The following is a 144,179-nucleotide window of genomic DNA, read 5'->3' on the forward strand; positions in this document are numbered from 1 at the left end:
ATGGCAAGTGCCACAGTTGTAAAATACCCCAGAATACATTCTTTGGCTTGTCTTGATTAAAATGAGGCCATGTTTCACTGGTTGTGCATGTAGCAGACCATTATCGCCAGCCTGTGCGTATGTAGTAACTGGATGCCATATCTCACTGGTTGTGCATGTAGCAGACCATTATCGCCAGCCTGTGCGTCTGTAGTAACTGGATGCCATATTTCACTGGTTGTGCATGTAGCAGACCATTATCGCCAGCCTGTGCGTCTGTAGTAACTGGATGCCATATGTCACTGGTTGTGCATGTAGCAGACCATTATCGCCAGCCTGTGCGTCTGTAGTAACTGGATGCCCTATTTCACTGGTTTTGCATGTAGCAGACCATTATCGCCAGCCTGTGCGTCTGTAGTAACTGGATGCCATATTTCACTGGTTGTGCATGTAGCAGACCATTATCACCAGCCTGTGCGTCTGTAGTAACTGGATGCCATATGTCACTGGCTGTGCATGTAGCAGACCATTATCGCCAGCCTGTGCGTCTGTAGTAACTGGATGCCATATGTCACTGGTTGTGCATGTAGCAGACCATTACCGCCAGCCTGTGCGTCTGTAGTAACTGGAGGCCATATTTCACTGGTTGTGCATGTAGCAGACCATTGCCGCCAGCCTGTGCGTCTGTAGTAGCTGGATGCCATATTTCACTGGTTGTGCATGTAGCAGACCATTACCGCCAGCCTGTGCGTCTGTAGTAGCTGGATGCCATATTTCACTGGTTGTGCATGTAGCAGACCATTATCGCCAGCCTGTGCGTCTGTAGTAACTGGATGCCATATTTCACTGGTTGTGCATGTAGCAGACCATTACTGTCAGCCTGTGCGTCTGTAGTAACTGGATGCCATATGTCACTGGTTGTGCATGTAGCAGACCATTATCGCCAGCCTGTGTGTCTGTAGTAACTGGATGCCATATTTCACTGGTTGTGCATGTAGCAGACCATTACCGCCAGCCTGTGTGTCTGTAGTAACTGGATGCCATATGTCACTGGTTGTGCATGTAGCAGACCATTATCACCAGCCTGTGCGTCTGTAGTAACTGGATGCCATATTTCACTGGTTGTGCATGTAGCAGACCATTATCACCAGCCTGTGCGTCTGTAGTAACTGGATGCCATATTTCACTGGTTGTGCATGTAGCAGACCATTATCACCAGCCTGTGCGTCTGTAGTAACTGGATGCCATATGTCACTGGTTGTGCATGTAGCAGACCATTATCACCAGCCTGTGTGTCTGTAGTAACTGGATGCCATATTTCACTGGTTGTGCATGTAGCAGACCATTATCGCCAGCCTGTGCGTCTGTAGTAACTGGATGCCCTATTTCACTGGTTGTGCATGTAGCAGACCATTATCACCAGCCTGTGCGTCTGTAGTAACTGGATGCCATATTTCACTGGTTGTGCATGTAGCAGACCATTATCACCAGCCTGTGCGTCTGTAGTAACTGGATGCCATATTTCACTGGTTGTGCATGTAGCAGACCATTACCGCCAGCCTGTGCGTCTGTAGTAACTGGATGCCATATTTCACTGGTTGTGCATGTAGCAGACCATTACCGCCAGCCTGTGCGTCTGTAGTAACTGGATGCCATATGTCACTGGCTGTGCATGTAGCAGAGCATTATCGCCAGCCTGTGCGTCTGTAGTAACTGGATGCCATATGTCACTGGCTGTGCATGTAGCAGACCATTACCGCCAGCCTGTGCGTCTGTAGTAACTGGATGCCATATTTCACTGGTTGTGGATGTAGCAGACCATTACCGCCAGCCTGTGTGTCTGTAGTAGCTGGATGCCATATTTCACTGGTTGTGCATGTAGCAGACCATTATCGCCAGCCTGTGTGTCTGTAGTAACTGGATGCCATATTTCACTGGTTGTGCATGTAGCAGACCATTATCGCCAGCCTGTGCGTCTGTAGTAACTGGATGCCATATTTCACTGGTTGTGCATGTAGCTGACCATTATCGCCAGCCTGTGCGTCTGTAGTAACTGGATGCCATATTTCACTGGTTGTGCATGTAGCAGACCATTATCGCCAGCCTGTGCGTCTGTAGTAACTGGATGCCATATTTCACTGGTTGTGCATGTAGCAGACCATTATCGCCAGCCTGTGCGTCTGTAGTAACTGGATGCCATATTTCACTGGTTGTGCATGTAGCTGACCATTATCACCAGCCTGTGCGTCTGTAGTAACTGGATGCCATATTTCACTGGCTGTGCATGTAGCAGACCATTATCACCAGCCTGTGCGTCTGTAGTAACTGGATGCCATATATCACTGGTTGTGCATGTAGCAGAGCATTATCACCAGCCTGTGCGTCTGTAGTAACTGGATGCCATATTTCACTGGTTGTGCATGTAGCAGACCATTATCACCAGCCTGTGCGTCTGTAGTAACTGGATGCCATATTTCACTGGTTGTGCATGTAGCAGACCATTATCACCAGCCTGTGCGTCTGTAGTAACTGGATGCCATATATCACTGGTTGTGCATGTAGCAGAGCATTATCACCAGCCTGTGCGTCTGTAGTAACTGGATGCCATATGTCACTGGTTGTGCATGTAGCAGAGCATTATCGCCAGCCTGTGCGTCTGTAGTAACTGGATGCCATATTTCACTGGTTGTGCATGTAGCAGACCATTATCGCCAGCCTGTGCGTCTGTAGTAACTGGATGCCATATGTCACTGGTTGTGCATGTAGCAGACCATTATCGCCAGCCTGTGCGTCTGTAGTAACTGGATGCCATATTTCACTGGTTGTGCATGTAGCAGACCATTATCACCAGCCTGTGCGTCTGTAGTAACTGGATGCCATATTTCACTGGTTGTGCATGTAGCAGACCATTACCGCCACCCTGTGTGTCTGTAGTAACTGGATGCCATATTTCACTGGTTGTGCATGTAGCAGACCATTACCGCCAGCCTGTGTGTCTGTAGTAACTGGATGCCATATTTCACTGGCTGTGCATGTAGCAGACCATTATCGCCAGCCTGTGCGTCTGTAGTAACTGGATGCCATATTTCACTGGTTGTGCATGTAGCAGACCATTACCGCCAGCCTGTGCGTCTGTAGTAACTGGATGCCATATTTCACTGGTTGTGCATATAGCAGACCATTATTGCCAGCCTGTGTGTCTGTAGTAACTGGATGCCATATTTCACTGGTTGTGCATGTAGCAGACCATTACCGCCAGCCTGTGCGTCTGTAGTAACTGGATGCCATATTTCACTGGTTGTGCATGTAGCAGACCATTATCGCCAGCCTGTGCGTCTGTAGTAACTGGATGCCATATGTCACTAGTTGTGCATGTAGCAGACCATTACCGCCAGCCTGTGCGTCTGTAGTAACTGGATGCCATATTTCACTGGTTGTGCATGTAGCAGACCATTATCACCAGCCTGTGTGTCTGTAGTAACTGGATGCCATATTTCACTGGTTGAGCATGTAGCAGACCATTATCACCAGCCTGTGTGTCTGTAGTAACTGGATGCCATATTTCACTGGTTGTGCATGTAGCAGACCATTACCGCCAGCCTGTGCGTCTGTAGTAACTGGATGCCATATTTCACTGGTTGTGCATGTAGCAGACCATTATCGCCAGCCTGTGCGTCTGTAGTAACTGGATGCCATATTTCACTGGTTGTGCATGTAGCAGACCATTACCGCCAGCCTGTGCGTCTGTAGTAACTGGATGCCACATTTCACTGGTTGTGCATGTAGCAGACCATTATCACCAGCCTGTGCGTCTGTAGTAACTGGATGCCATATGTCACTGGTTGTGCATGTAGCAGACCATTACCGCCAGCCTGTGCGTCTGTAGTAACTGGATGCCATATTTCACTGGTTGTGCATGTAGCAGAGCATTATCGCCAGCCTGTGCGTCTGTAGTAACTGGATGCCATATTTCACCGGTTGTGCATGTAGCAGAGCATTATCGCCAGCCTGTGCGTCTGTAGTAACTGGAAGCCATATCTCACTGGTTGTGCATGTAGCAGACCATTATCGCCAGCCTGTGCGTCTGTAGTAACTGGAAGCCATATTTCACTGGTTGTGCATGTAGCAGAGCATTATCGCCAGCCTGTGCGTCTGTAGTAACTGGATGCCATATTTCACCGGTTGTGCATGTAGCAGAGCATTATCGCCAGCCTGTGCGTCTGTAGTAACTGGATGCCATATGTCACTGGTTGTGCATGTAGCAGACCATTACCGCCAGCCTGTGCGTCTGTAGTAACTGGATGCCATATTTCACTGGTTGTGCATGTAGCAGACCATTATCACCAGCCTGTGCGTCTGTAGTAACTGGATGCCATATTTCACTGGTTGTGCATGTAGCAGACCAATATCGCCAGCCTGTGCGTCTGTAGTAACTGGATGCCATATGTCACTGGTTGTGCATGTAGCAGACCATTATCGCCAGCCTGTGCGTCTGTAGTAACAGGATGCCATATTTCACTGGTTGTGCATGTAGCAGACCATTATCACCAGCCTGTGCGTCTGTAGTAACTGGATGCCATATTTCACTGGTTGTGCATGTAGCAGACCATTATCGCCAGCCTGTGCGTCTGTAGTAACTGGATGCCATATTTCACTTGTTGTGCATGTAGCAGACCATTACCGCCAGCCTGTGCGTCTGTAGTAACTGGATGCCATATTTCACTGGTTGTGCATGTAGCAGACCATTACCGCCACCCTGTGCGTCTGTAGTAACTGGATGCCATATTTCACTGGTTGTGCATGTAGCAGACCACTATCGCCAGCCTGTGCGTCTGTAGTAACTGGATGCCATATTTCACTGGTTGTGCAAGTAGCAGACCATTATCGCCAGCCTGTGCGTCTGTAGTAACTGGATGCCATATGTCACTGGTTGTGCATGTAGCAGACCATTACTGCCAGCCTGTGCGTCTGTAGTAACTGGATGCCATATGTCACTGGTTGTGCATGTAGCAGACCACTATCGCCAGCCTGTGCGTCTGTAGTAACTGGATGCCATATTTCACTGGTTGTGCAAGTAGCAGACCATTATCGCCAGCCTGTGCGTCTGTAGTAACTGGATGCCATATTTCACTGGTTGTGCATGTAGCAGACCATTACTGCAAGCCTGTGTGTCTGTAGTAACTGGATGCCATATTTCACTGGTTGTGCATGTAGCAGACCATTATCACCAGCCTGTGCGTCTGTAGTAACTGGATGCCATATGTCACTGGTTGTGCATGTAGCAGACCATTACCGCCAGCCTGTGCGTCTGTAGTAACTGGATGCCATATTTCACTGGTTGTGCATGTAGCAGACCATTATCGCCAGCCTGTGCGTCTGTAGTAACTGGATGCCATATTTCACTGGTTCTGCATGTAGAAGACCATTATCGCCAGCCTGTGCGTCTGTAGTAACTGGATGCCATATTTCACTGGTTGTGCATGTAGCAGACCATTACCGCCAGCCTGTGTGTCTGTAGTAACTGGATGCCATATGTCACTGGCTGTGCATGTAGCAGACTATTATCGCCAGCCTGTGCGTCTGTAGTAACTGGATGCCATATTTCACTGGTTGTGCATGTAGCAGACCATTATCGCCAGCCTGTGTGTCTGTAGTAACTGGATGCCATATTTCACTGGTTGTGCATGTAGCAGAGCATTATCACCAGCCTGTGCGTCTGTAGTAACTGGATGCCATATTTCACTGGTTGTGCATGTAGCAGACCATTTTCACCAGCCTGTGCGTCTGTAGTAACTGGATGCCATATTTCACTGGTTGTGCATGTAGCAGACCATTACCGCCAGCCTGTCTGCCTGTAGTAACTGGATGCCATATTTCACTGGTTGTGCATGTAGCAGACCATTACCGCCAGCCTGTGCGTCTATAGTAACTGGATGCCATATATCACTGGTTGTGCATGTAGCAGACCATTATCGCCAGCCTGTGCGTCTGTAGGAACTGGATGCCATATGTCACTGGTTGTGCATGTAGCAGACCATTATCACCAGCCTGTGCGTCTGTAGTAACTGGATGCCATATATCACTGGTTGTGCATGTAGCAGACCATTATAGCCAGCCTGTGCGTCTGTAGTAACTGGAAGCCATATTTCACTGGTTGTGCATGTAGCAGACGATTATCGCCAGCCTGTGTGTCTGTAGTAACTGGATGCCATATTTCACTGGCTGTGCATGTAGCAGACCATTACCGCCAGCCTGTGCGTCTGTAGTAACTGGATGCCATATATCACTGGTTGTGCATGTAGCAGACCATTATCACCAGCCTGTGCGTCTATAGTAACTGGATGCCATATATCACTGGTTGTGCATGTAGCAGACCATTATCGCCAGCCTGTCTGCCTGTAGTAACTGGAAGCCATATTTTACTGGTTGTGCATGTAGCAGACCATTATCGCCAGCCTGTACGTCTGTAGTAACTGGATACCATATTTCACTGGTTGTGCATGTAGCATACCATTATCGCCAGCCTGTGTGTCTGTAGTAACTGGATGCCATATTTCACTGGTTGTGCATGTAGCAGACCATTATCGCCAGCCTGTGCGTCTGTAGTAACTGGATGCCATATGTCACTGGTTGTGCATGTAGCAGACCATTATCACCAGCCTGTGTGTCTGTAGTAACTGGATGCCATATTTCACTGGTTGTGCATGTAGCAGACCACTACCGCCAGCCTGTGCGTCTGTAGTAACTGGATGCCATATTTCACTGGTTGTGCATGTAGCAGACCATTACCGCCAGCCTGTGCGTCTGTAGTAACTGGATGCCATATGTCACTGGTTGTGCATGTAGCAGACCATTACCGCCAGCCTGTGCGTCTGTAGTAACTGGGTGCCATATTTCACTGGCTGTGCATGTAGCAGACCATTACCGCCAGCCTGTGCGTCTGTAGTAACTGGATGCCATATTTCACTGGTTGTGCATGTAGCAGACCATTATCGCCAGCCTGTGCGTCTGTAGTGACTGGATGCCATATGTCACTGGTTGTGCATGTAGCAGACCATTATCGCCAGCCTGTGCGTCTGTAGTAACTGGATGCCATATTTCACTGGTTGTGCATGTAGCAGACCATTATCGCCAGCCTGTGCGTCTGTAGTAACTGGATGCCATATTTCACTGGTTGTGCATGTAGCAGACCATTACCGCCAGCCTGTGCGTCTGTAGTAACTGGATGCCATATTTCACTGGCTGTGCATGTAGCAGACCATTACCGCCAGCCTGTGCGTCTGTAGTAACTGGATGCCATATTTCACTGGCTGTGCATGTAGCAGACCATTACCGCCAGCCTGTGCGTCTGTAGTAACTGGATGCCATTTTTCACTGGTTGTGCATGTAGCAGACCATTATCGCCAGCCTGTGCGTCTGTAGTAACTGGATGCCATATGTCACTGGTTGTGCATGTAGCAGACCATTATCGCCAGCCTGTGCGTCTGTAGTAACTGGATGCCATATTTCACTGGTTGTGCATGTAGCAGACCATTATCACCAGCCTGTGCGTCTGTAGTAACTGGATGCCATATTTCACTGGTTGTGCATGTAGCAGAGCATTATCACCAGCCTGTGCGTCTGTAGTAACTGGATGCCATATTTCACTGGTCGGGCATGTAGCAGACCATTATCACCAGCCTGTGTGTCTGTAGTAACTGGATGCCATATTTCACTGGTTGTGCATGTAGCAGACCATTATCACCAGCCTGTGTGTCTGTAGTAACTGGATGCCATATTTCACTGGTTGTGCATGTAGCAGACCATTACTGTCAGCCTGTGCGTCTGTAGTAACTGGATGCCATATGTCACTGGTTGTGCATGTAGCAGAGCATTATCACCAGCCTGTGCGTCTGTAGTAACTGGATGCCATATTTCACTGGTCGGGCATGTAGCAGACCATTATCACCAGCCTGTGTGTCTGTAGTAACTGGATGCCATATTTCACTGGTTGTGCATGTAGCAGACCATTATCACCAGCCTGTGCGTCTGTAGTAACTGGATGCCATATTTCACTGATTGTGCATGTAGCAGACCATTATCGCCAGCCTGCGCGTCTGTAGTAACTGGATGCCATATTTCACTGGTTGTGCATGTAGCAGACCATTATCACCAGCCTGTGCGTCTGTAGTAACTGGATGCCATATTTCACTGGTTGTGCATGTAGCAGACCATTATCGCCAGCCTGTGCGTCTGTAGTAACTGGATGCCATATTTCACTGGTTGTGCATGTAGCAGACCATTACCGCCAGCCTGTGTGTCTGTAGTAACTGGATGCCATATTTCACTGGTTGTGCATGTAGCAGACCATTACCGCCAGCCTGTCTGCCTGTAGTAACTGGATGCCATATGTCACTGGTTGTGCATGTAGCAGACCATTATCGCCAGCCTGTGTGTCTGTAGTAACTGGATGCCATATTTCACTGATTGTGCATGTAGCAGACCATTATCGCCAGCCTGCGCGTCTGTAGTAACTGGATGCCATATTTCACTGGTTGTGCATGTAGCAGACCATTATCGCCAGCCTGTGCGTCTGTAGTACCTGGATGCCATATGTCACTGGTTGTGCATGTAGCAGACCATTACCGCCAGCCTGTGCGTCTGTAGTAACTGGATGCCATATGTCACTGGTTGTGCATGTAGCAGACCATTATTGCCAGCCTGTGTGTCTGTAGTAACTGGATGCCACATTTCACTGGTTGTGCATGTAGCAGAACATTATCACCAGCCTGTGTGTCTGTAGTAACTGGATGCCACATTTCACTGGTTGAGCATGTAGCAGACCATTACCGCCAGCCTGTGCGTCTGTAGTAACTGGATGCCATATTTCACTGGTTGTGCATGTAGCAGACCATTACCGCCAGCCTGTGCGTCTGTAGTAACTGGATGCCATATTTCACTGGTTGTGCATGTAGCAGACCATTACCGCCAGCCTGTGCGTCTGTAGTAACTGGATGCCATATGTCACTGGTTGTGCATGTAGCAGACCATTACCGCCAGCCTGTGCGTCTGTAGTAACTGGATGCCACATTTCACTGGTTGTGCATGTAGCAGAGCATTATCGCCAGCCTGTGCGTCTGTAGTAACTGGATGCCATATTTCACTGGTTGTGCATGTAGCAGACCATTACCGCCAGCCTGTGCGTCTGTAGTAACTGGATGCCATATGTCACTGGTTGTGCATGTAGCAGACCATTACCGCCAGCCTGTGCGTCTGTAGTAACTGGATGCCACATTTCACTGGTTGTGCATGTAGCAGAGCATTATCGCCAGCCTGTGCGTCTGTAGTAACTGGATGCCATATTTCACCGGTTGTGCATGTAGCAGAGCATTATCGCCAGCCTGTGTGTCTGTAGTAACTGGATGCCATATTTCACTGGTTGTGCATGTAGCAGACCACTATCGCCAGCCTGTGCGTCTGTAGTAACTGGATGCCATATTTCACTGGTTGTGCATGTAGCAGACCAATATCGCCAGCCTGTGCGTCTGTAGTAACTGGATGCCATATTTCACCGGTTGTGCATGTAGCAGAGCATTATCGCCAGCCTGTGTGTCTGTAGTAACTGGATGCCATATTTCACCGGTTGTGCATGTAGCAGAGCATTATCGCCAGCCTGTGCGTCTGTAGTAACTGGATGCCATATTTCACTGGTTGTGCATGTAGCAGACCATTACCGCCAGCCTGTGCGTCTGTAGTAACTGGATGCCATATGTCACTGGTTGTGCATGTAGCAGACCATTACCGCCAGCCTGTGTGTCTGTAGTAACTGGATGCCATATTTCACCGGTTGTGCATGTAGCAGACCAATATCGCCAGCCTGTGCGTCTGTAGTAACTGGATGCCATATTTCACTGGTTGTGCATGTAGCAGACCATTAACGCCAGCCTGTGCGTCTGTAGTAACTGGATGCCATATTTCACTGGTTGTGCATGTAGCAGACCACTATCGCCAGCCTGTGCGTCTGTAGTAACTGGATGCCATATTTCACTGGTTGTGCAAGTAGCAGACCATTATCGCCAGCCTGTGCGTCTGTAGTAACTGGATGCCATATGTCACTGGTTGTGCATGTAGCAGACCATTACTGCCAGCCTGTGCGTCTGTAGTAACTGGATGCCATATGTCACTGGTTGTGCATGTAGCAGACCATTACTGCCAGCCTGTGTGTCTGTAGTAACTGGATGCCATATTTCACTGGTTGTGCATGTAGCAGACCATTATCACCAGCCTGTGCGTCTGTAGTAACTGGATGCCATATTTCACTGGTTGTGCATGTAGCAGACCATTATCACCAGCCTGTGCGTCTGTAGTAACTGGATGCCATATGTCACTGGTTGTGCATGTAGCAGACCATTACCGCCAGCCTGTGCGTCTGTAGTAACTGGATGCCATATTTCACTGGTTGTGCATGTAGCAGACCATTATCGCCAGCCTGTGCGTCTGTAGTAACTGGATGCCATATTTCACTGGTTCTGCATGTAGAAGACCATTATCGCCAGCCTGTGCGTCTGTAGTAACTGGATGCCATATTTCACTGGTTGTGCATGTAGCAGACCATTACTGCAAGCCTGTGTGTCTGTAGTAACTGGATGCCATATTTCACTGGTTGTGCATGTAGCAGACCATTACTGCAAGCCTGTGTGTCTGTAGTAACTGGATGCCATATTTCACTGGTTGTGCATGTAGCAGACCATTATCACCAGCCTGTGCGTCTGTAGTAACTGGATGCCATATGTCACTGGTTGTGCATGTAGCAGACCATTACCGCCAGCCTGTGCGTCTGTAGTAACTGGATGCCATATTTCACTGGTTGTGCATGTAGCAGACCATTATCGCCAGCCTGTGCGTCTGTAGTAACTGGATGCCATATTTCACTGGTTCTGCATGTAGAAGACCATTATCGCCAGCCTGTGCGTCTGTAGTAACTGGATGCCATATTTCACTGGTTGTGCATGTAGCAGACCATTACCGCCAGCCTGTGTGTCTGTAGTAACTGGATGCCATATGTCACTGGCTGTGCATGTAGCAGACCATTATCGCCAGCCTGTGCGTCTGTAGTAACTGGATGCCATATTTCACTGGTTGTGCATGTAGCAGACCATTATTGCCAGCCTGTGTGTCTGTAGTAACTGGATGCCATATGTCACTGGCTGTGCATGTAGCAGACCATTATCGCCAGCCTGTGTGTCTGTAGTAACTGGATGCCATATATCACTGGTTGTGCATGTAGCAGACCATTATCACCAGCCTGTGCGTCTGTAGTAACTGGATGCCATATGTCACTGGCTGTGCATGTAGCAGACCATTACCGCCAGCCTGTGCGTCTGTAGTAACTGGATGCCATATTTCACTGGTTGTGCATGTAGCAGACCATTACCGCCAGCCTGTGCGTCTGTAGTAACTGGATGCCATATTTCACTGGTTGTGCATGTAGCAGAGCATTATCACCAGCCTGTGCGTCTGTAGTAACTGGATGCCATATTTCACTGGTTGTGCATGTAGCAGACCATTACCGCCAGCCTGTGCGTCTGTAGTAACTGGATGCCATATGTCACTGGTTGTGCATGTAGCAGACCATTATCGCCAGCCTGTGCGTCTGTAGTAACTGGATGCCATATATCACTGGTTGTGCATGTAGCAGAGCATTATCACCAGCCTGTGCGTCTGTAGTAACTGGATGCCATATATCACTGGTTGTGCATGTAGCAGAGCATTATCACCAGCCTGTGCGTCTGTAGTAACTGGATGCCATATTTCACTGGTTGTGCATGTAGCAGACCATTATCACCAGCCTGTGTGTCTGTAGTAACTGGATGCCATATTTCACTGGTTGTGCATGTAGCAGACCATTATCACCAGCCTGTGTGTCTGTAGTAACTGGATGCCATATTTCACTGGTTGTGCATGTAGCAGAGCATTATCACCAGCCTGTGCGTCTGTAGTAACTGGATGCCATATGTCACTGGCTGTGCATGTAGCAGACCATTATCACCAGCCTGTGTGTCTGTAGTAACTGGATGCCATATGTCACTGGTTGTGCATGTAGCAGAGCATTATCGCCAGCCTGTGCGTCTGTAGTAACTGGATGCCATATTTCACTGGTTGTGCATGTAGCAGACCATTATCACCAGCCTGTGTGTCTGTAGTAACTGGATGCCATATGTCACTGGTTGTGCATGTAGCAGAGCATTATCGCCAGCCTGTGCGTCTGTAGTAACTGGATGCCATATTTCACTGGTTGTGCATGTAGCAGACCATTATCACCAGCCTGTGTGTCTGTAGTAACTGGATGCCATATGTCACTGGTTGTGCATGTAGCAGACCATTATCACCAGCCTGTGCGTCTGTAGTAACTGGATGCCATATTTCACTGGTTGTGCATGTAGCAGACCATTATCACCAGCCTGTGTGTCTGTAGTAACTGGATGCCATATGTCACTGGTTGTGCATGTAGCAGACCATTATCACCAGCCTGTGCGTCTGTAGTAACTGGATGCCATATTTCACTGGTTGTGCATGTAGCAGACCATTATCACCAGCCTGTGTGTCTGTAGTAACTGGATGCCATATGTCACTGGTTGTGCATGTAGCAGACCATTACCGCCAGCCTGTGCGTCTGTAGTACCTGGATGCCATATGTCACTGGTTGTGCATGTAGCAGAGCATTATCACCAGCCTGTGCGTCTGTAGTAACTGGATGCCATATGTCACTGGCTGTGCATGTAGCAGACCATTATCGCCAGCCTGTGTGTCTGTAGTAACTGGATGCCATATGTCACTGGTTGTGCATGTAGCAGACCATTACCGCCAGCCTGTGCGTCTGTAGTACCTGGATGCCATATGTCACTGGTTGTGCATGTAGCAGAGCATTATCACCAGCCTGTGCGTCTGTAGTAACTGGATGCCATATTTCACTGGTTGTGCATGTAGCAGACCATTATCACCAGCCTGTGCGTCTGTAGTAACTGGATGCCATATGTCACTGGTTGTGCATGTAGCAGACCATTATCGCCAGCCTGTGCGTCTGTAGTAACTGGACGCCATATTTCACTGGTTGTGCATGTAGCAGACCATTATCGCCAGCCTGTGCGTCTGTAGTAACTGGATGCCATATTTCACTGGTTGTGCATGTAGCAGACCATTATCGCCAGCCTGTGCGTCTGTAGTAACTGGATGCCATATTTCACTGGTTGTGCATGTAGCTGACCATTATCGCCAGCCTGTGTGTCTGTAGTAACTGGATGCCATATTTCACTGGTTGTGCATGTAGCAGACCATTATCGCCAGCCTGTGCGTCTGTAGTAACTGGATGCCATATGTCACTGGTTGTGCATGTAGCAGACCACTATCGCCAGCCTGTGCGTCTGTAGTAACTGGATGCCATATGTCACTGGTTGTGCATGTAGCAGACCATTACCGCCAGCCTGTGCGTCTGTAGTAACTGGATGCCATATTTCACTGGTTGTGCATGTAGCAGACCATTATCGCCAGCCTGTACGTCTGTAGTAACTGGAGGCCATATTTCACTGGTTGTGCATGTAGCAGACCATTACCGCCAGCCTGTGTGTCTGTAGTAACTGGATGCCATATTTCACTGGCTGTGCATGTAGCAGACCATTATCACCAGCCTGTGTGTCTGTAGTAACTGGAGGCCATATTTCACTGGTTGTGCATGTAGCAGACCATTACCGCCAGCCTGTGTGTCTGTAGTAACTGGATGCCATATTTCACTGGCTGTGCATGTAGCAGACCATTATCACCAGCCTGTGTGTCTGTAGTAACTGGATGCCATATTTCACTGGTTGTGCATGTAGCAGACCATTATCGCCAGCCTGTGCGTCTGTAGTAACTGGATGCCATATTTCACTGGTTGTGCATGTAGCAGACCATTATCGCCAGCCTGTGCGTCTGTAGTAACTGGATGCCATATTTCACTGGTTGTGCATGTAGCAGACCATTACCGCCAGCCTGTGCGTCTGTAGTAACTGGATGCCATATTTCACTGGTTGTGCATGTAGCAGACCATTACCGCCAGCCTGTGCGTCTGTAGTAACTGGATGCCATATTTCACTGGTTGTGCATGTAGCAGACCATTACCGCCAGCCTGTGCGTCTGTAGTAACTGGATGCCATATTTCACTGGTTGTGCATGTAGCAGACCATTATCGCCAGCCTGTACGTCTGTAGTAACTGGAGGCCATATTTCACTGGTTGTGCATGTAGCAGACCATTACCGCCAGCCTGTGCGTCTGTAGTAACTGGATGCCATATTTCACTGGTTGTGCATGTAGCAGACCATTACCGCCAGCCTGTGCGTCTGTAGTAACTGGATGCCATATTTCACTGGTTGTGCATGTAGCAGACCATTATCACTAGCCTGTGTGTCTGTAGTAACTGGATGCCATATGTCACTGGCTGTGCATGTAGCAGACCATTACCGCCAGCCTGTGCGTCTGTAGTAACTGGATGCCATATTTCACTGGTTGTGCATGTAGCAGACCATTACCGCCAGCCTGTGCGTCTGTAGTAACTGGATGCCATATTTTACTGGTTGTGCATGTAGCAGACCATTACCGCCAGCCTGTGCGTCTGTAGTAACTGGATGCCATATGTCACTGGTTGTGCATGTAGCAGACCATTATCGCCAGCCTGTGCGTCTGTAGTAACTGGATGCCATATTTCACTGGTTGTGCATGTAGCAGACCATTATCACCAGCCTGTGCGTCTGTAGTAACTGGATGCCATATGTCACTGGTTGTGCATGTAGCAGAGCATTATCACCAGCCTGTGCGTCTGTAGTAACTGGATGCCATATTTCACTGGTCGGGCATGTAGCAGACCATTATCACCAACCTGTGTGTCTGTAGTAACTGGATGCCATATTTCACTGGTTGTGCATGTAGCAGACCATTATCGCCAGCCTGTGCGTCTGTAGTAACTGGATGCCATATTTCACTGGTTGTGCATGTAGCAGACCATTACTGTCAGCCTGTGCGTCTGTAGTAACTGGATGCCATATGTCACTGGTTGTGCATGTAGCAGACCATTACCGCCAGCCTGTGTGTCTGTAGTAACTGGATGCCATATTTCAGTGGTTGTGCATGTAGCAGACCATTACCGCCAGCCTATGTGTCTGTAGTAACTGGATGCCATATTTCAGTGGTTGTGCACGTAGCAGACCATTATCACCAGCCTGTGCGTCTATAGTAACTGGATGCCACATTTCACTGGCTGTGCATGTAGCAGACCATTACCGCCAGCCTGTGCGTCTGTAGTAACTGGAAGCCATATTTCATTGGTTGTGCATGTAGCAGACCATTACCGCCAGCCTGTGCGTCTGTAGTAACTGGATGCCATATGTCACTGGTTGTGCATGTAGCAGACCAATATCGCCACCCTGTGCGTCTGTAGTAACTGGATGCCATATTTCACTGGTTGTGCATGTAGCAGACCATTATCGCCAGCCTGTGCGTCTGTAGTAACTGGATGCCATATTTCACTGGTTGTGCATGTAGCAGACCATTATCACCAGCCTGTGCGTCTGTAGTAACTGGATGCCATATTTCACTGGCTGTGCATGTAGCAGACCATTATCGCCAGCCTGTGCGTCTGTAGTAACTGGATGCCATATTTCACTGGTTGTGCATGTAGCAGACCATTACCGCCAGCCTGTGCGTCTGTAGTAACTGGATGCCATATTTCACTGGTTGTGCATGTAGCAGACCATTACCGCCAGCCTGTGTGTCTGTAGTAACTGGATGCCATATGTCACTGGCTGTGCATGTAGCAGACCATTATCGCCAGCCTGTGCGTCTGTAGTAACTGGATGCCATATTTCACTGGTTGTGCATGTAGCAGACCATTATCGCCAGCCTGTGCGTCTGTAGTAACTGGATGCCATATTTCACTGGTTGTGCATGTAGCAGACCATTACCGCCAGCCTGTCTGCCTGTAGTAACTGGATGCCATATGTCACTGGTTGTGCATGTAGCAGACCATTACCGCCAGCCTGTCTGCCTGTAGTAACTGGATGCCATATGTCACTGGTTGTGCATGTAGCAGACCATTATCGCCAGCCTGTGTGTCTGTAGTAACTGGATGCCATATTTCACTGATTGTGCATGTAGCAGACCATTATCGCCAGCCTGCGCGTCTGTAGTAACTGGATGCCATATTTCACTGGTTGTGCATGTAGCAGACCATTACCGCCAGCCTGTGTGTCTGTAGTAACTGGATGCCATATTTCACCGGTTGTGCATCTAGCAGACCAATATCGCCAGCCTGTGCGTCTGTAGTAACTGGATGCCATATTTCACTGGTTGTGCATGTAGCAGACCATTACCGCCAGCCTGTGCGTCTGTAGTAACTGGATGCCATATTTCACTGGTTGTGCATGTAGCAGACCACTATCGCCAGCCTGTGCGTCTGTAGTAACTGGATGCCATATTTCACTGGTTGTGCAAGTAGCAGACCATTATCGCCAGTCTGTGCGTCTGTAGTAACTGGATGCCATATGTCACTGGTTGTGCATGTAGCAGACCATTACTGCCAGCCTGTGCGTCTGTAGTAACTGGATGCCATATGTCACTGGTTGTGCATGTAGCAGACCATTACTGCCAGCCTGTGTGTCTGTAGTAACTGGATGCCATATTTCACTGGTTGTGCATGTAGCAGACCATTACCGCCAGCCTGTGTGTCTGTAGTAACTGGATGCCATATTTCACTGGTTGTGCATGTAGCAGACCATTACCGCCAGCCTGTCTGCCTGTAGTAACTGGATGCCATATGTCACTGGTTGTGCATGTAGCAGACCATTATCGCCAGCCTGTGTGTCTGTAGTAACTGGATGCCATATTTCACTGGTTGTGCATGTAGCAGACCATTATCGCCAGCCTGTGCGTCTGTAGTAACTGGATGCCATATTTCACTGGTTGTGCATGTAGCAGACCATTACCGCCAGCCTGTGTGTCTGTAGTAACTGGATGCCATATTTCACTGGTTGTGCATGTAGCAGACCATTACCGCCAGCCTGTCTGCCTGTAGTAACTGGATGCCATATGTCACTGGTTGTGCATGTAGCAGACCATTATCGCCAGCCTGTGTGTCTGTAGTAACTGGATGCCATATTTCACTGATTGTGCATGTAGCAGACCATTATCGCCAGCCTGCGCGTCTGTAGTAACTGGATGCCATATTTCACTGGTTGTGCATGTAGCAGACCATTACTGTCAGCCTGTGCGTCTGTAGTAACTGGATGCCATATGTCACTGGTTGTGCATGTAGCAGACCATTACCGCCAGCCTGTGTGTCTGTAGTAACTGGATGCCATATTTCAGTGGTTGTGCATGTAGCAGACCATTACCGCCAGCCTATGTGTCTGTAGTAACTGGATGCCATATTTCAGTGGTTGTGCACGTAGCAGACCATTATCACCAGCCTGTGCGTCTATAGTAACTGGATGCCACATTTCACTGGCTGTGCATGTAGCAGACCATTACCGCCAGCCTGGGCGTCTGTAGTACCTGGATGCCATATGTCACTGGTTGTGCATGTAGCAGACCATTACCGCCAGCCTGTGCGTCTGTAGTAACTGGATGCCATATGTCACTGGTTGTGCATGTAGCAGACCATTATTGCCAGCCTGTGTGTCTGTAGTAACTGGATGCCACATTTCACTGGTTGTGCATGTAGCAGACCATTATCACCAGCCTGTGTGTCTGTAGTAACTGGATGCCACATTTCACTGGTTGAGCATGTAGCAGACCATTACCGCCAGCCTGTGCGTCTGTAGTAACTGGATGCCATATTTCACTGGTTGTGCATGTAGCAGACCATTACCGCCAGCCTGTGCGTCTGTAGTAACTGGATGCCATATTTCACTGGTTGTGCATGTAGCAGACCATTACCGCCAGCCTGTGCGTCTGTAGTAACTGGATGCCATATGTCACTGGTTGTGCATGTAGCAGACCATTACCGCCAGCCTGTGCGTCTGTAGTAACTGGATGCCACATTTCACTGGTTGTGCATGTAGCAGAGCATTATCGCCAGCCTGTGCGTCTGTAGTAACTGGATGCCATATTTCACTGGTTGTGCATGTAGCAGACCATTACCGCCAGCCTGTGCGTCTGTAGTAACTGGATGCCATATGTCACTGGTTGTGCATGTAGCAGACCATTACCGCCACCCTGTGCGTCTGTAGTAACTGGATGCCACATTTCACTGGTTGTGCATGTAGCAGAGCATTATCGCCAGCCTGTGCGTCTGTAGTAACTGGATGCCATATTTCACCGGTTGTGCATGTAGCAGAGCATTATCGCCAGCCTGTGCGTCTGTAGTAACTGGATGCCATATTTCACCGGTTGTGCATGTAGCAGACCAATATCGCCAGCCTGTGCGTCTGTAGTAACTGGATGCCATATTTCACTGGCTGTGCATGTAGCAGACCATTATCGCCAGCCTGTGTGTCTGTAGTAACTGGATGCCATATATCACTGGTTGTGCATGTAGCAGACCATTATCACCAGCCTGTGCGTCTGTAGTAACTGGATGCCATATGTCACTGGCTGTGCATGTAGCAGACCATTATCGCCAGCCTGTGCGTCTGTAGTAACTGGATGCCATATTTCACTGGTTGTGCATGTAGCAGACCATTATCACCAGCCTGTGCGTCTGTAGTAACTGGATGCCATATTTCACCGGTTGTGCATGTAGCAGAGCATTATCGCCAGCCTGTGTGTCTGTAGTAACTGGATGCCATATTTCACCGGTTGTGCATGTAGCAGAGCATTATCGCCAGCCTGTGCGTCTGTAGTAACTGGATGCCATATTTCACTGGTTGTGCATGTAGCAGACCATTACCGCCAGCCTGTGCGTCTGTAGTAACTGGATGCCATATTTCACTGGTTGTGCATGTAGCAGACCATTACCGCCAGCCTGTGCGTCTGTAGTAACTGGATGCCATATTTCACTGGTTGTGCATGTAGCAGACCATTATCACCAGCCTGTGCGTCTGTAGTAACTGGATGCCATATTTCACTGGTTGTGCATGTAGCAGACCATTACCGCCAGCCTGTGTGTCTGTAGTAACTGGATGCCATATTTCACCGGTTGTGCATCTAGCAGACCAATATCGCCAGCCTGTGCGTCTGTAGTAACTGGATGCCATATTTCACTGGTTGTGCATGTAGCAGACCATTACCGCCAGCCTGTGCGTCTGTAGTAACTGGATGCCATATTTCACTGGTTGTGCATGTAGCAGACCACTATCGCCAGCCTGTGCGTCTGTAGTAACTGGATGCCATATTTCACTGGTTGTGCAAGTAGCAGACCATTATCGCCAGTCTGTGCGTCTGTAGTAACTGGATGCCATATGTCACTGGTTGTGCATGTAGCAGACCATTACTGCCAGCCTGTGCGTCTGTAGTAACTGGATGCCATATGTCACTGGTTGTGCATGTAGCAGACCATTACTGCCAGCCTGTGTGTCTGTAGTAACTGGATGCCATATTTCACTGGTTGTGCATGTAGCAGACCATTATCACCAGCCTGTGCGTCTGTAGTAACTGGATGCCATATGTCACTGGTTGTGCATGTAGCAGACCATTATCGCCAGCCTGTGTGTCTGTAGTAACTGGATGCCATATTTCACTGGTTGTGCATGTAGCAGACCATTATCACCAGCCTGTGCGTCTGTAGTAACTGGATGCCATATGTCACTGGTTGTGCATGTAGCAGACCATTACCGCCAGCCTGTGCGTCTGTAGTAACTGGATGCCATATTTCACTGGTTGTGCATGTAGCAGACCATTATCGCCAGCCTGTGCGTCTGTAGTAACTGGATGCCATATTTCACTGGTTCTGCATGTAGAAGACCATTATCGCCAGCCTGTGCGTCTGTAGTAACTGGATGCAATATTTCACTGGTTGTGCATGTAGCAGACCATTACTGCAAGCCTGTGTGTCTGTAGTAACTGGATGCCATATTTCACTGGTTGTGCATGTAGCAGACCATTATCACCAGCCTGTGCGTCTGTAGTAACTGGATGCCATATGTCACTGGTTGTGCATGTAGCAGACCATTACCGCCAGCCTGTGCGTCTGTAGTAACTGGATGCCATATTTCACTGGTTGTGCATGTAGCAGACCATTATCGCCAGCCTGTGCGTCTGTAGTAACTGGATGCCATATTTCACTGGTTCTGCATGTAGAAGACCATTATCGCCAGCCTGTGCGTCTGTAGTAACTGGATGCCATATTTCACTGGTTGTGCATGTAGCAGACCATTACCGCCAGCCTGTGTGTCTGTAGTAACTGGATGCCATATGTCACTGGCTGTGCATGTAGCAGACCATTATACCCAGCCTGTGCGTCTGTAGTAACTGGATGCCATATTTCACTGGTTGTGCATGTAGCAGACCATTATTGCCAGCCTGTGTGTCTGTAGTAACTGGATGCCATATGTCACTGGCTGTGCATGTAGCAGACCATTATCGCCAGCCTGTGTGTCTGTAGTAACTGGATGCCATATATCACTGGTTGTGCATGTAGCAGACAATTATCACCAGCCTGTGCGTCTGTAGTAACTGGATGCCATATTTCACTGGTTGTGCATGTAGCAGACCATTATCACCAGCCTGTGCGTCTGTAGTAACTGGATGCCATATGTCACTGGTTGTGCATGTAGCAGACCATTATCACCAGCCTGTGCGTCTGTAGTAACTGGATGCCATATGTCACTGGTTGTGCATGTAGCAGAGCATTATCACCAGCCTGTGCGTCTGTAGTAACTGGATGCCATATGTCACTGGTTGTGCATGTAGCAGAGCATTATCACCAGCCTGTGCGTCTGTAGTAACTGGATGCCATATTTCACTGGTTGTGCATGTAGCAGACCATTATCGCCAGCCTGTGCGTCTGTAGTAACTGGATGCCATATTTCACTGGTTGTGCATGTAGCAGACCATTATCGCCAGCCTGTGCGTCTGTAGTAACTGGATGCCATATGTCACTGGTTGTGCATGTAGCAGACCACTATCGCCAGCCTGTGCGTCTGTAGTAACTGGATGCCATATGTCACTGGTTGTGCATGTAGCAGACCACTATCGCCAGCCTGTGCGTCTGTAGTAACTGGATGCCATATGTCACTGGTTGTGCATGTAGCAGACCATTATCGCCAGCCTGTGCGTCTGTAGTAACTGGATGCCATATGTCACTGGTTGTGCATGTAGCAGACCACTATCGCCAGCCTGTGCGTCTGTAGTAACTGGATGCCATATGTCACTGGTTGTGCATGTAGCAGACCATTATCGCCAGCCTGTGCGTCTGTAGTAACTGGATGCCATATGTCACTGGTTGTGCATGTAGCAGACCATTATCGCCAGCCTGTGCGTCTGTAGTAACTGGATGCCATATGTCACTGGTTGTGCATGTAGCAGACCATTATCGCCAGCCTGTGCGTCTGTAGTAACTGGATGCCATATGTCACTGGTTGTGCATGTAGCAGACCATTATCGCCAGCCTGTGCGTCTGTAGTAACTGGATGCCATATTTCACTGGTTTTGCATGTAGCAGACCATTATCGCCAGCCTGTGCGTCTGTAGTAACTGGATGCCATATGTCACTGGTTGTGCATGTAGCAGACCACTATCGCCAGCCTGTGCGTCTGTAGTAACTGGATGCCATATGTCACTGGTTGTGCATGTAGCAGACCATTATCGCCAGCCTGTGCGTCTGTAGTAACTGGATGCCATATTTCACTGGTTGTGCATGTAGCAGACCATTACTGCCAGCCTGTGTGTCTGTAGTAACTGGATGCCATATTTCACTGGTTGTGCATGTAGCAGACCATTACTGTCAGCCTGTGCGTCTGTAGTAACTGGATGCCATATGTCACTGGTTGTGCATGTAGCAGACCATTACCGCCAGCCTGTGCGTCTGTAGTAACTGGATGCCATATTTCACTGGTTGTGCATGTAGCAGACCATTATCGCCAGCCTGTACGTCTGTAGTAACTGGAGGCCATATTTCACTGGTTGTGCATGTAGCAGACCATTACCGCCAGCCTGTGTGTCTGTAGTAACTGGATGCCATATTTCACTGGCTGTGCATGTAGCAGACCATTATCACCAGCCTGTGTGTCTGTAGTAACTGGAGGCCATATTTCACTGGTTGTGCATGTAGCAGACCATTACCGCCAGCCTGTGTGTCTGTAGTAACTGGATGCCATATTTCACTGGCTGTGCATGTAGCAGACCATTATCACCAGCCTGTGTGTCTGTAGTAACTGGATGCCATATTTCACTGGTTGTGCATGTAGCAGACCATTATCGCCAGCCTGTGCGTCTGTAGTAACTGGATGCCATATTTCACTGGTTGTGCATGTAGCAGACCATTATCGCCAGCCTGTGCGTCTGTAGTAACTGGATGCCATATTTCACTGGTTGTGCATGTAGCAGACCATTACCGCCAGCCTGTGCGTCTGTGGTAACTGGATGCCATATTTTACTGGTTGTGCATGTAGCAGACCATTACCGCCAGCCTGTGCGTCTGTAGTAACTGGATGCCATATTTCACTGGTTGTGCATGTAGCAGACCATTACCGCCAGCCTGTGCGTCTGTAGTAACTGGATGCCATATTTCACTGGTTGTGCATGTAGCAGACCATTATCGCCAGCCTGTACGTCTGTAGTAACTGGAGGCCATATTTCACTGGTTGTGCATGTAGCAGACCATTACCGCCAGCCTGTGTGTCTGTAGTAACTGGATGCCATATTTCACTGGTTGTGCATGTAGCAGACCATTATCGCCAGCCTGTGCGTCTGTAGTAACTGGATGCCATATTTCACTGGTTGTGCATGTAGCAGACCATTACCGCCAGCCTGTGCGTCTGTAGTAACTGGATGCCATATTTCACTGGTTGTGCATGTAGCAGACCATTATCACTAGCCTGTGTGTCTGTAGTAACTGGATGCCATATGTCACTGGCTGTGCATGTAGCAGACCATTACCGCCAGCCTGTGCGTCTGTAGTAACTGGATGCCATATTTCACTGGTTGTGCATGTAGCAGACCATTACCGCCAGCCTGTGCGTCTGTAGTAACTGGATGCCATATTTCACTGGTTGTGCATGTAGCAGACCATTACCGCCAGCCTGTGCGTCTGTAGTAACTGGATGCCATATGTCACTGGTTGTGCATGTAGCAGACCATTATCGCCAGCCTGTGCGTCTGTAGTAACTGGATGCCATATATCACTGGTTGTGCATGTAGCAGACCATTACCGCCAGCCTGTGAGTCTGTAGTAACTGGATGCCATATATCACTGGTTGTGCATGTAGCAGACCATTATCGCCACCCTGTGCGTCTGTAGTAACTGGATGCCATATTTCACTGGCTGTGCATGTAGCAGACCATTATCACCAGCCTGTGCATCTGTAGTAACTGGATGCCATATTTCACTGGTTGTGCATGTAGCAGACCATTACTGCCAGCCTGTGCGTCTGTAGTAACTGGATGCCATATTTCACTGGTTGTGCATGTAGCAGACCATTACCGCCAGCCTGTGCGTCTGTAGTAACTGGATGCCATATTTCACTGGTTGTGCATGTAGCAGACCATTACCGCCAGCCTGTGTGTCTGTAGTAACTGGATGCCATATTTCACTGGTTGTGCATGTAGCAGACCATTACTGCCAGCCTGTTCGTCTGTAGTAACTGGAAGCCATATTTCACTGGTTGTGCATGTAGCAGACCATTACCGCCAGCCTGTGCGTCTGTAGTAACTGGATGCCATATTTCACTGGTTGTGCATGTAGCAGACCATTACCGCCAGCCTGTGCGTCTGTAGTAACTGGATGCCATATTTCACTGGTTGTGCATGTAGCAGACCATTACCGCCAGCCTGTGCGTCTGTAGTAACTGGATGCCATATTTCACTGGTTGTGCATGTAGCAGACCATTACTGCAAGCCTGTGTGTCTGTAGTAACTGGATGCCATATGTCACTGGTTGTGCATGTAGCAGACCATTACCGCCAGCCTGTGCGTCTGTAGTAACTGGAAGCCATATTTCATTGGTTGTGCATGTAGCAGACCATTACCGCCAGCCTGTGCGTCTGTAGTAACTGGATGCCATATTTCACTGGTTGTGCATGTAGCAGACCATTACTGCAAGCCTGTGTGTCTGTAGTAACTGGATGCCATATGTCACTGGTTGTGCATGTAGCAGACCATTACCGCCAGCCTGTGCGTCTGTAGTAACTGGAAGCCATATTTCATTGGTTGTGCATGTAGCAGACCATTACCGCCAGCCTGTGCGTCTGTAGTAACTGGATGCCATATGTCACTGGTTGTGCATGTAGCAGACCATTATCGCCAGCCTGTGCGTCTGTAGTAACTGGATGCCATATTTCACTGGTTGTGCATGTAGGAGACCATTATCGCCAGCCTGTGCGTCTGTAGTAACTGGATGCCATATGTCACTGGTTGTGCATGTAGCAGACCATTATCACCAGCCTGTGCGTCTGTAGTAACTGGATGCCATATGTCACTGGTTGTGCATGTAGCTGACCATTATCGCCAGCCTGTGCGTCTGTAGTAACTGGATGCCATATTTCACTGGTTGTGCATGTAGGAGACCATTACTGCCAGCCTGTGCGTCTGTAGTAACTGGAAGCCATATTTCACTGGTTGTGCATGTAGCTGACCATTATCACCAGCCTGTGCGTCTGTAGTAACTGGATGCCATATTTCACTGGTTGTGCATGTAGCAGACCATTATCGCCAGCCTGTGCGTCTGTAGTAACTGGATGCCATATTTCACTGGTTGTGCATGTAGCAGACCATTACCGCCAGCCTGTGCGTCTGTAGTAACTGGATGCCATATTTCACTGGTTGTGCATGTAGCAGACCATTACCGCCAGCCTGTGCGTCTGTAGTAACTGGATGCCATATTTCACTGGTTGTGCATGTAGCAGACCATTACTGCAAGCCTGTGTGTCTGTAGTAACTGGATGCCATATGTCACTGGTTGTGCATGTAGCAGACCATTACCGCCAGCCTGTGCGTCTGTAGTAACTGGATGCCATATTTCACTGGTTGTGCATGTAGCAGACCATTACCGCCAGCCTGTGCGTCTGTAGTAACTGGATGCCATATTTCACTGGTTGTGCATGTAGCAGACCATTACTGCCAGCCTGTGCGTCTGTAGTAACTGGATGCCATATGTCACTGGTTGTGCATGTAGCAGACCATTATCGCCAGCCTGTGCGTCTGTAGTAACTGGATGCCATATTTCACTGGTTGTGCATGTAGCAGACCATTATCGCCAGCCTGTGCGTCTGTAGTAACTGGATGCCATATGTCACTGGTTGTGCATGTAGCAGACCATTATCACCAGCCTGTGCGTCTGTAGTAACTGGATGCCATATGTCACTGGTTGTGCATGTAGCTGACCATTATCGCCAGCCTGTGCGTCTGTAGTAACTGGATGCCATATTTCACTGGTTGTGCATGTAGGAGACCATTACTGCCAGCCTGTGCGTCTGTAGTAACTGGAAGCCATATTTCACTGGTTGTGCATGTAGCTGACCATTATCACCAGCCTGTGCGTCTGTAGTAACTGGATGCCATCTTTCACTGGTTGTGCATGTAGCAGACCATTACCGCCAGCCTATGCGTCTGTAGTAACTGGATGCCATATTTCACTGGTTGTGCATGTAGCAGACCATTATCGCCAGCCTGTGCGTCTGTAGTAACTGGATACCATATGTCTCTGGCTGTGCATGTAGCAGACCATTACCGCCAGCCTGTGCGTCTGTAGTAACTGGATGCCATATGTCACTGGTTGTGCATGTAGCAGACCATTATCACCAGCCTGTGCGTCTGTAGTAACTGGATGCCATATGTCACTGGTTGTGCATGTAGCAGAGCATTATCACCAGCCTGTGCGTCTGTAGTAACTGGATGCCATATGTCACTGGTTGTGCATGTAGCAGACCATTATCGCCAGCCTGTGCGTCTGTAGTAACTGGATGCCATATGTCACTGGTTGTGCATGTAGCAGACCATTATCACCAGCCTGTGCGTCTGTAGTAACTGGATGCCATATGTCACTGGTTGTGCATGTAGCTGACCATTATCGCCAGCCTGTGCGTCTGTAGTAACTGGATGCCATATTTCACTGGTTGTGCATGTAGGAGACCATTACTGCCAGCCTGTGCGTCTGTAGTAACTGGAAGCCATATTTCACTGGTTGTGCATGTAGCTGACCATTATCACCAGCCTGTGCGTCTGTAGTAACTGGATGCCATCTTTCACTGGTTGTGCATGTAGCAGACCATTACCGCCAGCCTATGCGTCTGTAGTAACTGGATGCCATATTTCACTGGTTGTGCATGTAGCAGACCATTATCGCCAGCCTGTGCGTCTGTAGTAACTGGATACCATATGTCTCTGGCTGTGCATGTAGCAGACCATTACCGCCAGCCTGTGCGTCTGTAGTAACTGGATGCCATATGTCACTGGTTGTGCATGTAGCAGACCATTATCACCAGCCTGTGCGTCTGTAGTAACTGGATGCCATATGTCACTGGTTGTGCATGTAGCAGACCATTATCACCAGCCTGTGCGTCTGTAGTAACTGGATGCCATATGTCACTGGTTGTGCATGTAGCAGACCATTATCACCAGCCTGTGCGTCTGTAGTAACTGGATGCCATATGTCACTGGTTGTGCATGTAGCAGACCATTATCACCAGCCTGTGCGTCTGTAGTAACAGGATGCCATATTTCACTGGTTGTGCATGTAGCAGAGCATTATCGCCAGCCTGTGTGTCTGTAGTAACTGGATGCCATATATCACTGGTTGTGCATGTAGCAGAGCATTATCACCAGCCTGTGCGTCTGTAGTAACTGGATGCCATATGTCACTGGTTGTGCATGTAGCAGAGCATTATCACCAGCCTGTGCGTCTGTAGTAACTGGATGCCATATGTCACTGGTTGTGCATGTAGCAGACCATTATCGCCAGCCTGTGTGTCTGTAGTAACTGGATGCCATATGTCACTGGTTGTGCATGTAGCAGACCATTATCGCCAGCCTGTGCGTCTGTAGTAACTGGATGCCATATGTCACTGGCTGTGCATGTAGCAGACCATTATCACCAGCCTGTGTGTCTGTAGTAACTGGATGCCATATGTCACTGGTTGTGCATGTAGCAGACCATTATCGCCAGCCTGTGCGTCTGTAGTAACTGGATGCCATATGTCACTTGTTGTGCATGTAGCAGACCATTATCGCCAACCTGTGCGTCTGTAGTAACTGGATGCCATATTTCACTGGTTGTGCATGTAGCAGACCATTATCGCCAACCTGTGCGTCTGTAGTAACTGGATGCCATATTTCACTGGTTGTGCATGTAGCAGACCATTATCACCAGCCTATGCGTCTGTAGTAACTGGATGCCATATTTCACTGGTTGTGCATGTAGCAGACCATTATCGCCAGCCTGTGCGTCTGTAGTAACTGGATGCCATATTTCACTGGTTGTGCATGTAGCAGACCATTATCGCCAACCTGTGCGTCTGTAGTAACTGGATGCCATATTTCACTGGTTGTGCATGTAGCAGACCATTATCGCCAACCTGTGCGTCTGTAGTAACTGGATGCCATATTTCACTGGTTGTGCATGTAGCAGACCATTATCACCAGCCTATGCGTCTGTAGTAACTGGATGCCATATTTCACTGGTTGTGCATGTAGCAGACCATTATCGCCAGCCTGTGCGTCTGTAGTAACTGGATGCCATATTTCACTGGTTGTGCATGTAGCAGACTGTTATCGCCAGCCTGTGCGTCTGTAGTAACTGGATGCCATATGTCACTGGTTGTGCATGTAGCAGACTGTTATCGCCAGCCTGTGCGTCTGTAGTAACTGGATGCCATATGTCACTGGTTGTGCATGTAGGAGACCATTATCGCCAGCCTGTGCGTCTGTAGTAACTGGATGCCATATGTCACTGGTTGTGCATGTAGCAGACCATTATCACCAGCCTGTGCGTCTGTAGTAACTGGATGCCATATGTCACTGGTTGTGCATGTAGCTGACCATTATCGCCAGCCTGTGCGTCTGTAGTAACTGGATGCCATATTTCACTGGTTGTGCATGTAGGAGACCATTACTGCCAGCCTGTGCGTCTGTAGTAACTGGAAGCCATATTTCACTGGTTGTGCATGTAGCTGACCATTATCACCAGCCTGTGCGTCTGTAGTAACTGGATGCCATATTTCACTGGTTGTGCATGTAGCAGACCATTATCGCCAGCCTGTGCGTCTGTAGTAACTGGATGCCATATTTCACTGGTTGTGCATGTAGCAGACCATTACCGCCAGCCTGTGCGTCTGTAGTAACTGGATGCCATATTTCACTGGTTGTGCATGTAGCAGACCATTACCGCCAGCCTGTGCGTCTGTAGTAACTGGATGCCATATTTCACTGGTTGTGCATGTAGCAGACCATTACTGCAAGCCTGTGTGTCTGTAGTAACTGGATGCCATATGTCACTGGTTGTGCATGTAGCAGACCATTACCGCCAGCCTGTGCGTCTGTAGTAACTGGATGCCATATTTCACTGGTTGTGCATGTAGCAGACCATTACCGCCAGCCTGTGCGTCTGTAGTAACTGGATGCCATATTTCACTGGTTGTGCATGTAGCAGACCATTACTGCCAGCCTGTGCGTCTGTAGTAACTGGATGCCATATGTCACTGGTTGTGCATGTAGCAGACCATTATCGCCAGCCTGTGCGTCTGTAGTAACTGGATGCCATATTTCACTGGTTGTGCATGTAGCAGACCATTATCGCCAGCCTGTGCGTCTGTAGTAACTGGATGCCATATGTCACTGGTTGTGCATGTAGCAGACCATTATCACCAGCCTGTGCGTCTGTAGTAACTGGATGCCATATGTCACTGGTTGTGCATGTAGCTGACCATTATCGCCAGCCTGTGCGTCTGTAGTAACTGGATGCCATATTTCACTGGTTGTGCATGTAGGAGACCATTACTGCCAGCCTGTGCGTCTGTAGTAACTGGAAGCCATATTTCACTGGTTGTGCATGTAGCTGACCATTATCACCAGCCTGTGCGTCTGTAGTAACTGGATGCCATCTTTCACTGGTTGTGCATGTAGCAGACCATTACCGCCAGCCTATGCGTCTGTAGTAACTGGATGCCATATTTCACTGGTTGTGCATGTAGCAGACCATTATCGCCAGCCTGTGCGTCTGTAGTAACTGGATACCATATGTCTCTGGCTGTGCATGTAGCAGACCATTACCGCCAGCCTGTGCGTCTGTAGTAACTGGATGCCATATGTCACTGGTTGTGCATGTAGCAGACCATTATCACCAGCCTGTGCGTCTGTAGTAACTGGATGCCATATGTCACTGGTTGTGCATGTAGCAGAGCATTATCACCAGCCTGTGCGTCTGTAGTAACTGGATGCCATATGTCACTGGTTGTGCATGTAGCAGACCATTATCGCCAGCCTGTGCGTCTGTAGTAACTGGATGCCATATGTCACTGGTTGTGCATGTAGCAGACCATTATCACCAGCCTGTGCGTCTGTAGTAACTGGATGCCATATGTCACTGGTTGTGCATGTAGCTGACCATTATCGCCAGCCTGTGCGTCTGTAGTAACTGGATGCCATATTTCACTGGTTGTGCATGTAGGAGACCATTACTGCCAGCCTGTGCGTCTGTAGTAACTGGAAGCCATATTTCACTGGTTGTGCATGTAGCTGACCATTATCACCAGCCTGTGCGTCTGTAGTAACTGGATGCCATCTTTCACTGGTTGTGCATGTAGCAGACCATTACCGCCAGCCTATGCGTCTGTAGTAACTGGATGCCATATTTCACTGGTTGTGCATGTAGCAGACCATTATCGCCAGCCTGTGCGTCTGTAGTAACTGGATACCATATGTCTCTGGCTGTGCATGTAGCAGACCATTACCGCCAGCCTGTGCGTCTGTAGTAACTGGATGCCATATGTCACTGGTTGTGCATGTAGCAGACCATTATCACCAGCCTGTGCGTCTGTAGTAACTGGATGCCATATGTCACTGGTTGTGCATGTAGCAGACCATTATCACCAGCCTGTGCGTCTGTAGTAACTGGATGCCATATGTCACTGGTTGTGCATGTAGCAGACCATTATCACCAGCCTGTGCGTCTGTAGTAACTGGATGCCATATGTCACTGGTTGTGCATGTAGCAGACCATTATCACCAGCCTGTGCGTCTGTAGTAACAGGATGCCATATTTCACTGGTTGTGCATGTAGCAGAGCATTATCGCCAGCCTGTGTGTCTGTAGTAACTGGATGCCATATATCACTGGTTGTGCATGTAGCAGAGCATTATCACCAGCCTGTGCGTCTGTAGTAACTGGATGCCATATGTCACTGGTTGTGCATGTAGCAGAGCATTATCACCAGCCTGTGCGTCTGTAGTAACTGGATGCCATATGTCACTGGTTGTGCATGTAGCAGACCATTATCGCCAGCCTGTGTGTCTGTAGTAACTGGATGCCATATGTCACTGGTTGTGCATGTAGCAGACCATTATCGCCAGCCTGTGCGTCTGTAGTAACTGGATGCCATATGTCACTGGCTGTGCATGTAGCAGACCATTATCACCAGCCTGTGTGTCTGTAGTAACTGGATGCCATATGTCACTGGTTGTGCATGTAGCAGACCATTATCGCCAGCCTGTGCGTCTGTAGTAACTGGATGCCATATGTCACTTGTTGTGCATGTAGCAGACCATTATCGCCAACCTGTGCGTCTGTAGTAACTGGATGCCATATTTCACTGGTTGTGCATGTAGCAGACCATTATCGCCAACCTGTGCGTCTGTAGTAACTGGATGCCATATTTCACTGGTTGTGCATGTAGCAGACCATTATCACCAGCCTATGCGTCTGTAGTAACTGGATGCCATATTTCACTGGTTGTGCATGTAGCAGACCATTATCGCCAGCCTGTGCGTCTGTAGTAACTGGATGCCATATTTCACTGGTTGTGCATGTAGCAGACCATTACCGCCAGCCTGTGCGTCTGTAGTAGCTGGATGCCATATTTCACTGGTTGTGCATGTAGCAGACTGTTATCGCCAGCCTGTGCGTCTGTAGTAACTGGATGCCATATGTCACTGGTTGTGCATGTAGCAGACTGTTATCGCCAGCCTGTGCGTCTGTAGTAACTGGATGCCATATTTCACTGGTTGTGCATGTAGCAGACTGTTATCGCCAGCCTGTGCGTCTGTAGTAACTGGATGCCATATGTCACTGGTTGTGCATGTAGCAGACTGTTATCGCCAGCCTGTGCGTCTGTAGTAACTGGATGCCATATTTCACTGGTTGTGCATGTAGCAGACCATTACCGCCAGCCTGTGCGTCTGTAGTAACTGGATGCAATCACTAGTGCGACAGTGTGGGGACCGCAGGGCTGTACAGTTGTATTTCTCCAGCGCTGATGTTACATGTATGAACCGGCCCTTCAGCAGTCATTGCTGGCTCATCTCTGCCATCAGGGATGAAGAATAGCCAGGCCTATTATCAGCCGGGCCCTACAGAGTGTAATAGCAATAGGTAAAGAAGTGGAGGCTGCATCCATCTCAAGATGAATACACTTCAGTCTTTATTACACTTTTAGGACAGACATCAGTGCAAAGCAGCAAATGAGCAATCTCCAGCCTCTGCCAGACTATATGATTTCCTCCTTACCTGGCTACCTATACTGGGGGGAGGGGTCACCTGGCAACCTATAATGGGGAGGGGTCACCTGGCTACCTATACTGGGGGGAAGGGTCACCTGGCTACCTATACTGGGGGGAGGGTTCACCTGGCAACCTATACTGGGGGAGGGGTCACCTAGCCACCTATAATGGGGGAGGGGTCACCTAGCTACCTATACTGGGGGAGGGGTCACCTAGCTACCTATATTGGGGGGAGGGGTCACCTGGCTACCTATACTGGGGTGTGGAGGGGTCACCTGGCTACCTATACTGGGGGGAGGGGTCACCTGTCTACCTATACTGGGGGGACACCTGGCTACCTACACTGGGGGGAGGGGTCACCTGGCTACCTATACTAGGATGTGGAGGGGTCACCTGGCTACCTATAGTGGGGGTTGGAGGGGAGGGGGTCACCTGGCAACCTATACTGGGGGGAGGGGTCACCTGGCTACCTATAATGGGGGGATGGAGGGGAGGGGTCACCTGGCTACCTATACTGGGGGGAGGGGTCACCTGGCCACCTATACTGGGGTGTGGAGGGGTCACTTTGCTACCTATACTGGGGTGTGGAGGGGTCACCTGGCTACCTATACTGGGGTGTGGAGGGGTCACCTGGCTACCTATACTGGGAAGGAGCACCTGGCTACCTATACTGGGGTGTGGAGGGGTCATCTGGCTACCTATACTGGCATGGGGTTCATCAGGCTACCCAATAAGGGGGGGGGGGAGAGAACGTAGGGGAGAGACAAGTGCAGTGGACATCTCCAGTGCCGGGCGTCTTGAGTATCACACAATGCAGCCACTCGCTCTCTACTGTCTGCTTCTACTGCACATCAACTGACACCATGTCACATGACATCGCACCACGTCACATGACATCGCACCACGTCACATGACATCGTACCACATCACATGACACCACGCCTGCATTCTGAAAAGGCAAAGGGAAGGTGCTGGAGGAGGATGCCATAGGACCTGAGGAGCAGGCCACTGGATTAAGCAAGTATAACACAAAGTCAAGCAATGTGTCCCTCAACATCACCCTTCCCAACAGCTGCATATATATAACCAATGGCAACCTTACATGATGCCCAGGCTGCAGTGTGCAAATGTCTGATTGTCATATCATTCATCTGAAGACTACATATAAAAAGTGACTCTCATGTCCTATAACTACCCTCCACCCACGAGGAGACATTCAGCATCCTCTGTAACACAAAGGCATGGCCCACACTGGCCTTCCCGTTACTCTGTAGTTGGCATTTGCACCTTCTCATCCTTTGGTATAAATTTTTCAGTCAGGACAACCCCAAATGTGTCTTCAAGCATTGCTGTAATCTCTTCATCTGTGAGTTGTCTCGTGGTCTTCACAGTTCTACCGTCCTCCGTAACCTCTGTGCTCACTAGACAGTTCCCTATGTAGGTAAGTCTACCAGAGGGTCGCTGGAGGAAACAAAGGGTTTTACAGACAAAGAGAGATTCTGATGACGTCTGTTGGAATTCACACATCTCTGTGAAGTCCTCATATTTCCGCTTTTCCAGTGTGAACTTGAAAAGGATGACCCAGAGGTCTTTTTCTTTATCTTTCCTTTGTAAGAACCACTCATCTCCTTCCACCTGTAGTCGGAATAGTCCATTGATATCGTTCTGCTCCCATCCAGGCTCCAGAGGAAATGGAGCCGTGATGGCATCTCCATGCCCAACATCACAAAGCCACCTCCTTCCTTCCAGCTCCACCATCAGTAACATGTGGTCAAATGGACGTTTGTAGACACCACTCACTTGTTCCCTACATCTGGCGGATAAAACCTGAGGCTGGTACCCCAGTTCCTGCAGCACCCACATGAACAGACCATTGTGTTCATAGCAGAACCCTCCTCTTCTTCTCTGAACTATTTTTTGGTAGATGCAATGAAGATCCAGGGTGATCTTCTCACCGATGTGAATGCTGAGACTCTCAAAGGGGATGGACAACACATGGTGGAGGTGTAACTTCTGGAGGAGTGAAAGTGATGGTGTGAGGGACTCTGCAGCCAGTTCTGGGAGGCCTATTCGTTGGAAGTAGTCATTCAGGTCCATTACGGAGGAGTGTCTGGAACGGAAGACAGAATTTAAAAACTTGAAAATATTTCCAAAATTGATTTTCTTGTCTACAAGCCAAGATGCATCAGCATTCCTCCTCATCTTAACCCAAAGAACTGATCTACTTTTACATAAAAAGTAATAAAGAAACACCAGATTGTCCAAAGAAAAACTCCCAGGCACAGAAACAGTACTCCCCCTAGTGGGGACTCTGAATACTGCCGAACCACACAAATCCCTCCAGTACTCACAGTAAAGGCGGCCATACATGATCAGGTGACGTGGCGGCCGTTCGCCCATCCGATTAAATTATTATAATCGAATGAAAATCATTGCCACCAAGTTCATGCCTGATCAATGATGCAACCAATTTCAGGCATAATTGGTCACATTTATCGGTTGGTAATGCTGCAAGATATTGGCCGTCGGGGTCGGTCAGATGCACGGCGATAATGGCGAGCAATATTGGGGCAACCGATGAATGCGTCAAAACCCCCGACGGACGTTTTCCTTATGGTCAGTTTGCCCCCTGGTGCCCAGTACACTGTACATTACCTGTCCGCTGGCTCCGGGATCCGTCATTTGTCCATACACGTGCCCCACCTGTGTACCAGCGTATGCGTGGGCGGGTTTGTGATGTCATACATGCACCCCTGTTACTCTGGCAACCACATGGAGTGCGTGTATGGATGGAGGAGCACGGAGGCAGCGGCAGAAACATAAAGTTACCAGGAGGGGGGGGGGGGGTACGTTACAAATTAGAGGTACGGTGTTGGGGCGGCAAGGCGGCATCACAAGGCCGATTCCAGGTAAATTCTACAGTGTATTCTTCAGTGTATGGGAACCGTTCTGCAGTGTATGGGAATCGCTCTGCAGTGTATGGGAATCGCTCTGCAGTGTATGGGAACCGTTCTGCATAGGGATGCTCGGATGTGCCTCATCCACGAATTAGGCAATCCGCGTGGTTGCAAAAAAAAAATCCGCATTCGGCCCCGCCGCATGCGGATTTTCGTCCGCGTCCACGCAACCACGCGGATTTTCTGCCGTGAATGGCGTAATCACGCGTGGATTCCCGCCCGGAGGCGGATTTTCTTTTAACGTTAATAACAAAGCCCCCATACATGCTACAATCCCCCAAATTGCATGGATTATCGAGGTGATAAGGGGCAACATAACTTCAACATAAAAAAAATCCCCAAAATTTTTTATTTTTTTTAATGGCTTTTAAAGACAAATCACCACTGTAAATGGGGCTATTAATTGGTAATATGTGGTTTTAAAAAGGGATATACGCGTTAAGCAATCAAAGAGGTGAAGCGAGTTCCAATGGCACTTGGCGGCGAAGGTACCGCTGGAGGAGGATGAGTGGCTGACGCCAAAAAGGCCCCAGAGAGGTTTTTGTAAATTTTTTTTTTTTTTTTTTTGCAGCAATTAGCAATGACATCGCAGCAGAGTTGTCAGTGGACACGGGCAGTGTGAACGCAGAGTGCAGTGGTGGTAGCGACTGAGTCAGGAGAAGGACTATGCGGGCGGTCAGTTCAGCAGCACAGAAGGACCACGGCAACATACTGGTGGTAGTAGTAGCAGCACAGCGTCATAGTGCTGGCCAAAAAATTAAATGCACCCGGTGACCCGGGCAGTGTGAACGCAGAGTGTAGTAGCGACTGAGTCAGGAGGACAAAGCGGGCGGTCAGTTCAGCAGCAGCAGCAGCAGCACAGTAGTAGCAGCACAGCGTCATAGTGCTGGCCAAAAAATTAAATGCACCCGGTGACCCGGGCAGTGTGAACGCAGAGTGTAGTAGCGACTGAGTCAGGAGGACAAAGCGGGCGGTCAGTTCAGCAGCTCAGAAGGAGGACCATGGCAACTTACTGGTAGTAGTACCATAACACCAAAAAATTAACCAAGGTAGGCACTAGGCAGGTAGTAACTGTCTTTATAAAGGCAGGCATAGTTAACAACAGCACATGCAGCAGCCACTTCATGTCCCCCTGTGTCCGACAATAGGGGCCAGGAACTTACCTTCCACCCAAGCTTGGTTGATTTTCAGGAAGGTGAGTTTGTCCACAGAGGCGTGGGAGAGCCGAGAGCGCTTCTCTGTGACCACGCCACCGGCCGCACTAAAGCATCTCTCTGAGAGGACACTGGAAGGAGGGCAGGATAGGAGTTCCAGGGCGTACTGGGAAAGCTCGCTCCAGATGTCCAGTCTCTTGCCCCAGTACTCCAAGAGGTCCACGGGGCTGTCGGTGTCATTGAGCCCGCTGGATGACCCCATATAGTCAGACACCATGGTGGTCAGTCGTTGCTTGTGCTGGTTGGTGGTGGATGCTGTGGCGGGCACCTCTGTTCTGGGCTGCTGCACTGCATACAGGCTCTTGCTTAGGCTCTTCAGGTCTCCGGGGCGCCAGTTGCTGCTGCTGCTGCTGGTGCTGGTGGTTGTTGTTGTGCTTCTAGTGGCAATGGCAGGCACCTCTTGCTGGCTTGGCAGAGCAGTTACAGTGGGGGTGGAAGGCTGGGGGAATGCTTCCAGTAGTCTGCGCACAAGGGCCTCCTTCAACTCCCTTGTGCGTTGCTCGGTGGTGGATGGCGTCATTAAGTCTCCCAGCTTCCCCTTCAGACGGGGATCAAGCATCAAGGTAATCCAGATGTCCTCCCTTGAACGCATCTGGATCACCCCAGGGTCCCTGCGAAGGCAGCGCAACATGTGCACAGCCATGGGAAACAAGTGGGCCCTGCCAGCAAGATCTTCCTCGTCCTCGCCATTGTCCCATAACGCATGCCTGTCCTCTTCCTGTGCCATGTCGTTGTCCTCCTCAAACCGCCATCCACGTACAACGCCTGCTGCACTCTGCACCTCCTCCTCCTCCTCATTCAGGTTAGGGACCTCCAACTCTTCCACTACCTGCTGTGAGCCCTCCTCTGAGCTGGACTGTGCTGCCATCTGCTCCTGTTCTTCCAACTGCCTCAGGGCTTCATCCCCACGCTCAATTAAATTGTCCATTGCCTGCTCCAGTAGACAAACCAAGGGCACCCACTGGCACACAGAGGCCCGCTCCTCACTGACCATCTTGGTTGCCTCCAGGAAGGGACTCAGCACCAGGCATACTTGCTGCATCAGTGTCCACTGAGTGGCAGTAATCATGGGGACTTGCTGGTTGCTGGGGACACTTGGGTCTAGCATGTAGGCCCTAAGAGCCAGCCTGTGCTGACACAGCCGCTCCAACATGGCCAGAGTCGAATTCCAGCGAACTGGCATGTCGATGATCAGCCGGTGTTGTGGCCTTCCATACTGCTGCTGTAAGGTGGACAAGAGTGCAGAGGCAGTGGCTGACAGGCGGAAAAAGCGTACCACCGCCCGGGCATCCTGCAGCAGCTCGCTCAACCCCTGGTAGGTGCGCAAGAAGCGCTGCACCACAAGATTGAGCACATGGGCCAAGCAGGGGATGTGCTGGAGGTTTCCCTGCTGCACTGCTGCCACCAGGTTGGCCCCGTTATCGGCTGCCACATACCCCACTTCCAGGCCTCTGGGGGTCAGCCACCTCCGCTCCTGCTTCCTGAGGGCGGCCAGGACGTTGGTGGCCGTAAGCCTCTCCTTCCCTAGGGTCACCAATTTTAAAAGGGCTTGGCAGTGCCGAGGCTTGGCGCTGCTGCTGCCGAGGCGGGCTTGCTTTCCGGGTGCAGAGGGAGTTTCGTGACAGGACCCTTCTGCATCCCCCCTGATCCCGCGTGGTGGCACCACTAGCTGGGCTGATGCGCTCTTGTCCTCCCTCCCTTCCATCAGTGTCACCCAGTGGGCCGTAAAGGACAGGTAGCGACCTGTCCCAAATCTGCTACTCCACGAGTCCATGGTCACGTGGACCCGCTTGCCCACAGAGTAGTCCAGGGAACGGGCCACGTTTTCCACCGCAAACTTGTGGAGTGCTGGGATCGCGCTCCTGCTGAAATAGTGGCGACTGGGGACTTGCCACTCGGGGATGCCAAATTGGAGCAGCGTCCGCATGGCGCTCCCCTCCTGCACCAGGGAGTAGGGAAGCAGCTGTGATGCCATGGCCCGGGCCAGCAAGCCATTTAGTTTGCGGATCCGCCTGTGGCTTGGAGGCAGAGGCTTGGTCAGACCCTGAAAGGTGTCGCTCAGCAGGGTCTGACGACGCTGGGATGCAGGGGAGACAGAGGAGAGAGACGAACACTGGCTGCCAGCCTCAATGTCTGTGTCCTGAGTAGCCGAGGTGGAAGAGCGCTTGCGTGCTACTACTGCTGCTGCTGTGGGGGATTCACGACCCTGAGGGAGGGAGGATGCTGCTGCGCTGGTGGGCCTTCTGCTCTCAGGAACCCTTGCCAGCAGTGCCTGCTTCCTCTTAAACTCCGCATACTCGCGGCAGTGGCGGCTTCTCAGGTGGCCCTGGAGAGATGAGGTACCCTTCTTGCTCAGACTTTTCCCACGGCTCAATCTTTTGCTGCATAACCTGCACACCGCATTCCTTTTGTCATCAGTACATTCTTTAAAGCAATCCCACACTGGTGACTTTAATTTACTGCGGCCCCCACTAGCAGAGGGTGCAGCGAAACAATGTGTGGTAGTAGTTACCGGGGGTTGCATGGTGGTGGTGCCGGCTGAAGCAGTGTCCTGTCTACTTCCTCCACGCCCACTGCTGCCGATGCCCCTGCCCCTGCCTGACATATGGCAATATCCTTGCCTAGGCCGAGGTGACTCGTCATCCTGCTCTGACCATTCTTCCACGGACTCAGCAGGCTGCACATAGTTAGGGTCCACAACGTCGTCATCATTCAGCAGCATCATCATAATCCAGCTCTTCCTCTGACTCCCCCGCATGCGGATTTTCGTCCGCGTCCACGCAACCACGCGGATTTTCTGCCGTGAATGGCGTAATCACGCGTGGATTCCCGCCCGGAGGCGGATTTTCTTTTAACGTTAATAACAAAGCCCCCATACATGCTACAATCCCCCAAATTGCATGGATTATCGAGGTGATAAGGGGCAACATAACTTCAACATAAAAAAAATCCCCAAAATTTTTTATTTTTTTTAATGGCTTTTAAAGACAAATCACCACTGTAAATGGGGCTATTAATTGGTAATATGTGGTTTTAAAAAGGGATATACGCGTTAAGCAATCAAAGAGGTGAAGGCGAGTTCCAATGGCACTTGGCGGCGAAGGTACCGCTGGAGGAGGATGAGTGGCTGACGCCAAAAAGGCCCCAGAGAGGTTTTTGTAAATTTTTTTTTTTTTTTTTGCAGCAATTAGCAATGACATCGCAGCAGAGTTGTCAGTGGACACGGGCAGTGTGAACGCAGAGTGCAGTGGTGGTAGCGACTGAGTCAGGAGAAGGACTATGCGGGCGGTCAGTTCAGCAGCACAGAAGGACCACGGCAACATACTGGTGGTAGTAGTAGCAGCACAGCGTCATAGTGCTGGCCAAAAAATTAAATGCACCCGGTGACCCGGGCAGTGTGAACGCAGAGTGTAGTAGCGACTGAGTCAGGAGGACAAAGCGGGCGGTCAGTTCAGCAGCAGCAGCAGCAGCACAGTAGTAGCAGCACAGCGTCATAGTGCTGGCCAAAAAATTAAATGCACCCGGTGACCCGGGCAGTGTGAACGCAGAGTGTAGTAGCGACTGAGTCAGGAGGACAAAGCGGGCGGTCAGTTCAGCAGCTCAGAAGGAGGACCATGGCAACTTACTGGTAGTAGTACCATAACACCAAAAAATTAACCAAGGTAGGCACTAGGCAGGTAGTAACTGTCTTTATAAAGGCAGGCATAGTTAACAACAGCACATGCAGCAGCCACTTCATGTCCCCCTGTGTCCGACAATAGGGGCCAGGAACTTACCTTCCACCCAAGCTTGGTTGATTTTCAGGAAGGTGAGTTTGTCCACAGAGGCGTGGGAGAGCCGAGAGCGCTTCTCTGTGACCACGCCACCGGCCGCACTAAAGCATCTCTCTGAGAGGACACTGGAAGGAGGGCAGGATAGGAGTTCCAGGGCGTACTGGGAAAGCTCGCTCCAGATGTCCAGTCTCTTGCCCCAGTACTCCAAGAGGTCCACGGGGCTGTCGGTGTCATTGAGCCCGCTGGATGACCCCATATAGTCAGACACCATGGTGGTCAGTCGTTGCTTGTGCTGGTTGGTGGTGGATGCTGTGGCGGGCACCTCTGTTCTGGGCTGCTGCACTGCATACAGGCTCTTGCTTAGGCTCTTCAGGTCTCCGGGGCGCCAGTTGCTGCTGCTGCTGCTGGTGCTGGTGGTTGTTGTTGTGCTTCTAGTGGCAATGGCAGGCACCTCTTGCTGGCTTGGCAGAGCAGTTACAGTGGGGGTGGAAGGCTGGGGGAATGCTTCCAGTAGTCTGCGCACAAGGGCCTCCTTCAACTCCCTTGTGCGTTGCTCGGTGGTGGATGGCGTCATTAAGTCTCCCAGCTTCCCCTTCAGACGGGGATCAAGCATCAAGGTAATCCAGATGTCCTCCCTTGAACGCATCTGGATCACCCCAGGGTCCCTGCGAAGGCAGCGCAACATGTGCACAGCCATGGGAAACAAGTGGGCCCTGCCAGCAAGATCTTCCTCGTCCTCGCCATTGTCCCATAACGCATGCCTGTCCTCTTCCTGTGCCATGTCGTTGTCCTCCTCAAACCGCCATCCACGTACAACGCCTGCTGCACTCTGCACCTCCTCCTCCTCCTCATTCAGGTTAGGGACCTCCAACTCTTCCACTACCTGCTGTGAGCCCTCCTCTGAGCTGGACTGTGCTGCCATCTGCTCCTGTTCTTCCAACTGCCTCAGGGCTTCATCCCCACGCTCAATTAAATTGTCCATTGCCTGCTCCAGTAGACAAACCAAGGGCACCCACTGGCACACAGAGGCCCGCTCCTCACTGACCATCTTGGTTGCCTCCAGGAAGGGACTCAGCACCAGGCATACTTGCTGCATCAGTGTCCACTGAGTGGCAGTAATCATGGGGACTTGCTGGTTGCTGGGGACACTTGGGTCTAGCATGTAGGCCCTAAGAGCCAGCCTGTGCTGACACAGCCGCTCCAACATGGCCAGAGTCGAATTCCAGCGAACTGGCATGTCGATGATCAGCCGGTGTTGTGGCCTTCCATACTGCTGCTGTAAGGTGGACAAGAGTGCAGAGGCAGTGGCTGACAGGCGGAAAAAGCGTACCACCGCCCGGGCATCCTGCAGCAGCTCGCTCAACCCCTGGTAGGTGCGCAAGAAGCGCTGCACCACAAGATTGAGCACATGGGCCAAGCAGGGGATGTGCTGGAGGTTTCCCTGCTGCACTGCTGCCACCAGGTTGGCCCCGTTATCGGCTGCCACATACCCCACTTCCAGGCCTCTGGGGGTCAGCCACCTCCGCTCCTGCTTCCTGAGGGCGGCCAGGACGTTGGTGGCCGTAAGCCTCTCCTTCCCTAGGGTCACCAATTTTAAAAGGGCTTGGCAGTGCCGAGGCTTGGCGCTGCTGCTGCCGAGGCGGGCTTGCTTTCCGGGTGCAGAGGGAGTTTCGTGACAGGACCCTTCTGCATCCCCCCTGATCCCGCGTGGTGGCACCACTAGCTGGGCTGATGCGCTCTTGTCCTCCCTCCCTTCCATCAGTGTCACCCAGTGGGCCGTAAAGGACAGGTAGCGACCTGTCCCAAATCTGCTACTCCACGAGTCCATGGTCACGTGGACCCGCTTGCCCACAGAGTAGTCCAGGGAACGGGCCACGTTTTCCACCGCAAACTTGTGGAGTGCTGGGATCGCGCTCCTGCTGAAATAGTGGCGACTGGGGACTTGCCACTCGGGGATGCCAAATTGGAGCAGCGTCCGCATGGCGCTCCCCTCCTGCACCAGGGAGTAGGGAAGCAGCTGTGATGCCATGGCCCGGGCCAGCAAGCCATTTAGTTTGCGGATCCGCCTGTGGCTTGGAGGCAGAGGCTTGGTCAGACCCTGAAAGGTGTCGCTCAGCAGGGTCTGACGACGCTGGGATGCAGGGGAGACAGAGGAGAGAGACGAACACTGGCTGCCAGCCTCAATGTCTGTGTCCTGAGTAGCCGAGGTGGAAGAGCGCTTGCGTGCTACTACTGCTGCTGCTGTGGGGGATTCACGACCCTGAGGGAGGGAGGATGCTGCTGCGCTGGTGGGCCTTCTGCTCTCAGGAACCCTTGCCAGCAGTGCCTGCTTCCTCTTAAACTCCGCATACTCGCGGCAGTGGCGGCTTCTCAGGTGGCCCTGGAGAGATGAGGTACCCTTCTTGCTCAGACTTTTCCCACGGCTCAATCTTTTGCTGCATAACCTGCACACCGCATTCCTTTTGTCATCAGTACATTCTTTAAAGCAATCCCACACTGGTGACTTTAATTTACTGCGGCCCCCACTAGCAGAGGGTGCAGCGAAACAATGTGTGGTAGTAGTTACCGGGGGTTGCATGGTGGTGGTGCCGGCTGAAGCAGTGTCCTGTCTACTTCCTCCATGCCCACTGCTGCCGATGCCCCTGCCTGACATATGGCAATATCCTTGCCTAGGCCGAGGTGACTCGTCATCCTGCTCTGACCATTCTTCCACGGACTCAGCAAGCTGCACATAGTTAGGGTCCACAACGTCGTCATCATTCAGCAGCATCATCATAATCCAGCTCTTCCTCTGACTCCCCCGCCTCCTCTTCTGTCCCTACATCCCCAGACACAGACCCCTCTTCTTCATCACCAGAACTCAACAACGCTTGTGATTGTGGCCCAATCTCAATCTCTGCCACATCAGTCCCCAGTAAGTCCTGAGCTTCTTGCATCAGCAGGTTCCCAGAAGCTGGACTGAGGGACAGAACGCTGTCATCCTGGGAGGGCTGCTGACCAGTGGGTGCTGGGGTGGATGTCACAACAAGCGTGGGACGTTGGCTGCTGCTGCTACTTGGAGTGGTGCTCACAGTAGAGGTCTGGGAGGAAGTCATGATGTCCATGAGTACGTCAGGTTCCATTTGCTCAACCACCACACGGGGACCAGAAACTTTAAAATATTTGGACAATGGCGTCCGCTGACTCGGCCCAGGCTTTGCTGCCCCCTTTTCTGCTGCATCACGACCACGTACAGCTGGGCGTCCTCTCCCTGGACGTGGAGCAGTCCCAGAAGTGGCTGAGGCAATTGAACTCCCTTTCCTCTCACCCCGCGAAACCCTGCCAGACATGTTGCTAGTAATGAATCACTGGATGCAGTGGGCACAGTACAAGGTCACTGAAGGATGCAGTGGGCACAGCAGTGGGCACTGGATATACAACTAGGTCACTGAAGGATGCAGTGGGCACAGTACAAGGTCACTGAAGGATGCAGTGGGCACAGCAGTGGGCACTGGATATACAACTAGGTCACTGAAGGATGCAGTGGGCACAGTACAAGGTCACTGAAGGATGCAGTGGGCACAGCAGTGGGCACTGGATATACAACTAGGTCACTGAAGGATGCAGTGGGCACTGCAGTGGGCACTGGATATACAACTAGGTCACTGAAGGATGCAGTGGGCACAGTACAAGGTCACTGAAGGATGCAGTGGGCACAGCAGTGGGCACTGGATATACAACTAGGTCACTGAAGGATGCAGTGGGCACAGTACAAGGTCACTGAAGGATGCAGTGGGCACAGCAGTGGGCACTGGATATACAACTAGGTCACTGAAGGATGCAGTGGGCACACAAGGATGTCACACTGTGTAATGAGATGCTCATATGCCAGCGAGCGAGCGAGCAGTGGGCACTGGGCACGGCACAAGGTCACTGACAGAATGAATGAACAGCGCTGGCAGAGAGTGGCGGCGCCGGTGGTGTGACTGGCTGCCTGCAAATAGTACAAGTGTATAACTGTCACTGGAATATACAAGTGAACACTGCAGCTGCACTAACCTGCCTGCCTGCACTACACACAGATAATCCCCACTCCCACTACACTGACTACACTGCAGCACTGAACCTGCCTGCAGTACACACAGTTAAATAATCACTAGACTCCCACACTCCCACTACACTACACTGACTTCAACTAACTACAGCAATCACTCACTGACTAGCTAAATGTGTACAGTATAAGAGCAGTGTTAGCAAAAAAAACGCTTTGTTTTTAACACAATAAATGCACTTGCTCAAACAACAATGGCCTGGAGATAATCCTCTCAGCACCACAGTCTAGCAAGGACAGAGCTTTTCCATCATGGCCGCCGCTTTATATTCAGGAGGGGAGGGCATAGCTCCCCTCCTGTGATTGGTTGCTAGGGCCTGGCTGGGGCCCTCTGATTGGCCTGCAATGTGTCACTTCCGCATAATTTGACGCATTTCCGCTAACCACGACTTCAGCGCCGGGTTTCACGAGCGTGAATGCGGATTTCTGTCCGCATTCACGCGAAGCCGAAGCAGATTTTCGTGGTTGAAAATCTATTCACGGCTTAGCGTGTCCGAGGCGGAATGCGTCAAAATGGTCGTGAATCCACGCGTAAGCGTGATCACGACCTGGCGGTGAACACCACTGATTGCCTGATGAGTGCTAATGACTAAACAGAGTGCACCTGTGTGTAATCTAATGTCAGGACAAATACAGCTGCTCTGTGAGGGCCTCAGAGGTTGTCTAAGAGAATATTGGGAGCAACAACACCGTAAAGTCCAAAGAACACACAAGACAGGTCAGGGATCAAGTTATTGAGAAATGTAAAGCAGGCTTAGGCTACAAAAAGATTTCCAAAGCCTTGAACATCCCACGGAGCACTGTTCAAGCGACCATTCAGAAATGGAAGGAGTATGGCACAACTGTAAACCTACCAAGACAAGGCCGTCCACCTAAACTCACAGGCCGAACAAGGAGAGCGCTGATCAGAAATGCAGTCAAGAGGCCCATGGTGACTCTGGACGAGCTGCAGAGATCTACAGCTCAGGTGGGGGAATCTGTCCATAGGACAACTATTAGTCGTGCACTGTACAAAGTTGGCCATTATGGAAGAGTGGCAAGAAGAAAGCCATTGTTAACAGAAAGCATAAGAAGTCCCGTTTGCAGTTTGTCACAAGCCATGTGGGGGACACATCAAACATGTGGAAGAAGGTGCTCTGGTCAGATGAGACCAAAACTGAACTTCATGCCAAAATGCAAAACGCTATGGCCTCGATTCATAAAAGTGCTGTCGGGAAGGTAACGTCGAGCGGGGAAACACCGCTGTCGGTATTTCCGCCTTCAGGGTGGTAATTCATAAAAATTTTGCTAGTTGTGACAGGCGTGCGGAGATATTCCGCTGTAGGCAGGCGTTAGGCTGTCGGGAGACATGTGGAAACAGGAGAAGCTGGCCGAGTCCCTCCGTGCGGTGTTCTCTCTGCAGCTGCTTGGGAGGTCTGTCCCATTCACTGCAATGTATTCCGCACGCTTCTCGCTACATCAGAGGTAGCGGTAATACCCGTCCGCATACCGCTACCTCTAATCTTTATGAATTGACATTTGTTACTTTTGCTATGATAATCACCGCGCAAGGCGGTGATTGATCACTCTGCTCGCGAATGTCGGCTTTTCATGCGGAAAAAGCCTTTATGAATACAGATTTTGCTGTGTGGTCGGTAAAGTGAGCAGTTTTCAGCATTTCCGAATGCGGGAATGCTTTATGAATCGAGGCCTATGTGTGGCAGAAAACTAACACTGCAGATCACTCTGAACACACCATCCCCACTGTCAAATATGGTGGTGGCAGCATCATGCTCTGGGGGTGCATCTCTTCAGCAGGGACAGGGAAGCTGGTCAGAGTTGATGGGAAGATGGATGGAGCCAAATACAGGGCAATCTTGGAAGAAAACCTCTTGGAGTCTGCAAAAGACTTGAGACTGGGGCGGAGGTTCACCTTCCAGCAGGACGACCCTAAACATAAAGCCAGGGCAACAATGGAATGGTTTAAAACAAAACATATCTATGTGTTAGAATGGCCCAGTCAAAGTCCAGATCTAAATCCACTCGAGAATCTGTGGCAAGATCTGAAAACTGCTGTTCATAAACGCTGTCCATCTAATCTGACTGAGCTGGAGCTGTTTTGCAAAGAAGAATGGGCAAGGATTTCAGTCTCTAGATGTGCAAAGCTGGTAGAGACATACCCTAAAAGACTGGCAGCTGTAATTGCAGCAAAAGGTGGTTCTACAAAGTATTGACTCAGGGGGCTGAATAATTACGCACACCCCAATTTGCAGTTATTTATTTGTAAAAAATGTTTGGAATGATGTATGATTTTCGATCCACTTCTCACATGTACACCACTTTGTATTGGTCTTTCACGTGGAATTCCAATAAAATTGATGCATTTTTGTGGCAGTAATGTGACAAAATGTGGAAAACTTCAAGGGGGCCGAATACTTTTGCAACCCACTGTATCTCCTCTGATCTTCCTGACAGCCACACGCTCTGTGCTGCACACCTCTGACTCACAATGCAGGTCACATGATCAGGAGAAGGAGAGATGGAAGTCACATGCTCTGTGCTGCACACCTCTGACTCACAATGCAGGTCACATGATCAGGAGGAGGAGGGATGGAAGTCACATGCTCTGTGCTGCACACCTCTGACTCACAATGCAGGTCACATGGTCAGGAGAAGGAGGGATGGAAGTCACATGCTCTGTGCTGCACATCTCTGACTCACAATGCAGGTCACATGATCAGGAGAAGAAGGGATGGAAGTCACATGCTCTGTGCTGCACATCTCTGACTCACAATGCAGGTCACATGATCAGGAGAAGGAGAGATGTAATGCATAGGGAGAAACAGAGGTGTGTGCATGTAACCAGTTTCACCTGACTTATATACTGGCTGCCTCAAGTCTATTGACTCATTCAAATTTGAAATTTAACTGACTCTCGTCTAATTAAAATGGCAGAGCGTTGCAAACTGCAATCGCCTACCAGATTGTGCAGGATCTAAGGCTAGCTCCCTGACATTCCTGCAGGAGTTGGCCCACGCAAATACTTGCATCTCAACAGGGGCGCCGTGTGTAGGCCTCCTTGTACCCCCAGGAAATGAAGGGCAGCGCAAACGCCCCCACAAAGCAACCACTGCCCGGGAGCGCCGCAACTGCCCCCCACAGGGGAGGGGGGGGCGAGAACGCATGAACGGTATATACTCCCCAGACGCGGCCTACGCCCGGAGAGAACCATCCACGCTGCCCCCCAAAGGATGGATGCCCTAACCTTACGAATATTGCTTACCTGTGGTGCATATGCGCATCCTGGGAGCAAACACACCAAAAAGGGGCGAGGGGGGGGACACAGACACCCCCCCCGGTGCAACACTACTGCCGGGGGACCTATCCACGCCCCCCCCCCCCCACCAACACCCCCAAGAAAAAAGCAGTATGTTTCTTTTTTCTTGGGGGTGTTGGTGGGGGGGGGGGGGCGTGGATAGGTCCCCCGGCAGTAGTGTTGCACCGGGGGGGGGGGTCTGTGTCCCCCCCCCCCACCCTCGCTCCTTTTTGGTGTGTTTGCTCCCAGGATGCGCATATGCACCACAGGTAAGCAATATTCGCAAGATTAGGGCATCCATCCTTTGGGGGGCAGCGTGGATGGTTCTCTCCGGGCGTAGGCCGCGTCTGGGGAGTATATACCGTTCATGCGTTCTCGCCCCCCCCCCTCCCCTGTGGGGGGCAGTTGCGGCGCTCCCGGGCAGTGGTTGCTTTGTGGGGGTGCTTGCGCTGCCCTTCATTTCCTTCATTACAAGGAGGCCTACACACGGCGCCCCTGTTGAGATGCAAGTATTTGTGTGGGCCAACTCCTGCAGGAATGTCAGGGAGCTAGCCTTAGATCCTGCACTACTGGTAGGCGATTGCAGTTTGCAACGCTTTGCCATTTTAATTAGACGAGAGTCAGTTAAATTTCAAATTTGAATGAGTCAATAGACTTGAGGCAGCCAGTATATAAGTCAGGTGAAACTGGTTAGATGCACACACCTCTGTTTCTCCCTTTGCAATGAAGGAGAGATGTAAGTCACATGCTCTGTGCTGCACGCCTCTGACTCACAATGCAGGTCACATGATCAGGAGAAGGAGGGATGTAAGTCACATGCTCTGTGCTGCACGCCTCTGACTCACAATGCAGGTCACGTGATCAGGAGGAGGAGAGATGGAAGTCACATGCTCTGTGCTGCACATCTCTGACTCACAATGCAGGTCACGTGGTCAGGAGGAGGAGAGATGGAAGTCACACGCTCTGTGCTGCACACCTCTGACTTCAATGCAGGTCACGTGATCAGGAGAAGGAGAAATGGAAGTCACACGCTCTGTGCTGCACACCACTGACTCACAATGCAGGTCTTCTGATCAGGAGGAGGAGAGATGAAAGTTACACAGTCTGTGCTGCACACCTCTGACTCACAATGCAGGTCACGTGATCAGGAGAAGGAGGGATGGAAGTCACACGCTCTGTGCTGCACACCACTGACTCACAATGCAGGTTACATGATCAGGAGAAGGAGGGATGGAAGTCACACGCTCTGTGCTGCACACCTCTGACTCACAATGCAGGTCACGTGATCAGCAGAAGGAGAGATGGAAGTCACATGCTCTGTGCTGCACACCTCTGACTCACAATGCAGGTCATGTGATCAGGAGAAGGAGAGATGTAAGTCACATGCTCTGTGCTGCACGCCTCTGACTCACAATGCAGGTCACGTGATAAGGAGAAGGAGGGATGGAAGTCAAATGCTCTGTGTTGCACACCTCTGACTCACAATGCAGGTTATATGTTCAGGAGAAGGAGGGATGGAAGTCACATGCTCTGTGTTGCACACCTCTGACTCACAATGCAGGTCACGTGATCAGGAGAAGGAGAGATGTAAGTCACATGCTCTGTGCTGCACATCTCTGACTCACAATGCAGGTGATATTTTCAGGAGAAGGAGGGATGGAAGTCACACGCTCTGTGCTGCACACCTCTGACTCACAATGCAGGTCATGTGATCAGGAGGAGGAGAGATGGAAGTCACATGCTCTGTGCTGCACATCTCTGACTCACACTGCAGGTCACACTCTCGACCTTATATTCACTAAATCCACCACCATTGCAGACCTTGACATCGCACCCTTTCCACCCTCAGACCATCACCTTCTCACCTTCAACCTCCTCACGGAAGGCACCTCCAAATTAGCCACCCACCCACCTGGTCGATGGCAGCGAGACCTACGCAAGCTCAACCCTAGTGTCCTTGCTGACCCCCTCCATGCCCTCTCCTCCACTCTCCCCACCCTAACCTGTCCTAATCTTGCTGCAGCTCAGTATCGCCAAACTCTCTCATCAACCCTAGAGAAAGCTGCTCCACCAATATTTCGCTGCAACCGACCCCCAGCCCTGGCGCACTACCCATACTCGCAACCTCCAGAGGAAAACACGCGCCACTGAACGGAAATGGAGGAAAACTCAACTTAATGAGGATTTCCTACAGTACAAGACCAACCTGCTGCCTGCTGCCCTTGCTCATGCGAAGCAGGAATACTTTACCAAGCTCATCGGAGCACAAGCTTCCAACCCCCGGCGTCTTTTTGCCACTTTCAACTCCCTGCTTAACCCCCCCCCCTCCGTTTCCTCCCTCTCTGCCACAGATTTAGCCACCCACTTCACCAAGAAAATTGTCTCCATCCATCAGGGAATATCCAATCCTCAATCGTCACCTCCCGCCCCCTCCCAAACAGCTCCTCCTCCACTCTATCCTCCCCTCACCTCCTTCACTCCTACTACCACCGAGGAAGTCATCCACCTACTGCAGACTTCCCATACCACTACTTCCCCCCTTGACCCCATCCCTTCTAATTTACTCCAGCCTCACTTCACGGAATTGGCCCCAGTTCTCACTACCCTGTTCAACCTCTCCCTATCCACAGGCACCTTCCCCTCAGACTTCAAGCAGGCCACTGTACTACCCCTGCTCAAGAAACCCTCACTCGACCCCTCGCTACCCTCCAACTACCGTCCTATCTCCCTCCTCCTCTTTGCCTCAAAACTCCTTTAGTGTCTGGTTCACAAACGCCTGACCCAGTACCTCAATGCCAACTCACTGCTAGACCCACTCTAATCTGGATTTCGGCCTGCCCACTCAACCGAAACTGCTCTCACCAAAGTGGTCAATGACCTTGCCTTAGCTAAAGCTGAAGGTAAATACTCCATTCTCCTCCTCCTTGACCTGTCAGCAGCTTTTGACACAGTAGATCATCCCCTACTCCTCCAGTCCCTCCAGTCCTTGGGCATTCACGATCTCGCCCTGTCCTGTCTTTCATCCTACCTCTCCAACCGCTCCTTCACTACCGCCTTCAATGAGTCCTCGTCTACCCCCAACCACCTCTCGGTGGGAGTCCCCCAAGGTTCGGTCCTTGGCCCCCTACTGTTCACCCTATACACATCCTCCATTGGCAAGGTTATCTCCTCCATGGGTTTTAACTATAATCTGTATGCAGATGACACCCAGATCTACCTCCACACCCCTGACATATCCACCACTACCATGGACAAGGTCTCCTCCTGCCTATCAGCCATCTCCTCCTGGATGTCTGCTAGGTTCCTGAAACTAAATCTAGACAAAACGGAATTTATGATCTTCCCACCCCGGTCATCCCTGGACCTCCCAGATGTGCAGGTCACTGTTAACCACACTACCATTCACCCTACCTCTCAAGCCCGCTGTCTGGGTGTCACCCTGGACTCCGCACTCTCCTTCACTCCCCACATCCAAAACCTCACAAAGGCCTGCAACTTCCACCTTCGTAACATCTGTAAGATTCACCCTTTCCTGACCCCTGCCACCACCAAACTCCTTATCCATGCCCTCATAATTTCCCGCCTCGACTACTGCAATGCCCTGCTGTCTGGTCTCCCTATGACCCGAACAGCCCCGCTGCAGTCCATCATGAATGCGGCAGCCAGAATTATCCACTGCTCCCATCGCTCCATCACGGCTGATCCCCTCCTAGAATCCCTCCACTGGCTTCCTATTCAGTCCAGAATCAGATTTAAGATACTGTGTCTGACCTACAAATCCATCCACAAAACCTATCCAACCTACATTTCCGATCTTACTCAGAGGTACACACCTAGCCGCTCACTCCGCTTTTCCAATAAACTTCGCCTAACCGCCCCCCGCATCACCCAGTCCCATGCACGCCTCCAGGACTTCTCAAGAGCTGCTCCAACACTATGGAACTCCCTACCTCCATCCATTAGGGCAGCCCCTTCCTTCAACATCTTCAAGAAAGCCCTCAAAACTCACCTTTTCACTCTGGCCTACTACCCCTCACAAGTGCTCTAAACCTACAGCTGAACTCTGGTCCCCTACCATTCGTGTCCTTACCTCTCCCTCTAGATTGTAAGCCTTTGGGCAGGGTCCTCCTCCTTTTGTGTCCTACCTGATCATGCACCTCCATCACTGTGAACCCATGCTATGCATCTGAGTGAACCTAACTTGCCTAATCTCCATGCTCCATCCAGTGACTGACTAAGCATTACCTGGTACTCATACTATGGTGTGCGATCTGGTTTTCTTGTATTCCTGTATTGCCGTATTGCTGTATGTCACCCCTAAATATTGTCTGTAACCTAAATTAATGTTCAGCGCTGCGTAATATGTTGGCGCTTTATAAATACAATAAATAAATAAATAAAGTCACACGCTCTGTGCTGCACATCTTTGACTCTCAATGCAGGTCACGTGATCAGGAGGAGTAGAGATGGAAGTCACATGCTCTGTGCTGCACATCTCTGACTCACAATGCAGTTCACGTGATCAGGAGAAGGAGAGATGGAAGTCACACGCTCTGTGCTGCACATCTCTGACTCACAATGCAGGTCACGTGATCAGGAGAAGGAGGGATGGAAGTCACACGCTCTGTGCTGCACATCTCTGACTCACAATGCAGGTTACGTGATCAGGAGAAGGAGGGATGGAAGTCACACGCTCTGTGCTGCACACCTCTGACTCACAATGCAGGTCATGTGATCAGGAGGAGGAGAGATGGAAGTCACATGCTCTGTGCTGCACATCTCTGACTCACAATGCAGGTCACGTGATCAGGAGAAGGAGAGATGGAGGTCACACGCTCTGTGCTGCACATCTCTGACTTACAATGCAGGTCACGTGATCAGGAGAAGGAGAGATGGAAGTCACACGCTCTGTGCTGCACACCTCTGACTCACAATGCAGGTCACATGATGAGGAGGTGGGATAGAAGTCACACGCTCTGTGCTGCACAGTGCACACCTCTGACTCACAATGCAGGTCACATGATGAGGAGGAGGGATGGAAGTCACATGCTCTGTGCTGCACACCTCTGACTCACAATGCAGGTCACGTGATCAGGAGAAGGAGAGATGGAAGGATAGAGCGTGTGACTGCCAGGAAGAACAGAAGAGACACAACACATCACTGGAGCAGGCAGATATTACACGGCTCCTCTGCCCTACTCTGCTATGTGGGGAGACAGTGTCAGTGGTGTGGGGAGGCGGGGAGGGGAATTTTGTGTGTATTTTACCAGTTCACTGCGGCCTCCATAGACTTTCAGGCATCTCTGCAGCCACAATAGGCAATTCACAGAAATTTTCACCTGTTTTCTCCTAATCTATGTTACAGAAGCTCCCAAAGAGCAAAAACATAATACAATTAAGGCAAGAAAAGTAATATTGAAGTGAAGTAAATCAGGAAAACTTACTTTAAGTAATTATTTTGCTTGTAAATGTGCTGAAAGGTTATTTGTATCAATTAGGTGATGAGTCATTTATGAGAAGTTTTGTGAATAGAGCCCAATGGGCTTAATTCATTAAAGAGGAACTGTCACGAAAATCTTAAAATTTAAAACACATACAAATAAGAAGTACATTTCTTCCAGAGTAAAATGAGCCATAAATGACTTTTCTCCTATGTTGCTGTCACTTACAGTAGGTAGTAGAAATCTGACATTACCGACAGGTTTTGGGCTAGCCCATCTCCTCATGGGGGATTCTCAGCATGGCCTTTATTCTTTATACAGACACTCCCTGAAAGAGATTTATACAATGATGCTGGCCTGTGTACAGACAGTCCAGCTCAGAGAAGTGCTGCTGTGTGAGGAGGAAGGGAGTGAGTCTTTACCAGCCAGCAAGAAAAAGCAAAGCATTATCTTACAATACAATAACATTTGTAAAGCGCTTTTCTCCCATAGGACTAATACTTACTGTAAGTGACAGCAACATAGGAGAGAAGTAACGTATGGCTCATTTTATATACGTCTTATTTGTATATGTGTACATGTGTAGATGTGTATATGTGTAGATGTGTACATGTGTAGATGTGTACATGTGTAGATGTGTACATGTGTAGATGTGTAGGTGTGTACATGTGTACATGTGTACATGTGTAGATGTGTAGGTGTGTAGATGTGTAGATGTGTAGATGTGTACATGTGTACATGTGTACATGTGTAGATGTGTAGGTGTGTAGATGTGTAGATGTGTAGATGTGTAGATGTGTAGATGTGTAGATGTGTAGATGTGTAGATGTGTAGATGTGTACATGTGTAGATGTGTACATGTGTACATGTGTACATGTGTAGATGTGTAGATGTGTACATGTGTACATGTGTACATGTGTAGATGTGTAGGTGTGTAGATGTGTAGATGTGTAGATGTGTAGATGTGTAGATGTGTAGATGTGTAGATGTGTAGATGTGTAGATGTGTAGATGTGTATATGTGTAGATGTGTAGATGTGTAGATGTGTAGATGTGTAGATGTGTATATGTGTAGATGTGTAGATGTGTAGATGTGTAGATGTGTAGATGTGTAGATGTGTAGATGTGTACATGTGTAGATGTGTAGATGTGTAGATGTGTATATGTGTAGATGTGTAGATGTGTAGATGTGTAGATGTGTAGATGTGTAGATGTGTAGATGTGTAGATGTGTACATGTGTAGATGTGTAGATGTGTAGATGTGTAGATGTGTAGATGTGTACATGTGTAGATGTGTAGATGTGTATATGTGTATATGTGTATATGTGTAGATGTGTATATGTGTACATGTGTACATGTGTACATGTGTAGATGTGTAGATGTGTAGATGTGTAGATGTGTACATGTGTAGATGTGTAGATGTGTAGATGTGTAGATGTGTAGATGTGTAGATGTGTAGATGTGTACATGTGTAGATGTGTAGATGTGTAGATGTGTAGATGTGTAGATGTGTAGGTGTGTAGATGTGTACATGTGTAGATGTGTAGATGTGTACATGTGTACATGTGTACATGTGTAGATGTGTATATGTGTAGATGTGTAGATGTGTAGGTGTGTAGATGTGTAGGTGTGTAGATGTGTAGATGTGTAGATGTGTAGATGTGTACATGTGTACATGTGTACATGTGTAGATGTGTATATGTGTAGATGTGTAGATGTGTAGATGTGTAGATGTGTAGATGTGTAGATGTGTAGATGTGTACATGTGTACATGTGTAGATGTGTAGATGTGTAGGTGTGTAGATGTGTAGGTGTGTAGATGTGTACATGTGTAGATGTGTAGATGTGTAGATGTGTAGGTGTGTAGATGTGTAGGTGTGTAGATGTGTACATGTGTAGATGTGTAGATGTGTACATGTGTACATGTGTAGATGTGTATATGTGTAGGTGTGTAGATGTGTAGATGTGTAGATGTGTAGATGTGTAGATGTGTAGATGTGTAGATGTGTACATGTGTACATGTGTAGATGTGTAGATGTGTAGATGTGTAGATGTGTAGATGTGTAGATGTGTGTAGATGTGTAGATGTGTACATGTGTAGATGTGTAGATGTGTAGATGTGTAGATGTGTAGATGTGTAGATGTGTACATGTGTACATGTGTACATGTGTACATGTGTAGATGTGTAGGTGTGTAGATGTGTACATGTGTAGATGTGTAGATGTGTACATGTGTACATGTGTACATGTGTAGATGTGTACATGTGTAGATGTGTAGATGTGTACATGTGTAGATGTGTAGATGTGTAGATGTGTAGATGTGTAGATGTGTAGATGTGTAGATGTGTACATGTGTAGATGTGTAGATGTGTAGATGTGTAGATGTGTAGATGTGTAGATGTGTACATGTGTAGATGTGTAGATGTGTACATGTGTAGATGTGTAGATGTGTAGGTGTGTAGATGTGTAGGTGTGTAGATGTGTAGATGTGTAGATGTGTAGATGTGTAGATGTGTAGATGTGTATATGTGTATATGTGTATATGTGTAGATGTGTACATGTGTAGATGTGTAGATGTGTATATGTGTATATGTGTATATGTGTAGATGTGTACATGTGTAGATGTGTAGATGTGTAGATGTGTAGATGTGTAGATGTGTAGATGTGTAGATGTGTAGATGTGTAGATGTGTAGATGTGTACATGTGTAGATGTGTAGATGTGTAGGTGTGTAGGTGTGTAGGTGTGTAGATGTGTACATGTGTAGATGTGTAGATGTGTAGATGTGTACATGTGTAGATGTGTACATGTGTACATGTGTAGATGTGTATATGTGTAGATGTGTAGATGTGTAGGTGTGTAGATGTGTAGGTGTGTAGATGTGTAGATGTGTAGATGTGTAGATGTGTAGATGTGTAGATGTGTAGATGTGTACATGTGTAGATGTGTAGATGTGTAGATGTGTAGATGTGTACATGTGTAGATGTGTAGATGTGTAGATGTGTACATGTGTAGATGTGTAGATGTGTAGATGTGTAGATGTGTAGATGTGTACATGTGTAGATGTGTAGATGTGTATATGTGTACATGTGTAGATGTGTACATGTGTAGATGTGTAGATGTGTATATGTGTATATGTGTAGATGTGTATATGTGTACATGTGTAGATGTGTAGATGTGTAGATGTGTAGATGTGTAGATGTGTACATGTGTAGATGTGTAGATGTGTAGATGTGTAGATGTGTAGATGTGTAGGTGTGTAGATGTGTAGATGTGTAGATGTGTAGATGTGTAGATGTGTAGATGTGTAGATGTGTAGATGTGTAGATGTGTAGATGTGTAGATGTGTAGATGTGTACATGTGTAGATGTGTAGATGTGTAGATGTGTACATGTGTAGATGTGTAGATGTGTACATGTGTAGATGTGTAGATGTGTATATGTGTACATGTGTAGATGTGTACATGTGTAGATGTGTAGATGTGTACATGTGTACATGTGTACATGTGTACATGTGTAGATGTGTAGGTGTGTAGATGTGTACATGTGTAGATGTGTAGATGTGTACATGTGTATATGTGTACATGTGTAGATGTGTACATGTGTAGATGTGTAGATGTGTACATGTGTAGATGTGTAGATGTGTAGATGTGTAGATGTGTAGATGTGTAGATGTGTAGATGTGTACATGTGTAGATGTGTAGATGTGTAGATGTGTAGATGTGTAGATGTGTAGATGTGTACATGTGTAGATGTGTAGATGTGTACATGTGTAGATGTGTAGATGTGTAGGTGTGTAGATGTGTAGGTGTGTAGATGTGTAGATGTGTAGATGTGTAGATGTGTAGATGTGTAGATGTGTATATGTGTATATGTGTATATGTGTAGATGTGTACATGTGTAGATGTGTAGATGTGTATATGTGTATATGTGTATATGTGTAGATGTGTACATGTGTAGATGTGTAGATGTGTAGATGTGTAGATGTGTAGATGTGTAGATGTGTAGATGTGTAGATGTGTAGATGTGTAGATGTGTACATGTGTAGATGTGTAGATGTGTAGGTGTGTAGGTGTGTAGGTGTGTAGATGTGTACATGTGTAGATGTGTAGATGTGTAGATGTGTACATGTGTAGATGTGTACATGTGTACATGTGTAGATGTGTATATGTGTAGATGTGTAGATGTGTAGGTGTGTAGATGTGTAGGTGTGTAGATGTGTAGATGTGTAGATGTGTAGATGTGTAGATGTGTACATGTGTAGATGTGTAGATGTGTAGATGTGTACATGTGTAGATGTGTAGATGTGTAGATGTGTAGATGTGTAGATGTGTAGATGTGTAGATGTGTAGATGTGTACATGTGTAGATGTGTAGATGTGTAGATGTGTAGATGTGTAGATGTGTACATGTGTAGATGTGTAGATGTGTATATGTGTACATGTGTAGATGTGTACATGTGTAGATGTGTAGATGTGTATATGTGTATATGTGTAGATGTGTATATGTGTACATGTGTAGATGTGTAGATGTGTAGATGTGTAGATGTGTAGATGTGTACATGTGTAGATGTGTAGATGTGTACATGTGTAGATGTGTAGATGTGTAGGTGTGTAGATGTGTAGATGTGTAGATGTGTAGATGTGTAGATGTGTAGATGTGTAGATGTGTAGATGTGTACATGTGTAGATGTGTAGATGTGTAGATGTGTAGATGTGTAGATGTGTACATGTGTAGATGTGTAGATGTGTAGATGTGTACATGTGTAGATGTGTAGATGTGTACATGTGTAGATGTGTAGATGTGTATATGTGTACATGTGTAGATGTGTACATGTGTAGATGTGTAGATGTGTATATGTGTATATGTGTAGATGTGTATATGTGTAGATGTGTAGATGTGTAGATGTGTAGATGTGTAGATGTGTAGATGTGTAGATGTGTAGATGTGTAGATGTGTAGATGTGTAGATGTGTAGATGTGTAGATGTGTAGATGTGTACATGTGTACATGTGTACATGTGTACATGTGTAGATGTGTAGGTGTGTAGATGTGTACATGTGTAGATGTGTAGATGTGTACATGTGTATATGTGTACATGTGTAGATGTGTACATGTGTAGATGTGTAGATGTGTACATGTGTAGATGTGTAGATGTGTAGATGTGTAGATGTGTACATGTGTAGATGTGTAGATGTGTAGATGTGTAGATGTGTAGATGTGTAGATGTGTACATGTGTAGATGTGTAGATGTGTACATGTGTAGATGTGTAGATGTGTAGGTGTGTAGATGTGTAGGTGTGTAGATGTGTAGATGTGTAGATGTGTAGATGTGTAGATGTGTAGATGTGTATATGTGTATATGTGTAGATGTGTACATGTGTAGATGTGTAGATGTGTATATGTGTATATGTGTAGATGTGTACATGTGTAGATGTGTAGATGTGTAGATGTGTAGATGTGTAGATGTGTAGATGTGTAGATGTGTAGATGTGTACATGTGTAGATGTGTAGATGTGTAGGTGTGTAGGTGTGTAGGTGTGTAGATGTGTACATGTGTAGATGTGTAGATGTGTAGATGTGTACATGTGTAGATGTGTACATGTGTACATGTGTAGATGTGTATATGTGTAGATGTGTAGATGTGTAGGTGTGTAGATGTGTAGGTGTGTAGATGTGTAGATGTGTAGATGTGTAGATGTGTAGATGTGTAGATGTGTAGATGTGTAGATGTGTACATGTGTAGATGTGTAGATGTGTAGATGTGTAGATGTGTAGATGTGTACATGTGTAGATGTGTAGATGTGTAGATGTGTACATGTGTAGATGTGTAGATGTGTAGATGTGTAGATGTGTAGATGTGTACATGTGTAGATGTGTAGATGTGTATATGTGTACATGTGTAGATGTGTACATGTGTAGATGTGTAGATGTGTATATGTGTATATGTGTAGATGTGTATATGTGTACATGTGTAGATGTGTAGATGTGTAGATGTGTAGATGTGTAGATGTGTATATGTGTAGATGTGTATATGTGTAGATGTGTATATGTGTACATGTGTAGATGTGTAGATGTGTAGGTGTGTAGATGTGTAGATGTGTATATGTGTAGATGTGTAGATGTGTATATGTGTAGATGTGTAGATGTGTATATGTGTAGATGTGTATATGTGTACATGTGTATATGTGTACATGTGTAGATGTGTAGATGTGTAGATGTGTATATGTGTAGATGTGTATATGTGTACATGTGTAGATGTGTAGATGTGTAGATGTGTATATGTGTACATGTGTAGATGTGTAGATGTGTAGATGTGTAGGTGTGTAGGTGTGTAGATGTGTAGATGTGTAGATGTGTATATGTGTAGATGTGTAGATGTGTAGGTGTGTAGATGTGTAGATGTGTCGGTGTGTAGATGTGTAGGTATGTAGATGTGTAGATGTGTAGATGTGTACATGTGTAGATGTGTAGATGTGTAGATGTGTAGGTGTGTAGGTGTGTAGATGTGTAGATGTGTAGATGTGTATATGTGTAGATGTGTAGATGTGTAGGTGTGTAGATGTGTAGATGTGTCGGTGTGTACATGTGTAGATGTGTAGATGTGTAGATGTGTAGATGTGTAGATTTTGGCGACAGAGGTCCTGTAAGCTGCGCTGTGCAGGGGTGGCTGCTATGCAAGTGACTTCAGCAACAAGTGAAGGAAGGGAAACTTGTTGCAGGTGGTTATTCAAGCCCTGCCTGGAAAAAGACTCCCATCTCTCCTACAAATCCCAACAACCTGAGCCATAAACCTCAACTGGACCTGCAGAGCTCACTAGCTCCCTCTGGCTGGCAGAAGTGTAGAGGCAGGAGGCAGACTTCTTTGCCACCCGCACAGGAATAGAGCTCTCTCTGCTCACGCTGGGCGGGACAGAGGCGGGGCAGGCTCGGCTGGCTCTCTCGCTTTCATTGGCTGAAAAGAGGTGTCAGCCAATTAGAGAGAGCTACTGACTGGAGGGAGAGAGAGACCCGGAACTCACTCCCCAGCTGCTATGCATGCACACTGTGTGCACCGCGGTCTCTCTGCAAAAAGTCAAATTAAGAGCAACCGTGGCCCCGTGGGGGGAGGGGGGCGGGGCGACTGAAGGCCAGGGACACACACACCCCAATTAGCCATTCATGCGGATGCCCATGGCTGTCCTGCCTCCCTGCTCGCTGCACACTATTTTGGCAGTTGGACAGAGCAACTGCCATTCACTAAGTGCTTTTAAAAATAAAGAAAACCCGGAGAATCCATCATGAGAAGTTGGGCTAGTCCGAAATCTGTCGGTAATGTCAGATTTCCTATACTTACTGTAAGTGACAGCAACAGTGGAGAAAAGTAATGTATGGCTCATTTTACTCTGGAAGAAACATACGTCTTCTTTGTATATGTGTAGATGTGTAGGTATGTAGATGTGTAGGTATGTAGATGTGTAGGTGTGTAGATGTGTAGGTGTGTATATGTGTAGGTGTGTAGATGTGTAGGTGTGTAGATGTGTAGGTGTGTAGGTATGTAGGTGTGTATATGTGTAGGTGTGTAGGTGTGTATATGTGTAGGTGTGTAGGTGTGTATATGTGTAGGTGTGTAGGTGTGTATATGTGTAGGTGTGTAGGTGTGTATATGTGTAGATGTGCAGGTGTGTAGGTGTGTAGGTATGTAGGTGTGTAGGTGTGTAGGTGTGTAGGTGTGTAGATGTGTAGGTATGTAGGTATGTAGATGTGTAGGTGTGTAGGTGTGTAGGTGTGTAGGTGTGTAGATGTGTAGGTGTGTAGGTGTGTATATGTGTAGGTGTGTAGGTGTGTATATGTGTAGATGTGCAGGTGTGTAGGTGTGTAGGTATGTAAGTGTGTAGGTGTGTAGGTGTGTAGGTGTGTAGATGTGTAGGTGTGTAGATGTGTAGGTGTGTAGATGTGTAGGTGTGTATCTGTAGGTGTGTAGATGTGTAGGTATGTAGGTGTGTAGGTATGTAGATGTGTAGGTATGTAGATGTGTAGGTATGTAGGTGTGTAGGTGTGTAGGTATGTAAGTGTGTAGGTGTGTAGGTGTGTAGGTGTGTAGATGTGTAGGTATGTAGATGTGTAGATGTGTACATGTGTAGGTGTGTAGATGTGTAGATGTGTAGGTATGTAAGTGTGTAGGTGTGTAGGTGTGTAGATGTCTAGGTATGTAGGTGTGTAGATGTCTAGGTATGTAGGTGTGTAGGTATGTAGGTGTGTAGGTATGTAGATGTGTAGGTTAGTGATGCTCAAATACCCCTTTTTAAAATTCGAGTTTGGTCGAATTCGAATAGTAAATTATTCGAGGTCAGTCGAATATTCGAGTCGAATAATTTTTACTATTCGATTCGACCTCGGACTTCGAGCTCACTATTCGAGTCGGTATTCGAGCTCACTATTCGAGCTGACTATTCGAATTGGCCTTAAATAGCTTCCAACACTTGTTTTGAGGGTGAATGATGCAAGAAACATCTTTTTTTCCAAGTAACAACAGCAAGTGATTATGTGGGGATGTTCCTTTAAAAAAAAATGTGGAAAGAGAAGTTGTGTCCTTAATTTTGTTCAGTAGTGTTACTGTATATACTTGTTCTTCTTCTTCTTTATCTTTCTTCTTCTTCTTCTAGATCTTCTTCTTCTATATCTTCTTCTTCTTCTTCTATATTGTCTTCTTCTTCTTCTTCTTCTTCATCTTCTTCTTCTTCTTCATCATCTTCTTCTTCTTCTTCTTCTTCTTCTTCTTCTTCTTCATCTTCTTCTTCTTCTTCTTCATCATCTTCTTCTTCTTCATCATCTTCATCTTCTTCTTCATCTTCTTCATCTTCTTCTTCTTCTTCATCTTCATCTTCTTCTTCTTCTTCATCTTCATCTTCTTCATCTTCTTCTTCTTCATCATCTTCTTCTTCTTCTTCTTCTTCATCTTCTTCTTCTTCTTCTTCTTCATCTTCTTCATCTTCTTCTTCTTCTTCTTCATCTTCTTCATCTTCTTCATCTTCATCTTCTTCATCTTCTTCATCTTCATCATCTTCATCTTCTTCATCTTCTTCTTCTTTTTCATCTTCTTCTTCTTTTTCATCTTCTTCTTCATCATCTTCTTCATCTTCTTCTTCATCTTCATCTTCTCCTTCTCCTTCTTTTTCAATATCGTCTTCTTCTTCTTCACGTATTTCTCTTTTCAATTTTTTTTTTACAGAAATGCAGCTATTTTTGAGCGTAACAAATAGCTGGTGGGCGCACGCATGTTGGAAGCGCCATTGTATGTGCTCCCTGGCAGTGGAAACACAAAGACAGCAGGAGGTAAATTCAGCAGCAGGAGGAGGAGGATGAGTGTGTGGCAGCAGGCAGTCAATGAGGCAGGCAGCTCGCCGTGACATAATAGCCCTGGTACCTAGCGGTGATACCAGGGCTGTAAATAAACACAACAGGAGGTCCCAGACAGCGGTCGTGCAGCCCACATTGTGTCCAATACACAACTGGGACAACACAGTTTTCAACCCGGGCACCTCAGAAAAATTAAACCTTTTTTTTTTTTTTTTTAATGGTTTGTTTGGTTTTGGTTTTGCAACCAATATAGCTATTGTTTGACGTAATAGCTGGTGGCAGAGTGGCAGCAGAAGGTAATTCTGTGTACCCTGGCAGTGGGAAACACAGACAGACAGCAACAGCAGCAGGAGGAATGGAGGAGTAATGTGAGCAGCTATTGTTTGACGTAATAGCTGGTGGCAAAGTGGCAGCAGAAGGTAAATCATCTGTGTAGTGTACCCTGGCAGTGGGAAACACAGACAGACAGCAGCAGCAGCAGGAGGAGGTGTGGAGGAGTAGTGTGAGTGTGGCAGCAGGTAGGCAGCGTGACATAATAGCCCTGGTACCTAGCGGTGATACCAGGGCTGTAAATAAACACAACAGGAGGTCCCAGACAGCGGTCGTGCAGCCCACATTGTGTCCAATACACAACTGGGACAACACAGTTTTCAACCCGGGCACCTCAGAAAAATTAAACCTTTTTTTTTTTTTTTAATGGTTTGTTTGGTTTTGGTTTTGCAACCAATATAGCTATTGTTTGACGTAATAGCTGGTGGCAGAGTGGCAGCAGAAGGTAAATCATCTGTGTAGTGTACCCTGGCAGTGGGAAACACAGACAGACAGCAGCAGCAGCAGCAGCAGGAGGAGGTATGGAGGAGTAGTGTGAGTGTGGCAGCAGGTAGGCAGCGTGACATAATAGCCCTGGTACCTAGCGGTGATACCAGGGCTGTAAATAAACACAACAGGAGGTCCCAGACAGCGGTCGTGCAGCCCACATTGTGTCCAATACACAACTGGGACAACACAGTTTTCAACCCGGGCACCTCAGAAAAATTAAACCTTTTTTTTTTTTTTTAATGGTTTGTTTGGTTTTGGTTTTGCAACCAATATAGCTATTGTTTGACGTAATAGCTGGTGGCAGAGTGGCAGCAGAAGGTAATTCTGTGTACCCTGGCAGTGGGAAACACAGACAGACAGCAACAGCAGCAGGAGGAATGGAGGAGTAATGTGAGCAGCTATTGTTTGACGTAATAGCTGGTGGCAGAGTGGCAGCAGAAGGTAAATCATCTGTGTAGTGTACCCTGGCAGTGGGAAACACAGACAGACAGCAGCAGCAGCAGCAGGAGGAGGTGTGGAGGAGTAGTGTGAGTGTGGCAGCAGGTAGGCAGCGTGACATAATAGCCCTGGTACCTAGCGGTGATACCAGGGCTGTAAATAAACACAACAGGAGGTCCCAGACAGCGGTCGTGCAGCCCACATTGTGTCCAATACACAACTGGGACAACACAGTTTTCAACCCGGGCACCTCAGAAAAATTAAACCTTTTTTTTTTTTTTAATGGTTTGTTTGGTTTTGGTTTTGCAACCAATATAGCTATTGTTTGACGTAATAGCTGGTGGCAGAGTGGCAGCAGAAGGTAAATCATCTGTGTAGTGTACCCTGGCAGTGGGAAACACAGACAGACAGCAGCAGCAGCAGCAGGAGGAGGTATGGAGGAGTAGTGTGAGTGTGGCAGCAGGTAGGCAGCGTGACATAATAGCCCTGGTACCTAGCGGTGATACCAGGGCTGTAAATAAACACAACAGGAGGTCCCAGACAGCGGTCGTGCAGCCCACATTGTGTCCAATACACAACTGGGACAACACAGTTTTCAACCCGGGCACCTCAGAAAAATTAAACCTTTTTTTTTTTTTAATGGTTTTTTGGTTTTTGGTTTTACAACCAATATAGCTATTGTTTGACGTAATAGCTGGTGGCAGAGTGGCAGCAGAAGAAGGTAATTCTGTGTACCCTGGCAGTGGGAAACACAGACAGACAGCAGAAGGGCAGTACACAGCAGCCCACTGTAGGTGTAAAATGTGTGGCTGCAGGCGACGTAATAGTCAAAGTGAACCAGGCTGGCTTAGTGAGCAGGAGCCAGGAGGTGGTAAAGGGTGGTAAGGCACATTAACGATGGTTCCGGCAGCCAGTTCATGTCCCCCTCTCGCCGACAACAGGGGCCAGGAACTCGCCTTCCACCCACGCCTGGTTCATCTTGAGAAACGTCAGTCTGTCCAGACTTGTGAGACAGACGTGAGCGTTTCTCAGTGACCACGCCACCAGCTGCACTGAAGCAGCGCTCGGACAGCACGCTGGAAGGGGGGCAGGACAGCACTTCCAGGGCGTACTGCGCCAGCTCGCTCCAGATCTCCATGCGCTTGACCCAATACTCCATGGGATCAACAGGGGCATCGCTGTCAAGCCCGCTGTACGACCCCATGTAGTCAGCCACCATGCGGGTCAGGCGTTGGCTGTGACCGGAGGAGGATGCTGCTGCATGCATCTCCTCTCTAGTCACTGCTGCCGGAGCCTCTACAGTCCTGTAGAGCTCGTGGCTGAGAGACAGCAGGTCTGTGGGGCGCTTGCTGCTGCTGGATGCAGGCACCTGCTGCTGCCTCTGTGCTGGCTGCTGGACAGTGGGGGTGGAAGGCTGGGGGAAGGCTTCCTCCAAGCGCTCAACAAGGGCCTGCTGCAAGCTCCTTATTTGTTGCGCTGGGTCTCCTCCTGCAGGCGGCAGGAACTGGCTCAACTTCCCCTTGAGGCGTGGGTCCAACATCATGCTGATCCAGATGTCCTCCCTCTGCTTCATCTGGATCACCCTGGGGTCCCTGCGCAGGCACGTCAGCATGTGCGCTGCCATTGGGAAGAGGCGGGCCACGTCTGCTGGCACATCGACGTCAGTGCTGTCCTCATCCTCCTCCTCTGCCGCCTCATCCTCTCTCCACCCCCACACCAACTCAGCTGCGCTGTGCTGATCCCCCTCATCAGCAGCCAGGTCAGGGACCTCCACCAAGTCCTCCTCCTCCTCCCCCTCAGAGGTGGACTGCGCAGCTGGTTGCCGCTCCTGCTGGTCCAAGGCTGCCGCTCCCTGTTCCAGCAAAGCATCGAGGGCCCTGTTCAGCAGAGAAACCAGGGGCACCCACTCGCAGACCATAGCATGGTCCCTGCTCACCATGTTTGTGGCCTGCAGGAAGGGAGCCAGCACAAAGCACACCTGCTGCATGTGCCTCCAGTCATCATCGGGGACGATGGACGGGATGTTGCTGGTCTTGTCCCTTCTCTGAGCTGCGGAAACAGTGGCCAGGGCAAGGTACTGTTTGACAGCGTGCCTCTGTTCAACCAGACGCTCCAACATCGCCAGGGTGGAGTTCCAGCGAGTCGGAACGTCAAGGATCAGCCGATGGCGTGGCAGATCCAGCTCCTTTTGCACGTCTTCCAGGCTCGCACAGGCTGCAGCCGAGCGCCGGAAGTGACGCACAACATTCCTTGCCGTTTCCAGCAGTTCGCCCATCCCCTGGTAGGTGCGCAGGAACTTCTGCACCACCAGGTTCAGCACGTGGGCAAGACAGGGGATGTGGGTCAGGTTTCCCCTGTCTATTGCGGCAACCAGATTGGCCCCATTGTCGGCCACCACCTCTCCGACTCTGAGGCCTCTGGGGGTCAGCCAAATCCTCTCCTGCTCCTGGAGTTTGGCCAACACATGGGTTGCCGTCAGCTTGGTCTTCCCAAGGCTGACCAAGTGCAGCAGCGCTTGGCAGTGGCGGGCCTTCACGCTGCTGCTGAGGCGGGGGGTTTGGCCAGGTGTGCCGGAGGATGGCAGAGGATCGGAGGAACCTGCTGCAGTTCCCCTGACCCTGCGGGGTGGCACCACCCACTGTGTTGCTGCTGCTGCTGTGCCCGCTGCTGCTCTCCCATCCTCACCCCCTTCCACCAAGCTGACCCAGTGGACAGTGAAGGACAGGTAGCGGCCTGTCCCGAAGCGGCTGCTCCAGGAGTCCATGGTGACGTGGACCCTTTCACCAACCGCGTGCTCCAGCCCTCGCTCCACATTGGCCATCACAAAGCGGTGCAGTGCAGGAATGGCCTTGCGGGAGAAAAAGTGTCTGCTGGGGAGCTGCCAGTCTGGGGCTGCGCAAGCAAGCAGCGCACGAATGTCGCTCCCCTCCTGCACGAGCGTGTACGGCAGGAGTTGGGAGCACATGGCCCGTGCCAGCAAGCCGTTCAGCTGCCGCACGCGACGGCTGCTGGGAGGCAGAGCCCTAACCACCCCCTGGAAGGACTCGCTCAAAAGGCTCTGGCGTGGCCTTTTGCTGGCACGGGAATCAGCAGACACAGCGGAGGAGGCCACTGAGGACTGGCTGCCAGAACAGGCCTCAGTGTCGGCGGCAGGAGTTGCAGAGGGGGGAGGAGCAGTGCGTTTCCGCACTCCTGCTGGTGCTGCTGGAGGAGCAGGAGGGCGGGTGGCTGCTGTTGCTGCTGCTGCTGAAGGCTGTGCAGTGATGGGTGTGGTGCCACTGCCAGCACCAGATGCCTTCAGCCTCTGGAACTCCTGATGCTGGTGGAAATGTTTCGCAGCAAGGTGGTTGATGAGCGAGCTGGTGCAGAACTTTAAGGGGTCTGCACCTCTGCTCAACTTCCGCTGACAGTGGTTGCAAGTGGCGTACTTGCTGTACACTGTGGGCATGGTGAAAAAGCGCCAGATTGGAGACAGAAACATCCCCCTACGGCATGGAAGCGCTGCTGCCTGTCTCCCTGGGGTGGTTGGGGGTGGGGCTTGGGGGGCTTGGGTGCGGCTGGTGGTGGTACTGGCAGATGCTGCTGCTGCTGCTGCTGAGCCTGAGACACCAGCAGGCTGTGGGACCTGCCTACTGCTGCTGCCAATGCTTGCAATGATGCGCCTCCTTGCAAGGCCCACAAGAGCATCCTCCTCCTCCTCCTCAGAGCTGCTGAGGACGACATCCCCTGGAGGTGGTGGCACCCAGTCTCTGTCTGTCACCGGGTCATCAACATCCTCCCCCTCCTGAAACATGTCCTGCTGGGATGAGGACCCCCCAAACTCCTCTCCTGATGCATGGATGGGCTGCTTGACTGTCGCCACAGTCTTGCTGTCCAATCCCTCATCCCCCAAAGTGCCCATCAGCATCTCCTCCTCAAGATCGCCAACAACAGCAGACAATTTACTCATGATGCCTGGGGTCAAAAGACTGCTGAATGACAGGTCGGCGAGTGACGGTGAACTGGCCTCCTCCCCAGACCCTGCTGGGCGGCTGCTGCGAACAGGGGTGGTGGTGGTGGTGGTGAGGGTGGAGGCCTCAGATGCAGAGCTGATGGCGGGCTGCTCATCCTCCGTCATGAGTTGCACCACAGTGTCTGCATGCTTTTCCTCAATGGGACGTTTCCGACCCGGCTGGAGGAAAATGGGAGCAGGTGCTACACGCTGCTGCTGCTGCTGTGTCTCTGCAGCGTGAGTTGCAGATGCTCCTGCTGGGCGGCGCCCAAGGCGTCCACGGCCAGTGGCTATGGGAGGAATGTTAGCCACTGACGCTGCTGCTGCTGCTGCGGAACTGTGCATGGTGGCGCGCCCGCGGCCGCGGCTTGCCACAATGCTGCTCCCTCTCCTCCTGATTCCCTTGCTGCCCTTCCCCTTGCCCAAACCGCGCTGGCTGCCACTTCCAGACATCTTCAATGTTTTGGGCGTATAGACAAAAGTTTTGTAAAAGGGCGGGTGAAAAGTGGGGTACTTTAATGGAGTGGGTTGGTTGGTGAGGTGACTGAGTGAGTGTCCCCTAGTACAGTAAGTAAGTAGTAACAGTCAGGAAGTACAACTAGCAGTTACAATAATCAGTAGTAATCACAAGTAAATTTAGTGTGTGTACACTCAGACAGTGAGTGCACGCACGCAGGAGCTAGTAGCCTATGAACACAGTGACTGAGTGTCCTAGACTCCTAGTACAGTAAGAGTAAGTAGTAACAGTAAGTAGAACTAACTAATTACAATAATCAATCAGCGATCAGAAGGAAATGGAGTGTGGGTGTGTGTACACTCAGACAGTGAGTGCACGCACGCAGGAGCTAGTAGCCTATGAACACAGTGACTGAGTGTCCTAGACTCCTAGTACAGTAAGAGTAAGTAGTAACAGTAAGTAGAACTAACTAATTACAATAATCAATCAGCGATCAGAAGGAAATAGAGTGTGGGTGGTGTGTGTACACTCAGACAGTGAGTGACCGCACGCAGGAGCTAGTAGCCTATGGACAGTGACTGAGTGTCCTAGACTCCTAGTACAGTAAGAGTAAGTAGTAACAGTAAGTACAACTAACTAATTACGATAATCAATCAGCGATCAGAAGGAAATGGAGTGTGGGTGTGTGTACACTCAGACAGTGAGTGCACGCACGCAGGAGCTAGTAGCCTATGAACACAGTGACTGAGTGTCCTAGACTCCTAGTACAGTAAGAGTAAGTAGTAACAGTAAGTAGAACTAACTAATTACAATAATCAATCAGCGATCAGAAGGAAATGGAGTGTGGGTGTGTGTACACTCAGACAGTGAGTGCACGCACGCAGGAGCTAGTAGCCTATGAACACAGTGACTGAGTGTCCTAGACTCCTAGTACAGTAAGAGTAAGTAGTAACAGTAAGTAGAACTAACTAATTACAATAATCAATCAGCGATCAGAAGGAAATAGAGTGTGGGTGGTGTGTGTACACTCAGACAGTGAGTGCACGCATGCAGGAGCTAGTAGCCTATGGACAGTGACTGAGTGTCCTAGACTCCTAGTACAGTAAGAGTAAGTAGTAACAGTAAGTACAACTAACTAATTACGATAATCAATCAGCGATCAGAAGGAAATAGAGTGTGTGTTGTGTGTGTACACTCAGACAGTGAGTGCAGTGCGCACACGCAGGAGCTAGTAGCCTATATGAACAGTGACAGTGAGTGTCCCTACGGGTACAGTAAGAGTAAGTAGTAAGTAAGTACAACTAACTAACAATAATCTATCAGTAATCAGAAGGAAATAGAGTGTGTGTACACACAGACAGTGAGTGAGTGCACACACGCAGGAGCTAGCTAGTAGCCTATAAACAGTGACAGTCAGTGAGTGTCCTACTCCTAGTACAGTATAACTACAATACTATTAGTAAAGGACAGCAGAAATACTGGTATAGATGAGAGAAATAAACAGAGGACAGCTGCCCACAGAGGCAAGGCCCCCCTGAGGCCTAAACCTGTAAGCTTGCAGCAGCTGCCTGTCTCTAATGTAACACACAAGCTACTAACTAAAATACAATGTCTATCTAACTAACAACAATATAGGTGTATATGGCAGGTGTAGGTGAGCAAAAACGCTAGGTAAATGATCACAATAGAGCACTTGCTAAGCCAAAGCACAAAGGAGCAACTCTCTCTCTGTACAAGTCTCAGGCAAGCATGGAGAAACGGAACATGGCGGCCGCTATTTATAGGGTAGGGGCTGGCCAGGGTCCCCCTCTGTGATTGGCTGCCGTCAGAGGGCCTGGGAGCCCTCTGATTGGCTCTAAGGACATCAATCTGGGCTATGACGCTATTCGAGCTCGGTACCGAGCTCGAATAGCGCCGGGTTGCTCGAATAGCTCGAATAGTGAATGGGCTATTCGAGTGTACTCGGATAGCCCATTCGAATAGCTCCAGCTATTCGGAGCTCGAATACCGAGCTCGAATAGCTGAAAAAGAGCTTGAATATTCGAGCTACTCGAATATTCGAGCTCTGCTGAGCACCACTGGTGTAGGTGTGTAGATGTGTAGGTATGTAGATGTGTAGGTGTGTAGATGTGTAGGTATGTAGGTGTGTAGATGTGTAGATGTGTAGGTATGTAGGTATGTAGGTGTGTAGGTGTGTATATGTGTAGATGTGTAGGTATGTAGGTGTGTAGGTGTGTAGGTATGTAAGTGTGTAGGTGTGTAGATGTGTAGGTATGTAGGTGTGTAGGTGTGTAGGTGTGTAGATATGTAGGTGTGTAGGTATGTAGGTGTGTAGGTGTGTAGATGTGTAGGTGTGTAGGTGTGTAGATGTGTAGGTATGTAGATGTGTAGATGTGTAGATGTGTAGGTATGTAGGTGTGTAGGTGTGTAGATGTGTAGGTATGTAAGTGTGTAGGTGTGTAGGTGTGTAGGTGTGTAGATGTGTAGGTATGTAGATGTGTAGATGTGTAGATGTGTAGGTGTGTAGGTGTGTAGGTGTGTAGATATGTAGATGTGTAGGTATGTAGGTGTGTAGGTGTGTAGGTATGTAGGTGTGTAGGTGTGTAGATGTGTAGATGTGTAGGTGTGTAGGTGTGTAGATGTGTAGGTATGTAGGTGTGTAGGTATGTAGATGTGTAGGTGTGTAGATGTGTAGGTGTGTAGGTGTGTAGATGTGTAGGTGTGTAGATGTGTAGGTGTGTAGATATGTAGGTGTGTAGATGTGTAGGTGTGTAGGTGTGTAGATGTGTAGGTATGTAGATGTGTAGATGTGTAGGTGTGTAGATGTGTAGATGTGTAGGTATGTAGGTGTGTAGATGTGTAGGTGTGTAGATGTGTAGGTGTGTAGGTGTGTAGGTATGTAGATGTGTAGGTATGTAGGTGTGTAGGTGTGTAGGTATGTAGGTGTGTAGGTGTGTAGATGTGTAGATGTGTAGATGTGTAGGTGTGTAGGTGTGTAGATGTGTAGGTGTGTAGGTGTGTAGATGTGTAGGTATGTAGGTGTGTAGGTTTGTAGATGTGTAGGTGTGTAGGTGTGTAGATGTGTAGGTGTGTAGATGTGTAGGTGTGTAGATGTGTAGATGTGTAGGTGCAGGGGTGAGCCTGGGGTGCCTGGCACCTGGGTGCAAGATTTTCTCTGGCGCCTATGGGAGTGGTTAAATTAACCACGCCCAACCACATAACCACACCCATGTCCTTCCTAATCACACCCACACCTTCCACCTCTTTACGCATGCATGTGATACCCCATTCCTACCCCTCTTCCATGGGCTTGCTCCTGGCTGGCTTTGGCTTCCTGCGAGTGACAGTCTGCTAGTCTCTGGACTGACTCAGGCTGAGAGGCTCTGCGAGTGCGACGCAGTCACACACTGCGTATTTATGGCTGCCTGCGGCCACCCTACTCTCGCTCGCTGACGTCGGCTCCTCCCCCCTGCCAAGCCCAAGGTGGGCTGCCTGTATCTTTCCCGTTGCGCCATACAGCCTGCCAGTGTTGCCAACCTTTCACGTTATTTTTTACTGACAAATACCTAAAAATTTACTGACAAAAGATTATTTTTACTGACAAAAATTCCCCACTAAATGCACATAAGAGACAGCTTTTCCCCATGTAAATGCACATAACGAGAGACAGCTTTTCCCCATGTAAATGCACATAACAAGAGACTGCTTTTCACCAGCAAATGCACATAACAAGAGACTGCTTTTCACCAGCAAATGCACATAACAAGAGACTGCTTTTCACCAGCAAATGCACATAACAAGAGACTGCTTTTCACCAGCAAATGCACATAACAAGAGACTGCTTTTCACCAGCAAATGCACATAACAAGAGACTGCTTTTCACCAGCAAATGCACATAACAAGAGATTGCTTTTCACCAGCAAATGCACATAACAAGAGACTGCTTTTCACCAGCAAATGCACATAACAAGAGATTGCTTTTCACCAGCAAATGCACATAACAAGAGACTGCTTTTCACCAGCAAATGCACATAACAAGAGACTGCTTTTCACCAGCAAATGCACATAATGACAAACAGCCAGTGTCCCCAGGATATGTAGCCAGGGGGTATATGTGCCCGGGATAGGTAGCCAGGGGGTATATGTGCCCGGGATAGGTAGCCAGGGGGTATATGTGCCCGGGATAGGTAGCCAGGGGGTATATGTGCCCGGGATAGGTAGCCAGGGGGTATTATGTGCCCAGGATAGGTAGCCAGGGGGTATTATGTGCCCAGGATAGGTAGCCAGGGGGTATTATGTGCCCAGGATAGGTAGCCAGGGGGTATTATGTGCCCAGGATAGGTAGCCAGGGGGTAATATGTGCCCAGGATAGGTAGCCAGGGGGTAATATGTGCCCAGGATAGGTAGCCAGGGGGTAATATGTGCCCAGGATAGGTAGCCAGAGGGTAATATGTGCCCAGGATAGGTAGCCAGAGGGTAATATGTGCCCAGGATAGGTAGCCAGGGGGTATTATGTGCCCAGGATAGGTAGCCAGGGGGTATTATGTGCCCAGGATAGGTAGCCAGGGGGTATTATGTGCCCAGGATAGGTAGCCAGGGGGTATTATGTGCCCAGGATAGGTAGCCAGGGGGTATTATGTGCCCAGGATAGGTAGCCAGGGGGTATTATGTGCCCAGGATAGGTAGCCAGGGGGTATTATGTGCCCAGGATAGGTAGCCAGGGGGTAATATGTGCCCAGGATAGGTAGCCAGGGGGTAATATGTGCCCAGGATAGGTAGCCAGAGGGTAATATGTGCCCAGGATAGGTAGCCAGGGGGTAATATGTGCCCAGGATAGGTAGCCAGGGGGTAATATGTGCCCAGGATAGGTAGCCAGGGGGTAATATGTGCCCAGGATAGGTAGCCAGGGGGTAATATGTGCCCAGGATAGGTAGCCAGGGGGTAATATGTGCCCAGGATAGGTAGCCAGGGGGTAATATGTGCCCAGGATAGGTAGCCAGGGGGTAAATGTGCCCAGGATAGGTAGCCAGGGAGTATATGTGCCCAGGATAGGTAGCCAGGGGGTATATGTGCCCAGGATAGGTAGCCAGGGGGTATATGTGCCCAGGATAGGTAGCCAGGGGGTATATGTGCCCAGGATAGGTAGCCAGGGGGTATATGTGCCCAGGATAGGTAGCCAGGGGGTATATGTGCCCAGGATAGGTAGCCAGGGGGTATATGTGCCCAGGATAGGTAGCCAGGGGGTATATGTGCCCGGGATAGGTAGCCAGGGGGTATATGTGCCCAGGATAGGTAGCCAGGGGGTATATGTGCCCGGGATAGGTAGCCAGGGGGCATATGTGCCCGGGATAGGTAGCCAGGGGGCATATGTGCCCGGGATAGGTAGCCAGGGGGCATATGTGCCCAGGATAGGTAGCCAGGGGGTATTATGTGCCCAGGATAGGTAGCCAGGGGGTATTATGTGCCCAGGATAGGTAGCCAGGGGGTATTATGTGCCCAGGATAGGTAGCCAGGGGGTAATATGTGCCCAGGATAGGTAGCCAGGGGGTAATATGTGCCCAGGATAGGTAGCCAGAGGGTAATATGTGCCCAGGATAGGTAGCCAGGGGGTAATATGTGCCCAGGATAGGTAGCCAGGGGGTAATATGTGCCCAGGATAGGTAGCCAGGGGGTAATATGTGCCCAGGATAGGTAGTCAGGGGGTAATATGTGCCCAGGATAGGTAGTCAGGGGGTAATATGTGCCCAGGATAGGTAGCCAGGGGGTAATATGTGCCCAGGATAGGTAGCCAGAGGGTAATATGTGCCCAGGATAGGTAGCCAGGGGGTAATATGTGCCCAGGATAGGTAGCCAGGGGGTAATATGTGCCCAGGATAGGTAGCCAGGGGGTAATATGTGCCCAGGATAGGTAGCCAGGGGGTAATATGTGCCCAGGATAGGTAGCCAGGGGGTATAGGGTCCCCGTTTAGGTAGTGACAGGAGCGCACCCAACCCTCCCCTCCCGCCGCTGCTGCCTCTGCCGCCGCCGCTCCCTCCTCACCTTGCAGCAGCTTCAGACCTCAATCAGCGGGCGACCCGACCAGTAAGAAGGCGCCAGGTGCACCCGCTCTATATGCGGAAGTGATGTCACTTCCGCATATCAGTGCGGCGTGCTAGGTCCTAGCGCCCGCCCGCCTGATCGAGGTCTGACGCGGCGCCGGCGGCTAGAGGGAGGGAGGGAGCGAGCAAGCGGCGGCCACAGGGGGAGAGCGGCGGCCGGGCGGCGCCTCTCGGAGGCAGGCGCCTGGGTGCCTTGCACCCGCAGCACCCGCCCAGGCTCGGCCCTGTGTAGGTGTGTAGGTGTGTAGATGTGTAGGTATGTAGGTGTGTAGGTATGTAGATGTGTAGGTGTGTAGATGTGTAGGTGTGTAGATGTGTAGGTGTGTAGATGTGTAGGTGTGTAGGTGTGTAGATGTGTAGGTGTGTAGATGTGTAGGTGTGTAGGTGTGTAGATGTGTAGGTGTGTAGATATGTAGGTGTGTAGGTGTGTAGATGTGTAGATGTGTAGGTATGTAGGTGTGTATATGTGTAGATGTGTAGGTATGTAGATGTGTAGGTGTGTAGGTATGTAGGTGTGTAGATGTGTAGGTGTGTAGGTGTGTAGGTGTGTAAGTGTGTAGGTGTGTAGATGTGTAGGTGTGTAGGTGTGTAGATATGTAGGTGTGTAGGTGATGATAGGTAGAAAAAAGTAGGCGGGCACTACACTGCTAGTGTGCTTTCATCAAGGTATATAAAGGACATTAAAGGAATCCGGGATAAGGACCAGGTTGGATCAATATAGTTCATGCGTGCTCAAAACCAAAAAACAACATTGTGCATATGAAAAAAGGAAAAAGAAAGGAGCAGTTTGGCACTTGCATTCCACTAAAAAAAGCTTTATTCTTGCGGCTTCAGAATTTCTCTTGAATAAATACATATAAATATCATGCTGAAAGTTCCTACCAGGTCCCTTGGGCGCTGTGGGGTTGGTGGGAGCGGTGTGGAGCCTGACGACCGTTTCGCTCACTGAGCGTCCTCAGAGGCTCTCTGCACGCTGCGGCATCCATTTTTGGAATCATTTATAGGGATATCCTCCCTCCCGCTTGCGTGCTTGATCACCGCCGCTCGCCGAATCCCCGGCTGGCTGTCGCTTGATCGACGTCACGCCGGAACCGGAAGTTCGTGCGTTCCACCGCGGCCTCTCATTGCCAGGAAAACAATGTAACCACTGGCAATGTAAGAAGCCGCCGCTAGATGGCGCCAAAACATAAAGAGCATATGACAGTTCAGCATGGGCGACTCTTATCTCCCATACCAGAAACCGTCATATTCTGACCTGGAAGAAAGATTACTGTTTAATTAAAAAGTACAGGCAACAAAATGAATAATGGTGGATAGTGATGTTAACAGTGGAATGCATAAAGGGGGGGAGGGAAAAAAAACACGTGCGGGTGCATGTGCAATGGCCACCAAGGAATAAAGTCCTATTGAGGTCTGCCACCGCACATCCACCCACACCCCATCCACCCCTAAAGACATCACACCATCCTAAAGGGAAAGGGGAGGAGAAGAAAGACCATGGGATAATTTATACTATCTCTCATAGTGTTCGTTTACATTTTGGCTATTCAGTTCCCACTACTCACTCCCACGTATTCCCACCTATTCTGACTGTACTAACTAAAAACAACAATAAAAAAAAGTACAATTAGACATGTGACTCTTTCCATAATAACTATCTAGGAAGGGTGTATTCTCCACAGGCAACTCAATACACCTAAGTTCAGGGGTCAAGAAAACAGGCCATGTCCACATAATCATTTAGTCCCAACGCGCCCATGGCATCAGTTCTAATAATCCATTGGGTTTCTTTTCTCAGCAGCATTTTCTTCCTATCTCCACCTCTATGTGGTGTCATGACCTGTTCCAATCCAGCAAATTGTAAACATCCTGGGTTTCCATCATGTTGTAACCTAACATGTTCTATCAAGCGGGGACAGCCCTTCCCTGACCCTATAGATCCCAGGTGCCTTTGTATTCTTTCTTTAAGTTTTCTGGTCGTCATGCCAACGTAAAAACGCTGGCACGAGCACCAGATAATATATACCACATATCTCGTCTGGCATGTAATTAAGGTTTTCAACCTGTTTTCTACCGGGCCTACTTTCAAACTCTTTCAGTGCTCCATTTGGGGACATACAGAACAACGTCCACACCTATAGTTGCCTTGTGGCTGCATTTTCTCCAGCCAATTCTGTTTTCTAGGGGTCCTGAACTCACTACTAGTTAGATGGTTTCCCAATGTTGGAGCTCTCTTGAAGGTAATTAAAGGGAGTTCTTTATAAATTTTCCCTAAAATGGGGTCTCTTTCAATGATTTTCCAATTTTTCAAAATATTCTTTTTTACTTCTCTGGCCATCGGTGTATACTCGAAGGTGAAGGTGAGACGTTCATCTGTTCTCTCTTGTTTTTTGTTTTTCCTTACTATCAGATTTTTCCTATCCACTCTTTGTGCCCTGATCCAGGCTTCATCTAATTGTTTCTGGTTGTATCCTCTTTTCTCTAGGTTCGATTTGAGCTCTTGTGCCTGTTCCATGAAGTCCTCTTCATTTGTATTATTTCGCTTAAGGCGCAAAAATTGGCTGTATGGCAGGGATTTAAATACATGTTCCGGATGGTAACTTTCTCTGTGTAACAGGGTATTCCCTGTAATTGGTTTTTTTATAACCTTTTGAAGTAATAAATCCATTCTGTATTCGGATACATAGGTCCAGGTATGCCACTTCCTTAGTACTGTAGACATAGGTGAATTGCATATTATTTTTTCCAGTGTTCAGGTATTCAAAAAACTCCTTAAACATGTCCTCGGTCCCGGTCCAAAACACCAGGACGTCATCTACAAATCTGGACCATCTCCAGAGGCATGCGCCATGGGGTACACCCGGGCCATACACGTATAACTCCTCCCACCATGCCAAAACCAAATTGGCATACGTGCATGACACGGATGTTCCCATGGCGGTGCCCGACAGCTGCCAAAACCACCTGCCGTCGTACATAAAGGCATTGTGAGTGAGTATGAACATAAGGCATTCACAAACATATTCAATGTAACAGTCATCTTTGTTTGTTTTCTTGAGGAAATGTCTAACCGCCGTTACACCATCTACATGTGGTATTCTATTATATAAGTTCACCACATCAATGGTTATTAGGGCATCCCCTTCCCCCCAGGGCACCCCTTCTATGCTTTTCAGCACGTCCAGGGTGTCCTGCAGGTGGGATGGAACCTGTTTGAGCAAAGGCCTCAGGAGATGGTCCAAATACCTTGATAGTCTCTCGGTTAGAGACCCTATACCGGAGACTATCGGACGTCCTGGTGGTTTGTCCCGGGACTTATGGATCTTAGGTAGGTGGTACCATATGGGTTTCCTCGGGTATTCTGGTAGCAGATCTTCTGCAAATTTTTGACTTAGATACCCATATTCTACGCCCCTCCTGAGTAAAGACTGCAATGCTCCCTTGAATCGTATTGTGGGGTCCCCTTTAAGTGGTCTATATACCTCATGGTTGCCTAATTGTTGTAAGGACTCCTCATTGTATTGATCAATTGTCATCACCACAAGGGCACCTCCCTTATCCGCCTTTTTTACTAAAATTTCTGTTTTTTGTTGTTTACACCACTGCAGTGCCTCTCTATCCTCTCGATTCAAATTAGATTTAGCTTCAGTATATTTCAGTGCCTTCATCTCATCCTCCACCTGAATCTGGAAAATATGTATGGCTGAACCCTGTGTCACTGGGAAAGGTCTCACTGATCTACAGGGTCTAAACTCTTGTTTTTCCTTGTTCCATTCCTCTATAATAGCATCCTCCACTGGGTTACTTTCCCTCCACAGATCTTCCAAGGTTCTTAGATTTTCCCAATCAGTGTTCCCCCATGTTACATCCGGTATAAATCCCAGAGGTCCGACAGAGATGTTCCTTTCCCATTGTTTCTGCTGTAAATCTTTCTTCTCAAAAAAATGCCTAATATTCATACGTCTCACCCCCTTATACAGGTCTACCTTAAAATCACAAAAATCGAATTCTTGTGTATAGGAAAAATTGAGTCCCTTCTTCAAAAGGTTTTCACAGTATTCTGGGAGGGGAACCCCACTTATGTTAACGACCTCTATCTGCTGTTCCCCTTGTGGAACTTCCTCTTCTTGGATCTTTGCTCTTTTGGATTGGTTTCCCTCTCCTGGCCTTTCCAGCTCACTTGTCTGTCGTTTCTTTCTTTTGGTCTTGCCCCTCCCCCTGCGTGTCCTTTTTCTAAAGGGCCTGTTTTTTTAATTATGGATGGTGTTTTAGATGATTCTTCCTCCTCCCTTTTGCTATTTTCCTCCCCACTTGATTCCGTATCGGTAGTCCAGTAGCCTCTTTTGTGACCTGGTTTTTGTGGTCCTCCTCTCGGTCTAACAAACCTTGGTTTAACTGGTCCCCAATTGAAAAGCTGTCCCGTTTTGAAATCATCTGTATCTCGCATATATTTTTGTAGTTTTCTTTGCTTAATTTCCTCCTGCATAGGGACTAATTTGTTCTCAATTTTCTTCATGATCTTATTGTAAATTTCGTCTGACACTAAATTCTTTAGCTGGTCTTTCAGAGTTTTAATCTCCTTAGTAACGGTTATATGTTCTTCCTCTGTTCTCTCCAAAACAATTTTTTGAAAAATAGCTGCCTGTGCCAAATGTGCATCCTTCCATCTCTCCATTAGTGTTGGGCGAACATCCAGATGTTCGGGTTCGGGCCGAACAGGCCGAACATGGCCACGATGTTCGGGTGTTCGAGCCGAACTCCGAACATAATGGAAGTCAATGGGGACCCGAACTTTTGTGCTTTGTAAAGCCTCCTTAGAATAGAATAGAATAGAAAATCTTTATTGTCATTGTAACAACCGAAATTGTACAACGAAATTCTTAAGTGCAATTTTCCAGCAAAAGCAAAGACAGCATAACATTCCATTCTTACATACATTGCATTGCACACACCCCTTATCAACATGGCCACTTAGCAGCATTTAACATAGAAATGGCTGAAGGATAAAAACTGTTCTTTAGTCTGTTTGTCTTAGTTTTTATAAGTCTAAAACGTTTTCCAGAAGGCAGATGTTCAAATAACACATGTCCTGGATGTGAGGCATCGCTTACAATTTTCTTAGTATTCCTGAAACAAAAAGAAGTATATAATTCTTCTAATGGAAGAAGAGGACAGCCCACTATCCTCTGGGCAACCTTAATTACCCTATGAAGCTGCTTTTTCTGTGCTACTGTGCAGCTTGAAAACCACGCACAGAGACAGTAGACTAGGACACTCTCCACTGTACTGCGGTAAAAAGACACCAACAATTTCTCAGGAATATTATTCTTCCTAAGCACCCTTAAAAAATATAGCCTCTTCTGTGCCTTTTTCACTACTTCAGCAATATGTGACCCCCAAGTCAGGTCCTCTTTAATAGTAACTCCTAAAAACCGAAAGTCTGTGACCCTTTCTACAATATTTCCATTTATAATAAGTGGCTGAATGTCATCTGCCTTCTTCCTAAAATCCACTATAAGCTCCTTGGTTTTAGCTACATTTAGGAGCAGATTATTGTCTCTACACCACATTTCCAGCCTTTCTACCTCATCCCTATAGGCAGACTCATCCCCCCCTGATATGAGCCCCACCACTGTAGTGTCATCAGCAAACTTAACGATGGCATTACTATGGTGGGCAGGAACACAATCATGAGTGTAGAGGGTATAGAGCAGGGGGCTCAGCACACAGCCCTGAGGAGAGCCAGAGCTGAGACTGATAGATGAGGAAAAATTTGTACCCACTCTAACCCTCTGAGGACGATCGCTCAAAAAGTTCTTAATCCAGAGGCAAGTTGAATATGGAAGCCCTATGTCTGACAATTTGGTCACCAGTCTATGGACTATAATAGTATTAAAAGCAGAACTAAAATCAATAAAAAGCAATCGTGCATAACTCCCTCGCTGCTCTAGATGGGACAGTACAACATGGAGGACAGTAGCCACCGCATCCTCTGTAGACCTATTTGATCTATAGGCAAACTGATGTTGATCAAACATGGGAGGAATAAAAGACAATATATAGTTCCTGATGAGCTTCTCAAAACACTTCATAATCACAGGTGTCAATGCGACTGGCCTGTAATCATTAAGGCTAGTGATGGTCTGTTTTTTGGCCAGAGGAACTATAAGAGAGGATTTTAAACAAGTTGGTACAATTGATTGAGACAGGGACTGATTAAAAATCCTAGTGAAGACCCCAGCTAGTTGGTCTGCACATTCTTTTAAAACACGTCCTGAGACACCATCTGGTCCGACTGCCTTTCGTGGGTTGATGGCTCGCAACGTACGTCTCACATCATGCTCCCCCAATACATAAGGGGCACTGTTATTGATATCTGAATGGGGTAAAGCTGTCTCATATGAATCCACTTCAAACCGTGCAAAGTAATAATTCAGTTCCTCAGCTAACGATGAATCACCGCCCACATCTCCAGAATTATTTCGATAATTGGTCATATGCTGGATACCCATCCACACTTGCCTGCCATTGTTACTGCTACTCCTTACATGCTACATACCCCAAATTTACAGGGCATGTGCACCTTGGGAGTGGGTACAAGAGGAAAAAATTTTTTGTAAAGAGCTTATAGTTTTTCAGAAAATTGATTGTAAAGTTTCAAAGGAAAAACTGTCTTTTAAATGTGGAAAATGTCATGTTTCTTTGCACAGGTAACATGCTTTTTTTCGCCATGCAGTCATAAATGTAATACAGAGAAGAGGTTCCACGAAAAGGGACCGGTAACGCTAACCCAGCACCAGCAGCAGCAGACGTGATGGAACAGGAGGAGGCGCAGGAGGAGAAGGCCACGCTTTGTGAGACACAACAACCCAGGCCTTGCATGAGGACAAAAAGCGTGCGGATAGCATGCTTTGTACCGCCATGCAGTCATAAATGTAATAAAGATAAGTGGTTCAATAAACAGGGACCACGCGGCAACGCTAACCCAGCAGCAGCAGACGTGATGGAACAGGAGGAGGCGCAGGAGGAGAAGGCCACGCTTTGTGAGACACAACAACCCAGGCCTTGCATGAGGACAAGAAGCGTGCGGATAGCATGCTTTGTACCGCCATGCAGTCATAAATGTAATAAAGATAAGTGGTTCAATAAACAGGGACCACGCGGCAACGCTAACCCAGCAGCAGCAGACGTGATGGAACAGGAGGAGGCGCAGGAGGAGAAGGCCACGCTTTGTGAGACACAACAACCCAGGCCTTGCATGAGGACAAAAAGCGTGCGGATAGCATGCTTTGTACCGCCATGCAGTCATAAATGTAATAAAGATAAGTGGTTCAATAAACAGGGACCACGCGGCAACGCTAACCCAGCAGCAGCAGACGTGATGGAACAGGAGGAGGCGCAGGAGGAGAAGGCCACGCTTTGTGAGACACAACAACCCAGGCCTTGCATGAGGACAAGAAGCGTGCGGATAGCATGCTTTGTACCGCCATGCAGTCATAAATGTAATAAAGATAAGTGGTTCAATAAACAGGGACCACGCGGCAACGCTAACCCAGCAGCAGCAGACGTGATGGAACAGGAGGAGGCGCAGGAGGAGAAGGCCACGCTTTGTGAGACACAACAACCCAGGCCTTGCATGAGGACAAGAAGCGTGCGGATAGCATGCTTTGTACCGCCATGCAGTCATAAATGTAATAAAGATAAGTGGTTCAATAAACAGGGACCACGCGGCAACGCTAACCCAGCAGCAGCAGACGTGATGGAACAGGAGGAGGCGCAGGAGGAGAAGGCCACGCTTTGTGAGACACAACAACCCAGGCCTTGCATGAGGACAAAAAGCGTGCGGATAGCATGCTTTGTACCGCCATGCAGTCATAAATGTAATAAAGATAAGTGGTTCAATAAACAGGGACCACGCGGCAACGCTAACCCAGCAGCAGCAGACGTGATGGAACAGGAGGAGGCGCAGGAGGAGAAGGCCACGCTTTGTGAGACACAACAACCCAGGCCTTGCATGAGGACAAAAAGCGTGCGGATAGCATGCTTTGTACCGCCATGCAGTCATAAATGTAATAAAGATAAGTGGTTCAATAAACAGGGACCACGCGGCAACGCTAACCCAGCAGCAGCAGACGTGATGGAACAGGAGGAGGCGCAGGAGGAGAAGGCCACGCTTTGTGAGACACAACAACCCAGGCCTTGCATGAGGACAAGAAGCGTGCGGATAGCATGCTTTGTACCGCCATGCAGTCATAAATGTAATAAAGATAAGTGGTTCAATAAACAGGGACCACGCGGCAACGCTAACCCAGCAGCAGCAGACGTGATGGAACAGGAGGAGGCGCAGGAGGAGAAGGCCACGCTTTGTGAGACACAACAACCCAGGCCTTGCATGAGGACAAAAAGCGTGCGGATAGCATGCTTTGTACCGCCATGCAGTCATAAATGTAATAAAGATAAGTGGTTCAATAAACAGGGACCACGCGGCAACGCTAACGCAGCAGACGTGATGGAACAGGAGGAGGCGCAGGAGGAGAAGGCCACGCTTTGTGAGACACAACAACCCAGGCCTTGCATGAGGACAAGAAGCGTGCGGATAGCATGCTTTGTACCGCCATGCAGTCATAAATGTAATAAAAATAAGTGGTTCAATAAACAGGGACCACGCGGCAACGCTAACCCAGCAGCAGCAGACGTGATGGAACAGGAGCAGGCGCAGGAGGAGAAGGCCATGCTTTTTGAGACACAACAACCCAGGCCTTGCATGAGGACAAAAAGCGTGCGGATATAGCAGCAATGCTTTTTGCCGCCATGCAGTCATAAATGTAATACAGATGAGAGGTTCAATAAACAGGGACCGGAAACGCTACACCATCCCAGATGTTCATTGGTCATGTTACTTGGTTGGGGTCCTGGAGTGTTGCGTAGTCATTTCCAATCCAGGATTGATTCATTTTAATTTGAGTCAGACGGTCTGCATTTTCTGTGGAGAGGCGGATACGCCAATCTGTGACGATGCCTCCGGCAGCACTGAAACAGCGTTCCGACATAACGCTGGCTGCCGGGCAAGCCAGCACCTCTATTGCGTACATTGCCAGTTCGTGCCAGGTGTCCAGGGACGGATCTAGACCAAGTTGCCCCAAGTTGCGCCTGGGGCAAGGTCAGGTTTTGGCGCCTAAACTGCCATTCCCCATCCACATTTTGCCGCCTTTTTAAGAATTTAACAAACTGCGCCTGGGGCAAGAGACCCGCTTGCTCCCCCCTAGATCCGTCCCTGCAGGTGTCTAGCTTCATGCCCGGTTTCAGGTCCAGCGGTGCCAGCCACAAATCCGTCTGTTCCTTTATTCCCCTCCAAATTTCCTCCCGTGTGCTGCTTATCCCCAAGGCAGATCAGCTTCAGCAACTCTTGCTGACGCATGCCAACAGCTGTGCTGCACTGCTTCCACGATCCTACTGCTGCTGGTGCTGGGTTAGCGTTTCCGGATGAGGTACAGCTTTGAGATGCGTTGGAGGAGAAGGAGTCAGAGAGGTAGGTGCTGCTGTTGTTATCCAGTGGGAGGGACGGCGGTGCAGCTGTTTGCGGCGTGGGCAACACCCGCGCCGTAGCAGGTGAGGAATCACTGTCAGGCTCCACAAGGTTCACCCAGTGCGCGGTAAGGGAGATGTATAGACCCTGGCCGAACGCACTCGTCCAGGTGTCAGTGGTGAGGTGAACCTTGCAGGCAACGGCATTCTTCAAGCTTCGGGTTATTTTGCTGACCACGTGCTCATGCAACAAATAAGGGGGTTGCTGAGCTTGGTTTCAACTCCAGGTATGTCACCTGGTCTGCCGGTGCACAATCCCTCTGCGGATCACCACTCCGCCACAGCAGATACAAATAGAAATGAAGGAGGCACTCAACTGGCGTATAAACTTGCGTTTATCAAATTAGTAGCAAACACGACATGTTTCGGGGTTTCCCCCTTCCTCAAGTGTACATGCAACCTCTCCAACACAGCACCTTATGAACATTCTTAAACCACACCCAAATTAACAAACCCTCCTCTTCGATCAGCTGATCAACTTCTGAATTAACCCCTCGGGGTAAGTCCAAGTTCATCATTTTGGGCACTACAATCCAATGTCTACCCATCTAAACATCTTGGGGAACATAAGTGTAAGCAACATTTAGGCTATGCCCATTAACACACAAAATTTACTGAACATGCAATGCATAGACTCACTGCACCATCGATACAGATGTCCCTCCTCCACCACCCACCATAGCGATGACCATTCATCACAACCTGTAGGGGAGAAACACAATGACATTTACCTACAAGAAGCATTTCATACTAAACATTTCATTCATGCCTTTAGGCGCAATGGTGTCTAATCTCCTCATCCACCGTGCTTCTTTCTGTAACAGTAATCTGTCCCTGTCTCCTCCTCTTTTTGGCGGGGGTACATGGTCCAGCACCATCCACTTAAGCTGCGATACACCATGTCCACGGGCAAAAAAGTGTTTGCCCACCGGCGTATGGCTGCTCAATTCGGATGGTTTGAATCCACGAATGGAGCCTCTATGCTCCTGCACTCTGGTTTTGACGTCTCTTGTCGTCTTCCCCACGTACAGGAGCCCACACGGGCATTTAAGTGCATACACGACAAACGTGCTGTCGCAGGTATACATGGAATTAATTCTAATTCTTTCTCCTGTGTATGGGTGGCTGACATGATCCCCTTTGATGATCGCCCCACAGCAATTACAATTCATGCACGGGAAGGTACCCCTTTTCTTTGTGAGTTTATGCATCTCTACACATCGTTCTGCAAGATCTACCCTGCTGACTATGTTTTTAATGGTCCTCCCCCGTTTAAAAGAAAACAATGGTGCAATTTTAAATATCTCTCCATACACCGGATCCTGCTCCATACACCGGATGTTTGCTACTAATTTGATAAACGCAAGTTTATACGCCAGTTGAGTGCCTCCTTCATTTCTATTTGCACGTGCTCATGCAACTCAGGCACTGCTGGGAACCACGTAACGTGGGATGGCCACTGACATCATGCCCTTGAAGCTGTTTGTCTCCACCACTCGATATGGCAGCATTTCGCAGGCCAGAAGCTTGGCTATGCTGGCTGGCTGTTACTGCCACGGCCCGGGGGTCATTTGCTGGCAATTTCCTCTTGCGCTCAAACATCTCAGAGACAGACAACTCAACCGTAGGGCTGCACACCGAAGGGCTGTTGGTTGTTGTGTTTGATGAACACTGGGAGACCTCAAGAGCACTAGTCCGGAAAGTGACAGTGTCAGCATCGTCTGATGTTTGTGAATGTTGTGAACCACGCAATGGCTGGGCTACTGCTGCTGCTGAGGCGGGTCTGGTGGTGAGTCTGGTGAACCCAAGGGAGGCAGTGTTGCTGGTGGTACCCTGTCCTGCCGCGTTTGCCCACAGAGTGGGATAGTTGGATAGAATGTGGCGGCTCATGCTGGTGGTGGAGAGGTTGTTAATACTTTTCCCCCTGCTCAGGCGGGTCTTGCACACCTTGCAAATCGCCATGGTAACATCCTCAGTGCAGTCTTCAAAGAAAGCCCAGACTTTGGAGCACCTGCCTTGCTGGCGATTTCTGTTTGCGCCTCTTTTGCCTCTCACTTGAACTTCCATGCTTGCGGTGCCTGAAATTGCGCGCCGCCTACCTTGTGGCACAAGGCGAACTCGTGCAGCAGTGGGTTCCTCAACAGACTCATCTGTGCTGCTGCTACGACGGCGATGTTCTCGTTCACAAACAAAATCTGGGTCTATGTCCACATTGTCCATACCCTCCTCTTCCATCTCCTCAAACTCGTCATATGTCATTGTGGGGGGCCGCCGCCGTGGAGTAGAGCTCCCCAGAACAACCTCTGCGCAGCTCACTCCAACGTCGTCTGGTTATCTGGCAGTTGTGTGCGTGGTGTCGCTGCCGGTTGTGTCAGCTTTGTGCCCACTGGCTCCTTGTAACTGGCTGAGGACTCGGACCTCGTGCGTGATGTGCTGGTGCTGCTTAACCCACTGCTGGACGCTTGAGAGGTCATCCAAGTAATTATCTGGTCCTGTTCTTTTGGATCTGTGAGGGTTGTTGTCCTGGACAACATGGGCGGTATTGAGTGGGTTTTCTTGGGTGCTCCCCTGTGGCCTGTACGTGAAACGTCAGGGGAAACACCTCTTCCCTTGCCCCTCCCTCTTTCACCGGATTTCTTCCTCATTTCACTTATCCTTAAAGTACACGCTGACTGGCAGCAGTACAGTGGCAGTACAGAAATGCTATACAGTGGTGGGTGAGCGGTGTACCACTATTGCCAGCAGACACAGAGTGGAAGTAAACACAATGCTATATAGTGTGGCTGAGCCGTGTACACAGAGTGGCATTAAACACAATGCTATATAGTCTGCTATATAGTCACCCCGAACAGGGTGATGTTCTGCAGAACCCGAACAGTGGCAAACACTGTTCGCCCAACACTACTGGGAACGCAGATTTTAGTACCTAAACACACGATACAACATGTTCTCCGGGGTCGGACTCTGAGGCACATACAGATGGTCCCGATCATCATCCTCATCATACAACTCTTCTCCTGAGTCTGACCCACCCACCACCTCTGCCACCCCAACATCCCCAGACACAGACCCCTCATCGTCCTCAACATTAACTTGGGATGCTGGCCTGAGCCAGACCTCCTCCTCCACATCAGCCCCCATCATCTCCTCAATGGCAGCCCTCATTAATCGCTCTGGCGACGGACCGATGGACACAACGTTCTCCTCCGGGGAGGGCTGCTGCTGACCACTGGCTGCTGGGGTGGATGTTATAGCTTGCGTGGGGCGTTGGCTGTTGCTGTTGTTGGGAGTGCTGCTCACAGCGGAGGTCTCTGGGGAACTCATGTTGAGCTCATATAGTGGTTGACGGTGAGTGGAGTATTTGGAGTATTACTGATCCCAGCAATATACACACTGACTGGCAGAGTACGCAATGCTATATAGTGTGGCTGAGCGGTGTACACAGAGTGGCAGTAAACACAATGCTATATAGTCTGGCTGAGCGAGCGGTGTACTACTGTTCCCAGCAGAATCAGAGTGGCAGTAAACAATGGTATATAGTCTGGCTGAGCAGTGTACACAGAGTGTCAGTAAACAATGCTATATAGTCTGGCTGAGCCGTGTACACAGAGTGTCAGTAAACAATGCAATATAGTCTGGCTGAGCGGTGTACACAGAGTGTCAGTAAACAATGGTATATAGTCTGGCTGAGCGGTGTACACAGAGTGTCAGTAAACAATGGTATATAGTCTGGCTGAGCGGTGTACACAGAGTGTCAGTAAACAATGGTATATAGTCTGGCTGAGCGGTGTACACAGAGTGTCAGTAAACAATGGTATATAGTCTGGCTGAGCGGTGTACACAGAGTGTCAGTAAACAACGGTATATAGTCTGGCTGAGCGGTGTACACAGAGTGGCAGTAAACACAATGCTATATATAGCGTGGCTGAGCGAGGTGCACAGTGGCAGCACACACAATGCTATATAGTCAGGCTAAGACGTGTACACAGAGTGTCAGAAAACACAATGCTATATATAGCGTGGCTGAGCGAGGTGCACAGTGGCAGTACACACAATGCTATATAGTCAGGCTAAGCCATGTACACAGAGTGTCAGAAAACACAATGCTATATATAGCGTGGCTGAGCGAGGTGCACAGTGGCAGTACACACAATGCTATATAGCCAGGCTAAGCCGTGTACACAGAGTGTCAGAAAACACAATGCTATATATAGCGTGGCTGAGCGAGGTGCACAGTGGCAGTACACACAATGCTATATTAGTCAGGCTAAGCTGTGTACACAGAGTGTCAGAAAACACAATGCTGTATATAGCGTGGCTGAGCGAGGTGCACAGTGGCAGTACACACAATGCTATATTAGTCAGGCTAAGCCGTGTACACAGAGTGTCAGTAAACAATGGTATATAGTCTGGCTGAGCGGTGTACACAGAGTGGCAGTAAACACAATGCTATATATAGCGTGGCTGAGCGAGGTGCACAGTGGCAGTACACACAATGCTATATAGTCTGGCTGAGCGGTGTACACAGAGTGTCAGAAAACACAATGCTATATATAGCGTGGCTGAGCGAGGTGCACAGTGGCAGTACACACAATGCTATATTAGTCAGGCTAAGCCGTGTACACAGAGTGTCAGAAAACACAATGCTATATATAGCGTGGCTGAGCGAGGTACACAGTGGCAGTAAACAATGCTATATATATAGTGTGGCTGAGCGAGCGGTGTACTACTGTTCCCAGCAGCGACACACAATGACTGGGGGGGACCCTGGCTAGCGTGGCTGGAGAGCGAACTACCCTGCCTGCCTACCCAAAGCTAAACCCACAGAGAAATGGCGGAGATATGACGTGGTTCGGGTATTTATTTACCCGAACCACGTGACCGTTCGGCCAATCAGAGCGCGTTCGGGCCTGAACCACGTGACCCGTTCGGCCAATCACAGCGCTAGCCGAACGTTCGGGGAACGTTCGGCCATGCGCTCTTAGTTCGGCCATGTGGCCGAACGGTTTGGCCGAGCACCGTCAGGTGTTCGGCCGAACTCGAACATCACCCGAACAGGGTGATGTTCTGCAGAACCCGAACAGTGGCGAACACTGTTCGCCCAACACTACTCTCCATAAATTTGTTATCATCCTGGTACTCAGCTGGTTCCTGGTACCGTCTAAAACCCCGTGCGGTGATCTTTTTACTTTCATACTTTTTTAATGTAGTCACAGTCCAAAAGACTTTAATTTCTTTCTCACAGAGCCTCTTAAGTTTCAGCTCTACCACCTTTGCCCCCACAGCTTTATTCCTGACAGTGGATGTGGCCGGGTTGTCGAACAGATTATCTGTATCGGCTCTCCCTGCTTCAATAGCTTCGTCCACTCCATTTTCACTGTCGGTACTTGAATACTCCTCTTCGTCCTCCAAGATAATGTCCTCATTATTATCCCTTCCACACTGCATCTTAGTGTGCTCACGTCTAAAACAACAATATTACAAATGATGATAGGTAGAAAAAAGTAGGCGGGCACTACACTGCTAGTGTGCTTTCATCAAGGTATATAAAGGACATTAAAGGAATCCGGGATAAGGACCAGGTTGGATCAATATAGTTCATGCGTGCTCAAAACCAAAAAACAACATTGTGCATATGAAAAAAGGAAAAAGAAAGGAGCAGTTTGGCACTTGCATTCCACTAAAAAAGCTTTATTCTTGCGGCTTCAGAATTTCTCTTGAATAAATACATATAAATATCATGCTGAAAGTTCCTACCAGGTCCCTTGGGCGCTGTGGGGTTGGTGGGAGCGGTGTGGGGCCTGACGACCGTTTCGCTCACTGAGCGTCCTCAGAGGCTCTCTGCACGCTGCGGCATCCATTTTTGGAATCATTTATAGGGATATCCTCCCTCCCGCTTGCGTGCTTGATCACCGCCGCTCGCCGAATCCCCGGCTGGCTGTCGCTTGATCGACGTCACGCCGGAACCGGAAGTTCGTGCGTTCCACCGCGGCCTCTCATTGCCAGGAAAACAATGTAACCACTGGCAATGTAAGAAGCCGCCGCTAGATGGCGCCAAAACATAAAGAGCATATGACAGTTCAGCATGGGCGACTCTTATCTCCCATACCAGAAACCGTCATATTCTGACCTGGAAGAAAGATTACTGTTTAATTAAAGCGGGAGGGAGGATATCCCTATAAATGATTCCAAAAATGGATGCCGCAGCGTGCAGAGAGCCTCTGAGGACGCTCAGTGAGCGAAACGGTCGTCAGGCCCCACACCGCTCCCACCAACCCCACAGCGCCCAAGGGACCTGGTAGGAACTTTCAGCATGATATTTATATGTATTTATTCAAGAGAAATTCTGAAGCCGCAAGAATAAAGCTTTTTTTAGTGGAATGCAAGTGCCAAACTGCTCCTTTCTTTTTCCTTTTTTCATAGGTGTGTAGGTGTGTAGGTGTGTAGATGTGTAGATGTGTAGGTGTGTAGGTGTGTATGTGTGTAGGTGTGTAGATGTGTAGATGTGTAGGTATGTAGATGTGTAGGTGTGTAGATGTGTAGGTGTGTAGATGTGTAGGTATGTAGGTGTGTAGGTGTGTATATGTGTAGATGTGTAGATGTGTAGGTGTGTAGGTATGTAGATGTGTAGGTGTGTAGGTATATAGGTGTGTAGATGTGTAGGTATGTAGATGTGTAGGTATGTAGATGTGTAGGTGTGTAGGTATGTAGATGTGTAGATGTGTAGGTGTGTAGGTGTGTAGGTATGTAGATGTGTAGGTGTGTAGGTGTGTAGGTATGTAGATGTGTAGGTGTGTAGATGTGTAGGTGTGTAGGTGTGTAGGTATGTAGATGTGTAGGTGTGTAGGTATGTAGATGTGTAGGTGTGTAGATGTGTAGGTATGTAGATGTGTAGGTGTGTAGGTGTGTAGATGTGTAGGTATGTAGGTGTGTAGGTGTGTAGATGTGTAGGTGTGTAGGTGTGTAGATGTGTAGGTGTGTAGGTGTGTAGGTGTGTAGATATGTAGATGTGTAGGTATGTAGGTATGTAGGTGTGTAGGTGTGTAGATGTGTAGGTGTGTAGGTGTGTAGGTGTGTAGATGTGTAGGTATGTAGGTGTGTAGGTATGTAGATGTGTAGGTGTGTAGGTGTGTAGGTGTGTAGATGTGTAGGTGTGTGTGAGAACGCGGAAGAGCCGCCGCCATGATCCGGCGGCAGGCGGCTCCTTCCGCGTACAGACGCTTGCCACACACGGAGAGGCTGCCGCCTCTCCTCTGCATGAGGCGGCTCTCTCCGGGCAAGCGTCGGCAGGGCACGCAGAAACCGCCGCGTGGGACGCGGCGGTTGCTGCCCATAACCCCGCTGCGGAGACTCCGCAGAGCGGGGCAGCTGGAGCTGGGACATGTAGTCCCTCAGGAGTAAGAGTGACGCGCGCGCGCGCACTCAGACATAATTTATGATTTCCTGAGGAGAGTCAGTTGACCAGGTTGGTCAGCTGACGCCAGCACCTCTCCCTATTGGTTCAGCACTTAGGGAGGTGCTGAAAGGCATTTAGGTATATATATTGCCGGCTGTTCATTTGTTCCTTGTCTGGCGTTGCGTTCACATACGTGGGAGCACCCAGATCCGTTAGTCAGATCCGTTAGTGTGCCGGGACCAGCTGGAGCTGTAATCCTACACTAAGCTAGATTTTGTTGATAGCTTAAAGTACTAGTTTGATTGTGATTATATGTTATGACCTTTGCCTGCCTCGACTATCCTTCTGAACTCTGACCTTGTACCTCGTTATTCTGATACCTGTTGCCGAACCCTGCCTGTACCTAGACTCCGCCTCTGCCTCCTGATTTTGTACTCCGATATTTCTGATACCTGTTGCCAACCCTGCCTGCACCTAGACTCCGCCTCTGCCTACTGTATCTGTACCTTATCTGTCAGTGTGTTTACGACTTGGCTGGCCCGACCTCGAGAACCGACCTCACGATTGGAGGCGGTTCCTTGTCCCGTTAGTGACACTTACGCCTGAGTGTCACTTTCGGACTTTCCTTCCCACTGTAAGTCTGACTCCTCCCGTCTCGGAGAGCTCAGACCTGTGGAAGGAATCTGTGCAGTTCTCCTTGCTGCACTGAGGCTTGTCCTCCATATTACTGTTGCACCAATCACTACACTCTACTCAGGTGGCCAGAGGTTAGCTAGTATATTGGATTATCGGTGATACTGCAGATCACATATAATCTGATATACGTCTGTATTTCCCGTGATACTGCAGTTCACCGGTAATCAGACCTCTCTGTGCTTCACCGAGCGTTACAGAACGCCAGACCAAAAATACTGATGGAACGCACTGATCCTCTGACTGTGCTTGCCACTTCGGTGGATAGCATTCATCAAGCACTAGGCCAGCACAAAGCCTTAATTGATGCCTTATCAGGCTCTGTGAGAACCCTCCAGACATCAGTTGATTCAGTGCGATCCCCTCCTAGTGATGACATCCGTATGCCTGTCCCTGATAAATTTTCCGGCCACAAGTCTGACTTCCGGAATTTCAGGAGTAGAGTGTTGTCATATTTTGAGTTAAGGCCCCGATCCTCGGGGACTGAGACCCAACGGGTCATTTTCGTTAAAACTTTGTTGACTGGGGACTCCCAGTCGTGGGCATACAACCTGCCCGCTACCGATACTGCCTTGACCTCAGTGGAGGAATTCTTTAAGGCCATGGCCATAATCTATGACGACCCTGATCTTGCTGCGTCCTCAGAGCGGAAGCTCAAACTCTTACGGCAAGGCAGAGGGTCAGTCGAGGATTATGCGGCAGAGTTCCGTAGGTGGTCGGTCACCTCAAGATTTGATAATTTTGCCCTCATGGACTACTTCCTGTCTGGGTTGTCGGAAGAGGTCTCCGACCTAATGTTGACTGTGCCCGAGCCCAAAACAGTTGACGAAGCCATATCGTCAGCCATTCGAGTAGATCGCAGGCTACGCCATCAGAGGCAGGCTAGGAGTAGTCACCGGGTCAGGGTGACTTCGTACACAGTACCGGCTGTTGCATCCCCAGTAACAACAACTCCGTCTGTCTCGACCTCTCCGGCCTTGCCTCCACCAGAGCCAATGCAAATTGGTCGATCTAAGCTGACCCAGGTGGAGCGGAGGAGGAGAATGACGGAACAACTGTGCCTATACTGTGCAGAGGCAGGGCATAGGGTGCGAAACTGTCCTAACAGGTCGGGAAACGGGTCTGCCTAGGAGTAGTGGGGGGTGACACCCTAGGCACACAATTTTCACCCCTTAAGGAGAAAAAACTGCTTCTCCCCTGTACGATTACATGGGAGAATAAGTCAGTAGCCACTGAAGCATTTATTGATTCCGGCTCAGCGGCTAATTTTATGAATCTTGCATTTGCTCAGGAGTTGGGTATTCCCCTCATTCCAGTGAATCCCCCCATTCAGGTCACGGCAGTGGACGATTCCCCGCTGCAACGGGAACGCCCACTGTCACAGACTCCGGAGGTGAAAGTCACCATAGGGGTACTGCATGGGGAACTATTACGTTTTTTTTGTGTTACACATGTCCACCTCCACTATTATCCTAGGCATGCCGTGGTTGCAAACCCATTCGCCGCAAATAGACTGGGCCACGGGGCAGTTAACCTCCTGGTCACCGCATTGTTTCCAACAGTGTTTGGGAAAATTGACATTGGGACAAACCCAAGTTCAGGTGGGAGGTGTGCCAGATCAGTACTCTGAATATGCCGACGTATTTTGTCCCAAGGCAGCTGACAAACTGCCCCCACATCGGCCATTCGACTGTCCCATCGACCTCCGTTCAGGTTGTGTTCCTCCCCGGGGCCATCTGTATAATTTGTCGGGACCCGAGAAAGTGGCCATGGGAGAATATATCCGTGAGAACCTAGCCAAGGGCTTCATTCGGCCATCTCGGTCACCCGCCGGGGCAGGGTTCTTCTTTGTTAAGAAAAAAGATGGGGGGTTACGGCCATGTATCGACTACCGGGGGCTTAATAAGATCACAGTAAAGAATCGCTACCCGTTGCCCTTAATAGATGACCTTTTTACACAGGTCACGGAGGCTAGGATATTCTCGAAACTGGATTTAAGGGGGGCATACAATCTTGTACGGATCAGAAAGGGTGACGAATGGAAAACGGCCTTCAATACTCCGGACGGGCATTACGAGTACCTGGTGATGCCCTTTGGGTTATGTAATGCCCCGGCCGTTTTTCAGGAACTTATTAATGAGGTCTTTAGAGAAGTGTTGGGGAAGTTCGTTCTGGTTTACCTCGACGACATTCTTATATTTTCTAACAATCTTTCTGATCACAGAACTCATGTCAGATGGGTATTGAACAAGCTGAGGCAGAATTTATTATATGCTAAGTTGGAAAAATGCATCTTCGAGGTCACGTCGGTAGCTTTCCTGGGATATATAATCTCTACCTCGGGCCTGTCTATGGACCCTGCTAAGGTCTCCGCAGTCTTGGAGTGGCCGCAGCCGGTGGGGTTAAAGTCTTTACAACGTTTCTTGGGGTTTGCAAACTACTATAGAAGGTTTATTAAGGGGTACTCTACAGTAGTTGCACCCCTCACCAGTCTTACTAAGAAGGGGGCAGACACCACTCACTGGTCTCCCGAGGCCGTACAGGCATTCACCGTTCTAAAAAGATTGTTCTGTTCGGCACCCATATTGAGGCATGTGAACACTTCTTTTCCATTTATAGTTGAGGTAGACGCCTCAGAAGTTGGAGTGGGGGCTGTGCTGTCTCAACGTTCAGGTCTTCAGGGGAGATTACACCCGTGTGCCTATTTCTCCCGAAGGTTCTCTCCGGCAGAGAAAAACTATGATATAGGTAATAGGGAGCTCCTTGCCATCAAATTAGCCTTCGAGGAGTGGCGTCATTGGCTGGAAGGAGCGGAGCACACGATCATGGTTTATACCGACCACAAGAATCTCGAGTACATCGAGGGGGCTAAAAGATTAAGCCCCCGACAGGCTCGATGGTCGTTATTTTTTTTTGAGGTTCACATTCTTGATTACATACACTCCTGGTAGTAAAAATACCAAAGCAGATGCACTCTCTAGGTGTTTTGAACCAGAAACAGCACAGCCCTCTGTTCCTGAGACCATTGTTCCACGGAAGTTGGTGCTAGCCGCTACCGAGACGTGGGAGAACTGGAAGGAAACTTTGGGTCCTTTCCAGCAGGATGTCCCAGAAGGAAAACCTGAGGGGGTTTTGTTTATCCCGCTGCCCTTTCGGCTCCAGATCTTGGAGTTGGTTCACTCACACAAGAATGCGGGACATCCTGGGGCGTCTAGGACACAAGATCTCGTGGCAAGGTGTGCGTGGTGGCCCTCTCTGGCAGCCGACTGCAAGGAGTTTGTCAGGGAATGTGCGGTGTGCGCAAAAAGCAAGCCCTCCCGGCTGGCGTCTGTTGGTACTTTACAGCCTTTGCCCACCCCGAGTGAGCCATGGACCCACTTGTCCATGGATTTTGTGGGGGAGCTTCCGAGGTCGGAGGGCATGTCGGTCATCTGGGTGGTAGTCGACCGCTTTAGTAAAATGGCCCATTTCGTGCCCTTGAAAGGACTCCCCTCGGCCCAGGAATTGGCCGACCTGTTCATCACTCATATTTTCCGGTTGCATGGCATTCCGGAGGACATAGTTTCCGATCGGGGAGTCCAGTTTGTCTCAAAATTTTGGAGGGCATTCTGTCGCCAAATGGGCATGGGACTGTCATTTTCGTCGGGTTACCACCCACAGACTAATGGCCAAACTGAGAGGGTCAACCAGTCTTTAGAGCAATTCTTACGATGTTACGTGGCTGAAGCGCAGAATGATTGGGTTAAATTCTTACCTTACGCAGAATTTGCGCACAATAACTTAAAGAGTTCTTCCTCGGGGTTCTGTCCGTTCCAGATAGTGACCGGGAAGTTACCTAAGTTTTCCCCGCTGCCGGTTGCGTCCAGTCCGTTCCCAGCCTTGGAGGCCTGGCAGAGGACATTTAGGGTCATGTGGAGGACCATAAAAGACAACCTTGTGAGAGCATTTCAGAGTCAGAAAAGTCAGGCTGACAAGAGACGCTCGTTAGAGTGGAAATTCCAACCAGGAGATTTGGTTTGGGTGTCAACCCGTCACCTGACCCTGAAACAACCTTCTGACAAACTTGGTCCCAGGTTCGTGGGCCCATTCCCAGTTAATAGGAAGATCAACAATGTCACATATACCATTAATCTTCCTACCAGCATGCGTGGAGTGAGGTCCTTTCACGTATCACTTCTCAAACCCGCAGTCCAGGTGGGCCCCACTCCTCCTCCTCCTGTCTTAGTCGATGCCCAACCCGAGTATGAGGTGGAGAAGATCATTGACTCACGTACTGTACAAAACTCGGTGCAGTATCTCGTACATTGGAAGGGGTATGGCATTGAGGAAAGGCAATGGGTACCTGGGAACCGTATGCATGCGGATGACTTGGTTAGGGAATTTCATGCTTTACATCCAGGGAAACCTGGAAGGAGCTGTCCGGAGTCCACTCCTCGGGGGGGGGGGGGGGTACTGTGAGAACGCGGAAGAGCGGCCGCCATGATCTGGCGGCAGGCGGCTCCTTCCGCGTACAGACGCTTGCCACACACGGAGAGGCTGCCGCCTCTCCTCTGCATGAGGCGGCTCTCTCCGGGCAAGCGTCGGCAGGGCACGCAGAAACCGCCGCGTGGGACGCGGCGGTTGCTGCCCATAACCCCGCTGCGGAGACTCCGCAGAGCGGGGCAGCTGGAGCTGGGACATGTAGTCCCTCAGGAGTAAGAGTGACGCGCGCGCGCGCACTCAGACATAATTTATGATTTCCTGAGGAGAGTCAGCTGACCAGGTTGGTCAGCTGACGCCAGCACCTCTCCCTATTGGTTCAGCACTTAGGGAGGTGCTGAAAGGCATTTAGGTATATATATTGCCGGCTGTTCATTTGTTCCTTGTCTGGCGTTGCGTTCACATACGTGGGAGCACCCAGATCCGTTAGTCAGATCCGTTAGTGTGCCGGGACCAGCTGGAGCTGTAATCCTACACTAAGCTAGATTTTGTTGATAGCTTAAAGTACTAGTTTGATTGTGATTATATGTTATGACCTTTGCCTGCCTCGACTATCCTTCTGAACTCTGACCTTGTACCTCGTTATTCTGATACCTGTTGCCGAACCCTGCCTGTACCTAGACTCCGCCTCTGCCTCCTGATTTTGTACTCCGATATTTCTGATACCTGTTGCCAACCCTGCCTGCACCTAGACTCCGCCTCTGCCTACTGTATCTGTACCTTATCTGTCAGTGTGTTTACGACTTGGCTGGCCCGACCTCGAGAACCGACCTCACGATTGGAGGCGGTTCCTTGTCCCGTTAGTGACACTTACGCCTGAGTGTCACTTTCGGACTTTCCTTCCCACTGTAAGTCTGACTCCTCCCGTCTCGGAGAGCTCAGACCTGTGGAAGGAATCTGTGCAGTTCTCCTTGCTGCACTGAGGCTTGTCCTCCATATTACTGTTGCACCAATCACTACACTCTACTCAGGTGGCCAGAGGTTAGCTAGTATATTGGATTATCGGTGATACTGCAGATCACATATAATCTGATATACGTCTGTATTTCCCGTGATACTGCAGTTCACCGGTAATCAGACCTCTCTGTGCTTCACCGAGCGTTACAGTGTGTAGGTGTGTAGATGTGTAGGTGTGTAGGTGTGTAGATGTGTAGGTATGTAGATGTGTAGATGTGTAGGTGTGTAGATGTGTAGGTGTGTAGGTGTGTAGATGTGTAGGTGTGTAGATGTGTAGGTGTGTAGGTGTGTAGGTATGTAGGTGTGTAGATGTGTAGGTGTGTAGATGTGTAGGTGTGTAGGTGTGTAGATGTGTAGGTATGTAGGTGTGTAGGTATGTAGATGTGTAGGTGTGTAGGTGTGTAGGTGTGTAGATGTGTAGGTGTGTAGATGTGTAGGTGTGTAGATGTGTAGGTGTGTAGATGTGTAGATGTGTAGGTATGTAGATGTGTAGGTGTGTAGATGTGTAGGTGTGTAGATGTGTAGGTATGTAGGTGTGTAGGTATGTAGATGTGTAGGTGTGTAGGTGTGTAGATGTGTAGGTGTGTAGGTGTGTAGATGTGTAGGTGTGTAGGTATGTAAGTGTGTAGGTGTGTAGGTGTGTAGATGTGTAGGTGTGTAGATGTGTAGGTGTGTAGATGTGTAGGTGTGTAGGTGCGTAGATGTGTAGGTGTGTAGATGTGTAGGTATGTAGGTGTGTATATGTGTAGATGTGTAGGTATGTTGATGTGTAGGTGTGTAGGTGTGTAGGTATGTAGGTGTGTAGGTGTGTAGGTGTGTAGGTATGTAGATGTGTAGGTATGTAGGTGTGTAGGTGTGTAGGTATGTAGGTGTGTAGGTATGTAGATGTGTAGGTATGTAGGTGTGTAGGTGTGTAGGTATGTAGATGTGTAGGTATGTAGATATGTAGGTGTGTAGATGTGTAGGTATGTAGGTTTGTAGATGTGTAGGTGTGTAGGTATGTAGATGTGTAGTTATGTAGGTGTGTAGGTATGTAGGTGTGTAGGTATGTAGATGTGTCGGTATGTAGGTGTGTAGATGTGTAGGTATATAGGTGTGTAAGTGTGTAGATGTGTAGGTGTGTAGGTGTGTAGATGTGTAGGTGTGTAGATGTGTAGGTATGTAGGTGTGTAGGTGTGTAGGTGTGTAGATGTGTAGGTGTGTAGATGTGTAGGTATGTAGGTGTGTATATGTGTAGGTGTGTAGATGTGTAGGTGTGTAGGTATGTAGATATGTAGGTGTGTAGGTATATAGGTGTGTAGATGTGTAGGTATGTAGATGTGTAGGTGTGTAGATGTGTAGATGTGTAGGTATGTAGATGTGTAGGTATGTAGATGTGTAGGTGTGTAGGTGTGTAGGTATGTAGATGTGTAGGTGTGTAGATGTGTAGGTATGTAGATGTTTAGGTGTGTAGGTGTGTAGATGTGTAGATGTGTAGGTGTGTATATGTGTAGATGTGTAGGTATGTAGGTGTGTAGGTGTGTAGATGTGTAGGTGAGTAGGTATGTAGGTGTGTAGGTGTGTAGGTGTGTAGATGTGTAGGTATGTAGGTGTGTATATGTGTAGATGTGTAGATGTGTAGGTATGTAGGTGTGTAGGTGTATATATGTGTAGATGTTTAGGTATGTAGATGTGTAGGTGTGTAGGTGTGTAGGTATGTAAGTGTGTAGGTGTGTAGGTGTGTATATGTGTAGATGTGTAGGTATGTAGGTGTGTAGATGTGTAGGTATGTAGATGTGTATGTGTGTAGGTGTGTAGGTGTGTAGATATGTAGGTGTGTAGGTGTGTAGATGTGTAGATGTTTAGGTATGTAGGTGTGTAGGTATGTAGATGTGTAGGTGTGTAGATGTGTAGGTATGTAGGTGTGTAGGTGTGTAGATGTGTAGGTGTGTAGATGTGTAGGTGTGTAGATGTGTAGGTGTGTAGGTGTGTAGATGTGTAGATGTGTAGGTATGTAGATGTGTAGATGTGTAGGTGTGTAGGTGTGTAGATGTTTAGGTATGTAGGTGTGTAGGTGTGTAGGTGTGTATATGTGTAGATGTGTAGGTATGTAGATGTGTAGGTGTGTAGGTGTGTAGATGTGTATATGTGTAGATGTGTACATGTGTAGATGTGTAGGTATGTAGGTATGTAGGTATGTAGATGTGTAGGTGTGTAGGTGTGTAGGTGTGTAGATGTGTAGGTATGTAGATGTGTAGGTGTGTAGGTATGTAGGTGTGTAGGTGTGTAGATGTGTAGGTGTGTCGGTGTGTAGGTGTGTAGGTGTGTATGTGTGTAGATGTGCAGGTGTGTAGGTGTGTAGGTATGTAGGTGTGTAGATGTGTAGGTATGTAGGTGTGTAGATGTGTAGGTATGTAGGTGTGTAGATGTGTAGGTGTGTAGGTGTGTAGGTGTGTAGGTGTGTAGGTATGTAGGTGTGTAGGTATGTAGGTGTGTAGGTGTGTAAATGTGTAGGTGTGTAGGTGTGTAGGTATGTAGGTGTGTAGGTGTGTAGGAGTGTATATGTGTAGATGTGTAGATGTGTAGATGTGTAGGTGTGTAGATGTGTAGGTATGTAGGTGTGTAGGTGTGTATATGTGTAGATGTTTAGGTATGCAGATGTGTAGGTGTGTAGGTGTGTAGATGTGTAGGTATGTAAGTGTGTAGGTGTGTAGGTGTGTATGTGTGTAGGTATGTAGGTGTGTAGATGTGTAGATGTGTAGGTATGTAGGTGTGTAGATGTGTAGGTGTGTAGGTGTGTAGATGTGTATATGTGTAGATGTGTAGATGTGTAGGTATGTAGGTATGTAGGTGTGTAGGTGTGTATATGTGTAGGTATGTAGATGTGTAGGTGTGTAGATGTGTAGGTGTGTAGGTGTGTATATGTGTAGGTGTGTATATGTGTAGGTGTGTATATGTGTAGGTGTGTAGATGTGTAGATGTGTAGGTATGTAGATGTGTAGGTGTGTAGATGTGTAGGTGTGTAGATGTGTAGGTGTGTAGGTGTGTAGATGTGTAGGTGTGTAGGTGTGTAGATGTGTAGATGTGTAGATGTGTAGATGTGTAGGTATGTAGATGTGTAGATGTGTAGGTGTGTAGGTGTGTATATGTGTAGGTGTGTAGATGTGTAGATGTGTAGGTATGTAGATGTGTAGGTGTGTAGATGTGTAGGTGTGTAGATGTGTAGGTGTGTAGGTGTGTAGGTGTGTAGATGTGTAGGTGTGTAGGTGTGTAGATGTGTAGATGTGTAGATGTGTAGATGTGTAGGTATGTAGATGTGTAGATGTGTAGGTGTGTAAATGTGTAGGTGTGTAGGTGTGTAAATGTGTAGGTGTGTAGGTGTGTAGGTATGTAGGTGTGTAGGTGTGTAGGTGTGTAGGAGTGTATATGTGTAGATGTGTAGATGTGTAGGTGTGTAGATGTGTAGGTATGTAGGTGTGTAGGTGTGTATATGTGTAGATGTTTAGGTATGCAGATGTGTAGGTGTGTAGGTGTGTAGATGTGTAGGTATGTAAGTGTGTAGGTGTGTAGGTGTGTATGTGTGTAGGTATGTAGGTGTGTAGATGTGTAGGTATGTAGGTGTGTAGATGTGTAGGTATGTAGGTGTGTAGATGTGTAGGTGTGTAGGTGTGTAGATGTGTATATGTGTAGATGTGTAGATGTGTACATGTGTAGATGTGTAGGTATGTAGGTATGTAGGTGTGTAGGTGTGTATATGTGTAGGTATGTAGATGTGTAGGTGTGTAGATGTGTAGGTGTGTAGGTGTGTATATGTGTAGGTGTGTATATGTGTAGGTGTGTATATGTGTAGGTGTGTAGATGTGTAGGTATGTAGATGTGTAGGTGTGTAGATGTGTAGGTGTGTAGATGTGTAGGTGTGTAGGTGTGTAGGTGTGTAGATGTGTAGGTGTGTAGGTGTGTAGATGTGTAGATGTGTAGATGTGTAGGTATGTAGATGTGTAGATGTGTAGGTGTGTAGGTGTGTATATGTGTAGGTGTGTAGATGTGTAGATGTGTAGGTATGTAGATGTGTAGGTGTGTAGATGTGTAGATGTGTAGATGTGTAGGTATGTAGATGTGTAGATGTGTAGGTGTGTAGGTGTGTATATGTGTAGGTGTGTAGATGTGTAGATGTGTAGGTATGTAGATGTGTAGATGTGTAGATATGTAGATGTGTACATGTGTAGATGTGTAGGTGTGTAGGTATGTAGGTGTGTAGGTGTGTAGATGTGTAGGTATGTAGGTATGCAGATGTGTAGGTGTGTAGGTGTGTAGATGTGTAGGTATGTAGATGTGTAGATGTGTAGGTGTGTAGATGTGTAGATGTGTAGGTATGTAGATGTGTAGGTGTGTAGGTGTGTAGATGTGTAGGTATGTAGATGTGTAGATGTGTAGGTGTGTAGATGTGTAGATATGTAGATGTGTACATGTGTAGATGTGTAGGTGTGTAGGTATGTAGGTGTGTAGGTGTGTAGATGTGTAGGTATGTAGGTATGTAGATGTGTAGGTGTGTAGGTGTGTAGATGTGTAGGTATGTAGATGTGTAGGTGTGTAGATGTGTAGATGTGTAGGTATGTAGGTGTGTAGATGTGTAGGTGTGTAGGTGTGTAGATGTGTAGATTTTCGCGACAGAGGTCCTGTAAGCTGTGCTGTGCAGGAGTGGCTGCTATGCAAGCGTTACTTAGCAGTGCTCATTGCCATGTAAGGAGCGTGCATTCCCTTAGTTACGCATGCTGCTTCCGTAGCAACGCATGTAACTTTAAATGCGGGCAGTCCTGTGACGTATGGCTCCCGCGATACTTGACTAGCGGCCGCTACTATGACATTTAGCATGTTAATGATTCTGCCCTGAGGGAACTATGATCACGCACCCAAGTCTAATCCAAACTCTGCCTCAACTGTGGCCTACATCCTGGCATGACACCTCCCCTTCTCTTCTCACTCCTCCCCTGCTGAGCTTGTCAGAGTGATATGCCCCGCCCCTTTCCCAACACCGTGACACACAGTCCAGGAGCACCGAGGTGGGAACTTTAGAGAATGTGATCCTCATTCATCAGGAAACAAAAGCTTAACCGCTTTTTCCACAGCTACAGTATATCTACGTCATCTGTGGCACCCTCCGAGCCACCATAATGTAGATATACTGATTCAGCTTGCAGCCCTGCTGTGCACCATCAGGTGCGCTTCAGAGTGCACCCCCCCGGCACTAATTGGTGAAAGGGAACATGTTCCCTTGTAGCCAAGTAGTCCACCCCCCTCCCATGAACGATTGCTGCCGACTACCCGGGTCCCGGCTTGATGACGTCATCAAGCCGGCACCCGGGTAGTCGGCAATACGCGGCTGACTGCAGAGCGGAGATCGGAGGCTCGGACTTCAGGATAATCGCAGGAAAGAGGTAAGGCGAGTGAGACTGCTTGCTGGTGGATTTTTTTAATGACATCTGGCTATCGATTCTTGGGGGGGGGACGATATGCAAATGGGGGTAGTTAAACTTGGGGGTCATCTGTGTAACAGAGGGGAGGGGGGATTTAATAATATGGCACATGTGGGCACCTGAGGGGCCAAAACGTAATACTGGGGGCACATTTGGCTATATTGGGGTAATGCTGATCCCGGGGACACATCTGGCTATAAAGAGGGGCACTATTCCTGGGGGTGCATCTGTCAATTTGTTCTGGGGGTGGCAAACACAGGGGACACATCTGGCTATGCTGGGGGGGGAGGTGATATTTGGGACACATCTGGCCATGCTGGGGGGGGGGTGATATTTGGGACACATCTGGCCATGCTGGGGGGGGGTGATGTTTGGGACACATCTGGCTGTACTTGGGGGGGATACTGGGGACACATCTGGATATCTATACTGGGGGGGGCATAAGCTGGCGGCACAGTTTTTATGTCAAAAGCACTTTTTATTTTTATACAGGAATTGGTCAAAATTGAGAACATTTTTACTTGAGACCAAATACCCCCCAATGAAAGCCTAATTTGTCTCGAAAAAAACGATATATAGATCATTTATGTGGCACGAGTACAGATGAAGTTATTGCTGATTAAAAAGGGACACAGCTAAAGCGTCAAAACTGCTCTGATCCATTAGGGGAAAATAAGGTCTGGATGCGAAGTGGTTAAAGGCAACCCCATTTCTTATAACTACCCTCCATCCAGGAGGAGACAAAACATTCAGCATCCTCCATAATACAAAGACGTAGGTGACACTGGCCTTCCCGTTACTCTGCTGTTAGTTCTGGCAACTCATTATCCTTTGGTATGAAAGTTTCATTAAGAACAACCCCAAATTTGTCTTTTAGAATTGCTGGAATCTCATCATCGGTGAGTTGTCTTGTGGTCTTCACTTTTCCAGCATCCTCAGTGAATTCTGTGCTCACCAGTCGGTTCCCTATGTAGGTAAGTCTACCAGAGGGCCGCTGGAGGATACAGAGAGATTTACAGACAAAGAGAGATTCTGGTGACTTCTGTTGGAATTCACACATCTCTGTGAAGTCCTCATATTTCCGTGTTTCCAGAGTGAACTTGTAAAGAATGACCCAGAGGTCTTTTTCTTTATATCTCCTTTCCTTTGTAAGAACCACTCATCTCCTTCCGCCTGTAGTTGGAATAGTCCATTGATTTGTTTCTCCTCCCATCCATCCTCCAATGGAAATGGAGCCGTGATGGCATCTCCATACCCAACATCACAAAGCCACCTCCTTCCTTCCAGCTCCACCATCAGAATCATGTGGTCAAATGGGCGTTTGTAGACACCACTGACTTGTTCCCTAGACCTGGCGGATAAAACCTGAGGCTGGTACCCCAGTTCCTGCAGCACCCACATGAACAGACCATTGTGTTCATAGCAGAACCCTCCTCGTCTTCTCTGAACTATTTTTTGGTAGATCCAATGAAGATCTAGTGTGATCTTCTCACCGATGTGAATGCTGAGACTCTCAAAGGGGATGGACAACACATGCTGGAGGTGTAACTTCTGGAGGAGTGAAAGCGATGGTGTGAGGGACTCTGCAGCCAGTTCTGGGAGGCCTATTCATTGGAAGTAGTCATTCAGGTCCATTACGGAGGAGTGTCTGGAACAGAAGACAGAATTTAAAGTGGAAAAGTATTAAACAGTATGCACAATTTCATTCACCTTTGTGATGTTTCAGGACAGCAGTCTAGACAGAACTATGAGCCTAAACCCTGGATTCAAATACCGGGACCATCGGGGGTAATGAATCTGCTCTTTTATGTAAGACATGAATGGCACATAGGATGGCAATGCTTCCGAAGGCGAACCTCCTATCTCAAGCTGTGTCAGATGTGTCTGATCAGTGTCTAACCTCCCTGGCGGTAAGCCCGAGCTGAGCACAGGCTATGCCGCCGGAAGGCACCGCTCAGGCCCCGCTGGGCCGATTTGCATAATTTTTTTTTGCTACACGCAGCTAGCACTTTGCTAGCTGCGTGTGCAATCCGATCACCACCGCTCCCCGCCGATCCGCCGCTATCCGTCGTGCCGCAGCCGCCCCCCCCCAGACCCCGTGCGCTGCCTGGCCAATCAGTGGCAGGCAGCGCTGAGGGGTGGATCGGAGTCCCCTTTGACGTCACAACGTCGAGGACGTCGGTGACGTCATCCCGCCCGTCGCCATGGCGACGGGGGAAGCCCTCCAGGAGATCCCGTTCTTTGAACGGGATCTCCTGATCTCCGATTGCCGGAGGCGATCGGGGGGGCTGGGGGGATGCGGCTATCATGTAGCGAGACCTTGTCTCGCTACATGATATAAAAAAAAAATAAAATAAAATAAAAAACGGCTGTGCTGCCTCCTGGCCACCAGGAGGGTTAAAGCAAATCTGTAACACAAAAAATGAGCCCCTGGGGGTACTTACCTCGGGATACTGGAGGGTGAAGAGGAAATGAGTTGCATACCGCTACCGGCCCTGCCGCTGACCCACATAATGCTGCCGGCCCTGCCGCTGACTCACATAATGCCACCGGCCCTGCCGCTGACTCACATAATGCTGCCGGCCCTGCCGCTGACTCACATAATGCTGCCGGCCCTGCCGCTGACTCATGCTCTCTTCCTGTGTGATTCCTGTTGCCGACTCCTGCTTTGTTCCTGACCACGCTACTCTGATTGATTCCCTGTTGGTGACTACTGCCTGTCACTGGATTACAAAAGAACGCTGCCTGGACCGATATTGGCTTTCCCTCGACTACAATAAATCTTGAAGATATATCTGGACTGAGAGTGACGCGCGGCAAGGGATGACGGGCGAAGGGGCGGACAGGCCGGCGGGCGCGGCGTGCATGCGTGTGGTGTGCGTGCCGGGCGTGCGCGGCGGAAATGTGCGGGCGCATGTGCAGTGACAGACCTAACCCGTTTTTAAACAGGCTTAGGTCCACTAGTGTGTGTGTGTGTGTATATATATATATTTATATATATATATATATATATATATATATATAGAGAGAGAGAGAGAGAGAGATGTTGTGAATTCTTATTCTTTTGCATGTTTGTCATACTTGTTTCTGCTCATCATAAACCGTTAACTATTAGTCAAAGATAACATAATTGAACACAAAATGCAGTTTTAACCACTTCAGGATTCTGCGTACGCATAAGTACGCCCCTGAATCCTGAAGTGGTTTCCATGGAAACGGCCGCTCGTATGAGCGGCCGTTCCATGTCAGTTCACGGAGGGTGTCTCCGTGAACACCCTGCGAGCCTCCGATCGCAGCTCGCAGGGTAAATGTAAACATGCGGGGGAAGATCTTCCCCACTGTTTACATACATACGGCGCTGCTGCGCAGCAGCGCCGTAGAGGAGATCGGCGATCCCCGGCCTCTGATTGGCCGGGGATCGCCGGCATCTGATAGGCTGAAGCCTATCCTGGGTGGCGCAGGACGGATTTCCGTCCTGCGCAGCCCATAGAGGTGAGGAGAGGGAGGGAAGGAGGCAGAGGGAGGCATAGCGTTGCGGAGGGGGGATTTGAGGAGCCCTCCCCCCGCTAGGCACAGCAGCGCGGTGGCGATCAGACCCCCCCAGCAGGACATCCCCCTAGTGGGGAAAAAAGGGGGGAAGTCTGATCGCCCTGCCTGATTTCTGATCTGTGCTGCGGGCTGAAGAGCCCACCCAGCACAGATCATCCAAAACACTTAAAAGCCGGAAGTGGTTAAATGATGGTTTTTATTATTTAGATCATCTAGCAGGAGTGTATGAAATTTAAGAAACTTGAAATTGGTATTGTATAGAAAATGATGTGTTCTGGGAGAAGCTCTCCTCAGCTTTAGCCTGGGGTAGACACCTAATGGTGTAGTTCCCCCCGAGATTACTGTTTGCCATTTAATTATTGTTTCATTAATTGATAGGATATTGTGTTAATGAGTTCCTGGGGGTGGGTATAAAGGTGTCACTAAGGTGAGGGGCAGTACACCTGAGGAAGGGCAGCGCCCGAAACATGTAGCGTGTATCTTGCACTTTTCTCTGCTCCAATACAGTTCTTTGCTGAGCCTTTCCTGTGCCGTTTCCGTTCTTGAATTGTAGCCAGTGTGCCGCAGGAGTGTTGTACCTGCTGGAGTCTGGCCTGGTGAATCGGCCTTGGAAATACTGGCCAGTGTGGTGGAATAAGTGGGATTTTGCCTCACAAATGGAGACTTGCTTGCTTCAGCAGGCTAGCTGATGGTGTTGTCTTTACTTAGGGCAAAGGTGTCCCTCTCATCAGGAGAGCTTGATGAACATTGGCCCCGCAGCCTGGCCACTCCCATCTCTGCTGGCCCCGCAGCCTGGCCATTCCCAATCTCTCCTGGCCCCAGCAGCCTGGCCATTCCCAATCTCTGCTGGCCCCGCAGCCTGGCCACTCCCATCTCTGCTGGCCCCACAGCCTGGCCATTCCCAATCTCTGCTGGGAGGAAGCCTGGCCACTCCCATCTCTGCTGGCAGGAAGCCTGGCCACTCCCAATCTCTGCTGGCCCCGCAGCCTGGCCATTCCCATCTCTGCTGGCAGGAAGCCTGGCCACTCCCATCTCTGCTGGCAGGAAGCCTGGCCACTCCCAATCTCTGCTGGCCCCGCAGCCTGGCCATTCCCAATCTCTGCTGGCCCCGCAGCCTGGCCATTCCCAATCTCTGCTGGCCCCCGCAGCCTGGCCATTCCCAATCTCTGCTGGCCCCGCAGCCTGGCCATTCCCAATTTCTGCTGGCCCCGCAGCCTGGCCATTCCCATCTCTGCTGGCCCCCGCAGCCTGGCCATTCCCAATCTCTGCTGGCCCCCACAGCCTGGCCATTCCCAATCTCTGCTGGCAGGGAGCCTGGCCATTCCCATCTCTGCTGGCAGGGAGCCTGGCCACTCCCATCTCTGCTGGCAGGAAGCCTGGCCACTCCCAATCTCTGCTGGCCCCGCAGCCTGGCCATTCCCAATCTCTGCTGGCCCCCGCAGCCTGGCCATTCCCAATCTCTGCTGGCCCCCGCAGCCTGGCCATTCCCATCTCTGCTGGCAGGAAACCTGGCCACTCCCATCTCTGCTGGCAGGAAGCCTGGCCACTCCCATCTCTGTTGGCAGGGAGCCTGGCCATTCCCATCTCTGCTGGCAGGGACTCTGGCCATTCCCATCTCTGCTGGCAGGGAGCCTGGCCACTCCCATCTCTGCTGGCAGGGAGCCTGGCCACTCCCATCTCTGCTGGCAGGGACTCTGGCCATTCCCATCTCTGCTGGCAGGGAGCCTGGCCATTCCCATCTCTGCTGGCAGGAAACCTGGCCACTCCCATCTCTGCTGGCAGGAAGCCTGGCCACTCCCATCTCTGCTGGCAGGGAGCCTGGCCATTCCCATCTCTGCTGGCAGGGACTCTGGCCACTCCCATCTCTGCTGGCAGGGAGCCTGGCCATTCCCAATCTCTGCTGGCCCCACAGCCTGGCCACTCCCAATCTCTGCTGGCAGGGAGCCTGGCCATTCCCAATCTCTGTTGGCCCCGCAGCCTGGCCATTCCCAATCTCTGCTGGCCCTGCAGCCTGGCCATTCCCAATCTCTGCTGGCAGGGACTCTGGCCATTCCCATCTCTGCTGGCAGGGAGCCTGGCCACTCCCATCTCTGCTGGCAGGGAGCCTGGCAATCTGCAGAGTCACTCTCAGCTTGGCACTGATGTTCTGCAGATCTGCATGAATGCCGTCATGAGGGACAATACGCGAGGCCTGTGGACTTTGTGTACCTGAGATAACCCTGAGAAACATTAAAGTAAACCTAAGACAAGAAAAAAAAATATATATACATACCTAGGGCTTCCTCCAGGCTGATCACTGTATACATACCTGGGGCTTCCTCCAGGCTGATCACTGTATACATACCTGGGGCTTCCTCCAGGCTGATCACTGTATACATACCTGGGGCTTCCTCCAGCCCCTCCAGGCTGATCACTGTATACATACCTGGGGCTTCCTCCAGGCTGATCACTGTATACATACCTGGGGCTTCCTCCAGGCTGATCACTGTATACATACCTGGGGCTTCCTCCAGGCTGATCACTGTATACATACCTGGGGCTTCCTCCAGCCCCTCCAGGCTGATCACTGTATACATACCTGGGGCTTCCTCCAGGCTGATCACTGTATACATACCTGGGGCTTCCTCCAGGCTGATCACTGTATACATACCTGGGGCTTCCTCCAGGCTGATCACTGTATACATACCTGGGGCTTCCTCCAGCCCCTCCAGGCTGATCACTGTATACATACCTGGGGCTTCCTCCAGCCCCCTCCAGGCTGATCACTGTATACAGACCTGGGGCTTCCTCCAGCCCTCTCTAGGCCGATCACTGTATACAGACCTGGAGCTTCCTCCAGCCCCCTCCAGGCTGATCACTGTATACAGACCTGGGGCTTCCTCCAGCCCCCCAGGCTGATCACTGTATACATACCTGGGGCTTCCTCCACCCCCCTCCAGGCTGATCGCTGTATACATACCCCGGGCTTCCTCCAGCCTCCTCCAGGCTGATCGCTGTATACATACCTGGGGCTTTCTCCAGTCCCCTCCAGGCTGATCACTGTATACATACCTGGGGCTTCCTCTAGCCCCTCCAGGCTGATCACTGTATACATACCTGGGGCTTCCTCCAGCCCCCTCCAGGCTGATCACTGTATACATACCTGGGGCTTCCTCCAGCCCCCTCCAGGCTGATCACTGTATACATACCTGGGGCTTCCTCCAGCCCCCTCCAGGCTGATCACTGTATACATACCTGGGCCTTCCTCCAGGCTGATCACTGTATACATACCTGGGGCTTCCTCCAGCCCCCTCCAGGCTGATCACTGTATACATACCTGGGGCTTCCTCCAGCCCCCTCCAGGCCAATCACTGTATATGTATACCTGGGGCTTCCTCTAGCCCCTCCAGGCTGATCACTATACATACCTGGGGCTTCCTCCAGCCCCCTCCAGGCTGATCACTGTATACATACCTGGGCCTTCCTCCAGCCTCCTCACTGTATACATACCTGGGGCTTCCTCCAGCCCCCTCCAGGCTGATCACTGTATACATACCCGGGGCTTCCTCCAGCCCCCTCCAGGCTGATCACTGTATACATACCTGGGCCTTCCTCCAGCCCCTCCAGGCTGATCACTGTATACATACCTGGGGATTCCTCCAGCCCCCTCCAGGCTGATCGCTGTATACATACCTGGGGCTTCCTCCAGCCCCCTCCAGGCTGATCACTGTATACATACCTGGGGCTTCCTCCAGCCCCCTCCAGGCCAATCACTGTATATGTATACCTGGGGCTTCCTCTAGCCCCTCCAGGCTGATCACTATACATACCTGGGGCTAACTCCAGCCCCCTCCAAGCTGATCACTGTATACATACCTAGGGCTTCCTCCAGCCCCCTCGAGGCTGATCACTGTATACATACCTGGGGCTTCCTCCAGCCCCCTCCAGGCTGATCACTGTATACATACCTGAGGCTTCCTCCAGCCTGATCACTGTATACATACCTAGGGCTTCCTCCAGCCCCTCCAGGCTGATCACTGTATACATACCTGGGGCTTCCTCCAGCCCCCTCCAGGCTGATCACTGTATACATACCTGGGGCTTCCTCCAGCCCCTCCAGGCTGATCACTATACATATCTGGGGATTCCTCCAGGCTGATCACTGTGTACTTACCTGGGGCTTCCTCCAGCCCCCTCCAGGCTGATCACTGTATACATACCTGGGGCTTCCTCCAGCCCCCTCCAGGCTGATCACTGTATACATACCTGGGGCTTCCTCCAGACCCCCCTCCCCCCAGGCTGATCACTGTATACATACCTGGGGCTTCCTCCAGCCCCCTCCAGGCTGATCACTGTATACATACCTGGGGCTTCCTCCAGACCCCCCTCCCCCCAGGCTGATCACTGTATACATACCTGGGGCTTCCTCCAGCCCCCTCCAGACTGATCACTGTATACATACCTGGGGCTTCCTCCAGACCCCCCTCCCCCCAGGCTGATCACTGTATACATACCTGGGGCTTCCTCCAGCCCCCTCCAGGCTGATCACTGTATACATACCTGGGGCTTCCTCCAGACCCCCCTCCCCCCAGGCTGATCACTGTATACATACCTGGGGCTTCCTTCAGCCCCCTCTATATTTTTTTGTTTTTACTGATCTTAGGTTTACTTTAAAAGTTCCATCAGACAGTTCATTAGTTAACACTGTTATTGTTCTGAATATAAACACAGATATCCCAGACGTTACCAAGCATTGTCTCACCTCCCCTGTCCCTCTGTGACCTCTGCCACACCTCCCCTGTCCCCCTGTGTGATCTGTCACACCTCCCCTTTCCCGCTGTCCCACCTCCCCTGTCCCTCTGTGACCTCTGCCACACCTCCCCTGTCCCGCTGTCCCTCTGTGACCTCTGTCACACCTCCTCTGTCCCCCTGTGTGACCTCTGTCACACCTCCCCTGTCCCCCCCGTGAGACCTTTGTCACACCTCCCCTGTCCCCTGTGACCTCTGTCACACCTCCTCTGTGACATCTCCCCTATCCCCCTGTGTGACCTCTGTCACACCTCCCCTGTCCCCCTGTGTGACCTCTGTCACACCTCCCCTGTCCCCCTGTGTGACCTCTGTCACACCTCCCCTGTCCCTCTGTGACCTCTGTCACACCTCCCCTGTCCACCCTGTGTGACCTCAGTATTAGGCCTAACACTTTTGATAAAGCGTTATTGTCATCATACAAATCTAATTTCAACAGCAACTGGTCTGAGTGTATAAGTGATAAAGATGCTAATCCTGCATTCAAAACTTGCAAACCTTTTTCTGCTGTTATGGTTTGTAGTTATCACATACTTTAGGAGCACTGGCCCTAGTGCCAAACAGTGCCAAAGAGTTGCATGCTGGGAGTTATTTTTATCTATAATATATTCCTCCCCTTCCATTTATTTCCCTGCCGAGCTGCTTATCATACCCTCTGATCACTTGTGTTTACAAGCAAGGCTGAGGTGACTCAGTGATTGGATGTGTAAAAAAACAGACAGTACAGTTCCTAGTATACACCTCAGTGGGAGTGTCTGAAGACTCTGGGAGGAGGGCAGCTAATGAATACACAATGAGCAAGAGAAGGGAGGGGGGAAAACAAGAGTCAGAGAGGATATGATGTCAGCATTAGCTTGGCAAGATGGCCACTGCCTAGAATAGGATTTTCTGCTTTTCCTTTATAAAATTCACAGGAATCATTACGTGAATAGCACAATACATCTGTTATGTAAGTAGAAGTAGTATTTATCTACTTATATATGTGTTTTTTATGTCTAGGTTAGCATGGGTGTCTCTTGTTCTTTAAATACACTAAGCCTACTCTACTAGCAACTTGGATGACTGTCTGTATAACTAAGGAGTTTCCTACAGAGACTGTTTTAACAAATCTTTTTTGTATCTGTGTCAATAAAGTTTTTTTGATATTTTTGTACCACAAGACCTCGCAAGATTTTGTATTTTCTCACATTATAGTCCTTTCTACTAATATAGACAGTGGTGACAGTAGCAGCAGTAGGTGACAGTGGTGACAGTAGCAGGGCGAGGTGACAGTAGCAGCAGTAGCTGGGTGAGGTGACAGTAGCAGGTGACAGCAGCAGGGTGAGGTGACAGCAGTAGGTGACAGTAGCAGGGTGAAGTGACAGTAGCAGGTGACAGTAGCAGCAATAGGTGACAGTAGCAGGGTGAGGTGACAGTAGCAGCAGGGTGAGGTGACAGCAGTAGGGGACAGTAGCAGGGTGAAGTGACAGTAGCAGGTGACAGTAGCAGCAATAGGTGACAGTAGCAGGGTGAGGTGACAGTAGCAGCAGGGTGAGGTGACAGCAGTAGGGGACAGTAGCAGGGTGAAGTGACAGTAGCAGGTGACAGTAGCAGCAATAGGTGACAGTAGCAGGGTGAGGTGACAGTAGCAGCAGTAGGTGACAGTAGCAGGGTGAAGTGACAGTAGCAGCAGTAGGTGACAGTGGTGACAGTAGCAGGGTGAGATGAGAGTAGCAGCAGGGTAAGGTGACAGCAGCAGGGTGAGGTGGCAGTAGCAGGGTGAGGTGACAGTAGCAGGGTGAGGTGACAGTAGCAGCAGGGAGAGGTGACAGCAGTGGCGTATAAGCGGCAGGTTGCTCTCACCTGGGTCAGATCAGGACGGCACAGGTCTGTGACTCCGGCAGCTGTGGCAGTTAATGTGGCGCTGGGCTGATTGTCACATATCCTGATACACAATACTGGTTAATGATTGTCCAGTCATCAGATGAGTCTCCTGTAGCTCAGCAGTAATCAGGTTCTGGATGGCCGGGCTCAGTGTGTGGAGCACTATAAAATCTGTACAGTGTGATGTATTGTACAGCTCTGGAGGTGCACTACAATATCCAGCACTCAGGGGGGGGATGTCCTTTCCCAGGAATAACAACTTCTCCACCATCCAAATCAAAAACAGCAGCAGCCACACCCAAGCCGGGGACGAGAGACGTGTTTGAACAGACATATCCATTGTGTGTGGCTGCTGGAACTTTGCCATTTAGCCAGGCCCAAGCAGCAACCTGCCAATCCCTGCACACTGCTGACTGTACTCCCCGCACACTGCCTGCTGACTGTACTCCCCGCACACTGCTGACTGTATAGTGACTGTACTCCTAGCACACTGCTAACTGTACTCCCCACACACTGCTGACTTTACTCCCCACACACTGCTGACTGTACTCCCCGCACACTGCTGACTGTATTCCCCCCCCCCCGACTGTACTCCCCGCACACTGCTGACTGTACTCCCCGCCCACTGCTGACTGTACTCCCCGCCCACTGCTGACTGTACTCCCCGCACACTGCTGACTGTACTCCTCGCACACTGCTGCCTGTACTCCCCCCACACTGCTGACTTTACTCCCCACACACTGCTGACTGTACTCCCCGCACACTGCTGACTGTATTCCCCCCCCCGACTGTACTCCCCCGCCCACTGCTGACTGTACTCCCCGCCGACTGCTGACTGTACTCCCCGCCCACTGCTGACTGTACTCCCGCCCACTGCTGACTGTACTCCCCGCCCACTGCTGACTGTACTCCTCGCACACTGCTGACTGTACTCCCCGCACACTGCTGATTGTACTCCCCGCACACTGCTGACTGTACTCCCCGCACACTGCTGACTGCACTCCCCGTACACTGCTGACTGTACTCCCCCCACCCTGCTGACTGTACTCCCCCCACACTGCTGACTGTACTCCCCCCACACTGCTGACTGTACTCCCTACACCCTGCTGACGGTACTCCCCGCACCCTGCTGACGGTACTCCCCGCACCCTGCTGACGGTACTCCCGCACACTGCTGACTGTACTCCCTACACCCTGCTGACTGTACTCCCTACACCCTGCTGACTGTACTCCCCACACACTGCTGACGGTACTCCCCGCACACTGCTGACTGTACTCCCTACACCCTGCTGACTGTACTCCCCACACCCTGCTGACTGTACTTCCCCGCACACAGCTGACTGTACTCCCCACACACTGCTGACTGTACTCCCTACACCCTGCTGACTGTACTCCCCGCACACTGCTGACTATACTCCCCACACACTGCTGATACCACACACTGCTGACTGTACTCCCTGCACACTGCTGATACCACACACTGCTGACTGTACTCTCCGCACACTGCTGACTGTACTCCCTACACCCTGCTGACTGTACTCCCTGCACACTGCTGACTGTACTCCCCACACACTGCTGATACCACACACTGCTGACTGTACTCCCTGCACACTGCTGATACCACACACTGCTGACTGTACTCTCCGCACACTGCTGACTGTACTCCCCGCACACTGCTGATACCACACACTGCTGACTGTTCTCCCCGCACACTGCTGATACCACACACTGCTGACTGTACTCCCCGCACACTGCTGACTGCACTCCCCACACACTGCTGACTGTACTCCTCGCACACTGCTGACTGTACTCCCCAAACACTGCTGACTGTACTCCCTACACCCTGCTGACTGTACTCCCCGCACACTGCTGACTGTACTCCCCCCACATTGCTGACTGTACTGCCCGCACACTGCTGATACCACACACTGCTGACTGTTCTCCCCGCACACTGCTGATACCACACACTGCTGACTGTACTCCCCGCACACTGCTGACTGCACTCCCCACACACTGCTGACTGTACTCCTCGCACACTGCAGACTGTACTCCCCAAACACTGCAGACTGTACTCCCTACACCCTGCTGACTGTACTCCCCGCACACTGCTGACTGTACTCCCCCCACACTGCTGACTGTACTGCCCGCACACTGCTGACTGTACTCCCCACCCACTGCTGATACCACACACTGCTGACTGTACTCCCTGCACACTGCTGATACCACACACTGCTGACTGTACTCCCTACACCTTGCTGACTGTACTCCCCGCACACTGCTGACTGTACTCCCCCCACACTGCTGACTGTACTGCCCGCACACTGCTGACTGTACTCCCCACCCACTGCTGATACCACACACTGCTGACTGTACTCCCCACCCACTGCTGATACCACACACTGCTGACTGTACTCCCTGCACACTGCTGATACCACACCCTGCTGACTGTACTCCCCGCACACTGTTGACTGTACTCCCCCCACACTGCTGACTGTACTGCCCGCACACTGCTGACTGTACTCCCTGCACACTGCTGACTGTACTCCCCACACACTGCTGATACCACACACTGCTGACTGTACTCCCCGCACACTGCTGATACCACACACTGCTGACTGTACTCCCCGCACACTGCTGACTGTACTCCCCGCACACTGCTGATACCACACACTGCTGACTGTACTCCCCGCACACTGCTAATACCACACACTGCTGACTGTACTCCCCGCACACTGCTAATACCACACAATTCAAGGGAAGGCAGGCAAACAGAGCGGCGGCTCAGGATAAAATACACTGAAATATGGTAAGAAAGGCATTGGTGGACCTAACTCCGGGGATATGAAACACGTAGTCACATTAATAAAACACCTTTAATGAAAGACATGAAACATTGAACACGTTTTTTTTTTTTTTTTTTTAAGATCCCCTATTTTTACTTATAGAAAAGGTTTTTATAGAAAACAGTATGCAAAAATGAATTCAATTACAATAGAAATAGAAAAAGTTTACAACGTAAATGACCATGACTTTGTAATGTCGTACTCAGAGCTGCTTTTAGCAACTCTCTGTTAGGCAACCTTGATACGACATAGCCTTTACCTATCCAACTTCAGAGGAGTATCTGGCGTTGGCGTACCTTCTTCTCATGCACATCTTTAAGGACTCCTTGAATACCTGGCTTTACCGCCCCCCCCCCCCCCCCTTCAGTTCCCCCAAATCCAGTGTGCCTAGGTCAAGGGGGAACCATCTCCAAGATTTTTAATGGAAAAGCTCTTGCAGATAGCACCGTCACCCCATAACCCAAGCTTGCCATATTATTTCTGATACTTCTTCTCTGGTATAAACCTATAGAGAGAGTAAAGATAGAGAAAGAAAAAAAGTATTTTAATGTGGGGGGAAGGAGGCGGGGAAGGGCTATTCTCTAACACCGCCATGGTAACATTTACTATCTCATAGTCCCACGCCCTAGTTCTCACCCAAATCTACTTCTTCTTTTCCTCCCACAATATTATCCAAAATAGCCTACCCCACATCTAGCACACTCTAACTCTCTGTCACCCTTTCCTCAGTCCTACCTTATGTGTCCCCCCACCCTTTAGATTGTAAGCCTTGGCAGGGCCTCCCCCCTCCCTTAGTGTGTCCTTCTTTATTTTACTACCCCGGCAATGACACCTTCTCATGGACTAACTCGGACTTGATTTGCCGGGTCTCTGTAAACCGCATTTTATACCCTGATTGTATGTATAACCTTGTGCTATGTTGTATAACCGTGTGCTACCTCTCTGTCTGTCACCCCTTGTTACAATGTATGTATCCCTATTTATTGTCCAGCGCTGCGTAATATGTTGGCGCTTTATAAATACAATAAATAATAATTATAACTCTCAGTTTCTCTAAATGATTTCAGTTTTCCCATGTCTCTTTATGTCGGTATTGTCTTCCCTGTCTCGCCAGCGTTAACAACGCCATCCTATGAATATAAGTAGGCGACCTCCCCAAGCCTCTCAGTCATCGAGGGCACTTTGATTTCCAGATGTCTCGTCAAGGACCTCTTATAGTCTCCAACACTCCACCAGATGTGGTGTAGGAGAGAAAAGCTTAGGTCATCAGGAGGGTCAAAGCCCGTTATCTGCTTCATGAGGCATTTGACCCCTTCCAGAATGAGCTAATACCCTGGAAGCCCCAACATATATGCATCAGGGTACCCCGTTCCTTCCTATATCTCCAGCATCTAATATCAGTTCCAGGGAAAATTTACCCCAATCTATCCACCTTGTACCCCGACTCTTGGACTCTTGTGGATATGGAGGTTTTAATCATGAATATCAGAATTCTCTCTTCCATTGTAAATCTGTAAACTCTTTTTGGAGATCCTCCTGCCGCTTGTTCCAAATTATTCCAATGTCATCTCGTTCCAAGTTCAGAATATTGTATATTCTACAAAGATATTCTTCTGTAAGTGTGATGTCACCGAGCCTTCTGCCATAGTGTCACAGCCGGCCTGTGAGTCTCCAGGTGACATCTGTAAGTGTGATGTCACTGAGCCTTCTGCCATAGTGTCACAGCCGGCCTGTGAGTCTCCAGGTGACATCTGTAAGTGTGATGTCACTGAGCCTTCTGCCATAGTGTCACAGCCGGCCTGTGAGTCTCCAGGTGACATCTGTAAGTGTGATGTCACTGGGCCTTCTGCCATAGTGTCACAGCCGGCCTGTGAGTCTCCAGGTGACATCTGTAAGTGTGATGTCACTGGGCCTTCTGCCATAGTGTCACAGCCGGCCTGTGAGTCTCCAGGTGACATCTGTAAGTGTGATGTCACTGGGCCTTCTGCCATAGTGTCACAGCCGGCCTGTGAGTCTCCAGGTGACATCTGTAAGTGTGATGTCACTGAGCCTTCTGCAATAGTGTCACAGCCGGCCTGTGAGTCTCCAGGTGAAATCTGTAAGTGTGATGTCACTGAGCCTTCTGCCATAGTGTCACAGCCGGCCTGTGAGTCTCCAGGTGACATCTGTAAGTGTGATGTCACTGGGCCTTCTGCCATAGTGTCACAGCCGGCCTGTGAGTCTCCAGGTGACATCTGTAAGTGTGATGTCACTGAGCCTTCTGCCATAGTGTCACAGCCCGCCTGTGAGTCTCCAGGTGAAATCTGTAAGTGTGATGTCACTGAGCCTTCTGCAATAGTGTCACAGCCGGCCTGTGAGTCTCCAGGTGAAATCTGTAAGTGTGATGTCACTGAGCCTTCTGCCATAGTGTCACAGTCGGCCTGTGAGTCTCCAGGTGACATCTGTAAGTGTGATGTCACTGAACCTTCTGCCATAGTGTCACAGCCGGCCTGTGTGTCTCCAGGTGACATCTGTAAGTGTGATGTCACTGAGCCTTCTGCCATAGTGTCACAGTCGGCCTGTGAGTCTCCAGGTGACATCTGTAAGTGTGATGTCACTGAGCCTTCTGCCATAGTGTCACAGCCGGCCTGTGAATCTCCAGGTGACATCTGTAAGTGTGATGTCACTGGGCCTTCTGCCATAGTGTCACAGCCGGCCTGTGAGTCTCCAGGTGACATCTGTAAGTGTGATGTCACTGAGCCTTCTGCCATAGTGTCACAGCCGGCCTGTGAATCTCCAGGTGACATCTGTAAGTGTGATGTCACTGGGCCTTCTGCCATAGTGTCACAGCCGGCCTGTGAATCTCCAGGTGACATCTGTAAGTGTGATGTCACTGAACCTTCTGCCATAGTGTCACAGCCTGTGAGTCTCCAGGTGACATCTGTAAGTGTGATGTCACTGAACCTTCTGCCATAGTGTCACAGCCCGCCTGTGAGTCTCCAGGTGACATCTGTAAGTGTGATGTCACTGGGCCTTCTGCCATAGTGTCACAGCCGGCCTGTGAGTCTCCAGGTGACATCTGTAAGTGTGATGTCACTGAGCCTTCTGCCATAGTGTCACAGCCGGCCTGTGTGTCTCCAGGTGACATCTGTAAGTGTGATGTCACTGAGCCTTCTGCCATAGTGTCACAGCCGGCCTGTGTGTCTCCAGGTGACATCTGTAAGTGTGTTGTCACTGGGCCTTCTGCCATAGTGTCACAGCCGGCCTGTGAGTCTCCAGGTGACATCTGTAAGTGTGATGTCACTGAGCCTTCTGCCATAGTGTCACAGCCGGCCTGTGTGTCTCCAGGTGACATCTGTAAGTGTGATGTCACTGAGCCTTCTGCCATAGTGTCACAGCCGGCCTGTGAGTCTCCAGGTGACATCTGTAAGTGTGATGTCACTGGGCCTTCTGCCATAGTGTCACAGCCGGCCTGTGTGTCTCCAGGTGACATCTGTAAGTGTGATGTCACTGAGCCTTGTGCCATAGTGTCACAGCCGGCCTGTGAATCTCCAGGTGACATCTGTAAGTGTGATGTCACTGAGCCTTCTGCCGTAGTGTCACAGCCGGCCTGTGAATCTCCAGGTGACATCTGTAAGTGTGATGTCACTGGGCCATCTGCCATAGTGTCACAGCCGGCCTGTGTGTCTCCAGGTGACATCTGTAAGTGTGATGTCACTTGGCCTTCTGCCATAGTGTCACAGCCGGCCTGTGTGTCTCCAGGTGACATCTGTAAGTGTGATGTCACTGAGCCTTCTGCCGTAGTGTCACAGCCGGCCTGTGAGTCTCCAGGTGACATTTGTATGTGTGATGTCACTGGGCCTTCTGCCGTAGTGTCACAGCCGGCCTGTGAGTCTCCAGGTGACATCTGTAAGTGTGATGTCACTGAGCCTTCTGCCGTAGTGTCACAGCCGGCCTGTGAGTCTCCAGGTGACATTTGTATGTGTGATGTCACTGGGCCTTCTGCCATAGTGTCACAGCCGGCCTGTGAGTCTCCAGGTGACATCTGTAAGTGTGATGTCACTGAGCCTTCTGCCATAATGTCACAGCCAGCCTGTGAGTCTCCAGGTGACATCTGTAAGTGTGATGTCACTGGGCCTTCTGCCATAGTGTCACAGCCTGTGAGTCTCCAGGTGACATCTGTAAGTGTGATGTCACTGGGCCTTCTGCCATAGTGTCACAGCCGGCCTGTGAGTCTCCAGGTGACATCTGTAAGTGTGATGTCACTGAGCTTTCTGCCATAGTGTCACAGCCGGCCTGTGTGTCTCCAGGTGACATCTGTAAGTGTGATGTCACTGGGCCTTCTGCCATAGTGTCACAGCCGGCCTGTGAGTCTCCAGGTGACATCTGTAAGTGTGATGTCACTGAGCCTTCTGCCATAATGTCACAGCCAGCCTGTGAGTCTCCAGGTGACATCTGTAAGTATGATGTCACTGAGCCTTCTGCCATAGTGTCACAGCCTGTGAGTCTCCAGGTGACATCTGTAAGTGTGATGTCACTGGGCCTTCTGCCATAGTGTCACAGCCGGCCTGTGAGTCTCCAGGTGACATCTGTAAGTGTGATGTCACTGAGCTTTCTGCCATAGTGTCACAGCCGGCCTGTGAGTCTCCAGGTGACATCTGTAAGTGTGATGTCACTGAGCTTTCTGCCATAGTGTCATAGCCGGCCTGTGAGTCTCCAAGTGACATCTGTAAGTGTGATGTCACTGGTCCTTCTGCCATAGTGTCACAGCCAGCCTGTGAGTCTCCAGGTGACATCTGTAAGTGTGATGTCACTGAGCCTTCTGCCATAGTGTCACAGCCGGTCTGTGTGTCTCCAGGTGACATCTGTAAGTGTGATTAGTGTCACAGCCGGCCTGTGTGTCTCCAGGTGACATCTGTAAGTGTGATGTCACTGAACCTTCTGCCATAGTGTCACAGCCGGCCTGTGAGTCTCCAGGTGACATCTGTAAGTGTGATGTCACTGAGCCTTCTGCCATAGTGTCACAGCCGGCCTGTGAGTCTCCAGGTGACATCTGTAAGTGTGATGTCACCGAGCCTTCTGCCATAGTGTCACAGCCGGCCTGTGTGTCTCCAGGTGACATCTGTAAGTGTGATGTCACTGGGCCTTCTGCCATAGTGTCACAGCCGGCCTGTGAGTCTCCAGGTGACATCTGTAAGTGTGATGTCACTGAGCTTTCTGCCATAGTGTCACAGCCGGCCTGTGAGTCTCCAGGTGACATCTGTAAGTGTGATGTCACTGGGCCTTCTGCCATAGTGTCACCGCCATCCTGTCAGTATCCAGGTGACATCTGTAAGTATGATGTCACCAGGCCTTCTGCCATAGTGTCACACCCGGTCTGTCAGTCTCCAGGTGACATCTGTACGTGTGATGTCACCGAGCCTTCTGCCATAGTGTCACAGCCGGCCTGTGAGTCTCCAGGTGACATCTGTAAGTATGATGTCACTGGGCCTTCTGCCATAGTGTCACAGCCGGCCTGTCAGTCTCCAGGTGACATCTGTAAGTGTGATGTCACTGAGCCTTCTGCCATAGTGTCACACCCGGCCTGTGTGTCTCCAGGTGACATCTGTAAGTGTGATGTCACTGAGCCTTCTGTCATAGTGTCACAGCCGGCCTGTGAGTCTCCAGGTGACATCTGTAAGTGTGATGTCACTGGGCCTTCTGCCATAGTGTCACTGCCGGCCTGTGTGTCTCCAGGTGACATCTGTAAGTATGATGTCACTGGGCCTTCTGCCATAGTGTCACAGCCGGCCTGTCAGTCTCCAGGTGACATCTGTAAGTGTGATGTCACTGAGCCTTCTGCCATAGTGTCACACCCGGCCTGTGTGTCTCCAGGTGACATCTGTAAGTGTGATGTCACTGAGCCTTCTGTCATAGTGTCACAGCCGGCCTGTGAGTCTCCAGGTGACATCTGTAAGTGTGATGTCACTGGGCCTTCTGCCATAGTGTCACTGCCGGCCTGTGTGTCTCCAGGTGACATCTGTAAGTGTGATGTCACTAAGCCTTCTGCCATAGTGTCACAGCCGGCCTGTGAGTCTCCAGGTGACATCTGTAAGTGTGATGTCACCGAGCCTTCTGCCATAGTGTCACAGCCGGCCTGTGAGTCTCCAGGTGACATATGTAAGTATGATGTCACTGAGCCTTCTGCCATAGTGTCACAGCCGGCCTGTGAGTCTCCAGGTGACATCTGTAAGTGTGATGTCACTGAGCCTTCTGCCATAGTGTCACACCCGGTCTGTCAGTCTCCAGGTGACATCTGTAAGTGTGATGTCACTGGGCCTTCTGCCATAGTGTCACACCCGGTCTGTCAGTCTCCAGGTGACATCTGTACGTGTGATGTCACTGGCCTTCTGCCATAGTGTCACAGCCGGCCTGTGAGTCTCCAGGTGACATCTGTAAGTGTGATGTCACTGGGCCTTCTGCCATAGTGTCACACCCGGTCTGTCAGTCTCCAGGTGACATCTGTACGTGTGATGTCACTGGGCCTTCTGCCGTAGTGTCACAGCCGGCCTGTGAGTCTCCAGGTGACATCTGTAAGTGTGATGTCACTGGGCCTTCTGCCATAGTGTCACTGCCGGCCTGTGAGTCTCCAGGTGACATCTGTAAGTGTGATGTCACTGAGCCTTCTGCCATAGTGTCACAGCCGCCTGTGAGTCTCCAGGTGACATCTGTAAGTGTGATGTCACTGAGCCTTCTGCCATAGTGTCACAGCCGGCCTGTGAATCTCCAGGTGACATCTGTAAGTGTGATGTCACTGAGCCTTGTGCCATAGTGTCACAGCCGGCCTGTGAATCTCCAGGTGACATCTGTAAGTGTGATGTCACTGAACCTTCTGCCATAGTGTCACAGCCTGTGAGTCTCCAGGTGACATCTGTAAGTGTGATGTCACTGGGCCTTCTGCCATAGTGTCACAGCCGGCCTGTGTGTCTCCAGGTGACATCTGTAAGTGTGTTGTCACTGGGCCTTCTGCCATAGTGTCACAGCCGGCCTGTGAGTCTCCAGGTGACATCTGTAAGTGTGATGTCACTGAGCCTTCTGCCATAGTGTCACAGCCGGCCTGTGTGTCTCCAGGTGACATCTGTAAGTGTGATGTCACTGAGCCTTCTGCCATAGTGTCACAGCCGGCCTGTGAGTCTCCAGGTGACATCTGTAAGTGTGATGTCACTGGGCCTTCTGCCATAGTGTCACAGCCGGCCTGTGTGTCTCCAGGTGACATCTGTAAGTGTGATGTCACTGAGCCTTGTGCCATAGTGTCACAGCCGGCCTGTGAATCTCCAGGTGACATCTGTAAGTGTGATGTCACTGAGCCTTCTGCCGTAGTGTCACAGCCGGCCTGTGAATCTCCAGGTGACATCTGTAAGTGTGATGTCACTGGGCCATCTGCCATAGTGTCACAGCCGGCCTGTGTGTCTCCAGGTGACATCTGTAAGTGTGATGTCACTTGGCCTTCTGCCATAGTGTCACAGCCGGCCTGTGTGTCTCCAGGTGACATCTGTAAGTGTGATGTCACTGAGCCTTCTGCCGTAGTGTCACAGCCGGCCTGTGAGTCTCCAGGTGACATTTGTATGTGTGATGTCACTGGGCCTTCTGCCGTAGTGTCACAGCCGGCCTGTGAGTCTCCAGGTGACATCTGTAAGTGTGATGTCACTGAGCCTTCTGCCGTAGTGTCACAGCCGGCCTGTGAGTCTCCAGGTGACATTTGTATGTGTGATGTCACTGGGCCTTCTGCCATAGTGTCACAGCCGGCCTGTGAGTCTCCAGGTGACATCTGTAAGTGTGATGTCACTGAGCCTTCTGCCATAATGTCACAGCCAGCCTGTGAGTCTCCAGGTGACATCTGTAAGTGTGATGTCACTGGGCCTTCTGCCATAGTGTCACAGCCTGTGAGTCTCCAGGTGACATCTGTAAGTGTGATGTCACTGGGCCTTCTGCCATAGTGTCACAGCCGGCCTGTGAGTCTCCAGGTGACATCTGTAAGTGTGATGTCACTGAGCTTTCTGCCATAGTGTCACAGCCGGCCTGTGTGTCTCCAGGTGACATCTGTAAGTGTGATGTCACTGGGCCTTCTGCCATAGTGTCACAGCCGGCCTGTGAGTCTCCAGGTGACATCTGTAAGTGTGATGTCACTGAGCCTTCTGCCATAATGTCACAGCCAGCCTGTGAGTCTCCAGGTGACATCTGTAAGTATGATGTCACTGAGCCTTCTGCCATAGTGTCACAGCCTGTGAGTCTCCAGGTGACATCTGTAAGTGTGATGTCACTGGGCCTTCTGCCATAGTGTCACAGCCGGCCTGTGAGTCTCCAGGTGACATCTGTAAGTGTGATGTCACTGAGCTTTCTGCCATAGTGTCACAGCCGGCCTGTGAGTCTCCAGGTGACATCTGTAAGTGTGATGTCACTGAGCTTTCTGCCATAGTGTCATAGCCGGCCTGTGAGTCTCCAAGTGACATCTGTAAGTGTGATGTCACTGGTCCTTCTGCCATAGTGTCACAGCCGGCCTGTGAGTCTCCAGGTGACATCTGTAAGTGTGATGTCACTGAGCCTTCTGCCATAGTGTCACAGCCGGTCTGTGTGTCTCCAGGTGACATCTGTAAGTGTGATTAGTGTCACAGCCGGCCTGTGTGTCTCCAGGTGACATCTGTAAGTGTGATGTCACTGAACCTTCTGCCATAGTGTCACAGCCGGCCTGTGAGTCTCCAGGTGACATCTGTAAGTGTGATGTCACTGAGCCTTCTGCCATAGTGTCACAGCCGGCCTGTGAGTCTCCAGGTGACATCTGTAAGTGTGATGTCACCGAGCCTTCTGCCATAGTGTCACAGCCGGCCTGTGTGTCTCCAGGTGACATCTGTAAGTGTGATGTCACTGGGCCTTCTGCCATAGTGTCACAGCCGGCCTGTGAGTCTCCAGGTGACATCTGTAAGTGTGATGTCACTGAGCTTTCTGCCATAGTGTCACAGCCGGCCTGTGAGTCTCCAGGTGACATCTGTAAGTGTGATGTCACTGGGCCTTCTGCCATAGTGTCACCGCCATCCTGTCAGTATCCAGGTGACATCTGTAAGTATGATGTCACCAGGCCTTCTGCCATAGTGTCACACCCGGTCTGTCAGTCTCCAGGTGACATCTGTACGTGTGATGTCACCGAGCCTTCTGCCATAGTGTCACAGCCGGCCTGTGAGTCTCCAGGTGACATCTGTAAGTATGATGTCACTGGGCCTTCTGCCATAGTGTCACAGCCGGCCTGTCAGTCTCCAGGTGACATCTGTAAGTGTGATGTCACTGAGCCTTCTGCCATAGTGTCACACCCGGCCTGTGTGTCTCCAGGTGACATCTGTAAGTGTGATGTCACTGAGCCTTCTGTCATAGTGTCACAGCCGGCCTGTGAGTCTCCAGGTGACATCTGTAAGTGTGATGTCACTGGGCCTTCTGCCATAGTGTCACTGCCGGCCTGTGTGTCTCCAGGTGACATCTGTAAGTATGATGTCACTGGGCCTTCTGCCATAGTGTCACAGCCGGCCTGTCAGTCTCCAGGTGACATCTGTAAGTGTGATGTCACTGAGCCTTCTGCCATAGTGTCACACCCGGCCTGTGTGTCTCCAGGTGACATCTGTAAGTGTGATGTCACTGAGCCTTCTGTCATAGTGTCACAGCCGGCCTGTGAGTCTCCAGGTGACATCTGTAAGTGTGATGTCACTGGGCCTTCTGCCATAGTGTCACTGCCGGCCTGTGTGTCTCCAGGTGACATCTGTAAGTGTGATGTCACTAAGCCTTCTGCCATAGTGTCACAGCCGGCCTGTGAGTCTCCAGGTGACATCTGTAAGTGTGATGTCACCGAGCCTTCTGCCATAGTGTCACAGCCGGCCTGTGAGTCTCCAGGTGACATATGTAAGTATGATGTCACTGAGCCTTCTGCCATAGTGTCACAGCCGGCCTGTGAGTCTCCAGGTGACATCTGTAAGTGTGATGTCACTGAGCCTTCTGCCATAGTGTCACACCCGGTCTGTCAGTCTCCAGGTGACATCTGTAAGTGTGATGTCACTGGGCCTTCTGCCATAGTGTCACACCCGGTCTGTCAGTCTCCAGGTGACATCTGTACGTGTGATGTCACTGGCCTTCTGCCATAGTGTCACAGCCGGCCTGTGAGTCTCCAGGTGACATCTGTAAGTGTGATGTCACTGGGCCTTCTGCCATAGTGTCACACCCGGTCTGTCAGTCTCCAGGTGACATCTGTACGTGTGATGTCACTGGCCTTCTGCCATAGTGTCACAGCCGGCCTGTGAGTCTCCAGGTGACATCTGTAAGTGTGATGTCACTGGGCCTTCTGCCATAGTGTCACCGCCGTCCTGTCAGTCTCCAGGTGACATCTGTAAGTGTGATGTCACTTGGCCTTCTGCCATAGTGTAAATGCCGGCCTGTGAGTCTCCAGGTGACATCTGTAAGTGTGATGTCACTGAGCTTTCTGCCATAGTGTCACAGCCGGCCTGTGAGTCTCCAGGTGACATCTGTAAGTGTGATGTCACTGAGCTTTCTGCCATAGTGTCATAGCCGGCCTGTGAGTCTCCAAGTGACATCTGTAAGTGTGATGTCACTGAGCCTTCTGTCATAGTGTCACAGCCGGCCTGTGAGTCTCCAGGTGACATCTGTAAGTGTGATGTCACTGGGCCTTCTGCCATAGTGTCACTGACGGCCTGTGTGTCTCCAGGTGACATCTGTAAGTGTGATGTCACTAAGCCTTCTGCCATAGTGTCACAGCCGGCCTGTGAGTCTCCATGTGACATCTGTAAGTGTGATGTCACCGAGCCTTCTGCCATAGTGTCACAGCCGGCCTGTGAGTCTCCAGGTGACATATGTAAGTATGATGTCACCGGGCCTTCTGCCATAGTGTCACACCCGGTCTGTCAGTCTCCAGGTGACATCTGTACGTGTGATGTCACTGGCCTTCTGCCATAGTGTCACAGCCGGCCTGTGAGTCTCCAGGTGACATCTGTAAGTGTGATGTCACTGGGCCTTCTGCCATAGTGTCACCGCCGTCCTGTCAGTCTCCAGGTGACATCTGTAAGTGTGATGTCACTTGGCCTTCTGCCATAGTGTCACAGCCGGCCTGTGAGTCTCCAGGTTACATCTGTAAGTGTGATGTCACTGGGCCTTCTGCCATAGTGTCAAAGCAGGCCTGTGAGTGTCCAGGTGACATCTGTAAGTGTGATGTCACTGAGCCTTCTGCCATAGTGTCACAGCCGGCCTGTGAATCTCCAGGTGACATCTGTAAGTGTGATGTCACTGAACCTTCTGCCATAGTGTCACAGCCTGTGAGTCTCCAGGTGACATCTGTAAGTGTGATGTCACTGGGCCTTCTGCCATAGTGTCACAGCCGGCCTGTGTGTCTCCAGGTGACATCTGTAAGTGTGATGTCACTGAGCCTTGTGCCATAGTGTCACAGCCGGCCTGTGAATCTCCAGGTGACATCTGTAAGTGTGATGTCACTGAGCCTTCTGCCGTAGTGTCACAGCCGGCCTGTGAATCTCCAGGTGACATCTGTAAGTGTGATGTCACTGGGCCTTCTGCCGTAGTGTCACAGCCGGCCTGTGAGTCTCCAGGTGACATCTGTAAGTGTGATGTCACTGAGCCTTCTGCCATAATGTCACAGCCAGCCTGTGAGTCTCCAGGTGACATCTGTAAGTATGATGTCACTGAGCCTTCTGCCATAGTGTCACAGCCTGTGAGTCTCCAGGTGACATCTGTAAGTGTGATGTCACTGGGCCTTCTGCCATAGTGTCACAGCCGGCCTGTGAGTCTCCAGGTGACATCTGTAAGTGTGATGTCACTGAGCTTTCTGCCATAGTGTCACAGCCGGCCTGTGAGTCTCCAGGTGACATCTGTAAGTGTGATGTCACTGAGCTTTCTGCCATAGTGTCATAGCCGGCCTGTGAGTCTCCAAGTGCCATCTGTAAGTGTGATGTCACTGGTCCTTCTGCCATAGTGTCACAGCCGGCCTGTGAGTCTCCAGGTGACATCTGTAAGTATGATGTCACTGGGCCTTCTGCCATAGTGTCACAGCCGGCCTGTGAGTCTCCAGGTGACATCTGTAAGTGTGATGTCACTGAGCCTTCTGCCATAGTGTCACAGCCGGTCTGTGTGTCTCCAGGTGACATCTGTAAGTGTGATTAGTGTCACAGCCGGCCTGTGTGTCTCCAGGTGACATCTGTAAGTGTGATGTCACTGAACCTTCTGCCATAGTGTCACAGCCGGCCTGTGAGTCTCCAGGTGACATCTGTAAGTGTGATGTCACTGAGCCTTCTGCCATAGTGTCACAGCCGGCCTGTGAGTCTCCAGGTGACATCTGTAAGTGTGATGTCACCGAGCCTTCTGCCATAGTGTCACAGCCGGCCTGTGAGTCTCCAGGTGACATCTGTAAGTGTGATGTCACTGGGCCTTCTGCCATAGTGTCACCGCCATCCTGTCAGTATCCAGGTGACATCTGTAAGTATGATGTCACCAGGCCTTCTGCCATAGTGTCACACCCGGTCTGTCAGTCTCCAGGTGACATCTGTACGTGTGATGTCACTGGCCTTCTGCCATAGTGTCACAGCCGGCCTGTGAGTCTCCAGGTGAAATCTGTAAGTATGATGTCACCGAGCCTTCTGCCATAGTGTCACAGCCGGCCTGTGAGTCTCCAGGTGACATCTGTAAGTATGATGTCACTGGGCCTTCTGCCATAGTGTCACAGCCGGCCTGTCAGTCTCCAGGTGACATCTGTAAGTGTGATGTCACTGAGCCTTCTGCCATAGTGTCACACCCGGCCTGTGTGTCTCCAGGTGACATCTGTAAGTGTGATGTCACTGAGCCTTCTGTCATAGTGTCACAGCCGGCCTGTGAGTCTCCAGGTGACATCTGTAAGTGTGATGTCACTGGGCCTTCTGCCATAGTGTCACTGCCGGCCTGTGTGTCTCCAGGTGACATCTGTAAGTGTGATGTCACTAAGCCTTCTGCCATAGTGTCACAGCCGGCCTGTGAGTCTCCAGGTGACATATGTAAGTATGATGTCACCGGGCCTTCTGCCATAGTGTCACACCCGGCCTGTGAGTCTCCAGGTGACATCTGTAAGTGTGATGTCACTGGGCCTTCTGCCATAGTGTCACCGCCGTCCTGTCAGTCTCCAGGTGACATCTGTAAGTGTGATGTCACTTGGCCTTCTGCCATAGTGTCACTGCCGGCCTGTGAGTCTCCAGGTGACATCTGTAAGTGTGATGTCACTGAGCTTTCTGCCATAGTGTCACAGCCGGCCTGTGAGTCTCCAGGTGACATCTGTAAGTGTGATGTCACTGAGCTTTCTGCCATAGTGTCATAGCCGGCCTGTGAGTCTCCAAGTGACATCTGTAAGTGTGATGTCACTGAGCCTTCTGTCATAGTGTCACAGCCGGCCTGTGAGTCTCCAGGTGACATCTGTAAGTGTGATGTCACTGGGCCTTCTGCCATAGTGTCACTGCCGGCCTGTGTGTCTCCAGGTGACATCTGTAAGTGTGATGTCACTAAGCCTTCTGCCATAGTGTCACAGCCGGCCTGTGAGTCTCCAGGTGACATCTGTAAGTGTGATGTCACCGAGCCTTCTGCCATAGTGTCACAGCCGGCCTGTGAGTCTCCAGGTGACATATGTAAGTATGATGTCACCGGGCCTTCTGCCATAGTGTCACACCCGGTCTGTCAGTCTCCAGGTGACATCTGTACGTGTGATGTCACTGGCCTTCTGCCATAGTGTCACAGCCGGCCTGTGAGTCTCCAGGTGACATCTGTAAGTGTGATGTCACTGGGCCTTCTGCCATAGTGTCACCGCCGTCCTGTCAGTCTCCAGGTGACATCTGTAAGTGTGATGTCACTTGGCCTTCTGCCATAGTGTCACAGCCGGCCTGTGAGTTTCCAGGTTACATCTGTAAGTGTGATGTCACTGGGCCTTCTGCCATAGTGTCAAAGCAGGCCTGTGAGTGTCCAGGTGACATCTGTAAGTGTGATGTCACTGAGCCTTCTGCCATAGTGTCACAGCCGGCCTGTGAATCTCCAGGTGACATCTGTAAGTGTGATGTCACTGAGCCTTGTGCCATAGTGTCACAGCCGGCCTGTGAATCTCCAGGTGACATCTGTAAGTGTGATGTCACTGAACCTTCTGCCATAGTGTCACAGCCTGTGAGTCTCCAGGTGACATCTGTAAGTGTGATGTCACTGGGCCTTCTGCCATAGTGTCACAGCCGGCCTGTGTGTCTCCAGGTGACATCTGTAAGTGTGATGTCACTGAGCCTTGTGCCATAGTGTCACAGCCGGCCTGTGAATCTCCAGGTGAAATCTGTAAGTGTGATGTCACTGAGCCTTCTGCCGTAGTGTCACAGCCGGCCTGTGAATCTCCAGGTGACATCTGTAAGTGTGATGTCACTGGGCCATCTGCCATAGTGTCACAGCCGGCCTGTGTGTCTCCAGGTGACATCTGTAAGTGTGATGTCACTTGGCCTTCTGCCATAGTGTCACAGCCGGCCTGTGTGTCTCCAGGTGACATCTGTAAGTGTGATGTCACTGAGCCTTCTGCCGTAGTGTCACAGCCGGCCTGTGAGTCTCCAGGTGACATTTGTATGTGTGATGTCACTGGGCCTTCTGCCGTAGTGTCACAGCCGGCCTGTGAGTCTCCAGGTGACATCTGTAAGTGTGATGTCACTGAGCCTTCTGTCATAGTGTCACAGCCGGCCTGTGAGTCTCCAGGTGACATCTGTAAGTGTGATGTCACTGAGCCTTCTGCCGTAGTGTCACAGCCGGCCTGTGAGTCTCCAGGTGACATCTGTAAGTGTGATGTCACTGAGCCTTCTGCCGTAGTGTCACAGCCGGCCTGTGAGTCTCCAGGTGACATTTGTATGTGTGATGTCACTGGGCCTTCTGCCATAGTGTCACAGCCGACCTGTGAGTCTCCAGGTGACATCTGTAAGTGTGATATCACTGAGCCTTCTGCCATAGTGTCACAGCCGGCCTGTGTGTCTCCAGGTGACATCTGTAAGTGTGATGTCACTGGGCCTTCTGCCGTAGTGTCACAGCCGGCCTGTGAGTCTCCAGGTGACATCTGTAAGTGTGATGTCACTGAGCCTTCTGCCATAGTGTCACAGCCGGCCTGTGAGTCTCCAGGTGACATCTGTAAGTGTGATGTCACTGGGCCTTCTGCCATAGTGTCACAGCCGGCCTGTGAGTCTCCAGGTGACATCTGTAAGTGTGATGTCACTGAGCTTTCTGCCATAGTGTCACAGCCGGCCTGTGAGTCTCCAGGTGACATCTGTAAGTGTGATGTCACTGAGCTTTCTGCCATAGTGTCATAGCCGGCCTGTGAGTCTCCAAGTGACATCTGTAAGTGTGATGTCACTGATCCTTCTGCCATAGTGTCACAGCCGGCCTGTGAGTCTCCAGGTGACATCTGTAAGTATGATGTCACTGGGCCTTCTGCCATAGTGTCACAGCCGGCCTGTGAGTCTCCAGGTGACATCTGTAAGTGTGATGTCACTGAGCCTTCTGCCATAGTGTCACAGCCGGTCTGTGTGTCTCCAGGTGACATCTGTAAGTGTGATTAGTGTCACAGCCGGCCTGTGTGTCTCCAGGTGACATCTGTAAGTGTGATGTCACTGAACCTTCTGCCATAGTGTCACAGCCGGCCTGTGAGTCTCCAGGTGACATCTGTAAGTGTGATTAGTGTCACAGCCGGCCTGTGTGTCTCCAGGTGACATCTGTAAGTGTGATGTCACTGAGCCTTCTGCCATAGTGTCACAGCCGGCCTGTGAGTCTCCAGGTGACATCTGTAAGTGTGATGTCACCGAGCCTTCTGCCATAGTGTCACAGCCGGCCTGTGAGTCTCCAGGTGACATCTGTAAGTGTGATGTCACTGGGCCTTCTGCCATAGTGTCACCGCCATCCTGTCAGTATCCAGGTGACATCTGTAAGTATGATGTCACCAGGCCTTCTGCCATAGTGTCACACCCGGTCTGTCAGTCTCCAGGTGACATCTGTACGTGTGATGTCACTGAGCCTTCTGCCATAGTGTCACAGCCGGCCTGTGAGTCTCCAGGTGACATCTGTAAGTGTGATGTCACCGAGCCTTCTGCCATAGTGTCACAGCCGGCCTGTGAGTCTCCAGGTGACATCTGTAAGTATGATGTCACTGGGCCTTCTGCCATAGTGTCACAGCCGGCCTGTCAGTCTCCAGGTGACATCTGTAAGTATGATGTCACTGGGCCTTCTGCCATAGTGTCACAGCTGGCCTGTGTGTCTCCAGGTGACATCTGTAAGTGTGATGTCACCGAGCCTTCTGTCATAGTGTCACAGCCGGCCTGTGAGTCTCCAGGTGACATCTGTAAGTGTGATGTCACTGGGCCTTCTGCCATAGTGTCACAGCCGGCCTGTGAGTCTCCAGGGGACATCTGTAAGTGTGATGTCACTGAGCCTTCTGCCATAGTGTCACAGCCCGCCTGTGAGTCTCCAGGTGACATTTGTAAGTGTGATGTCACTGAGCCTTCTGCCATAGTGTCACAGCCGGCCTGTGAGTCTCCAGGTGACATCTGTAAGTGTGATGTCACTGAGCCTTCTGCTATAGTGTCACTGCCGGCCTGTGTGTCTCCAGGTGACATCTGTAAGTGTGATGTCACTAAGCCTTCTGCCATAGTGTCACAGCCGGCCTGTGAGTCTCCAGGTGACATCTGTAAGTGTGATGTCACCGAGCCTTTTGCCATAGTGTCACAGCCGGCCTGTGAGTCTCCAGGTGACATATGTAAGTATGATGTCACCGGGCCTTCTGCCATAGTGTCACACCCGGTCTGTCAGTCTCCAGGTGACATCTGTACGTGTGATGTCACTGGGCCTTCTGCCATAGTGTCACCGCCGTCCTGTCAGTCTCCAGGTGACATCTGTAAGTGTGATGTCACTTGGCCTTCTGCCATAGTGTCACTGCCGGCCTGTGAGTCTCCAGGTGACATCTGTAAGTGTGATGTCACTGAGCTTTCTGCCATAGTGTCATAGCCGGCCTGTGAATCTCCAGGTGACATCTGTAAGTGTGATGTCACTGAGCCTTCTGCCGTAGTGTCACAGCCGGCCTGTGAGTCTCCAGGTGACATTTGTATGTGTGATGTCACTGGGCCTTCTGCCATAGTATCACAGCCGGCCTGTGAGTCTCCAGGTGAAATCTGTAAGTGTGATGTCACTGGGCCTTCTGCCATAGTGTCACAGCCGGCCTGTGAGTCTCCAGGTGAAATCTGTAAGTGTGATGTCACTGGGCCTTCTGCCATAGTGTCACAGCCGGCCTGTGAGTCTCCAGGTGACATCTGTAAGTGTGATGTCACTGAGCCTTCTGCCATAGTGTCACAGCCGGCCTGTGAATCTCCAGGTGACATCTGTAAGTGTGATGTCACTGAGCCTTCTGCCGTAGTGTCACAGCCGGCCTGTGAGTCTCCAGGTGACATTTGTATGTGTGATGTCACTGGGCCTTCTGCCGTAGTGTCACAGCCGGCCTGTGAGTCTCCAGGTGACATCTGTAAGTGTGATGTCACTGAGCCTTCTGCCGTAGTGTCACAGCCGGCCTGTGAGTCTCCAGGTGACATTTGTATGTGTGATGTCACTGGGCCTTCTGCCATAGTGTCACAGCCGACCTGTGAGTCTCCAGGTGACATCTGTAAGTGTGATGTCACTGAGTTTTCTGCCATAGTGTCATAGCCGGCCTGTGAGTTTCCAAGTGACATCTGTAAGTGTGATGTCACTGATCCTTCTGCCATAGTGTCACAGCCGGCCTGTGAGTCTCCAGGTGACATCTGTAAGTATGATGTCACTGGGCCTTCTGCCATAGTGTCACAGCCGGCCTGTGAGTCTCCAGGTGACATCTGTAAGTGTGATGTCACTGAGCCTTCTGCCATAGTGTCACAGCCGGCCTGTGAGTCTCCAGGTGACATCTGTAAGTGTGATGTCACCGAGCCTTCTGCCATAGTGTCACAGCCGGCCTGTGAGTCTCCAGGTGACATCTGTAAGTGTGATGTCACTGGGCCTTCTGCCATAGTGTCACTGCCGGCCTGTGTGTCTCCAGGTGACATCTGTAAGTGTGATGTCACTAAGCCTTCTGCCATAGTGTCACGTCACCGAGCCTTCTGCCATAGTGTCACAGCCGGCCTGTGAGTCTCCAGGTGACATATGTAAGTATGATGTCACCGGGCCTTCTGCCATAGTGTCACACCCGGTCTGTCAGTCTCCAGGTGACATCTGTACGTGTGATGTCACTGGGCCTTCTGCCATAGTGTCACCGCCGTCCTGTCAGTCTCCAGGTGACATCTGTAAGTGTGATGTCACTTGGCCTTCTGCCATAGTGTCACTGCCGGCCTGTGAGTCTCCAGGTGACATCTGTAAGTGTGATGTCACTGAGCTTTCTGCCATAGTGTCATAGCCGGCCTGTGAGTCTCCAAGTGACATCTGTAAGTGTGATGTCACTGAACCTTCTGCCATAGTGTCACAGCCGGCCTGTGAGTCTCCAGGTGACATCTGTAAGTGTGATGTCACTGAGCCTTCTGCCATAGTGTCACAGTCGGCCTGTGAGTCTCCAGGTGACATCTGTAAGTGTGATGTCACCGAGCCTTCTGCCATAGTGTCACAGCCGGCCTGTGAGTCTCCAGGTGACATCTGTAAGTGTGATGTCACTGGGCCTTCTGCCATAGTGTCACAGCCCGCCTGTGAGTCTCCAGGTGACATCTGTAAGTGTGATATCACTGGGCCTTCTGCCATAGTGTCACAGCCCGCCTGTGAGTCTCTAGGTGACATCTGTGTGATGTCATTGAGCCTTGTGCCATAGTGTCACAGCCGGCCTGTGTGTCTCCAGGTGACATCTGTAAGTGTGATGTCACTGAGCCTTCTGCCATAGTGTCACAGCCCGCCTGTGAGTCTCCAGGTGACATCTGTAAGTGTGATGTCATTGAGCCTTCTGCCATAGTGTCACAGCCGGCCTGTGAGTCTCCAGGTGACATCTGTAAGTGTGATGTCATTGAGCCTTGTGCCATAGTGTCACAGCCGGCCTGTGAGTGTCCAGGTGACATCTGTAAGTGTGATGTCACTGAGGCTTCTGCCATAGTGTCACAGCCGGCCTGTGTGTCTCCAGGTGACATCTGTAAGTGTGATGTCACTGAGCCTTCTGCCATAGTGTCACAGCCGGCCTGTGAGTGTCCAGGTGACATCTGTAAGTGTGATGTCACTGGGCCTTCTGCCATAGTGTCACAGCCGGCCTGTGAGTCTCCAGGTGACATCTGTAAGTGTGATGTCACTGGGCCTTCTGCCATAGTGTCACAGCCCGCCTGTGTGTCTCCAGGTGACATCTGTAAGTGTGATGTCACTGAGCCTTCTGCTATAGTGTCACAGCCGGCCTGTGAGTGTCCAGGTGACATCTGTAAGTGTGATGTCACTGAGGCTTCTGCCATAGTGTCACAGCCGGCCTGTGTGTCTCCAGGTGACATCTGTAAGTGTGATGTCACTGAGCCTTCTGCCATAGTGTCACAGCCGGCCTGTGAGTGTCCAGGTGACATCTGTAATTGTGATGTCACTGGGCCTTCTCCCATAGTGTCACAGCCGGCCTGTGAGTCTCCAGGTGACATCTGTAAGTGTGATGTCACTGAGCCTTCTGCCATAGTGTCACAGCCGGCCTGTGAGTCTCCAGGTGACATCTGTAAGTGTGATGTCACTGGGCCTTCTGCCAAAGTGTCACAGCCCGCCTGTGAGTCTCCAGGTGACATCTGTAAGTGTGATGTCACCGGGCCTTCTGCCATAGTATCACAGCCCGCCTGTGAGTCTCCAGGTGACATCTGTAAGTGTGAAATCACCGGGCCTTCTGCCATAGTGTCACAGCCCGCCTGTGAGTCTCCAGGTGACATCTGTAAGTGTGATGTCACTGAGCCTTCTGTCATAGTGTCACAGCCGGCCTGTGTGTCTCCAGGTGACATCTGTAAGTGTGATGTCACTGAGCCTTCTGCCATAGTTTCACAGCCGGCCTGTGTGTCTCCAGGTGACATCTGTAAGTGTGATGTCACTGAGCCTTCTGCCATAGTGTCACAGCCGGCCTGTGAGTCTCCAGGTGACATCTGTAAGTGTGATGTCACTGAGCCTTCTGCCATAGTGTCACAGCCGGCCTGTGTCTCTCCAGGTGACATCTGTAAGTGTGATATCACTGGGACTTCTGCCATAGTGTCACAGCCGGCCTGTGTGTCTCCAGGTGACATCTGTAAGTGTGATGTCACTGAGCCTTCTGCTATAGTGTCACAGCCGGCCTGTGAGTGTCCAGGTGACATCTGTAAGTGTGATGTCACTGAGGCTTCTGCCATAGTGTCACAGCCGGCCTGTGTGTCTCCAGGTGACATCTGTAAGTGTGATGTCACTGAGCCTTCTGCCATAGTGTCACAGGCGGCCTGTGAGTGTCCAGGTGACATCTGTAAGTATGATGTCACCGAGCCTTCTGCCAAAGTGTCACAGCCGCCTGTGAGTCTCCAGGTGACATCTGTAAGTGTGATGTCACCGGGCCTTCTGCCATAGTATCACAGCCCGCCTGTGAGTCTCCAGGTGACATCTGTAAGTGTGATATCACCGGGCCTTCTGCCATAGTGTCACAGCCCGCCTGTGAGTCCCCAGGTGACATCTGTAAGTGTGATGTCACTGGGCCTTCTGCCATAGTGTCACAGCCGGCCTGTGAGTCTCCAGGTGACATCTGTAAGTGTGATGTCACTGAGCTTTCTGCCATAGTGTCACAGCCGGCCTGTGAGTCTCCAGGTGACATCTGTAAGTGTGATGTCACTGAGCTTTCTGCCATAGTGTCATAGCCGGCCTGTGAGTCTCCAAGTGACATCTGTAAGTGTGATGTCACTGATCCTTCTGCCATAGTGTCACAGCCGGCCTGTGAGTCTCCAGGTGACATCTGTAAGTATGATGTCACTGGGCCTTCTGCCATAGTGTCACAGCCGGCCTGTGAGTCTCCAGGTGACATCTGTAAGTGTGATGTCACTGAGCCTTCTGCCATAGTGTCACAGCCGGTCTGTGTGTCTCCAGGTGACATCTGTAAGTGTGATTAGTGTCACAGCCGGCCTGTGTGTCTCCAGGTGACATCTGTAAGTGTGATGTCACTGAACCTTCTGCCATAGTGTCACAGCCGGCCTGTGAGTCTCCAGGTGACATCTGTAAGTGTGATTAGTGTCACAGCCGGCCTGTGTGTCTCCAGGTGACATCTGTAAGTGTGATGTCACTGAGCCTTCTGCCATAGTGTCACAGCCGGCCTGTGAGTCTCCAGGTGACATCTGTAAGTGTGATGTCACCGAGCCTTCTGCCATAGTGTCACAGCCGGCCTGTGAGTCTCCAGGTGACATCTGTAAGTGTGATGTCACTGGGCCTTCTGCCATAGTGTCACCGCCATCCTGTCAGTATCCAGGTGACATCTGTAAGTATGATGTCACCAGGCCTTCTGCCATAGTGTCACACCCGGTCTGTCAGTCTCCAGGTGACATCTGTACGTGTGATGTCACTGAGCCTTCTGCCATAGTGTCACAGCCGGCCTGTGAGTCTCCAGGTGACATCTGTAAGTGTGATGTCACCGAGCCTTCTGCCATAGTGTCACAGCCGGCCTGTGAGTCTCCAGGTGACATCTGTAAGTATGATGTCACTGGGCCTTCTGCCATAGTGTCACAGCCGGCCTGTCAGTCTCCAGGTGACATCTGTAAGTATGATGTCACTGGGCCTTCTGCCATAGTGTCACAGCTGGCCTGTGTGTCTCCAGGTGACATCTGTAAGTGTGATGTCACCGAGCCTTCTGTCATAGTGTCACAGCCGGCCTGTGAGTCTCCAGGTGACATCTGTAAGTGTGATGTCACTGGGCCTTCTGCCATAGTGTCACAGCCGGCCTGTGAGTCTCCAGGGGACATCTGTAAGTGTGATGTCACTGAGCCTTCTGCCATAGTGTCACAGCCCGCCTGTGAGTCTCCAGGTGACATTTGTAAGTGTGATGTCACTGAGCCTTCTGCCATAGTGTCACAGCCGGCCTGTGAGTCTCCAGGTGACATCTGTAAGTGTGATGTCACTGAGCCTTCTGCTATAGTGTCACTGCCGGCCTGTGTGTCTCCAGGTGACATCTGTAAGTGTGATGTCACTAAGCCTTCTGCCATAGTGTCACAGCCGGCCTGTGAGTCTCCAGGTGACATCTGTAAGTGTGATGTCACCGAGCCTTTTGCCATAGTGTCACAGCCGGCCTGTGAGTCTCCAGGTGACATATGTAAGTATGATGTCACCGGGCCTTCTGCCATAGTGTCACACCCGGTCTGTCAGTCTCCAGGTGACATCTGTACGTGTGATGTCACTGGGCCTTCTGCCATAGTGTCACCGCCGTCCTGTCAGTCTCCAGGTGACATCTGTAAGTGTGATGTCACTTGGCCTTCTGCCATAGTGTCACTGCCGGCCTGTGAGTCTCCAGGTGACATCTGTAAGTGTGATGTCACTGAGCTTTCTGCCATAGTGTCATAGCCGGCCTGTGAATCTCCAGGTGACATCTGTAAGTGTGATGTCACTGAGCCTTCTGCCGTAGTGTCACAGCCGGCCTGTGAGTCTCCAGGTGACATTTGTATGTGTGATGTCACTGGGCCTTCTGCCATAGTATCACAGCCGGCCTGTGAGTCTCCAGGTGAAATCTGTAAGTGTGATGTCACTGGGCCTTCTGCCATAGTGTCACAGCCGGCCTGTGAGTCTCCAGGTGAAATCTGTAAGTGTGATGTCACTGGGCCTTCTGCCATAGTGTCACAGCCGGCCTGTGAGTCTCCAGGTGACATCTGTAAGTGTGATGTCACTGAGCCTTCTGCCATAGTGTCACAGCCGGCCTGTGAATCTCCAGGTGACATCTGTAAGTGTGATGTCACTGAGCCTTCTGCCGTAGTGTCACAGCCGGCCTGTGAGTCTCCAGGTGACATTTGTATGTGTGATGTCACTGGGCCTTCTGCCGTAGTGTCACAGCCGGCCTGTGAGTCTCCAGGTGACATCTGTAAGTGTGATGTCACTGAGCCTTCTGCCGTAGTGTCACAGCCGGCCTGTGAGTCTCCAGGTGACATTTGTATGTGTGATGTCACTGGGCCTTCTGCCATAGTGTCACAGCCGACCTGTGAGTCTCCAGGTGACATCTGTAAGTGTGATGTCACTGAGTTTTCTGCCATAGTGTCATAGCCGGCCTGTGAGTTTCCAAGTGACATCTGTAAGTGTGATGTCACTGATCCTTCTGCCATAGTGTCACAGCCGGCCTGTGAGTCTCCAGGTGACATCTGTAAGTATGATGTCACTGGGCCTTCTGCCATAGTGTCACAGCCGGCCTGTGAGTCTCCAGGTGACATCTGTAAGTGTGATGTCACTGAGCCTTCTGCCATAGTGTCACAGCCGGCCTGTGAGTCTCCAGGTGACATCTGTAAGTGTGATGTCACCGAGCCTTCTGCCATAGTGTCACAGCCGGCCTGTGAGTCTCCAGGTGACATCTGTAAGTGTGATGTCACTGGGCCTTCTGCCATAGTGTCACTGCCGGCCTGTGTGTCTCCAGGTGACATCTGTAAGTGTGATGTCACTAAGCCTTCTGCCATAGTGTCACGTCACCGAGCCTTCTGCCATAGTGTCACAGCCGGCCTGTGAGTCTCCAGGTGACATATGTAAGTATGATGTCACCGGGCCTTCTGCCATAGTGTCACACCCGGTCTGTCAGTCTCCAGGTGACATCTGTACGTGTGATGTCACTGGGCCTTCTGCCATAGTGTCACCGCCGTCCTGTCAGTCTCCAGGTGACATCTGTAAGTGTGATGTCACTTGGCCTTCTGCCATAGTGTCACTGCCGGCCTGTGAGTCTCCAGGTGACATCTGTAAGTGTGATGTCACTGAGCTTTCTGCCATAGTGTCATAGCCGGCCTGTGAGTCTCCAAGTGACATCTGTAAGTGTGATGTCACTGAACCTTCTGCCATAGTGTCACAGCCGGCCTGTGAGTCTCCAGGTGACATCTGTAAGTGTGATGTCACTGAGCCTTCTGCCATAGTGTCACAGTCGGCCTGTGAGTCTCCAGGTGACATCTGTAAGTGTGATGTCACCGAGCCTTCTGCCATAGTGTCACAGCCGGCCTGTGAGTCTCCAGGTGACATCTGTAAGTGTGATGTCACTGGGCCTTCTGCCATAGTGTCACAGCCCGCCTGTGAGTCTCCAGGTGACATCTGTAAGTGTGATATCACTGGGCCTTCTGCCATAGTGTCACAGCCCGCCTGTGAGTCTCTAGGTGACATCTGTGTGATGTCATTGAGCCTTGTGCCATAGTGTCACAGCCGGCCTGTGTGTCTCCAGGTGACATCTGTAAGTGTGATGTCACTGAGCCTTCTGCCATAGTGTCACAGCCCGCCTGTGAGTCTCCAGGTGACATCTGTAAGTGTGATGTCATTGAGCCTTCTGCCATAGTGTCACAGCCGGCCTGTGAGTCTCCAGGTGACATCTGTAAGTGTGATGTCATTGAGCCTTGTGCCATAGTGTCACAGCCGGCCTGTGAGTGTCCAGGTGACATCTGTAAGTGTGATGTCACTGAGGCTTCTGCCATAGTGTCACAGCCGGCCTGTGTGTCTCCAGGTGACATCTGTAAGTGTGATGTCACTGAGCCTTCTGCCATAGTGTCACAGCCGGCCTGTGAGTGTCCAGGTGACATCTGTAAGTGTGATGTCACTGGGCCTTCTGCCATAGTGTCACAGCCGGCCTGTGAGTCTCCAGGTGACATCTGTAAGTGTGATGTCACTGGGCCTTCTGCCATAGTGTCACAGCCCGCCTGTGTGTCTCCAGGTGACATCTGTAAGTGTGATGTCACTGAGCCTTCTGCTATAGTGTCACAGCCGGCCTGTGAGTGTCCAGGTGACATCTGTAAGTGTGATGTCACTGAGGCTTCTGCCATAGTGTCACAGCCGGCCTGTGTGTCTCCAGGTGACATCTGTAAGTGTGATGTCACTGAGCCTTCTGCCATAGTGTCACAGCCGGCCTGTGAGTGTCCAGGTGACATCTGTAATTGTGATGTCACTGGGCCTTCTCCCATAGTGTCACAGCCGGCCTGTGAGTCTCCAGGTGACATCTGTAAGTGTGATGTCACTGAGCCTTCTGCCATAGTGTCACAGCCGGCCTGTGAGTCTCCAGGTGACATCTGTAAGTGTGATGTCACTGGGCCTTCTGCCAAAGTGTCACAGCCCGCCTGTGAGTCTCCAGGTGACATCTGTAAGTGTGATGTCACCGGGCCTTCTGCCATAGTATCACAGCCCGCCTGTGAGTCTCCAGGTGACATCTGTAAGTGTGAAATCACCGGGCCTTCTGCCATAGTGTCACAGCCCGCCTGTGAGTCTCCAGGTGACATCTGTAAGTGTGATGTCACTGAGCCTTCTGTCATAGTGTCACAGCCGGCCTGTGTGTCTCCAGGTGACATCTGTAAGTGTGATGTCACTGAGCCTTCTGCCATAGTTTCACAGCCGGCCTGTGTGTCTCCAGGTGACATCTGTAAGTGTGATGTCACTGAGCCTTCTGCCATAGTGTCACAGCCGGCCTGTGAGTCTCCAGGTGACATCTGTAAGTGTGATGTCACTGAGCCTTCTGCCATAGTGTCACAGCCGGCCTGTGTCTCTCCAGGTGACATCTGTAAGTGTGATATCACTGGGACTTCTGCCATAGTGTCACAGCCGGCCTGTGTGTCTCCAGGTGACATCTGTAAGTGTGATGTCACTGAGCCTTCTGCTATAGTGTCACAGCCGGCCTGTGAGTGTCCAGGTGACATCTGTAAGTGTGATGTCACTGAGGCTTCTGCCATAGTGTCACAGCCGGCCTGTGTGTCTCCAGGTGACATCTGTAAGTGTGATGTCACTGAGCCTTCTGCCATAGTGTCACAGGCGGCCTGTGAGTGTCCAGGTGACATCTGTAAGTATGATGTCACCGAGCCTTCTGCCAAAGTGTCACAGCCGCCTGTGAGTCTCCAGGTGACATCTGTAAGTGTGATGTCACCGGGCCTTCTGCCATAGTATCACAGCCCGCCTGTGAGTCTCCAGGTGACATCTGTAAGTGTGATATCACCGGGCCTTCTGCCATAGTGTCACAGCCCGCCTGTGAGTCCCCAGGTGACATCTGTAAGTGTGATGTCACTGGGCCTTCTGCCATAGTGTCACAGCCGGCCTGTGAGTCTCCAGGTGAAATCTGTAAGTGTGATGTCACTGAGCCTTCTGCCATAGTGTCACAGCTGGCCTGTGAGTCTCCAGGTGACATCTGTAAGTGTGATGTCATTGAGCCTTGTGCCATAGTGTCACAGCCGGCCTGTAAGTCTCCAGGTGACATCTGTAAGTGTGATGTCACTGGCCTTCTGCTATAGTGTCACAGCCGGCCTGTGAGTCTCCAGGTGACATCTGTAAGTGTGATGTCACTGGGCCTTCTGCCATAGTGTCACAGCTGGCCTGTGTGTCTCCAGGTGACATCTGTAAGTGTGATGTCACTGAGTCTTCTGCCATAGTGTCACAGCCGGCCTGTGTGTCTCCAGGTGACATCTGTAAGTGTGATGTCACTGGGCCTTCTGCCATAGTGTCACAGCCGGCCTGTGTGTCTCCAGGTGAAATCTGTAAGTGTGATGTCACTGGCCTTCTGCCATAGTGTCACAGCCGGCCTGTGAGTCTCCAGGTGACATCTGTAAGTGTGATGTCACTGAGCCTTCTGCCATAGTGTCACAGCCGGCCTGTGAGTCTCCAGGTGACATCTGTAAGTGTGATGTCACTGAGCCTTCTGCCATAGTGTCACAGCCGGCCTGTGGGTCTCCAGGTGACATCTGTAAGTGTGATGTCACTGAGCCTTCTGCCATAGTGTCACAGTCGGCCTGTGAGTCTCCAGGTGACATCTGTAAGTGTGATGTCACTGAACCTTCTGCCATAGTGTCACAGCCGGCCTGTGTGTCTCCAGGTGACATCTGTAAGTGTGATGTCACTGAGCCTTCTGCCATAGTGTCACAGTCGGCCTGTGAGTCTCCAGGTGACATCTGTAAGTGTGATGTCACTGGGCCTTCTGCCATAGTGTCACAGCCGGCCTGTGTGTCTCCAGGTGACATCTGTAAGTGTGATGTCACTGGCCTTCTGCCATAGTGTCACAGCCGGCCTGTGAGTCTCCAGGTGACATCTGTAAGTGTGATGTCACTGGCCTTCTGCCATAGTGTCACAGCCGGCCTGTGAGTCTCCAGGTGACATCTGTAAGTGTGATGTCACTGAGCCTTCTGCCATAGTGTCACACCCGGCCTGTGAGTCTCCAGGTGACATCTGTAAGTGTGATGTCACTGAGCCTTCTGCCATAGTGTCACACCCGGCCTGTGTGTCTCCAGGTGACATCTGTAAGTGTGATGTCACTGGCCTTCTGCCATAGTGTCACAGCCGGCCTGTGTGTCTCCAGGTGACATCTGTAAGTGTGATGTCACTGAGCCTTCTGCCATAGTGTCACAGCCGGCCTGTGAGTCTCCAGGTGACATCTGTGTGATATCACTGGGACTTCTGCCATAGTGTCACACCCGGCCTGTGTGTCTCCAGTTGACATCTGTAAGTGTGATGTCACTGAACCTTCTGCCATAGTGTCACTGCCGGCCTGTGAGTCTCCAGGTGACATCTGTAAGTGTGTTGTCACTGGGCCTTCTGCCATAGTGTCACAGTCGGCCTGTGAGTCTCCAGGTGACATCTGTAAGTGTGATGTCACTGAGCCTTCTGCCATAGTGTCACAGCCGGCCTGTGGGTCTCCAGGTGACATCTGTAAGTGTGATGTCACTGAGCCTTCTGCCATAGTGTCATAGTCGGCCTGTGAGTCTCCAGGTGACATCTGTAAGTGTGATGTCACTGAACCTTCTGCCATAGTGTCACAGCCGGCCTGTGTGTCTCCAGGTGACATCTGTAAATGTGATGTCACTGAGCCTTCTGCCATAGTGTCACAGTCGGCCTGTGAGTCTCCAGGTGACATCTGTAAGTGTGATGTCACTGAACCTTCTGCCATAGTGTCACAGCCGGCCTGTGAGTCTCCAGGTGACATCTGTAAGTGTGATGTCACTGAACCTTCTGCCATAGTGTCACAGCCGGCCTGTGAGTCTCCAGGTGACATCTGTAAGTGTGATGTCACTGAGCCTTCTGCCATAGTGTCACAGCCGGCCTGTGAGTCTCCAGGTGACATCTGTAAGTGTGATGTCACTGAGCCTTCTGCCATAGTGTCACAGCCGGCCTGTGTGTCTCCAGGTGACATCTGTAAGTGTGATGTCACTGAGCCTTCTGCCATAGTGTCACAGCCGGCCTGTCTCCAGGTGACATCTGTAAGTGTGATGTCACTGAGCCTTCTGCTATAGTGTCACACCCGGCCTGTGAGTCTCCAGGTGACATCTGTAAGTGTGATGTCACTGGGCCTTCTGCCATAGTGTCACACCTGGCCTGTGTGTCTCCAGGTGACATCTGTAAGTGTGATGTCACTGGGCCTTCTGCCATAGTGTCACAGCCGGCCTGTGAGTCTCCAGGTGACATCTGTAAGTGTGATGTCACTGGGCCTTCTGCCATAGTGTCACAGTCGGCCTTTGAGTCTCCAGGTGAAATCTGTAAGTGTGATGTCACTGAGCCTTCTGCCATAGTGTCACAGCCGGCCTGTGAGTCTCCAGGTGACATCTGTAAGTGTGATGTCACTGGGCCTTCTGCCATAGTGTCACAGCCGGCCTGTGAGTCTCCAGGTGAAATCTGTAAGTGTGATGTCACTGAGCCTTCTGCCATAGTATCACAGCCGGCCTGTGAGTCTCCAGGTGACATCTGTAAGTGTGATGTCAC

General features: G+C 50.1%; 1 protein-coding gene and 1 pseudogene across 1 annotated transcript; both read right to left on the bottom strand.

Moving 5' to 3' along the window:
* Positions 1–33,051: 33,051 nt before the first annotated feature.
* Positions 33,052–112,781, bottom strand: LOC137544653 (arylamine N-acetyltransferase, pineal gland isozyme NAT-3-like). Its single transcript, XM_068265750.1, has 2 exons — positions 112,435–112,781; positions 33,052–33,898 (listed from the first exon to the last, which is right to left on the bottom strand). Exon 2 carries the CDS (start codon positions 33,883–33,885, stop codon positions 33,052–33,054), a length of 834 nt encoding a protein of 277 aa, XP_068121851.1. The 5' UTR covers positions 33,886–33,898; positions 112,435–112,781.
* LOC137544663 (arylamine N-acetyltransferase, pineal gland isozyme NAT-3-like) lies at positions 102,686–107,097 on the bottom strand (annotated as a pseudogene).
* Positions 112,782–144,179: the final 31,398 nt, after the last annotated feature.

Source organism: Hyperolius riggenbachi, chromosome 1 (genome assembly GCF_040937935.1).
Source record: "Hyperolius riggenbachi isolate aHypRig1 chromosome 1, aHypRig1.pri, whole genome shotgun sequence".
Classification (NCBI taxonomy): Eukaryota; Metazoa; Chordata; class Amphibia; order Anura; family Hyperoliidae; genus Hyperolius; species Hyperolius riggenbachi.

Excerpts from the sequence above, each read along its gene's own strand:
- LOC137544653 (XM_068265750.1), bottom strand. The coding sequence starts at position 33,885 with ATGGACCTGAATGACTACTTCCAACGAATAGGCCTCCCAGAACTGGCT.